The sequence below is a fragment of the Hibiscus syriacus genome, unplaced genomic scaffold, assembly GCF_006381635.1.
Source record: "Hibiscus syriacus cultivar Baekdansim isolate YM2019G1 unplaced genomic scaffold, ASM638163v2 tig00111832_pilon, whole genome shotgun sequence".
NCBI classification, from domain to species: domain Eukaryota; kingdom Viridiplantae; phylum Streptophyta; class Magnoliopsida; order Malvales; family Malvaceae; genus Hibiscus; species Hibiscus syriacus.
Window position 1 is genome coordinate 817,669 of NW_024063190.1, and position 144,179 is coordinate 961,847.

The window sequence follows — 144,179 nt, forward strand, 5'->3', positions numbered from 1 at the left end:
ATCCAATCGAATTCATTGCGATATGGATATTAGAGAAAGATCTAGACAAGACATAAGATGTGGGCATTGTAGAAACCCAGGACACACTAGAAAAACATGTCCACTTCTGTTGTCATCAAGTAACAATTGTTGAGGAAATGATGTATTTTATTATCAAATAATAATTCTTCTACTTTAATTTGCATTTACTTCAAGTTAATGTCATTTGATAATCACCGATGAAGATTAAAAAAACAAACACAATCATTAAATTTTAACAAACTAATAACAATAAGTATTAAATGGTAAATGATAACCAAATTACAATAACTGATATTAAATGGTAATAAAAAAAACGAACTGAAATACATTAAAAAAGTCCAACAAATTTAACAAAATAAAGTAAGTATTAAATGAGAAATAATAAAAAATTATAATTTAACAAAATAAAGTAAATACAAATATAATAAAAAACAAAACTATCGATGCCTGTGACGCGAATATGTTCCGCAGGGCGGTGGCTGTCGGTCTCGAGGAGGATTTCTTCGTATCACTGGTTCTGACTCCTCGTTGTCATCATCATCACCATCGTCATCGTCGTCGTCGTCGTCGTCTTGCGCAGGTACATGAGGAGCTGATGACGATGAAGCACCTCCATAGAATAAGGACCCTGGAGGTGTATGACTGACTATCCCACCGGCCTGCGAAAACTGGGAAAACTCATAAAACCCATACATCGCTGAGTGTGAAAACTGTACAGGAGGCGGTATCTGTGCTGCGGCCATGGGTGATGAGGTTGAACCCGCCAAATATCCAGCATATGAACCCCATGTCAGATCTACAAACATAGACCAATAATAGCCTCCAGGAGAGGTCATCTGTGACGGTGGCGGTGGCAGTGGCGGGGTCATAAAACCAGGTGAAGGCGGCGGCGGCGACATCTGGTAATGGAAAGGCGATGGCGGCATCATATATGGTTGCGGTGGCTGCTGGGAAGGTCCTGCTTGTGCAGTTGAGGATGAACCGGAAGCACCTGCTCTCCGTCCACGAGTCGGGGGACGATGGTGCTGTGTCGGTGAACGTCTCTGTCGATGTCGTGGAAATGTCTGCCCTCGTGCATCCTCGGGAAGTAGAAACGGTTTCCCGTTACTGTTGAACCACTCATAATAATCCTCAACATACATCAAGAAATCAGTAAAAATGGGCTCTCTACGTGGAAGGCACTGATGTCGATCCTCCCACAACACGACCCACCCATGATGCCTCACCAGCCAATCTGTATCTGTCTTGCCGCGTCTATATAAGCTATGCAACTCGTCCATATTGCGAGGTGCTTCCGGAATTGGTTGAAAACAACCAAACTGCCGGAGCACACGATCAGTGGAGTGTCACTATACGATCGCATAACAGATCAGAGGGACCATCGCCATCCAAACATCTAATGGACCCCTCAACTCATGTGGGATCACCGCCCTCACATCATCAGTAGAATATGACACCCATTCAAACTAAAACAAATAATATATAATTTTTATCAAAATAATAATCTAATTATATAACTATAATCTAAAATCAATTTTTAAACATTAAAATTCATACATGTGTGCCAGCCTTCTGATCGATTAGCACCCTAATCTTTTCTAAATCATCAGGTAGCTCCTAATGATTTTTCATATCAGTAGACCACCTATTCAAGGAAAAAAATTTGTTATACGCTGTATAAAATTATTAATATACAAAATCAGTTTTATAATTACCTCAGAAGTAGTGGAAATACGAATGGGTTCTTCACAACGGGACATAAAAAGGGAAATCGATACCATGCCCAAGACTGCAGCAGGAGGAGACATTCGATGATAGCATTACGCCTGTAGTCAGTGGCTCCACACATCTCCCTGTACAACAAAGCCAAAACTGCCGAGCCCCAACTGAATGATCCGACGAGACAAAAATCGCTATGATGTCGCAACCACATGCAGTGAACTAGGTTGCACGATTTGTCCGACATCAGCAACCCTCCTATCAGCTACAGTATGCATGCCCGTGCATACATCTTAACCTCATCCTCAGAGGCGTCTGCACTCAACTCCCGAAAATTGGCATATAACCAATTTAACGGTATCCTACCTCCGATAAAATTTTTCGGGACACGTCCTAGACTATCCCGGCACAAAGCAGTCCAAGAACTGGAAGCTATCCCCGATAACACATCTCCATCCACCGGAAGCCCCAGGTGCATAGAAACATCCTCAAGCGTGATCGTGCACTCTCCGCACGGAAGATAGAATGTGTGGGTCTCCGGCCTCCATCGCTCTACTAAGGCAGAAATCAGGTCTGGCTCTATCTTACAGTGACCCTGATATCTACCTATGTAACCGAATCCAGCCTGTACTAAATACAACAAGACACGGCTGGGTATCACTAACTTAAGATTCCTAAAAAAAGGATCTAATACACGGTCCTTCTCCTAAAAATAAATAATTACAAAAATTAATTCTTAATCTAATAATCATGCATTAAATGAATCAACTAATTATTAATAATAATTTAAATTAAATTAAAACGTTAAAATGTTACCGTATTAACAAAGTGTCGAGATATTTAATTATTAATATAATAATCATGCATTAAATAAATAACTAAATATTACTAATAATTTAAATTAAATTAAAACGTTAAAATGTTACCGTATCAGCAAAGTGTAGAGATATATGATTTCCATCCGAGCGAAGTAGACTGCATTCAATTATATATCTGCAAAAGAATTATATTAGTAAAATATTAAATAAAGTAAAAACATAATAGTAAAAATATTATAAAATATACCATAAAAAGAGAGTATTTGAGAGAAATTTAGAGAATTTGAGATAATTTGGTGTGATAAAAGTGATTGAGGATGGGGGTATTTATAGGGAGGATGGGGAGGGGAGGGGTCGGTAATTAGGGGTATAGCGCGCCCCCTGCACCGCGCTATACCCCACGTGTCAAATATACAGGTATAGCGCGCTGCAGGGGCCGCGCTATACCCACGTGGCGCCAGCTCACCGTATAGAGCGGTGCAGGGGCACGCTATACCCCACGTGGCGCCATATCATCGTATAGAGCGGTACAGGGGACGCGCTTTACTGCTAAGGGTGTTAGATCGGGAAATATAGTCTGACCGGTGTTAGATCGATAATATTACCGGTAACCGGTGATATATCAGAAAAATCGCCTCAATTTCTTCTCATTAGGTAAATATCATTTTTTCCCCTTCCACTGTTTTCTTTTATTCCAAGCCTACTTTTTTTTTCTTTATATTTTTTTTGTAAGATTGGAGTCTTTGAATGCTCTTTGAGAGATCAATTGTTTAACCCATGTTGATTCCTTATCTTGAAGTCAATGCTTCGACTGAATTTTGTGTCCGTATTCAATTTGGGAAAGTACTTGTTAAATTTTAGGGTTTTGGGTAGGATCGTAACTGTGGAAATTTGGTGGATTGAGGATCACTATGGAAAAAGGTTTTTATAGATGTCCCCACCAATGAACAACATTGCAAGACTGTCTTCAGTTTATGTCATTGTTTTGTTTATTAAAGTGCATGTTTGTGTGTGTGTTTTCTTGTGTTGAGGTGATTTAATGGTTGAAATTGTTGGATATGTTAGGTTTTCTAAATTCTTCCCATTTTGGTTTAATGGGATTTTGGTGTTAGGGGACAATGCAGGATAATTCATCAAAGAGCAAATGTACATCTGCATCTCACCAGTTGATGGTGGACAATGCCAAGGACCGGCTACATTATCTCCAAGAACAATTCACTGATCTTCAAGCTGATTGGAAGGAAGGTCTAGCCAGTGATGTCACGGTGCTAGAGGAACAAGTTTATCAGAATATTCACGAGTGGAAAGCTGAGCTCTGCACACCATCCCCGGCAAACTCTGTGTGAGATTAGAGTAGTCTTGGATCATTCTCTGATGATATATACCGATTGTTGCAAATAAACGAGGAGGAAGATGATGCTACTAGTGCATTAAAGATGCCACTAGTGCATTAAAGGGGCCACCAGTGCTGAAGCCTGAGATTGATTATCAAAGCCTAAATCATGTTAATTTACATGTAATTCCGGAGGTGAGAGTTTTATCTCCGAGCGTTCCTTAATTGTGTTACTCAGACCATTTTTACTTCTGTACCTGCAAAGTGCATCGTGTGTGTGTGTGTATATTTTGTAGGATTTTTCATTATGCTTCTATTTCATACTTGTTACAGCCAAAGTATGCAACTGTATAGAACTTATTTGACTCGTTATTTAGCTGTCCAAGCAGTAAACATATTAAAGACTACGTGGTGTTTTCTTGGTTTGAACCTCTGACTCTGCATCACCTTCCTTTCTTGGCTATTTTCGTTTTGTTTTGTGTGTTTCTGGTTGTTTACTGCTCTTCCTCTGTGAAGTTTTCCTGGAACTGGCTGATGAGGATAGACACATTTTCTTTTTCAGGAGTATTTTGTGAGTCATGGGCCACAAGAACTATCATTTCAGGGGTTTGATTATGTAAAGTCTCTACCTCAGCTAATGCTGACATAAATTATCAATTGGATTATCATCCTTTCGATTTACAAGAAATTAGCCATGGTCTTCTCATTGGGGCCAATGGCGCTGAAGATTATGTGGAGGATGCTAGCCCCAACATACTGCAAAATATGTGCCCTCCACCATCTGCTTTCATGGGGCCAAAGTGTGCTCTCAGGGATTGTACAAGCCCTGTTCAAGGATCTGACGGTATCAGGACTACTGAAGCAGTTTTCATGCTACCCTAGCTGTGAACGAAGACCCCCTTTCCACAACTCCAATTCTACGCCCTGGTGGAAAGTATTGCAGATAATGTGGTATGATGTGGTTTCTGGCTACATATCTGAAATGGGACATGGGTTGTCTGGTTTCTGTGTACCCCTTCACTTTTCTTAGGTAATTTTGTCATGCATTTTGACGTGGATGATAAAAAACACTTCTCTTTTTCCATTTTCTTGCTATCAATGTCCTATATAACAAACGCTATCCCTTGTATTGCAGAGCTATTTGATCTTTCTTTACTTGAGGGTGAAATAATCAGGGAGTGGCTCTTCTTTGATAAGCCTAGGAGGGCATTTGAGAGTGGAAACAGAAAGCAAAGGTCGTTACCAGATTTCTCCGGACGTGGTTGGAATGAATCAAGGAAGCAGGTTATGAAGGCATTTGAGGGCCAGAACAGGTCATACTACATGGACCCTCAATCCGCTGGGTAATACGAATGGCACTTTTTTGAATACGAGAATTATGTTGCAATGTCTGTGCTTTATATAGAGTGGAGCTGAAGCTTGCCAATCAAAAGAAGAGTTCGAAAGCAGAAGTTCCAAAGGATTCCCTTGCTGATCTGCAGAAGAAAATGGGAAGGCTCACCGCTTAAGTTCCTGGAGATTATATATCTCCTGATAGTAGTAAGGACAAGACGAAGGTCAACAAGGAAGCTGCCACCGCAAATGTTGATTCTACTCAAGATTAAGACTGACAAGCTTGAATTATTGTTCTAATATTCAGAACAGAAGAAAATTGACTAGTTTGTTGTGCATTTGGGATCCAATGTCAAGCTTGCTGTAGGTGGTCAATAGATAGAGATCAAATATTGCAAAGTCATTCTCTGAAATTACTTCTCCTTTAAACCCTTCTTCGGTTACTGCTCGATGGCTTCTATTCCGAAAGGGAGGCATCTGATGCATCACTCAAACTAGATATGTAATACACTGAGAGGGCAGTAGCATTGGTGCAGCCCCATTTGCTCGTCTTTCATAGATTCTCCTATTAAGCCACTCTTCACGACCACCACTTCAAATTTCCAACGCAAGCATTTCTTTTTAGGGCAAAAGCAGTGGAACAAGCCAATATGTAGGATACAAAGGATGAGGAAGAGAAAGTTACAAAAAGTAGAGCCAAGAATCTCTCTTTCTCCCTGTTTTGTTTGATTTTGAAGCAACAAGGCCTAATACTTGCATTCCTAGTAATGTATAATTCCAATTTATATAGCAACAACATGTGATGCTTGTATTCCAAGTAATTTATGAATATATTACTTCAGTGGGGGCAGCCATCTTCATTGCCTTGCCCCCCATCGGTAATCAAATATCTTTATCTACCAGACTCATTACAAAGAAGCATTGAATAAAATTTTATGAAATTGAAATGATCTTCAAAGTACACCCAAGACAAATAACAAGGAGAGAAGCAACATTTAAGCCCCTCCATAACAACAGTTAAAGTGGTTGAACACAAAAAACAACATAAGTGTATTCTACACTCCATATGAACCTATTCTTATCAGTCTGCTAAACTTCTGAGCACTCGAGGGAGTTTGGTCCCTCAAACCTTATTATTTTAGAATAGAACTAATGATGGTCCTGTCACTTGAGTTTTAGAAACACCTAACTGAATCTTACCTTGAACAAAACGAGATTCTATCGAACTTTCTGAAAAATAATGCAATTTACTATGGGACAGAGACAGCAGCCATTCAGAATAAAGCATCTATCTACGCCTTCAAGAAAGTTACAAGTTCTTCAGAGTGGTTCTGCAAGACGGCAACCATTTAGTTTGAATATATAAACGAAGTTAAATGTCACTCTAGTAACAAATTTCAATCAGAGTTACTTGTACCAACAGACAGGTGATATCTCGATTTGAAGGCTAAATGTAGGAGTAAAACAGAAAACAAAAAGAAGAGCGGCAAAGTGCATATGGAAAGAAGAGAAAATTAGAAACATGGACAAGTTCAACTGCACAGAATGAGAAGGATACCAAATGCTCAAACTAGTCGAAAGGAAATGGGTGAAAATGAAATAAAATTCCTTTCCAGGTTCAAGCACCAATAATGACCTCATTCAGCGAGCATAAAACCTCAACAAGCACTCTAACGACAGCAGATTTCAAAAAAAAAAATCTAGACCATAATGATAAAAATATACTCCATAGGCACATGACCAACAAAACCTACCACCTTTCTCCCTTGGCAAGAAGTGAACTAACATTTCAGCAACTCCATCAAACAAAAAAGCATTCTACGCCCACAATCAAAAACATCTAGACCTAAATGTTTTACAACATGTTTAGCTCACTTGTTTAGGGAGTAAAGTTTGTAGATCCTTAGATGTGCACTCTAGGTTCAATTCTGACGAATGATTAAGAAAAAGGAAAAGAAAATAATGGGAGACAACAAACTTTCCTTAGGAAAATTCCAACAATTTATTGTTTGTTTTCCCCAGTAAGTCAAAGATAAGCTATAAAACTATATACACAAGAACTCGCACACTTGCAATAGAATAGCCAGACTCGTAAGGAAAATCATCAAAACATGAAACTCAAATACCCAAAGATTTAGCAAAGCCTTGTTATCTTTTATCATCTTTTACACCCTTCTGATATTCATTTATTTTACCAATTACTTGAAAATCCTCCAATCGGCCCCAAAATGCAATCCAAAGGAATCCATTTTGACCAATCACAACTACATGGATACACAGCACTGGTTGCTTACTTCATTGTTGATTCAAACTAGAGAGGGGACCAGAGACCAAGTCGATGCTCACAAGTACAAGATAAAATCAGAACAAAGTACATATCATGCGTAAAAAGAAAAACCATAAATGTAAAACCAGTTATGATTTTCCAATGAAATTAAAGCTGATAAATTGTTTTTTCTTTCTTTCTAAAACTAATGTGAAAAATCAGTTTTCCAAATCATAACAAACAATGATATCAGGAGGAGAAATCAAGCATACCGTCCACTAGAACTAGGGCGGCTTCCACTGGATCTGGGACGAGGAATCAATCCCAAATCTGATTCGCCACCTATTTTAATTTTCTCGTAACCCCCTGATTCGGGTTGCATATCTTCACCATAGTGACCCAACGACCCAAAATGCTTCACCCCCTGTTCTCTCCCTAGAAAGACTTTGGGTTCGGGTTTCTCCTCTCTCCCCGCAAAACCCGGCCTAAGATGAGGCGGAACGAACCGACCTGACTTCGCCGATCCAGAAACGAACACACCTTCCTTCTCCTTCTTCTCTGGACCGGTAATTGAAATCCCAGAACCGGGTCGCAAAGAAATCTGATCAGACGACGGATGCTGATCGAGGACTAAAGACGATCGAGGTTCGGGATGTTTGGGCAGCGTTGGAGACACGACAGGAGGAGTGGAAACAGGCTTCGGGGAAGGGCGGGTCAGAACGAGCATGCGGCCATGGGTTTTGACATTGCTGGCGGATGAATAAGAAGCAAAAGACGATTGGCTTTGGGGATTCTTGTTGAAAGAAGAAGAGGAAGTCAGGTTCTTCTCGATGACATGGTTGAAATTGATAGAGGTATATTTGTTGGTTCTTGCCATCCACCACCACTATCTCCGCCAACTTATTTCGCCTCTTTCGTTTCGTTTATGATTTCGATAGAACCCGATTTACAAGGACACTTTTCGTTTGGGGGGAACAATTTACTTGAAGGTGGTGTTTTTATGATTAGAAATGCTTATATATAGAAAGGATGTTTTCTTTTCTTTTCTTTTCTTTTCTTTTTGTATGTCGGCTTTCGTGCTGCTAATCCGACGGCAATGGCGTTGCCGATGAAGTTCGGACCATGGGGGAAGCGTGAATGCGGGGCTTCCATATGCTGATGTGGATAGATCTCAGCCGCTGAAACTATGGCCCTTCTCTGTTCTCTTTTTAATTAATTCAACTTCACTCTTTATTTAAAGGCGATGACCAACATTGAAGAGTGTATTACATTCACTTTTATCCAGATAATTATATCAATTTTTATTTGTCTTCCAAGAATTTAAATACGATATAACTGTATGATTATATCAAATTACATTCAAATCTAAGTACATTCACATTTTAAACTTGTCTTAAGGGGTAAAAAAAGATAAGGTTTAATGTAATAATCAATTTATCTCAGTGGTTAAAAAAGTCGTCGTTGTTTTTAGAAGTCACGGTTCAAACACCAGCGACTGCTGCAGAGTGATTAACAATTCATTCTCAAATAATTAAGAATATTTAGAATACATAATACTTTATAATCATCTTAGTTTAATAAAAAAAATTAATTCTACCATAGCTTCTCTGATCTTTCCTCAACCTAATTTTCTTTAAATATTTTTGTATTGTCTTCCTTTTTTTCTCTTTAAATTTTGTTTAGCTGGTGATAGTTTCAATTTTAATGGTAGTTGTCGATCATCGGTGACTAATAATTCTCTTTTTTTTATATTATATCTTTTATTTTTTTTCTCTCAAGCCTTTTTAATTTTTAATAATAATTTATGTTTTTACACGTTTTTCTATGTTCTTGTGGTACACGTTTTTTCTGTTCATGTGGCACGATCTTTATGATTTTTGGTACATTTTTCGCATACTTTGTGGTCATTTTGGTACTCGTACGAAAACTATCACGACATTTATTTTCTGAATGGTTTGTCGATGGTCACGTATAGTCATATATCTTCTTTGGTAAAATGTTGTTTGTCGATGTAATAAGAATTGTATAACAAAGCAACCTGCCAAATTGATTGTTTGATTCGCTCACCACTCCTTCATCACTTTGTAAGGCGTCTCATTCAACAGAGATAAGGAGTTTTTATGAAAGTTATTGGGTTTTGATGTTTCTCAATTGAATATTTTATTTTTCTTCGTATCTTTTGGTTTGATACTTTATTTTTGTATGAGTATTTTGGTGACTATTTGTCTCCATTTTTCTCTCTATATTTTGATGTGTTGTAATTTGATTCCTTCCATTGTCAATAAAATCCAGTGATCATTGTTAAAAATAAATAAATAAACTTGTCTAACGGGTTAAATGTTTTACACTTCTTTAAGAATTTTTTTAGGATTACACGAATTAAACAATGTGGGTTGTTAAGGGATTGTTGTTATCACTTAAAATCTAGGGTTTGAGAATGACGTCTATAGGAATATATGAACATTCATCATAAAATGATTGAGAAATTTTCGAAACATATATTACTCTATACTCAACTTAGGGGATGTTTGTTTACTTCAGAATGATTAAGCGCTGAATGATTCAAAGGCTCTGTATTAATTAGCTCTGAATGTGACATGTTGTTTGATAATGGCACTGAATCATTTATAATGTACTTCTGTGTTGAATCATTCAACACTGTTTTGCTGAATCAATCAGCACTAAATCATTCAGAGCTGTGAAACAAACACGCTGAATGCTGAACGATTCATCATTTAACGCTGAATGGTTCCATTAAGAGGCAAACAAACCGCCCTTAGACTAATAAATGATTGATGTTGCAAAAGGTTGGATCATCATTATGTTAATGATTTAGTGTATTTTGACTAACATTTTAGATTTAGAAGACATTAATGACAAAATTAAAAGCTTTTGAAATTGAGTGAACAAAATAAAAATAGCCTCATAATTAACACCTATATTCTGAATATAAAGCTTTAGAAAAGTCCCTTTTATGTTTTTTGCCCATCTATTTGTTTAATTTGGTTGAAACAATTTATCACAATGATGATTATTTGTGTGTGTTATTCTCATATACATTTGGTAATGTTAAACATGACATGAAAGATATATATTGATACATAGATTAATTGTACTGACAAATATATGTATTTTTAAAAATATTAATTTTATTAATAATATTAAATATTAAATTTAGGTAGAATCTAATAAGTTTTATGAGCTTTCATACTAATTAGTATCTTTGAATTGTACATATGAGTCGTATATTGGTTGGAACTACGGATGACATGATGAATCGATACCATCTAATAATTTTTCCGTATAAAGAAATAAAGCATGTAATTGTAGGCTTTTATTCAGCTCCAAGACGATGATTCAAACTCTTTTGAGAAGCTCCATAACACATATGCTATAAACTGAACATTTGACTTGGAAGCCTTGAAATCCAGCACCCTTTGCCAATGCCTCGAACTCCTTTTCACTCCTCTCTTTCCCAAGGTTGCTAGCCAACATGAATGAATCAGATAAGCTAGCAAACTTGGTAACAAGGCTCGGGTCCGGATAATCCGAAAGAATGTTTTCAACAACGATCACTTTCCCGGTGTCCGGCAAAGCATCGTAGCACTTCTTCAAGATTTTCAATCAGCCTTCATCGTCAAAACTGTGGCATACAACCTACACCACCAGCACATACATACATGTCAAGAACATAACTCATATATGGTTTATCGAGTCGACTGAAATTTCACTCACCTTCATGAAAATCGCATCTCCCTTCGGAACACTCACAAACATGTCTCCTCCAACGTGTTCAACGCCTGCAACCAACAGACAACATGTTCGTTTATCTATTTGTTTTTAAAAATGTTTGGAGAAATTAATAATACCGTACCGGAGATCGGCGGAGCATTCTCGATGACATGAGGCAAATCGAAGTTGATGCCTTTTATGTTGGGGTACTTGGAGATGATCATGCTGAGCGAGACTCCGGTACCACCGCCGACATCGACCAGTGTTTTTAGTCCCTCAAAGCCATCATATCTCTCGAGAATCCATTTCATGTTAATGGAAGATAAATCGAACATTCCTTTGTTGAAAAGCATGTTGAGTTTGTGATCCTTGCTAAGGTACTCAAATACAGGCGAACCATTGGCCCTCTTAAATGGAGATCCACCTTCCAATACTGCATCTTTCAAGTGGAACCTGTAAGCATTACGGCGTACAATTATCTTAGTCCAACATATATTAACCCACAAATAATAGTAAGAGTAAAGCACACTATTTACCACATAATTTTATACAGTATATTGTTTATATCATTGAACTTTTATTTTCTTTAATTATAATATATGTATATATATATTTTTTGTAACAAGGAAACCACTAGAGAACTAGTGGATTAGCCAATATCAAAGTATGCATGATCCAGGTCGAGCAACCTCTCAACAACAGCTGGAGGTTCCTGAAAAATCCAAAGACCCAGCTGGCCATCTTTTCCAACGTGAGCAAGGGCATCAGCAAGTGTGTTGGCTGATTGATCGATGTGGTTGAAGTTAACTCTCCATTGTTGGTTCAGGCATCTTCTGTTTCTTCGAATGGTGGCGTCATCGTTAACCCTCTCGGCAGAGTTGAGACATCGCATCACCTATCTGTTATCAACCTCTACTACAACATTACGGTAGCCATTGTTCCATGCGATAATCACTACAACAAAATAGAGTTTTAACGGCGTTTTTTTAGTTCTATAGCAGCGTTTTTAAGCGCCGTTAAAAGCACTCGCGGCGTTTGCAAAAGCGCTGCAAGAAGCGTCGACTATACCAGTGCCGTTAATGTTAACGGCATTTGTAAAATAAAAACGCCGCAAAAAGTCAAGATCTATAGCGGCGTTTGTTTTAAAAACGCCGCAAAAGGTCAGATCTATTGCGGCATTTCTGGATACAAACGCCGCAAAAGGATGAAATCTATAGCGGCGTTTTTTGAACAAACGCCGCAAAAGGTCAGATCTATAGCGGCATTTTTGTAACAAACGCCACAAAAGGACAGATCTATAGAGGCGTTTTTGGATACAAACGCCGTAAAAGGTCATATCTATAGCGGCGTGTTTTGATACAAACGCCGCAAAATGTCAGATCTATAGCAGCATTTTTGGATACAAACGCCGCTAATTACCATTCTTTAGCTAAGATTAATTGATATTGATAAATAACAACCATAAATTTTAGTAACAAAATAAATTAAAATTTATAAACATTAAAATTAAATGTAATGTAGTTTGACATTGTTCTAGAGAACAATAACATCACTTGTAAAACCTTTAGATATTTCATAAACATTCTACATTTTCTTTACAGACTTGAGAGAAACAATTTTATTGAAGCTGCTATTTACAGACTTACACTCCTGCAATACGGGGCTGGAATAAGATCTATCCAGTTTGAAAGCGTTCCTTTGACAGAGTAAACCGGCCCACAGCTGGAACCTCCAGTGATGCTCGAGTATCTTTCGACAGTTTGGTTTTATAATCAATAGCCTCACCGTCCAAATGTGATGCTTTAAGCAAAATAGGAACCTAAAAGCCACATGATGATTACCAGAAACAAGTTATGTGGTCAAAACTCTTTTGCTTGAAAGATCATCCACAACAAGCGGAACATAAAATCCCTCACAGCCAGATAGCATATCACAAAATCTTTTCTGATTGGATGCCTCCAAATGATAGTCACATTCACGAGACAATTCTTCTTTAGCCACCTACAAGAATTCAAAAGCATAAACATGCAACTTGTTGAACTAAAATACAGGACTAAGCACCCATTTTGAGGAGGCATGGAAAAGTATGACAAGAACCAGTTTAAAGGTGTGGGAATAAAGATCAGACAATGCAAGGGAAAGATTCTCAACTATATCTGTAAATTTCCATCAAACTGACATTGGAAGCCCAATTATTTACTTAATATAGTCTCTTAGAAACTTAATAATGCAAGATGCATAAGTGCATACCTTCATTGCTTTGTCAAGATACAGTAATTTCAGTGCCACCCCAAGAATAGGCGTCAGTTGAGTCAGTCCACGAGGTTCGAAAATTAATGGGACTAAAATGAAATCAGAACCAGCATATATCTGTAAAAAAAAAAAGAATCACATGAACAATCAAAATAAACCACGCTCATTGATGGAAAACAGACTTTAAGAGTGCACACCAAGTGAGAAAGTGGCTCATTATAAGTCAATCGAAGGCGAGCACGATCCCCGTGAGATGAATGTAGCTTGTTGGCCAAATTTATAAAATCATTTTGGATGCAAGGATCTGGAGCTGAGCCAAGCAGTACAACCTGTTGCAGAAAAAAAAGTTCCATCATTTGCTTAAGAAGATGCTTTAAGTAGAAGAAATACACAACCAAGGAAATTCCCACAAGTTGTTTATACAATCATTCCAAACATATCAAACGTTGTGTTTATGCAAGAAGCTGTGGTGCATGTTAATCACGTTAACGTTGCTACAGAGGAAGTCCGGACTCTTATAAACCTCATAGTGTATGATTCTATATGAGCTCAAACAGGGGGAAGGGGAGGGGTAACATGTCTGTTGCGTTCTAAGGTACTCAAAATTTTAGGTACATACGGTTGTAGCTTTGTCTGCATATTCTAAGGTGATATCCTGCCAAGGGTTAAGCGCACTTAATGACTTGTAAGGCCTACAGATTCAAACAGAAAAATTGAGCTGCCATGCATGGTACGTTTAAATATTAAAGCCAGATCTATAGGATGAATCGTAAACTCACAGGGTGAATTCCACCTTGTTCTAGAAACTCGAGGGCGGCGTGGCAAAAGAAACCAAACCTCTGTGCATCGTTTCCACAACCATAAACACTCCCTTTCAAGAAGAATCTGCAAGCAACCGTACAAGAGAGGAATCTTAAGATTATAATTTGTTTAACACAATGAAACATTTTGATTCTACAAGGTGCACCGGGAGTACAAAAATTACCCACCCATTTAGTGGATCCAAAAAGTAAACCAAAAGGCCTTCGACTTCACCAAACCAAACTTTAATTTCAGTGCCACCCCAAGAATAGCTTCTTTGGTGATGTTAATCTGTCACCTACATCATAAAACATCCATTTGACCGATATGAATGATTTTCCTTTTTCCCATTCTCAACTGCTAAGATATGATGAATCACTGTAAGAAGCACATTATGAGATAAGGTTTGTGCAACAATCTTGCCCTGATATTAAAAGAAAATTGTACATCAGACACCTCATGCAATAGCTAACACCAAATATGAGCTCAGAAACGAGGTCTAGTACGCAAGAACTAAAATCAAAACAGTCTATATAGTTAAGGAAATTGAGGAAATATCTCTGGTGAAGACAATGACGCTGAAATATCGGGCTAAAGTGACAGCAACCTTACATGGTTAAGGTTCAAGCAGTCGAACTTCGGTAAAATGACATGCACTTTGTGGTTCAGATCTTGAACATCACGGGACAGACTAGTAACAACATCACCGAGGCCTCCAACCTGCAAAGTTAAAAAAATAGAAGCAACTAAGAAAAATATGCAGACTGAAAATATCTGGTGTTTTTCATACCCGTATAAAGAAAAATTATTACTCTACAGAAATTGATTATATGACTTATTTCAGATCAAGAGAGGGGTATGCCTATATGGCCTTCTTTCAACTTAAAGAATTTGATCAAAATCATTATAAGCAAAAGAAAAAACTTCTTATAGATAAAGTGTGAGTCGAAAAGGCACCTTTGCAATGGGTGCCATCTCAACAGCAATATGCACAACGTGCAGTGGTGGCTCTTTCACAGTTCCTCCAAAAACATGTAAATGATAATCCATACGGCCTTCGTTGTCGAAAATTCCACCGTCTTCCCTCTCGGAGAAAACAAAGTCCATCATATATGCATTCGTCGGAACCTTGACTGCAAAGACACATAAAAGTCAGTCGGTCTTTGCATTCAAAAGCTAAGGAAACCCTAAATTAAGCCACTGTACAAAATCCAAAGCAGAACCCAAAGCCACGAAATCAAAATCCAAAGCAGAACCCAAAGCCACGAAATTAAAATCAAAATCAAAATAAAAAGAACAACGACTGGTGAAGCAAAATGAAAAACGATGATTTGAAAGTTGGGGGAAATATGGATAAGGAAATCAAAATCAGAGATAGCATAAAAATGGCGGTGAAGCATATGGGTTTGGGTAAACGGCGGGATTGAAAAATGGATGTGGGGGAAAAACTAAAAAGGGTTAAAGGGCGCGGGACTTAAAAATTATAAAATTACGGCGTTTGTAAACTCAAACGCCACTAAAGTACGAGTCTATAGTGGCGTTCGTATAAAAATGTCGCTAACATACAAGTGTATAGCGGCGGTTGTATAAAAATGCAACTAAAGTACAAGTCTATAGCGGCGTTTGTATAAAAACGTCGCTAAAGTACTACTCTGTTACGATGTTTGTTAAAAAAACGCCACTATAGATGAACCTATTGTGGCGTTTGTATAAAAACGCCGCTAAAGTTACAATTTTGTGGCATTTTCTATGTAAACGCCGCTATATGTTTAAAATTAGTGGCATTTACTCCCAAAACGCCGCTAAAAATGCCGTTATAGAACAATTTTGATGTAGTGAGTGAGCCCATCCAACACCTCCCATAGTTCAGCTTGGAAGGTAGAACAACGGCCGATAATCCTATGGTGGTGTCATCTTTAATTTTGGGTTTGACTTCAATTATGTAATTGATCCATTAAATTTAAATAATTGATGACAAACAAATCTTTTTGTCACTTTGATAATGTGGACAAAACTATGTCGTTTTGGTCAGGTTATTGATGCCCAAAATGACATTGTTTAGGCATTGACATTTACGAGTATATCAACTAAACTTTAAAAAGTTTAGTTTTTTTTGCACAAAACCTTTTCGGGTGTCGTTGGCAGCCAACTACCGCCTATCATTGGTCTTTTTCATATCAAGATTAAGATAAAAAAAAAGTTCACATTTTACTCCTCATTCTTCTCATACGATTGGTTTTCTATGAAATTCACTTAAAATCAACGAAAATCCATTTAAAGATTTGTCATGCTAATACTTTGATTCTCCGATGGTATTCTAATGATACTAGTTTTGAGGTATGTTGTTTGTCTTCTTGAAATTATGCTTCTCGCCGTTTGAATTTTCAAAGAAACACTTCAAACCTTTCAAATCTAAGAAAACCTCCAAATCTATAAAAATGATGGATTTTTTTAATTTAATTTCGTCGATTTTGGGCGAGTTTCGTAAAAATCAATTATAAAAAAATAAAGATGAGTGAAATATGAATGTTTTAATACTAATATTGTTATAAAAGGTAGTAGCCGAAAAAGTTTAACGCCAAAAAAATGAATGTTTAAAAAATTTAGCGATAAAATCGATACATCTATAAAATTCAGTATCTAAAATGATATCTTCTTAGACATCAATAACATCACTAAACGATATCGTTGTTTATATCATCACACCATTTGAATTTTAATGACTTATTTTTATAATTGAAGTCAAAACTAAAATTTAATGTTATAATTAGGGAAATTAAAAAAAATCATTTGTATAAACGATACGCCTCGTAAAATTTAATGTCGAAGGATATCTAATGTAATCTAGGCTAATAGTAATAGGGTGGGAACAGGTTAAATAGATGAGAAAAATTAAAGAAATGGTTACCAGCATCCCATAAAGGCCACGTCTTGAGCAGCGAGAGATAAGGTGGAAACAGAGACACCATCCTCGTTCTTGATCAAGAATTTGCAGACGGGGCCGAGACCATAGAGCCTCTCGACTTCGCCGCCGGGAAGAGTGCGCAAGGAGCAGGTGAGGAAGGAGTAGCTCGATAGCAGACGAAACATGCGGTCCAGCATGAAAGGCGCATCAGGGTTGCTGCTGGGGAGCCGGGAAGCCACTTCTTTCGCGGACAGCAAAGCCCCCGGACCGGCTTTGGCCAGGATCTCCAGCAGGTCGAGTTCTATAGCCGATTTCAAGATCATGGGCAAGGCCGATGCAAAGGACAGTTGCAGGGCCTGAATTTGGGGCATGTAATATGAATGCGTATGCGTAAGCTAAACAAATTTAACAACAGTTAGTGTTATAAAAACAATTGTACTCGTAATAATATCATTTGAATTTAATTAATATCGTGTACTCACAAAATTAATTTTTAACCAACAGAGCTTGAATAATTCAAGTAGTAACCAATTTGATATCATTTAAATAAGGTCTCAAGTTCGAGTATTTGTATATTTAGAAAATCCCTACTGAGAAACTCGTCCCAAATTCAGGTTTACGACGCAAGTCAATTCGGATTAGTCAAGACGAAGTCTTGAAACTAAGAGCAATAAAAAAATATACAAAACACATAAATGTGACATCTATCGTTATTTTCCAAATTCATGGATTTGCTGGACGCATATTTAGGGGTAAATTTAAAATTCATGTAGATATTTGTAGATTTTAAATTCAGGTTTTTATACTTTACAAATACACACTCACGTTGGATTATAACTACCTTGATCACACCAAGCATTAGGGAATGACTTTTGATACAGCGCAGAAATAAAATACGGCAAGATTTTAACTTTTAATCCCCAACTAGTATCGCATTAGATTGACAGAACTCAAAAGAAATGAGAAAATGATGGTTGGAAAGTCGGTGAAAATTGAAGATTAGCCTTTTACCGTATGGAGATCACAGACTACCGGAAGTACGCTCAACTAGATGAGGTCTTGTGTAGGGATGTTAAAAAAAATCGATCTTACCAATCCGATCCGTTGATCTGTCAATCCAATTCGAAAATTGAGATGTCCGATTCATTTTTAAAATTTTCAGATAGTTTAAATCAAATATCTAAAAATAATCAGATCAAATACGGATCGATTAAAATTTAATTTTGGATTATCTGAAAATCAAAAAAATTGAGACTATAAATTATTTTACTCAGGCCCAATAATATCAAACAACAGTTTTTTTGGCCCAATAAAGCAAACTGGTTTATTATTTAGCCCAATAAGTAGATAAAAGTTTATTTTGGGATCTATAGTATTTGATACAGTGACCGAAACTCATCACTTTGAGATTACAAATTCTAATAAAAATATGTTTTTATTCAAAACTTTTGACTTCGATATGATAAAATTTAATAAAAGTTATATTTGATTAGAAATCATCACCTTAACGTGACGAGTTTCTTATCATAATATTTTACGGATTGAATTTTATGCTCAAAACAACCCTCCCCTCAATAATAAAGCACAGGAAAATAATCTGTGAATTAATAATGAAAGCTTCAACTCTTTTAACAGATATATAGTAATATTATTTACGATTATAATATATTGCCTTACTTGGTATTAATAATAACAGCGCAAAAATTTACCATTATTTGACTACAAAAACGTGTAAATACATAATAGTAAAAAGTAATAATACTAATATATAAAATCACAAAAATATTAATTTTAATTTTTATAAAATTATAATTATATTCGGATCTGGATATTCGAAAATTCAATTTTCTCAAATTAAATATTGATCACAATTTTAGGGATCCGAACTTTTAGATGTCCGAGATTTCGGATGGGATAATTTCGGATATCAAGAAATGCACACCCCTAATCTTGTGCGGAGGGGACCACGAGACAAGAGATCATGTGTTCTTCAGGTACTCAACCTCGAAAGAGATTTGGACAAAGATCTTGGTGGCTTGCAAACTGCAACGACAAGTTAGGGGTTGGGACATTACGTTTAAGTGGGCGATCAGCAGGCTTAAGGGCAAGTCCCTACTCACCGTTCTGTTGCAGATTGTGTAAACTTGATCATTTACCTTGGAAGCGGTGATCATGAGTCACGACACAGTTAATTAATAAACTAAGCTCAATTAATAACAAGTTGTGCATAGAGTAGAATCTGATTTAGATTATTGGCTTAGTATAGGGGTACTGGGTTGGAATTAGGGGTGTAAACGAGCCGAGTCGAGCTCGAGTATTGCTGAGCTCGACTCGACTCGAAAACTCTAAAATAGAACTCGACTCGACTCAAAAACTCGCGAGCTTAAAATTTTCAAGCTCGACTCGAACTCGAAATCCTGAACTGAAGTTTGTGAGCAGCTCGAAAAGGCTCGAAATGAAAAAAAAATCTTAAACTTAACTCGAATGAAGCCTCAAACTCGAACTCGAACATGAACCTTAAATACATGAAATTTTACTGTATTTTTTAAAAAAATCAATAAATAAATAATATTATTATTATTAATTTATTTTTTTAAATAAAATCTTAATATATTATATTTTCGAGCTGCTCACGAGCTTTTCGAGTCGAATATCGAGTAGCTCGTTTCAGCTCGTTAAGAACTCGAGTCGAGCTCGAGCTCGAGTCTATTCGATCCGAGTATTTATCGAGCCTTGATCGAGTCAATATTGAATAGCTCGCGATCTGTCTTGTCTCATTACAGCCTTAGTTGGAATAGGTTTTTGGGTTGAGTTGCATATTGAATACTTGTTTATATGTAGCAGTTCAGCTACTCTTGGATAGATAAAATTTGTTTTTATCAAAAATAATAACTATTTTATCAAAAATATAGGGATTAAAATAAAAGTAAACTTTTTTTACTTAATATATCATGTCATCAAATTAACGATAATTTTGTTTTAGTGACCAAATCTTAATAAAAAATACAAGTGACTAAAAATTAAATTTTTGAATTAAGTGAGAAAAATGTCAAATATTAAAAGAAATTGATCAATCTTATAATTTACTCAAAATAATATTTTGAATTTTAAAATTATAGTTAATTAATTAATTTAACTATTTTGATTTGATAACCCCACTATCGGGTCGGATCCATAAACCATAAACCCAAAATATAAAACCCTAAACCCTTTTTTTCCTTTCTTTAACCCCCCGAATCCCTCTTTTCCTCTCTGTTCAGCTGACCATTTTGCAGGTATTTCGGTCTGCGCCTTCATCCTTTGTTTCTCATTATTTTTTCAGAGAAAAAAGTTTTAGCTTATATTTTCTTCGCTTGTTTGCTTAGAAATTTTGGGCGGAAGTGTAGAAATCAGCTTTTTGTTGCTGAACTTACTGGTTTCGGCTTCCCTCTTTTGTATTTCTTCTATTAGCTCATATCTCTTGTTCAAGGCAGTGCTAGCCGTCGCTGTCGAATGTGGAAACATCTTGTTCTTTTGGAGCTAGATTGTAAAAGTAGTAGTCAGCTTTCAGGGTCTTACTCTATTCTTTTGCTTCTTCTTTTTTTAATTTTACTTTTGTGGTTTGATTTGAAATCGTAAGGAGTGGGTTTTGTTGTTTTTTCTATGTTGTTGAGGCGAACATATTTGCATTTTACTTAACTACAAATTTGCGTAGGCGTGTAGATGACCATGTTGGAATAGATATGTTAACATGCTTGACCGAATCCGATTGAAATGAATGGAAATCTTCTTTAAATATTATGTCTATATAGATTGTTTAGCAACAGATTGTACGAATTAACTTGTTTTGGCAGTGTTATGTTCTTTGTGGAGTCAATATATTGTATTTTCATGTTGAGGAAATGGTTTGGCTTCTTACCCCTCTTTCTGAAAGATATTGCTTCTTACACTCTCCAGTCTCCACTACACAGTTTTAGGTGTCAGCTTTATTTTTGGGTTGTCACTTGTAAAGATTTATGTGTTTGCATAGTTGTTCTTTCTAAGTTAATGGCTGTCCCTTTTTTACCATATGTATGAGGTAAGGGGAAGTAAGATAGTAGGTTGCCCCCAACATCAGGTTGAGAGCAGCTTCGGTAGGAGACCTCCGAATTATGAAATGCCCTCCGTGGGACTCGATCCCACGACCTCTAGGTTAAGAACCTTGTGCTCTACCAACTATTATCTATCCTACATTGGTTTAATGTTGACATGGGCATGCTCTCTTTGTTTATTACGTGTATCTTTTGTTTCTTAGCTGTTGTTAATTGGTTGATCCTTATCTGTCTTATTCATTGTTCCAAATTTATTTGATGCTTGGTATTTTTTTCCCCATTGGGTTCTTCTGCAATTTGACATCCATGGTTCAATGTTTCAGCATTGAGTAAAATGAATCTCAACAACCTCAAAGTTCCTAAGATGCCTGGAGGTGGAGCTCTTCCTGCCCTGCTTAAGATTGGAGTCATTGGTGGGCTTGGTCTCTATGGAGTTGCCAATAGTCTCTACAATGTTGACGGAGGGCATAGAGCCATTGTTTTCAATCGGATATTGGGCATCAAAGATAAGGTCATCATTCTACCAGTTGGCATGTTTATCGGAATGTGTCTCCTAACCAATATTTGTCGTTTGTGGATATTATAGTACTCTGCATATAAACAATGGATATGGCTTCTATATGGAGTTGATTAGCTGGTAGCACTGTGCTATTCTTTCTTGCATGACTAGAATTCTTCTCGGTGTCCTATTAACATTCTTGTTTAAGTTTTGCCTCTTTTGCCTTGGCTTCTGTCTAGCAGTATGTCATGCAGCTAACTCTTGTTTCTGCAGATTTATTCTGAGGGAACACACCTTATGATACCATGGTTTGAGAGGCCTATCATTTATGATGTCCGTGCAAGACCTCATCTAGTTGAGAGTACTTCTGGGAGTCGTGATCTGCAGATGGTAAAACTAAATTTGTGACCTATTTTATTTTCATGTTGTCTCAGTTCTCAAGCTGTAATGCCTGGATAGATAAAGGTAGTTTTTTTTTGGGGGGGGGGGGGAAGGCATGGATTTGAAAATTGGGTTTGGATTTCTTTTGCTATAAAAAATGTGAAAATGAAATGCATAGTGTTTAACTCCTTAAATGGGGTGGGGGGGGGACATGGATTTGACCTATTTTATTTAGTTTAGATTCAATATGATTATATATTTGTAACGGGTAAAGACATGAATTTATAAATCTTCAAATATCTAAAGAAATTTCAAATTCAGCACTAAATATTTCTCCTACAAATCCATGAATTTGAAAAATATTCATAAATGTTACATTATATGTGTTTTATCAAACAACTACTATAATTTTTATATCCGAGTCCACCTTTTTAAAATCTAAATTTCTAAATGCAACCGTAGCATAGTGTTTAACTCCTAAAATTATTAATGTACGTCTTCAATCAACCTAGTGAATATATTATTACCAATTTCTACATCGAGGCTTACTAGAAAAACAACATTAATTAAAAATATATATTAGTTGCTATATTTTGTATAAGTGCTTAAATGTTTTTTTTATCCTCCCTTTCCTCTTCCCACCCCCAAAGTGATGTTCCTTGCTTCATCCTGAATGATCAAGTATGTATGACTTTGTAGTGGAGTAACCTTGAGGATTTTGCATGCTTTTCCCATGTTGATGCTACAACATTTGTGCACTTCCGATGTTATATTAGGTGGAAATTGAAAATAGAAAAATGTTATAGCAAGTAATGCCTTAATTACAAGCTAAACTTGCTTCTGAACTATCCTCTGCAGGTCAAGATTGGGCTTCGAGTTCTCACTCGCCCTAGATCAAATCAGTTAACTGAAATTTATCGAACCGTTGGTCAGAACTACAATGAGAGGGTCCTGCCTTCAATCATTCATGAAACTTTGAAAGCTGTTGTTGCTCAATACAATGCTAGCCAGCTCATTACTCAGAGAGAGGTACATATCCTGTCATGCATTTTCCATGCTCTAATAATAGAATTGTTTGAATTAATCATGTGAAGTTGAACTATTCTGGTTTTAGAATGTTAGTAAGGAAATTCGGAAGATTTTGACCGAGAGGGCAGCTAACTTCAACATTCAACTTGATGATGTGTCCATTACAAGTCTGACTTTCGGGAAGGAATTCACTGCTGCAATTGAGGCTAAACAGGTGGCCGCACAAGATGCTGAGAGAGCCAAATTCATCGTGGAAAAAGCTGAACAGGACAAGAAAAGTGCTGTTATCCGAGCACAGGTGAGAATATACATATAAAGCGTAGAAGTGGATGTCAGTTTCTGCTTCTCTCTGAAATTCGTGAGAATTCGTTTTGCCTTGTATGTTCTGATTCTTTCTTTTGTAAAGTAATTGTTTTTTTCTGGTTTCCAGGGAGAAGCCAAGAGTGCCCAACTCATTGGTCAAGCAATTGCAAAGAATCCAGCATTCATCACATTGAGGAAAATCGAAGCTTCTAGAGAAATTGCACAGACCATCGCGAATTCATCCAACAAAGTCTTCCTGAACTCGAAGGATCTACTGCTGAACCTTCAGGAGATGGATCTTGAATCCCACGCCAATTAACTTGGTCTTCTTACCTTTATTTCATGCTTTGTTCAATAATTCAATTGTGGGAACATTATTATACAACAGTGTGGTGACAAACTCTAGGGTTTAATGTCATCTCATGGAAGTTGGAAGGATTTTTATTTTGTCTTGAGGATTAGGGTTTAAACCCCCATCAGTTGGATATATGTTTAGTTGAGGTAAAGAAGAGCTATTGGTTTTATTATCTTCATAAGCTGATATCATCTTTGTCAATACTCTTTGAACTACTGCTGCAATGGCTTGAATACAGGCACGCTTGGGTGGGCGAGGTGAACCCAGGCCGATGGGCCAAATATTGGGCTCATAATCGATATATGTTAAATTTTGTAGTAAAAGCATATTTTGTCAGAAAACTTCATTTTATCCATTCAAATTTAATTTGTTTGATTTAATTAAAAAAATACTTTATATTTTTTTCCTTTCTCCATTAAATTTTATTCATCTAATTAGGTTAAGCAATGTTTGGTTCATGGAAATGTAATATTACTTCTATAAATAATATTATCAAAAACAATACAAGAACACTTGACATTATTAAAACATATAAAATATTTGATTTAACTGAAAGTTTGGTAAATAAATTATTAAATCTAAAACATCATTTTTTAAACATATATAATCTTAAATTTATATATTCTAAATTAGAAATTAATTATATTGTTAACTTCTTAAAAAGTTATATTACTTGTAAATTCATAATTTAATTTGATTTCTTTTCTCCCTTCAGTTTTAAGGTTTCGTTTTGATTAATTTGGACATATCCGGATCAATTTGGACATAACGATGACTTAAATTCGAGATGTTACTCAAGTAATATTGATGACTTTTTTCTAATTTAACTCTTAACAATAAACACATGTACGTCGGTACGAGCATGCCTCTACTTTTACTAGGAGGAGCCGGTCAATAAATGAATCCGGTAGATGTTCAAAGTCGACCTAAAAGCGGTCATGTTTTTATAAAATCCTGCAAGTTTAAACTTCCTTTGATTTTAGGGTAAAGGATAGTAATGGTCACTGAACTTTTTTAAAGCTTGCATTTAGGTCCCCAACTTTTAAAACTTGTAATACAGTCCTCCAACATTTAATCTGTTTGCACTATGGTCTCCGAAGTAACGGGCCGTTACACTGCCGTTGGTACGTTTGTAATATGGTCACTGAACTTTTCAGGTGCTTGCATTTAGGTCCCCCAACTTTTAAAACTTACAACACAATCCTCAATTTTATTCTAAACCCTAAATTCTAAAATAATTCAATTATATTTTAAACTCCAAATTCTAAAAATACTTCAATTTAGGGTTTATAATAAAATTGAGGATTGTGTTGCAAGTTTTAAAAGTTGGGGGATCTAAATGTAAGCGCCTGAAAAGTTTAGTGACCATATTGCAAACGTACTAACGGCAGTGTAACGGCGTGGAACGGCCAGTTACGCCAGGGACCATATTGCAAACGGACTAAATGTTAGAGGATTGTATTGCAAGTTTTAAAAATTGAGGGATCTAAATACAAGCTTTATAAAAATTCAATGATCATTACTATACTTTACCCTTTTTTATGACAAACTGGATGATAGATGGAAAGAAAGAGGGACAACCGGTTAAAGAATACAGTAGAGAGATTGAGAGTTCCTCTTTCTCTAATCTTGTATTTATATACAAACATTTAATGTTGGTGTTATGATTAAGGTGAACAAGACTATTTATAGGTTGACATGATAAATAAATTTGACTATAGTCACGTCAATAACTGGTTAGAGGATATGGAGTTTTGGAAGCCTCGAAGAACTACGAAGGCTTCAAGTTCGAGAAGTAAGAGAATTATAATATATACGTGACTTTCGGTAGATATACGAAGAATGTACGACATATAAGGTAGCTTTCCCTTCACCAAACCATGCATATACATAGTTGTACCTTAACAAGATCAGCACTATTACAAGCAAAATTGAGAGAATCAAAGCATCAATGCTTTCCCCAGTACCAAACTGAGCTTGGAGCAAAGTCATATTCATGCATAGGTAAAATGTGCAAGGGAAAAAGAAAAAAATTGTCATTTCTCTGCCTTTTTTTATTCAATGCCAAAGAAACAATAGGGTCAGTCACACGTAAAGACATGCGAAACACAAGTGGACAACGGATTGTTGAAAAGTCAAGCTAGGTGGTGCATAAATACACCGAAAGTGGCTGGAAATGTAGGCACCGAAAGTGTTTAATTAATGCACCGATTTTTGTGTTAAAAATGTGCAATGGTAAAATCTTAATTTTAGTCATTGTAATTTAGGGTATTTACAAATTAGTCCTTATGCTTCAACTATAAATACCCTAGCTCATTTAGTTTCAAAACCATCCCAAATCATTCTAGCTTTCTCCTGATACTAGAGAATTTAGAGAGTTTTCTTGAGAGTTGTTTTCTCCTTGTTAGATCGAGAAAAATTGTAATTTTTATTTTCTCATAGTGAAATTCTTCTACCGTTGCCCGTGGTTTTTACCCTATATTATTTAGGGGTTTTCCACGTAAATTTTGTCTTCTATATCTTCATTTTTATTTTCTTAAATTATCAGTTGCGATTTTGCTCTAACCGATAGCCGTCTTCCGAAACACGGATAAGAGTTTTACTTTGTGGCTTATTTGTGATTCGAACAGGATACTGATACTTGATAATGCAGTATTGCAAGCCCCATGTTTTGACCTCTACTACTCAATCACATTTTCAATTTTAACTAGTAAATGTTTTATAGATACTGAAATTCCAACTTTAACCTACTGATACATACCCGTAACAGCGACTTCGACTGCAGTGAGTTCCGGGTGACTTCGAACTCTTTCGAAATAAGACAACTAAAGGCCTTGAATTCAAGAGCTTTTTCATTTCCCTTTCTTTCTTCATGGTTTTACTATGTTGCTTGAGGTTGAGAAAAGTATATACTCACACTCTCTCACATGAAAGTCTAGCTTTCATAATCATGTAATGCCTTTAGACTTTATTCTTTTCTCTCATGTTCTCAATAACAATGGGATCAGTCACAAGTAAAGACATGGGAAACACAAGTGGAAAATGGATAAGAGTTTTACTTTGTGGCTTATTTGTGATATACTTGATAATACAGTATTGCAGGCCCCATATTTTGACCTCTAGTGCTCACATTTTCATTTGTACTTGGTAAATAGTTTATAGATATTGAAATTCGAACTTTAACTTACTGATACACACTCGTAAGAGTGACCGTGACTAAATTGAACTCCATATAACTTCAAATTCTTCCGATGTAAGACAAGTAAAGGCCATGAATGCAAGAGCTTTTTCATTTTCTTTTCTTCTTCATGGTTTTACTAAGTCGCTTGAGGTTGAGAAAAGTAGGTCCTGGAATTATTGACCTACATATATACGCACTCTAATGAAAGTCTACTTTCATGATCATGTAATGCCTTTAGGCTTTATTCTTTTCTCTCCTGTACTCAATAAGAACTTTTTGCATCCAATAAGAGAAAAAGTATGAACCTTCATTGTCGAGCTGACTCGCAATTTCTACATAATTTCATAAAAAAGGATCATTGTCATTAATATTTCGTAGGTACAGAAGTAAAAGAAATATAGTACCAGCATGGAAGATAACAGAAGGCGTCTTAATCCTCAGCTAACTTCTAAATTAGGCTTAATTTTGAATGCTAATCTAATAAGTTAATGAATAAAATAATTTAAAAAGATGTGAAACGAATGTTATCTCATTGATATATATGTTTACTGCAATAAAACAAGATAATGAAGCAACCAGACACTTATTGTAGGCTAACTAAGGTAAGTTAAAGCTAAAACTTTTGATCTTTTATTTATGCCATTAATATTAACCTTTCCCCCTTAAAATAATCTTCGTCTTCCTCATCTCTGCTTTTTCTTTCTTTCTTCTTTTACAAGTTTGACAAAAAGGCAGCTAAAAGATAAGGAGTTGATTCTGTTGATGTCAAAGTATGGTAATTTATTTTTTAAAGTACAATAGCTAAATCTCAAACTTTACTGAGTACAATGACTGACAGCGTATTTTGACCAATACAGAAAAGGGTAAACTATATATTTAGTACCTAAACTGTTAGTTTTCATCTTTTTGGTACCTAAACTTTCAATTTTTTCAAAATCATACCTAACGTTTAATTTTTATTTTATTTTAGTAGCCCGCCGTTAAAAACTTAACGCGTTTAGTACCTAAACTATCAATTTTGGTCCATTTTAATATATAAACTTTCAATTTTTTTAAAACTTAACGTTAAATATTGAACGGAATACTAAAATGAAATAAAAACTAAAATTTTTAAAGGTGAGATGCTAAAATGAAATAAAATTGAACTTTAAGCATTATTTTAAGAAATTTAAAAGTTTAGGGACGAAAACTTATAATTTAGTCCATAAAAGTGTAACATGGAGATTGAGCCCAATTATCTCATTGGGTCGAAAACATGCCAAGCCCTTTCAAAGAATTCACATTAAAACAGTAAAACCAGAGCTTCGAGTTAACTCAGCAGAGAAAGAAGCCGAAATGAAATTCACGGACTCACCGGTTGTAGAGCTTCAAGTGCGCGATTCTCACCTCTCTATCCAACAAGACAATGTCTCCTTCCACGTGGGCACCTCCGTCTGGCCTTGTTCGCTAGTCCTCGCCAAATTTTCGAGCATTGGCACCGCCGTTGCCCACTACCACCGGCACAAATAACCCTTATTCCGAACTCCTCGATTTCCACAGCCTCCGCCTTCGTGCCATCGAGCTAGGAACCGGATGTGGAGCTTCCGGCATGCCCTTCATCCTACTGGGTCTCCATGACATCATCCTCACCGACATATCCCCAGTCATGCCTGCCCTCAAACGCAACAAACCCGTTCTGGGGAAGAACCTGAAGAATTCAGTTCTTTATTGGAACAAGGAGGATCAGATCAGGGCCGCTAATCCTCCGTTCGATTTGGTGATCGCGGCCGATGTAGTCTATATCGAGGAATCGGTGGGACATTTAGTGGGGGCTATGGAGGCTTTAGTTGCCGACGATGAGGCGGTTCTGTTAGGGTACCAGTTGAGATCACCGGAAGCCGATAAACTGTTCTGGGAAATGTGTGAAAATGTTTTCGTGATCGATAAGGTTCCGAATCAGGATTTGCACCCTGATTACGCTTATGAGACCGATGTTTATGTTTTCAGAAAGAAGAACAGCGACTAGCCTGGTAAGTTTTGGATTGAATATATATATATATACACACACTACTGAAATTTGGCAATCGGGTATAGAAATTTTCCATTTTTCTAGCGAATGCCAATATAAGAATAGATAATTGGAACCGTGATAATTGTTCCTTAGACTGTTTGCAGCAAAAAAATGTGGGCATTGGCCTCTGCAATCTTTAGTTGAACTTGTTATTTGATTATGCCAAGTCCTGCACAGGAATTTGTCTGTTGTCGAATGATGTTTTTAGTTTACCCCTTTTTAGTTCATGCTACATGATTCCTGTAGATGGCAGGTATGAACCTTTGTGCGTTAGTATTCGGACTTACCTGCAAATCCATTCCCTATGATTTTGAACTTGGTGAAAAACTGATGATGCAGTTTCACTATTTCTTTGGTTTCGGTCTTGTTATACCTCCGAAGATGCAACCTCACCTCCGGTAATACAACACTCGGTCGACCTATTAATATCACCTATGGAGGGATTCACCAGAGAGAAAGAGTCTTGGACGAGACTCTTGGTAAGACCTTTAATAAACTCGAGAGATTTATCGCTACTAAATCTTCTAATGGGTGGATGCAGTTATACACCTGTCGACCTATACATAACAATCAAACAAGCAATATATGAACCACAATAATAAACAAGAAAGGGTACTTAGACTATCCCCTTCTTCCACCCTAGAGCAATTCCTCTGGTACCTTGCTTCCATATCTTTACATATCCGGCCGATATCGATCGATCACCGGCTACTGCTCTTCGTCCAAACTAGAAAGAATAAACTGCCGACAGTTGATTTAAACTTCTTGTTCCATCAACAAGCCCGGAGAGCATCCTTTACCGCAGCTTTAAGCTTTGCTCCAGAATCTCTTATTATTTCACCAATTGTACCTCTTTCCGTTCATTTTTTGTAACCCACTCCTTCCCTTCATTGCTCTTCACATTACTCGCCGTTTAATACGAAATGTATTAAAATCTTGTATAAACTTAACCCAAAAGTAACTCGATCTACCAATAAACACATGATAGACCCATAGCAATATCATGCATGCATAAATATAAACATGCAAAAGCCAAAAACTTGATGTGGGAGAATCTGGTCTGGATAATTGAGGGAGCATAGCCTATAATAAGATTCAGGCATGGTGCCCAAATTAATAAAATCTCGTCAACAAACTGCAATTCATTCAGCTCAAATGTCTGCATGAATTTTGGGGAGAAAGAGGCTCTATCAGCACCGGGTGGGAATTAGGTAGGGTTACTAAACTATCCCATGTTTATTGAAGTTTTTTTTCCCCTTCAAAAATTGAAATTATGCTTAATTTAATGAAAAAAATTTAAACTATCTATCACGTGGATCATGAAAGTTTGTCTGGAATTAAATGAGCTACTTTTTAGCTACTTTTCCATTGATTAAGCTAATAAATGAGAACACACCTACAAAAACCCACAAGTTCAGGCACTGTCACTCTCAACAACAGACTTTTTTGCAACCCTAAACAATCGAAGACGGATAGATGCCTTGCTTAGGTCCATCATCATTCATAACAGACGTATACAGTCAAAAGGCATCCTATCATTTCCTTCTGAGAACCACAGCCATGAAGGAGACATTGAGAGAGACAAAAGGGCCCAATTCACTTATGAAGGGCGGCAACGTCGATCGACGGACCACTCCGGTATCTGCTACCTGATATTTTCAGTCAACCAGTAGAGCTATACTCCTCGATATTTGTCGAAATCATTGCTGCCAAAAACAAATATTGTACAATTGTCCAATGTCTCTCTCTATGGTGGGTCTAACACTAAACTACTTGGTATGATTTACTTTCCAAAGTGGGCACCCCTCTTGTCACTGCACCATTCCCTCTCCCCAATGAAACCCACCAGCATGAGGAAAGTTAAATTTTAGTGTGATCCACTACTAGATTCAACTAATTGAACTATACTATACTAGCTTGATCGGAGGCTTCCTCGTCGTAGCAGTAATATGGGGAGAGCTTTCCGTCCTTACTGGCTTTGAACTTGTTCTCCTTGCCAGCTTCCTGCAGCAATTTGACCACCTTCCGCATCGAAGGGCGGTTAATGGGGAAATCGTTAGTGCATAGGATACCGATATCGAGTACCCTGCAAATTTGTTCCTTGTAGGTAGAGTCTAGTCTGGGGTCAATTACTTGCTCCACACCATTTTGGTTGTAGGCAGAGCAGACCCATTTCACCATGTCTTTCTCCCCGAATTCTGGATCGGTCGGGGTTTTACCGGTAACCAGCTCGAAGATGACAACCCCGAAACTGTAGATGTCACTCTTCTCGTTCACTCTTAGGGTATATGCATATTCTGCAAACGAATGAAAAAAAATGAATAAACAAAGCATTAAGGAACAAATAACCAATCAAAAAAAGGATCAAGGAACAAACCTGGTGCGATGTAACCATACGAGCCTGCAATCACAGACATGGATTCTGCAGCTTTGCCTACTCTTTTAACAATCTTTGCAACTCCGAAATCTGCAACTCTGGCACTGAATTCTCCATCTAACAATATGTTGTTCGACTTCACGTCCCGGTGAACAATCGGGGGAACACAATCATGATGCAAATAGGATAATCCGTCGGCTGCATCTAAAGCAATCTTGTACCTAGTTGGCCAATCTAACAATCCCCCTTTGCTGCCATGCAACAAATCCCCCAAGCTCCCATTTGGCATGTACTCATAAACTAAAAGTTGTCCATCTCCGGCATTGCAACAACACCACAGCCTGACAATATTCTTGTGTCGGATTTTTCCCAGCGTTTCGACTTCAGTTTCAAACTCATCCCTCTCTGTATCAGCAGCACTCAAGGAATCCCCTTTCTTAACTCCTCCACTGATTTTCTTCACGGCCACTGCATCACCATTACTAAGCAGAACTTTGTAAACTTTGCCGGAAGCTCCCCTTCCTATCACATTCTCTTCCTTGAGGCAACCGGCAATATCGTATTCACTAAAACCGATCTTATGAAATGATCTCCACTTTGTTATGGTAGCACTTTTCTTGATCTTTTTGAAACTCCGGTACTTAATGAAGAACCAAACAACCCCTAGAACAAAAACCAGGCCAGCAAGTATAAAAATGGAAGTAAGAATCCACATAGAGTTCTCGTTCTTAGATCGACTTATCTTTGGACAAAGAGCATCCAAGTCACCACACAATCCTGGATTCCCGACGAAGCTGTTCCGGTAAATTTCCTTGGCATAAAGAGGAGGGAGCTCTCCAGAAAGCTGATTATTCGACAGATTAAGTACATTCAGCTTTAAATTCTGCAACTCGATTGGAACTTCCCCAGAAAATGAATTACTTGAAAGATCAAGATAATTAAGTACAGGCAAGCTACCAATATCATTAGGAATACTCCCAGATAGCCTATTGTTAGCCAAATTTAACTCATTCAAGTTCTTCAGCCCCTTGACTCCTTCGGGGATCGTTCCATCGATCTTATTTTCACTAAGATCGAGCTTAACCAAGTTGCTCAAGTTCACCAACGATCTAGGAACCTGACCCGTGAACCCGTTTCCACTAGCAGACATCTCTACTAGTGCCTCCAATGACCCGATTTCATCTGGCAATGATCCGGCGAATCCGTTGTTGGAAATTGACAGAATAGAGAGATTATGAGAACTTGAAATCGTCTTTGGAATTTTCCCACTAAAGGAATTTTCAGCAAGCTCGAGCAAAAATACTTTGGGTAGTCCCCAAAAGTGGTCTGGAATTTGACCCGAGAAACGATTGTGCTTGAACCGGACCCGGCGTAAACTCGTGCATCTGCCTAGACTTTCTGGAATTTTGCCCGAGAATGAATTGTAAATCAAAATGATGTCCTCTAGCTGCCGTTTTGCGCACAAGTTCTCTGGAATTTCTCCAGAAAACCGATTATAAGACAAATCCAAACTTTGTAATGGTGAGTTTGCACCAAGTTGACTCGGCAGTGATCCGCTGAGTTTGTTGTTGAACAATTTCAGCTCGTGCAACGTTTCCGACCTAGTTATGCTCTGCGGTAAAGCCCCTTCAAGCCTGTTGTAATAAAGATTCAATGACTCAAGCTGTAATCCGCATAAGCCAGCCGGAATTGCCCCAGTTAACTCATTCATGGACGCGTCGAACCTCTTCAACGTAGTTAAATTCCCCATGTTTAACGGCAACTCCCCGGTTAGAGAGTTGTTAAACAACTCAATTTGCTCAATGCTTTTCAACTCGGAAATTGAACTAGGAATCGACCCAGTGAGCCGATTCAAGGACAAATCAAGGTTTTGAAGGTGAACTAAACGACCGAAGCTCGAGGGAATTTGGCCGACAATATTACAACTCGCGAGAAAAAGCTGCTCGAGATTTGTTAAATTACCGAGTTCACTCGGAATATGAGTAGGAAAAAAGGGGTTATAAGCAAGGTCCAACTCTTTGAGAGTCGAAATGTTTCCAAGGGCAGCAGGAATGGCTCCGTCGAGGAGATTTCCCGCCAAATTCAGATACTCGAGGCGTTGAAATTGTGCGAAACTCGCGGGAATCTCACCGGAGAAGTTATTCCCGAAAAGGATCAGCTTTTGCAGTGTGGGAATCGTGGCGAGGGAGTGAGGTAAAGACCCAACAAGGAGGTTCTGTGAGAGATCGAGGGTCGTTAGATTTCGACACTCGGAAATACCAACGGGTAGTGATGAATTGATGGAGTTATTGACGAGCAATACGGAGTGAAGAGAAGGGAGACGACAGATAAAAAGCGGAAAGGGTCCGGCGAGTTCAGAGTCGGGAAGGGTAACTGATTCGACTCGTCCAGTGAGTGAGTTGCAGGAAATGCCGCGCCAGTTGCAAGGAGTGTCGTCTCGGTTGTTCCAGGAGGAAAGGGCGTCGGTTGGGTCGGAAAGGCTTAGCTTGGCTTGCAGCAAGTACAGACCTTCCTGGTTGAGGGCAAAAGCGTGCGGCAAAGCGTTGAAGAACATCAGCAAGATTACCAGAATCATTGTTTCGGCTTCTGGTTTGGTGGAGTGTGGAATTCAATTTACGGAGAGAGTGTATGTATGAGGCGGGCATGGCATGGAAGAAAGGATTTTTTTAAGGGAGGGAAAAGTTGTGCAGTAAAGTGGGTCCTTAGCTTTTGGGGAAGATGATGTCCTTACACCGGGAAAACGCCAATAATGAAGCTGCTGTTTAAAAAGTTGTTTGACGAAATGGTTCGTAAATTTTAAAATTCCCACACTCAAAAGCGGAAGTTTTATTCACATTGCTTTTTGGCCCATACATAGATGTCATTTATCGCTTAATCTAAAAAAGTTACTCAAATTATGTCATTTCTTTACTTTAAGTACTTCAATTATATTTTAGTCAAATTAAGTCCTTAAATTATTATATGTAACCAATTTAACTATTTAAACTATTTTTTGGTTAAAACAAGTTCCTATATTATGACATTTTTTTTGCTTTTAACCTCTAAATTACTTTTTAGTCAAAACAAGTATCTAATTTTATATGACGTGTCAACATCTTATTGGTTTAAAAATATTTTATTAAAATGAAAAAATGATAGGATTTAACATGATCAAATATAATATTTTAAGGGCTTCGTTTGACCAAATATTAATTAAGGTACTTAAAACAAAAAGAATGCATAGTTAATGGTTAAGATCCTCCCTCTCTGGGTACATTACATGTTCATGGAAAGCAGTGTATTATTTACACGGTTAATATGTAATATCTAGTAATTAAAATAGAAACAAAAAATAATTATTAATTATAATTTTAGGAAAATAGTTAAATGATCAAAATAGAAAGGTGAGAATATGTGCTGATCAAATAGCTAATTTAACCCCAAAAATCGGAAGAGTAATTGCAAGAGGTGACCGTTTGACGTGTGACGCCAAATGGGCCGCGTCTAATAAATGCAAAAATTATTGGACATTGAAAATAAACAAGTGTTCAAATTATATATTTTTTTAGAAAGGTATTTAAATTTTTTATTTGTTTAAGTGGTTAACGCTATAAATGTTGTCAATTTATGTGCATCGATTATAATGATCGTTAAATTTTTATCATTAAAGGATATGTGTTCTATTTTGGTAATTTTAAATTTTTTATTTAAATTTTAAAAGTATTATTATATTTAAAAAAATAAAAAAATCGAAATACTTTAAAAAAATCTAAAATTTTGAAAACCCTAATTTTAACTCCTAAACTACCATCTTCCGACGTTATAAATTGCAATGTCACATGATTGATCATGTTAGGGAGAAATTAGGGTTTTTAAATATAATAATATATTTTTTAAATAAAATTATCATATATGTTACTTCATGAATTTTTTTAATGGATGTTACGATTAGAGCATCTAAAGTAATAATATTTATAATGTTAAGTATTTGGATGAATAAAAAAAAATTTAAACACCTATATTTAGAAAAAGTGTATAATTTATACATTTATTTTCTAATTAAACCTTAAAAACATGATGATAAATATCAGTGCTAAAAAGTCTACTCTCTAGTCAATGTGAAAGGGATACCAATAGATAATCTATGATTGAGATATGAAATCATCCAATCCAAAGGGGACCGGCGGGGCACTGAGTCCAAAAAGCTTCAACACTTGTAATATGGGATCTGATTTCCACAGTGTTATTAAAATTGGACCGAACCGGACCGGCCGGTTGAACTGTGAACTGGTGACTTGTCCGGTCCGGTTAATTTCCAAAACTGGATGAGCACAGAACCGGTAAAACCGGTTGAAAATCGGAAAAATCGGTGTGAACAACCGGTTCTTTTTTTTCTTTAAAAAAAATTTAAACCAAACGACGTCATTTGTTAAACGAGCCGAGTCAAACTCGAGTACTGTTGAGCTCGACTCGAACTCGAAAACTTTAAAAGTAAGCTCAACTCGACTCAAAAACTCACGAGCTAAAAATTATCAAGTTCAACTCGAACTCGAAATATAATATTGAAACTTGAACTCGAAAAGATTCAAACTCAAAAAAAAATTAGAAGCTCGATTAAAGCCTGAAATTCGAGCTCAATTGAAGTTAAAGAATAATTCGCTCTGTACTCGCCAAAAGGCTCCATGATTTTGAATGTCAAATTACCTCTAGTATTTATAGAATTAAGTTGGGATGTTCTTCTATGTTTCTTAGCCATGTGAGATTGTTTTGTTCTCATATTTTTACTCTTTAAACTTTTGGGATGATCTTCTATGTTTCTTAGCCATGTGGTATTGTTTTAAAAAAAATTAAACCAAACGACATCGTTTATTATGATTTTTTTCAACCCTAATTTTTTTTATTATAGTTATATAATTATATTTATTATTTAATATGTTTTAGCTTAAATATTATATTGTAGTTGATTTTAATCATTTTGTTTCACTTAATTTTATGTTTTTTAACTTATATATGTTTTTTAATATTGTTTCCAATCTGCGAATTATTGGGAAGCAGTCTGTAAACCCCACTACAACTGGATTTTAGCTAAACTTTTGAGGCTGCGAGATCTTGCGAGTAATCTGTTTCCTCCTGGTACTAATTTGCGCCTTATTAAAGGCAAATGAGTATGGGACTGTATTAGAGTTAGAAGGGAGAAGGTGAGTTGGCATAAGCTTATCTGGTTCCTGTCTTATATTCCCAAATTCTTCTTAATCTCGTGGATGGCCATCCTCGATCGGCTGCCAACTAAAGACAGGCTTTTCCGTTTTGGTTTAGTTGTTGATGCTGCTTGTTTGGTATGTGGTTCAGACTCTGAATTAAGGGATCACTTATTTGCTGCTTGTCCTTTTGCTATGGATGTTTGGAACACTGTTCTAAGCCTTTGTGGTACTCGTTGTGCTGCTCTTACCTGGGATCAACGCCTTAGCTGGATGGTTGGAAACCTGAAGGGTAAAACTTTTCGGGTACGGATTCTAAAACTTGCTTGGACTGGTTTTTTGTATTATATTTGGGAAGAGCGTAATTATATGCATTTTAGAGGCATCTCAAGCTCAAGTGAGGTAATTGTAAAAAGAATTAAGGAGGCAGTGAAATCAAAATTATATGACCTTAGTTTACATAGAGTAGATGATGGTAATAGATTCTTGTACATAAACTGAGAACTGTTTTAGTTTGTGACATATCATTTTGTAGCAGCTAAGCTGTGGTTTTTTTTTTGATGGAATATAATTTACTCATCCAAAAAAAATTAAAATTAAAAAAATATTATTTTATATAAAATCCGGTTGAATCCGATTGAACCAGTACTTTTACCGGTTCAAGGTCTGGTCCAATTTTAAAAACATTAGATTTCCATCTTATCGGTTGTCTGGTGATGAGAAAGCTTCACCCAACTTTGATATCAACTTCAAATAATACCTTGCAAGCGAAAACAATTATAATGAAATTTTGGGTAAACTATACAAGTGACCATCTAACTATAGTTTCTTTTCATTTTGACCACTATTTTTAAATTCTTGTCAATCAAGCCACCCAACTATTTAAATGCATTCAACCAAGCAACTAGCCGTTAACAGTTAACAGAAGTGATGATGTGGAAGTTAGTAAAATTGGTAAAATTATACATTTAGTCATTAATATATATTTTTAAAGAAGTTACTAAATACTAGTTTAACCTTAAATTTTTATTATTTTATATATATTAAATTAAACTCACATATGAATTAAATTAACATCTAACCATTAAATATATATATTTTATTCTTATCCTAACTTCTTTAATTTTCTTTCCACCAGATGGTGACAAATGTCACTCTTATATTTAGTATATATAACATTTGTAGTATGTTTTAACCCAAAGGGGTTGCTTGGTTCGGTGATTAAATTGTTGCCTTCCCACTCCTTTGCTCCCCCATTTCAACTTCTTTAATTTTATTTCCACCATAGGATGACATGTGTCACTCTCTGATCGGTACAAATAAAATTATTAAATTAAAGTAAAGTAAATCCTCCAATCGAATGATGACACGTGGCACGATCTGATTCGAATATTAACTTTATTTAATTTGTTAACAATATGACAAAATTGTTAGAATATATAAGTATCAGTGACTAAATGTGTAATTTTATCAATTTTACTAGCTGTCACATCATCATTTCTGTTAACCGTTAACAGCTAGTAGCTTAATTGAATGCATTTAAATAGTTGGGTGGCATGATTGACAAGAATTAAAAAATGATGGTCAAAATGGAAACGGGTTATAGTTGGATGGTCACTGGTATAATTTACCCTAAAATTTTAGAATGATACTATTAGTGAAATAAATAATTAATATACAAAAATTCAGATTTCAAAATAGGTATTATCCGTAAAATAAATAATTAATAAAAAATTTGAATGACTAAGTGTCTACCATCACCGAACCGTGGCTCCGCCACTAGTATTGGTTGAATAAGTCAAATTTGTGGGGTTCCATTTTAGTGTGGAATTTTGTTCCATAATGCACATGAAATAACAGTTGATTCCTAACTATGGTAGTGGGAATCATTGTCACTGCTCCTTATAGTTGATGCTAGTGAAGTAGGAAATTTCCAAGCACGTGAATTTTGCTAAAGCAAGGGCCCTAACCAGTTAAGGACAATGCATTCATTCCCCTGGAACCTCAAAAGCTTGTTGGAAGCTTCTTTTTTTTTTACAGAACATGATACCCCAAGCGTGGGACAGCACAGCCCATCGCCACTCGTTTTCCCAATGCTTCTACTGCTTCGCTTTTTGACCGTAAACGAGCATTAACTTTTGTTTTTTCTTGAATAAACTACGGATTTAGTACCTAAACTATCAATTTATCTATTTTAATATTTAAACTTTCAGTTTTTTAAAATCATACTTAAAGTTTAGTTTTTGTTTTATTTTAGTACATGTCTTTAAAAACTTTAGTTTTTGTTTCATTTTGGTACTCCTTCAAAATTTAATATTAAATTTGAAAAGATTGAAAGTTTTGGTACTAAACGGAACAAAACTGATAGTTTAGGTACTAAACGCATTAAGTTTTTTAACGGCGAGATACTAAGATGAAATGAAAACTAAATGTTATATATGATTTTGAATTTTTTTTAAAAGTTCAGGTACTAAAACAGACCAAAATTAATAGTTTATATACCAAATGCATAGTTTACCCAATAAGAAAATTAAGTTTTAGAAACTTCACACTTACAAATTATAATTAGAAGCTAAACATTCCTCTAACATCATAGCAAAATAGATGATACAATATTACGAAAAAATAACTATAATAATAATAAGAGAAAATCGCCTCAGTGACCAAAAAAAAGTTATAATATACGATTTTAACCAACTTTTTTTGGATTTGCCAAAATGACCAACAAAATCGCAACGCGAAATAAAAATCGCAACGCGATCCCCAGAATCGCAAATCAGTTTCCAAAATCGCAACGCGATTCTTGAAAATCGCAATGCGATAGTACAAATTCGCATTGCGATTTTCCAAAATCGCAACGCGAATATGAAAATCGCAACGCGAACACATAAATCGCAACTCGTATCCGTAAATCGCAACGTGTATCCGTAAATCGCAACGCGTATGGGTAAATCGCAATGCGTATCCGTATATCGCAACGCGTATCCGTAAATCGCAACGATAATCCGTAAATCGCAACGAGAATCTGTAAATCACAACACTGAAATTTTGGGTATATAACACTGAAATCATAAACTAAATCCCTAAATCGCAACTCATTCCATCTCCATCTATCACTCTCTCCGGCGACATCCGTTCCTATATCCAACGACATCCTTCCCAATCCGGCAACAGGTTTTAGTTTCGCAGCTCGTCTGTTTAGTAAATTAATTTACAACCATGAAATCATCTAATGTTGATCATGTTTGGATAGATTTGTGTTTTGGAGGGTCATGGGATAATGTTCATGGTGTTTTACAATATATGCCTTTACCCATGAATCTTCAACTAAAATTGTCTTTACAAAAGTTAACTTATGAAACTCTAATGCTACGTGTTTCAAATAAATTGAATTTAGAGCCCCTAAGTGGATTTAGGCTATCTTATCAGAGAAATGGTAAAGTTTATTTGTTAACCGACAATGAAGATGTTGAACGATTCATTGCTTACATTAGGGTTTCACAAGATGATGTTACATTGTATGTTGTTGAACCTAGAAGTAGTATTGTTGGGTCAGTAGCGGGTAGTAATCAACTAAGTTTTTCTCAAAACCCACAACCTTTCTCTAATCCAAATCCCAATCAACTTTCAGCACCAAATTCCGGTTTTCGTATTGACCAGTTAGACGATGATGAGCCAACAGAAAAAATTGTGAGTACTAGTCAGTATTCGAATTTGGTCTTGGTCAATATCCAGACTTTGATATTGGTCAGTACACGGATTTTGATGATGTTTCAGAAGAAGAAACAGACCCTGCGTGTAATGATTTTGATATTGGTCAATACCCGAATTTTGATGATGAAACAGTCGTTGCCGAAGAAGATATTGTTGATGATAATGAGGAGGAAGTTACGACTGTGAATGAACATGTTGAACATCCATTCTGTAATTCATATAATCCTGAAGAAGAAAAGAAGAAGAAAAAGTCCCCGAAGAAAAGAAAATGCCACGGGCGTATAACTGGAATATGCCAGAATTACTTCAGATACCGGAAGAAGAGTTGGTAAAGAAAGCAGTTGATTGTTACACAAAAGTTATTCGTATCAAGAAAGATGATTGTTTGATACAAAGGAAGACTTGAAGATAGCTTTGTATACGAAATGTGTGGAAGATGGCTATCAACTAAAAGTTAACAAATCAAGCAAAGATCGTTTCGAAACAAGGTGTATGATTGACAAAACTGTACGTGGCGTATGATTGCAAAGAGAATAAAAGATTGCAAAATGTTTCAAGTTAGGACTTTTATTGATAAACATACATGTTCAAGAACCCAAGTTTTTCCTCACCATAGACAGGCAAACAAAAAGGTGTTGGGTGGTTTTCTGGCTGAGTTAATGTTTTTGAATGGCAGGGTATATCGGGGACATGAAATTATGACTGACATGAATGCTCGGTTCAAGATTAGTATATCATATTCTCAAGCTTGGAGAGCCAAATGTTATGCCTTGGAATTGTTGAGGGGGTCGCCAGAAGCATCGTTTGCCCAACTGCCGGCTTATTGTCACAATTTAAAGCTGAAAAATCCTGGGTCGGTAACTCATATCAAACAGATAGAGATGGACGCTTTGAGTTGCTGTTTATCGCCATTGGTGCTACGGTTAGTAAATCAATATAATTTGTTGACTCATTTTTGTTAGTTACATGCATTTCACATTTAAATGATTATATTTCTTGTGTATATTATTTTGTAGATTCGTTCGTTTATTACTTGCATGCGCCCAGTTATTATAGTTGACGGAGCACATTTGAAAGGTCGATACCTTGGAGTAAACTTATTAGCAGTAGCCATGGATGCTAACAATGGGATATTGCCAATAGCTTACGGGGTTGGCAAATCTGAAACCTCTGATTCATGGACATGGTTTATGGGGCATCTTAGGGATTGCATAGGTCCTATTAGCAATCTGACAATCATATCCAATAGGGCAAACTCAATTGACAACGCTGTTAGAAGGTGTTTCCCAGATGCTTTTCATGGACTTTGTGGTGTTCATTTGTATAGAAATCTAAAATCAAGGTCTGCTGGTATAAAAAAGCACAAATGGACATACTGGAAGGCTGTAAAAGCTTATCGGGAAGTGGATTTCAATAAGCATATAAATTGTTTAAGACGTGTTTTGCCTCAGTGTGCTCAAACACTAGAAGATGTCGGGTTTGAAAGATGGTCAAGAGTACATCAACTTGGAGCAAGATATGGTTTCATGACGTCTAATAGTGCAGAATCAATCAACGCTCGAAGTCGTCATTCCCGGAAATTACCCATTACTATGTTAATGGAGTTTTTTCGAGCCTCTATTCAACAGTGGTACTACAAGAAAAGAAACCATGCAGGTATTATTTCTTTGAATTCGTAACTTATCATATTTATATTTTACTAAGTATTGTTTATTTAAATTTACAGGAACATTGGAACATCGTGTTACACCATGGATTGAAAAAAAGATAACGAAACGTGTTGTGAAGTCAACGTCATGGAGAGTTGAACCATGTTCAAACACTTTGTTTCAAGTACTGGATAATAACTTAAATGGGCTAGTCGATCTAAATGCAAAGACGTGTAGTTGTATGAAATGGCAAACATCTGGTTATCTGTGTGGCCATGTTATAAAAGTTGCTCTTCATTTAAACCAAGATGATTCAAGCGCATACGCTATGGATTGCTACACTACAGAAGTTTATCGACAGACTTATGCCGAGATTGTCTACCCTATTCCACATCCTTCTGAGTGGGATATACCAGATGACTTACAAACAGTTTTGCCACCAGCCATGGACAGAAGGCTACCTGGCCGACCAAAAAGTCACGATCGTATACCTTCTAAGGGTGAAGAGAAGAAGAGATCGACATGTAGTCGGTGCAAGGAAAGTGGTCATTCAAGGTTGACATGTGGATCACCAGTGCCATCAAAATCATCTTTTCCTCTACCAAAATATGGATCCTCGTCAAAATCCAAAGCTCATATGGTGTCAAGCAAAGGCAATCATCTTTAAAATCCCAATCACAATTGGCTTCACCTTTTGGGACTGTTAACTTAGGTGATTTTTAAATGCAAACGTTGTATTATGTGGATTTTATGTGTGAACTTTTAACATTTTCAGTTGAATTAATGACTCAGGCCAACCATTTTGACTTAACCAACTCTTGTTATTCAGTTGTTATCACTATTAGGCATGCATTTGACTATCGCAACACGGAAATTACAATCGCAACGCGAAATGAAAATCCCAACATGAAAATCGCAATGCGGAAATGAAAATCGCAACGAGAGAATCGCAATGCGAAATGAAAATCGCAATGCGAAATGAAAATCGCAACGAGAGAATCGCAATGCGAAATGAAAATCGCAATGCGAAATGAAAATCGCAACGAGAGAATCGCAATGCGAAATGAAAATCGCAATGCGAAATGAAAATCGCAAAGAGAGAATCGCAATGCGAAATGAAAATCGCAATGCGAAATGAAAATCGCAACGAGAGAATCGCAATGCGAAATTATAAACGCATTACGATTCTCTCGTTGCGATTTTCATTTCCGCATTGCGATTATAATTTCGCATTGCGATTCTCTCGTTGCGATTTTCATTTCGCATTGCGATTTTCATTTCGCATTGCGATAGTCATTTTTGCCTTCAACATAATGCAGATTGAAATCAACAAAATCAACCATTACATTTCAATCAATTAAACAAGCACAAATAAGAATTATGTTCGCTTCAATTACACAAATCAACTTTTACAAATCATCTTTTACAAATCAATTAAACAATCAAAAAATAAGCAATAATTCTTATTTCCGATCATCTACTATTGAATCAACTTTTACAAATCAATTAAACAATCAAAAAACAATCAATTAAACTATTGAATCAACTTTTGCAGCCATACATCATTTTCACGCAGTTCACTTCTGAGATTAACCTGCAGAAACCAAACATTTGCTCAAACAACACTTTCTACACATCTAAAACCTACAAACAGCAAATTATTGAATTCTAGGTACTTAACCAAACATTTTCAAACCAAAAGTATATAAACTTACCAATTGTTTATGGACATTTTTATAACGCGGATGCAGGTAGGCAGCGTCTCGTATATATCGATTTAGCCATATAATGCCGAAACCACAAGCCTACTGCAGCTCTATCTCTATCGGTGGGAGGTAGATACTTGATGCTTCCCGTCGTCAAACGCTCCAACGCCAAGCATACGAGAGGACCACAATCTCCTCTGGCTCCGCTCGTTTGTTGTGGCGCGGTCTCGTCTCTAATAACTGTAATATTGAGCTTCTTTGGCTTCTTGTTTCCAGAACGAGTCCAATAATTGATCGCATCCAAGAATTTAGCCAAATGAGAGCTCCATCCCTTAATAACATCTCTTAAATCAGCCAATGATATGTAATTTATCATGCTGTCATACACTATTGTCTTAAGGGATGGGAGCTGAAGCTCGACGAGAATCCAATGTTTACGTTCCAAAACAGGGATTTTGGTTGAAATGTAATGGTTGATTTTGTTGATTTCAATCTGCATTATGTTGAAGGCAAAAATGACTATCGCAATGCGAAATGAAAATCGCAATGCGAAATGAAAATCGCAACGAGAGAATCGCAATGCGAAATTATAATCGCAATGCGGAAATGAAAATCGCAACGAGAGAATCGCAATGCGTTTATAATTTCGCATTGCGATTCTCTCGTTGCGATTTTCATTTCGCATTGCGATTTTCATTTCGCATTGCGATTTTCATTTCGCATTGCGATTCTCTCTTTGCGATTTTCATTTCGCATTGCGATTTTCATTTCGCATTGCGATTCTCTCGTTGCGATTTTCATTTCGCATTGCGATTTTCATTTCGCATTGCGATTCTCTCGTTGCGATTTTCATTTCGCATTGCGATTTTCATATCGCGTTGCGATTCTCTCGTTGCGATTTTCATTTCTCTCGTTGCAACAGTCATTCTCTCGTTGCGATTTTCATTTATCTCGTTGCGACTCTTCTGCAAATTGAAACTTGAATGGATTGCATTACTTCAACCAAAAGACAGAACAAAGACAAAGACAAATACTAACTTGAAAATCGCAACGAGAGAATAGCAACGCGAAATGAAAATCGCAACGACAGAATCGTAACGCGAAATGAAATCTAAGTGAAATGGTTAATCTATTATTGAAATGACCAGTAAACTTATCATCAGTTTCAATATGAAAAACCTACAATAATGCAAACATTTCAAAATAAAAATAATTAAAAAAACTAACCCTCGGAGGTTGATTTTCCATTTCTGAATATTGTGAGGGATTTCTGACCGTGAATGGTTGTGAGGGATTTCGCCGGAGATGGGGACGGAAATCTTCGGAGATGGGGACGGATTTCTTCGCCGTAGAGAGTGAGAGATGGAGATGGGACTGAGTTGTGATTTTAGGTTTTAGGTTATGAGTTGCGATTACGGGATTTTGTCTTAATATTCGTTTTTGTAATTTGAAAATAAAATACGCGTAGCGATTATAATGGCGCTTTAAATATCGCGTTGCGATTTACGGATACGCGTTGCGATTTTATGTATTATCGTTGCGATTTACGGATACGCGTTGCGATATACGGATACGCATTGCGATTTACCCATACGCGTTGCGATTTACGGATACACGTTGCGATTTACGGATACGAGTTGCGATTTATGTGTTCGCGTTGCGATTTTCATATTCGCGTTGCGATTTTGGAAAATCGCAATGCGAATTTGTACTATCGCATTGCGATTTTCAAGAATCGCGTTGCGATTTTGGAAACTGATTTGCGATTCTGGGGATCGCGTTGCGATTTTTATTTCGCGTTGCGATTTTGTTGGTCATTTTGGCAAATCCAAAAAAAGTTGGTTAAAATCGTATATTATAACCTTTTTTTGGTCACTGAGGCGATTTTCTCTAATAATTATAAGGACGTACACATGATTTTATGTTATATGAAGGAACTTCTAGAATTTTAGAAGTGAAGAATTTATAAAATTGGATAAATTACATGTTTAGTACTTAAATGATTACTGTTATTCCATTTTGGTACCTAAACTTTAATTATTTTTTTCCAAAATCATACCTACATTTAGTTTAGATTTCATTTTGATACCTTACCATTAACAGCTTAATAGAACTGTTGACGTGATGTTATAAGATAATGTCATATCATTATTAGAAAAAATAAAAATGCCACATCTGTAGCTATGTTATGTTTTTAACGACAGATATCAAAATAAAAAATTAAAGTAAACAATATGTATTTTTTGAAAAAAATAAAGTTAAAGTACCAAAACGGAACAAAAGTAATAATATAGGTATTAAGCATATAATTTTCCCTATAAAATTTCAGAGACGAAGACTATTATTAATGAAAATACAAAGAAAATATCTAAAATATATGATAATTTAAAATTTTCAGAACGACGATGTCCCCGTCTCCTCTACTTCGTTCCATCATGAACTAACAACCAAATTATATCCAAACTTAGGTCATAATAAATTTAAATAAGATCTATAATTCATTAAATTCGAATTATGTTAACACTTATTATATTATTTATTTGTTTTATTGCCAACATTATGGAAGGAGGCACGTTGTAATCAACAAAAAAGAATCTGATTGAAGGCACGTTTATCTAATTGATTGCTATTATGGAGAAAAAAAGGTGCACGCACGTTGAACCAGACATCGGAATTCAGCAATTTAGTTGCATTGGTTGACTATAATGTTACATCAATCAAATGCAAGAAAAAGAGTAGGCAAAGACAAAGGAAACTTGTTTGCAGCTGGCATATGTACCAACACAGGCAACAGCAAAATAAACATAGAGATGTAATGTACCAACACAGGCAACAGCAAAATAAACATAGAGATGTAATGTACTCGTCTCCAGCTTGGTTCAGTTTGAGATGTTGGAAACAAGGAGACGAGCAAGAGGGTTCGATTTGACCGGAGTTTTAAGTGTGTTCGGATCACTCAAAGTGAAAGAAAGAATATGAAGAATGCTCAACAATTAATCCTCGTATCATTGTAGATCATATACCACTAAATTTATTAATTTTAAGTAATAATTATGACCCTCTCTCACAGCTGCAGCTACAACTACAACAACCTGAGGGTCGTCCTTCTCCTTCAGTCTTTTGGCAGCCAACTTCGGCCTACCCACCTCAACAGCCTCAACCACAACCTCGATTCCCTTTCCTCGTTTGCTTTCCCGCTTCTTCAGGTTGCTGTTGCGGCAGCGCTAACTTGGCGCGACCTTTACAAACTCCTTTTCTAAGCTCATGCATTTCATAAACCCCGTACAATTGAAACGAAAAGCCAGCTAGTCGATCATTGTGTAGCTCCTACAACTGCAGCCATGGAAGATATTCATTTGAAAATTAAAAAGAACCCGCGTCGTAAAGGAACAAGAAATCGAATCAAGAAATGTGAATTTGGGTGGTTTGGTTTAATTAGAGGAGGAGGAGGAGGAACTGCAATTAAGTGTTGCGTCAGCAAAAATTAACGGGAGGTAACGCATGAATCTTACTGAAAACGGATTAAAAGTTCGATGATTATATTATAAATTTCAAAAGTTGGGTGATCTAAATGCAAATGTCTTAAAAGTTCGGGGACTATTTATATACTCTACCCTAATATTAAATGTACTTAATTTAAGTTTAAAATTATAAACTAGATTAAGCAACCTATAATGAATTAGTAAATAATAATATTTTTTATTGCTCTCTCGATTTCAATGCTTCATCCTAATTAATCAATATCAAATTGTTTATCAATTGAATAAAACTTGTTAGTTAAATAACAATAACTTTAATAAATATGTTAGTTTTTTAAAACCCAAACCAATTTATATTACACCACTTAAACCCAGCCCCATATATAACCAAAACCTATAATAAAAGCGTAACCCATAACCATAACCCAAATGCCATACAGTAAAAACCCAATCACCTTGGAACTAAATTCATCAGTGCTCATGCATCTCTTTCAGGGTAGAGTTTATATATACATACATATATAGGCAAAAGTGGTTGAATAATGCAATAGGAAAAAAATTCTTCATATAATGCAGTCGAACAATTATTTGCTTAAGTGTGGTGATTGTTACAGTAACCTCCATAGGTCTCCAGGAGCACACGACGACCTCTATGGTCGCATGGAGCATACGCGACCAACCTAGTGTGCATGGGCCATGCATGCGAGAGAAGAGCTGCAACAGCGAGGGAAGAGAGAAGAGTTGCTGCAACAGATGAGGCTTTGTCGCAAGGAGCACTTGAGGTCACTGTAGCAAACACCCCAGTTCAAGAAATAATTTAGTTAGAGCCCTATATGGGGATTTTTCCCAATGCCCTACATAGGTGAGGAAGCATATATATATAAACCAAAACCTAAATGTTGTTGATTATGTTGGGTTAATTGGTGGGGAAATTTAGCATTTAGGGTTATGTTTTGAGAGTTTAAGGTTGCTGCTTCAAGTTCAGTTTGTTATGGTAGATTTTGAGAATGGGTTATGAATTTGGGGTTGGACATGTAATTGAAGTATTTTGGAATTTGAGGTTTAGAATGTAATTGAAGCATTTTGGATTTTGGGTTTAGAATGTAATTGGTGAGTGTGTTGCAAGTTTAAAAAGTTGGGAACCTAAATGTAAGCACTGAATAGTTCAGTGACCATTTATATAATTTATCCCAACGTCAGTTACTTCAGGGACCATATTGCAAATGAACTAAATACTTGGTGACTGTATTGCAAGTTTTAAAAGTCGGGGAACCTAAATGCATGCATCTGAAAAGTTTAGTGATCAATTATATACTTTACTCATTTTTTAAATAGTCAAGAAAAAGAGAGGGAAAAATCTTGGACGGCTTCAAATGCTCTTTCTTTTGAAATTTTTAAAAATTATTTTTTTAGTACAAGAGATGGCCATGCACGCCATTATTCACTAGTCATCGTCCCAATTAAAATGATCTTTTAATAAATATTTTACAGGTAAGTAATCGAGTATATTTATTTATATATAATATCTATTTACTGAAAAATAATAATTTAAACTATGGAAATATGTGAAAAATATTTTTAAAAATTAATAAATCCAAAACACATCAACACAAATACATACCAATAGCAAGATTGAAATAGAAACAATTGAATCTGAAGCTTTCCCACCATTAATTATGCCGACAAATTAAACATTTCCTTCAACATTACTTAAAGGAAAACTAAAGTAGTCATCACTGGCCCTAGCCTGTACCAAACATGTCTTGTTCCTGCTAATTAATTAGGGAATGAGAACGTGCCGGATGTTACTGATGAAATGAATGGTAAAAAGAAGTTGAAGGAACTAAAGCAGCTCTAAAACTGTAAGTGCACAGTGATGTTTCTCATATTCATTCCTCATTATTACTACACTTTGATGAAAGCAAAAGGGAAAGGAGAATTAAAGCATGCATGCTATCCTTTTGACCGAGCAAAACTCAAACAAAGATTTTAGGTGTACCGATTGTTGGACATTCTAAAGGGAAGCACATGGTACAGGCCCTACTACTCATCAGTAATTTCTTCCCCCACATATCTCGCTTTCCTCAATTGGCGCATAATTCCCCGGCCATGACCGCGCCAACTCCTCTCTATAAAACAAACATGGCACCTTACAACAGCTTCCCACCATTAACTCACCATGGCTTCCTTTGCACAACCCATTGCTTTCTTCTTCTTTCTTGTGCTTTCTTCCCCTCTCCATATTCAAGCTAGGGAGAGCAAGTTCTTTACCAATTTCATCCACCTCCGTGCCAAAATTTCTCCTCTAGCCGCACCGACACCGTCTCCGGAAGTCGCGCCCGTACTAGCACCAACACCGGCTAACTTCGATAGCCAAGATCCTTATTATGGCCTTTACGGTCACGGTTCCAACATGTTCCCCACTGCAAAAGAGGGTGTCACCACGAGCAACACTCCTACCGCTGCTTCCAATTTCGAAAACGATCTCTTCACCGACGAAAGATACGAGAAAAACAACAACAACAACTATGAGTTCACCACGAGCAATTACAATTACAACAACAATGACAATGGCTACACCCTCAGCAACTACAAGTACAACACCAATGGCTACAACGGCAACTACAACGATAATGGCTACGAGACCGAGAGACAAGGAATGAGTGACACCAGATTCGTGGAAGGTGGTAAGCATTTTTACAATGTGGAGAAGGATAATCACTACCCTAATGGATATGAGTTTTCATCGAGCAAGGGAACTAGTGAAAATGAAGGTTACTACGGAAATACAGACAACTCCATGGAAGAGTTCGAGAACAAGGGAGGGGAGTATCAGGAGAGAGAAGAAGAGTATGCGCCCTAAAATATTGGTTTGGGAGAGTGATTCATGTGTTTAGGGACCAGGGAGACTAAAGTTTACGGGTAGCCTTTCCTGTGTTTTACTACTTCGCTTGTGTTTTGTTATCTATGTTTTACAAATCAAAATGGATCCAAGAATATACAGTTTCACATACTGGACTTGATTTCAATTAATTATTCAAGGAAGAGGGAACTATTACGACTTTCTATCATTATCTCTTCACTTTAAAGAAATCAGTTTAAAAGAAATTCCTCAAATAGACTGCGACTGTTCACCCTAACCATTATTATCTCTTCACTTTAAAGCTAATTACACTACAAATCCCTAAACTATGAATCATATTCTAAATTTATACTCAAACTATTGAACATTTCAATTTCATTCCCAAACTATGACTTTCATTTAATTGATCCTCATACTTTTAAACATTCTGGCCAAACTATTACCCTCATTCTCAATTTATCACACAACTTTTGAATGATCCAATAATATCCCTATAACCATTCAAAAGTTTGGGTATGAAATTGGAACATTCAAAAGTTTAGAGATCAATTTAGAATAAGAGTCATAATGTAGAGATAAAATTTAAATATTTAAAAATTTTAAAGATAAATTTAAAATAAAAGCCATATATATGTAGAGCAATTAACTATTTAAAATTCAAAATAAATTTGGGTGGGCCTTGTACTGGGCTTCATTTAATCAAACTCAGTCTATAATTAAACTTGACTAGAACTCGAAAACAAAAATTAAAATTTGACTTAAACTCAAAAAAATCTTGAACTTGATTACAGTTCACTCTCAAACTTGAATATTAAGTAGATGAGAATATTATATATAAAATTTAATTTTTAAAAAAATATTTTAATATATTATTTTTTAAATTGTTTGCGAGCTTTTCGAGTTGAATATCAAATAACGAGCTTTTCGCTCGTTAAAAACTTCAAATTCAAACTCAAGCGGAAGCCATATTAGTAGAGTATTGACCAAGGAGGAAATCATGTCTTATCAACTATCCATATAATATGTTCTGGTAACAATCAGGCTATTGCATAAACTACAAACACCTATGCCATGCAACCTGCCCTGCTTCTGTCAAATGAATAAGAATGATCTGCCAGATGCTGAGACTTGCATTGTTAAATGTCGGAAACGGAGAATCAAGGCCGGAATACCAAATATAAATCACATTTGTTGCGGAAAAAAGAAAAATAAAATAATTAGTTCCCTTAAAAATACAACTAATGCCTAAAACAAAAACCTAAAACGGTTGCAGCATACTTTCCCTAAATCACAAGGCAAGCGCAAAGCAGGGCATTTGGTGTGCCCTATTGTAGCATGAGAACTTCATAGTGTTCTACCTCTGGAGCACCACCTCTAACAAATGCACGAAAATACCAATACCTTCCTCTTAGTGAAAACATAACAGTATCCATTAAGGCCTTCGTTTATTGTCATTGTCTTCTTCATCATCAGAATCACCACTCTCCCGGAAACGTGGATTCTTCTCCTGTTGAGTCGGAATTGTGGTTTAAAATATGTACGGAAAGGAAAAGTGAAAACGTCGGGATTGGAGAATGAATTTAGCATCCTATAACCTTTTCCTAAATGCATTTTATCTAAATGAATCTATGTCCACCTTATGGTGTCTCCTGGACAATAATAACTCAAAATTTCTTGACAAAGAACTTTTCATAGTGCTGTGAAGCATTACCGGTCTAGAGTCTGAGTCATGGTCAGAGGCTCTCCTGGATTCATGATCCGAGTTCCTCTTTGGGGCCTCGCGTCCATGTCGGTCATCATCTCGGTGCCGCTTCCGATGGTAATCTGAATTATCAACAATCAATCAAGTCTATGAATGGTTCGTGCATGTGTCTACATAATAAGAAAAACTAGTGCATCAAAGGTACCTCTCCCATGACGATAAGAACCACCATGTCCATGGCCCCCTCCATGCTTACCATCTGTAATTATATAACATGTCAGTATGTTTCATCTTTTCTCCGAGCACATTAACATCCGAAACACATCAGATGCACATTAAAGGACAGAGATGCCCAAAAACACATAAGTTAGATGATATCTAGGAGATTTGCTTCGGTACAGAGGATTAAACCAAGCGGGGATCAAATGATTAGTAATGAAATTGATATAAACTGAGAAACAAAAGAAAAAAGTAGCATCTCGCTGCCAGTTTCCAAATATGTTCATCATTTACTATAGAAGAGGCTAATCATTTCTAAGAGAGTCAAACATTTTCCTTATCCACTCATTATCATCTTCCAGTTTGCATTTGAAGCCATTAGCTTATCTTTTTCTTGGGTCTTTAATACAGAACATGCAGACTAGAGTCTATAGATCTATATTTTAAAACAATGAGCAGAAAACAATAGGCAACTTTGTCGTTTTATGAGCCGAGAAAAGGTAAATTCTAACCAACAACGCAACTAATGTATATAGATCTATATTTAAAAGTCTGCAGGAACTCACAATGAGGAGGCATAACCGGCGGGAATGTGCCCAAGGACCCAGCACCATAATCTACAAGCTGCCTTTGTGCTTCCAATTCTCTTTGAACTAATTTTCCGTAGCCACCTCTGCGTGTAGCATGTTAAGGTAGAAGACAATATATAGACAGAAAAAACATTCTGAAGAGACCCCGACGAACACTTAAGCATCTTTCGGTTGTTTCGGAACAAGATAATAAACTATGAGCATCAAATTTAAAACAAACAGTTGAAAGGATATCAGGATCATAATCAGTTCGATATTCATCTCGCACCTGCATGCATATAAAACTTAAATGATTAATACAAGAAAAACAGAAGTTTAGCAATACTCTCTCCATCCTATTCTACATATCACAGGTCCATAGTATGCAAGCCTAGAACTAAACATCCAATTACACAAGTCAACACAATACAATTTTTCATAAAAACGTACACTAGGTCAAGCGTATGCAAAATTGCAGGCAAAACAAAAGGACCTTACTTGACCACCACTTCGGCCACGGCCCCATTGCCTTCCTTCAACAAATCCCCAATCGAAATCTACACGAATCGGACGGTCGTCAAGAATGGTCCCGCTGATGTATTTAACAGCATCCTCGGTATCTTCCCTAGAATAATACCTGATGAAAAACCCAGAAACAAAAACAAAAACTCGATGATTAATTAAGAGCCGAAAAGTGAAATTTACCAATTTTTTGGGGGAAAAGATAGTTACAAGACAAAGCAAAAGCCGCAAGGTGTCTTAGAGTTCTTGTCAAGCCCCATGATTATTTTCTTAATTTCACCGGCTCTAGAGAAAAGCTCATAAACTTGTTCTTCAGTAGTGTAAAAAGACATGTTTCCGATATAGACGGTTGTCGAATTGAGGAGGGCTTGCTCGAATTCCTCTTGAGTGCCATTAAATCTCCTGTCTCGGTACGCTGAAATCTTAGTTGGGTCCTGTAATTTTAACACCCCAAGAAAAAATGATCATTAAGTAATTTACATTGAAAAAAGCTGGGAAGCAAATAATATATATACCTTGAACAGAGAAGCCATTGCCTTTTTCAAAAGCTCCCAAAAATTCAAATTATTTGCATATAACGAATTATAAAGGTCGAGGCTTTTGCTTTTGCTTTTGCCTTTGCCCTTGCCCTTGCCCTTGATGAACACTGCAGTGAAGGGGATAATAAAGTATTTATTGGGCCGCAACATTTACGAAGAACAATGGGTTCTTTCTTTTGTTTTAGCCTTCGGCCCATTATCGTTTTCCAACTTATGCTTATTCCACTACTTAGCTAGCTTTCTCCACTTCGCCTTGTCCGGAAAGACTTTCAAATCCTTGGAACAGCAGAAGAAATAAAGGGTAAATCTTTTGATATTTTGGCATCTGAAATCTCTCCACTTCATCTCATCCCGCAAAGTTGCCCATTGCATCGTTTGGCGCCGCCGCAAGATCAGTTTTCCTATCAAGTGCAACTCGAACGCTGCGGCTCGGCTCGCCCCACAATTTAGAGCTGCACCCTGTCTTTCCGTGTCTCATCAAGGGTTCCTCTCTCCAACTGCATTTTCAGGTCTGCCTTTAATATCAGATTAGTGAAAAAAATCCTCTCTTGGTTTTGGGTGTTGAAGGTGTCAAATTGAAGCGAGTTTCTGCTTGGAATCGATGCTGCCGTATCACTCTGCCACTGCTTTGGCTTTGATGACTTCGATGCTCACTGTTTCTTGCAGCACCGCTGCTTGGTTCCCCGAAGGTATTGAGATTTCAATCGTTTACATTATTTGCTTTCTGGTTTGTTTATTATTGAACTTTGACGAGAATTGAATTTGCTATAACTTAGTGCTTTCCCTTTTTGTTTTGGCTCATTGATTTCTCTTCTTTGTTCTTGTTTCCCTTGGATTACTGAACGATTCTTACATGTCTTGTTGCTAGTTTTAGACACCCCTTTGTATACTTTGGGTGTATTTGAGGATTGAAATTTGAAGTAATCGAAGGACCGATTTGAAACTGGGTATAAAAAACATATATTTGTCTGTTTTGTTGTGTGCTTGTGTTCAATAGAGAAGTGGTTGTCATTTTGTCTGTAGATTATCTAACCGTGAAGGCATGAACTTGTCATTATTAGCTATCTAGGTTGTTACCTTGACATTGTTTTCGGTTAGATTTCCTTGAAGTTAGCATTACCTGTTTGTGTTGTCCTACGAAAAGTGAAAGAACTTGTTTGTAGTCATTGTCTTAGGGAATATGCTCAGTTTAGTTTTCATGTATCGAATCATGAATTTTATTTCATAACTACCGAGACAACATTCCTTTATCTTCTTGTCACTCTTTAAGGGTCCGTGTTCCTTATTTCATGTTGTAGGACAAGACAAGACTAGATGAAGATCAAAGCACAAGAGGAATTACTGGATTAATTTATGATTTTAAGCTTTTGAGCTAGGGTTAATGTACTTTTAATTTCTAAGAAGTGATTGAAGATAACATAAATCGAGGGTTAATATACTTTGTAGTCGCGCTCCATACTTTTAAGGCTTTCAGTTGAATGCGTCTCTATAAAGACAAATTGTGGTCTCCAACCTGCTGTATTGGTTTCAATACATCAGTTCTAAGATAGAGAAGCAAGGGCTACTGTGTTTTTATTCCATTTACTTTCAACGGCAACGTGATTGTAAACTCATGCATTAGCCCAGATTGCATCTTTTCCGTTGTGAAGTTTCAAATATGTTGCTTTAAGAACCCCCAGTGCACGTTGGTGTAAACATTTCATTTTGTTGAAATTAATATAAGAATAAATTCAACGCGATCAATAAGGAGCTTAATGCTAATAATTTTAATCTCGTGAATTTTTTAAACGAGTCAAATTTAATATTGTACTTTTTAAATCGAATCAAGTTCAACTCGATTCATTTACGGCCATACATAAATGCCATCGCTGAATGTGGGGGAGGGGGCAATTGCATGCCTATGCGGGAGAACACCATCCTCTACAATGAATGATAGAAAAACAAGCTCGTCGCCTCGAGCAATTGTTGTTTGGGCAACTACGATCGGGTGATTTTAAGTTTACGGGTAAAGATTTAGGATTTTAAATGTTACGGATTTAGGATGATAATAAAGATTTAGGTATTTACGATCGGATGATTTTTTTTTTTTTTTGAATTTTAGAGAACTTTTAGTTTTTTAATAATTTTAAATTTTTACTTAAATAAATTATTCTTAAAAATATAACCGCAACATATGTCATGTTTTAAATGATCGATAGATCGTTTTTAACGATCGTGATCGATCAAGTACTTCAATTGATAAGTCACAAATTTTAGACATGTATAATGATAAAAAAAATTAGGCGCGTGAAGTGAAAAAAATATAATTTAGAAACTTACTTTTTAGTTAAGTATTTCTTAATAGTCCAGATTGATTATAAGATAATATTAATTTAGAAATTTTTTAATCTATTGACAATGTTTATATATCATGTAGACATAATTGTTCAAACCCGATCCTTTAAGTAAAAAATAGTATTTGCTTTTATTAATGAAGGCACTACATGAATTTAATCAACAAGATATTTTTAGGCTTAATAACAAAAAAAATATTCTTAATATTTGATTAAATTGGCTGTCCAGCTCAGTTGGTAGAGCACAATGCTCTTAACCTTGTAGTCGTGGGATCGAGGCCCATGGTGGGCAATTCATAATTTGCCAGAAATTTTCTACGGAAGTTGCTCTCAACCTAGCGTTAGAGGCAACCTACTACCCTACCTCCCCCTTACCACATTACATATGGGAATAGGATCAACTATATTCTTAATATTTGATTAAATAATTACTTTGACCCTTATTATTTTTTAGTATTTTGACCGTCAACGATTTATTTTGAGATAAAAGACCCCTAAATGAATGAAATCATTAGTCAATGAACGGTATAAAATACATATATTTTACTCTAAAATGAAACTTTATGATCGAAATGTTTCAAAATAATTGAATAAATGCTAAATGATTTAAAATAAAAATTTAAAATAATTATAAACCAACGCAAGAACCTTTCCTTTATCAGTATATAATATTTTATTTACACCAAAACTTGCAATTATTGTGAGTTGTGACCCTGCCAAATTCTTTGCAACCAATAAATAATGTAGTCGCCATTTACCGCCAGCCCAATGATCCACCATCACAATATAATATAGAACACCAATAGGCGTAATAACCTTTTTGACCCTCCAAATTTATCAATTCAGTCACATTAACCCTTGAGGTTTTATTCTCTTTTGATTCTTAAATTTTTATTTTGCTCAAATAAATCCAAATGTGATATTAATAGAACAAAAATAACATAATGTTATCTTGACATAAATTATTTTATTTTTCATCAAAAAAATGTTAAAATTATAAACAAAGAATAATTAATTTTACTACTTTAATATGAACTATATAGTTAATTTTTCATTTTTAAATTGACACATGACATCAACTTAACCACGCTATTATAATTGAAAAGAATAAATGAAAACTATAAATAAAGGGTTAATTATATTCCAGACCACTTATTATTTGTGTAGTAACAAACGTATTATATTTATAATATGATTTAATTATTTAATTAAAATATCATTATAAACATATTATTTCATTGTTAAATTTGTAATAAAACTTCAACGTGATTTCGTATAACAATACTTTATTTCTTAAACTTCACATATTAGATTAAATTTGTTCTTACTCGAAATAATTCAATAAATTTAAATTTTTAGATTTAAAAATTACAATAATTTAATAATTTTTACGATACTATCAATTCAAAATTAAAATAATATTTTTTTAAATATAAAAGATTAAATTTAATTAATAAAAAAAATACGGCTGCTAACGTCACGCCATGTTTCACTGCCATTTACAATTTTGCCCTTTGCAGTACTCGGCCTAAGATGCAGCAGCTGAATTTACGTTACTGCTCGACCGTCTCCACCTAAATTGCCACAAAATTCAACTCTATCATATAGCCTGTTGTTTAGGTCTAGGCTATTGTTCTCTCCACCAAGATATTTACCTTTATGAATGGATTAAGATGTTATTAAAAATGTTTAAAATTTATGTATTTTAAATATTTAAAACTATTATATATTTCAAATATGTTATATGTTTTATTGATTATATTTCTTTATGAAATTTTGAAAGTTTATTTTCTCTTGATTAAAAATTCATCATCTGAAGATAAAATTTTGTATCAATTTTTATGAATAATACTTTTCAACATATTTAAGTAGGCCTATAAATGAACCGAATGATTGTATGTTCATGTTCGTTTGTTTAACTTTAATTAAACAAACGAACGAATATGAACAACTAAACGAACGAAATTTCTTGTTTATTTTCGTTGATTAAGAAATTTAGTTTGTTTGTGTTCGTTCATGTTTATTCTTTTAAATGATAAACGAGCACAAACGAAAACAAATGAACAAATGTAAACGAGAATAAAATTATTTAAGTTTATATTTGAGAAGAATTTTTTTTCTTTCAAATAATTTTAGGATTTATATTTTCTTTAATTGATTTGATTATTTTTTACTCGAGTTTAAAATTAATTGAATTTAAAAATAATAATATGTTTAAAGTTAAAATTTATTAAATCTTAATATTTCAACCGGATATGGTAACATAAATGAATGAACATAAGAAAACATAAATAAACGAACAGATTATAGAACATTCACAAACATAAATGAATGAACGAGCATTTTGTTCATGTTCATTCATTTAATTAAACAAACATGAAATATTATTCATATTTGTTCATTTAATAAATAAACGAATATAAATAAATTTATCGTCGACCGATTCGTTGAATATTCGATTCATTTATAAGCTTATATTTAAGTTTTACAACTGATCACTTATCGAGATTCTGCTACTACATCAGAACAAATGTAAGTAATTTATATTATCTAAGAAGACGTGATCGCAAAATTATCTCTTAATATTTGTATAAATGATTATTTTATCTTCAATTTTTTTTAAATTATTGAAGAACATAATACAATGAACTTTATGTTTATTTCATGTGCTACTCGTTTACAAGTATACCAGCTTTATAGCTAGTATTGAGCTAACAACTACTCTAACAATCTAAAAAACTTTGGCGCCTAAACTAACCGCATATTGTTAGCCATGCTAATATACATGCACGTCCACATCAAGCAGTTCTGCTAACATTCCCTCTACTCTTTTCTTTTCTTTTTCAATTAAGACAGTACTACAGTCCAAGCACTACACAAATACTGCGGCGAAATTCCGCAAATGCAGATTTGGAGAGAGGCTTGGTAAAGCCATCAGCTATTTGATGACTGGTTTTTATGTAGTTAACTTTCAACTGGCCTGCTGAACCTTCTCTCGAACGAAATGTATATCGAGGTCAATATGCTTCGACTGTGCATGGTACACAGGATTAGCACTCATGGCAGCTGCTCCTGTGTTGTCACACCAAACCACTGGCTCTCTCCATTACTAAAATCCCAAATCTGTAAGTAAAGATCTCGTCCAAGTAACTTCAACTGCTGCGTCAGCCAAACTCTTATATTCAGCCTCTATTGTGGATTGAGACACTGTTTTCTGTTTCTTCGAACTCCATACAATCGAACATTTACCAACGAACACACCATAGCCGGAGATTGATTGACGATCATCTACGTTTGCTCTCCAATCAGCATCTGCAAATGTTGATACAGTCAACTCAGCCTCACTTGCTTGAAACATTAAGCCATAATCTACCGTACCAACCAGATATCGAAGGATGCACGTGACTGCAAGCCAATGCGTTTCTCGTGGTACATGCATAAATTGCGTCACCTTTCCCACACTATACGCCAAGTCAGATCTAGTGTGGCATAGGTAGAGCAACGATCCTACTACGTTGCGGTATTCACTTGCATTTGGCAGTAACTCCCCAGCATCTTCAGATAACTTTGGCGTCAGAATCATCGGTGTATGATAAGCAGCTGCCCTTGTCATGTTTGTTTTCTCAAGCAATTCAAGTACAAACTTCTTCTGACTCAATAAGAGATATTAACGGGAGTGATGAACTTTAATTCCCAGGAAAAAGCAAAGTGAAACACATTACCAGTACCTCGTTTACAAACAAAAAGGGATGCATATGCTTAAGATGCTATAAACCCCATCTGTACAAGGCTATCATAGAGTTTAGTGTGCCAATTCCTGGGTGTCTGGCACAGTCCATAAATACCCTTTTGAAGCTTGCAGACCAGTGTAGACCCATATTCAGTAACTTGTTCAAACCCTGATGGTTACTACATGAACACGTCTTCAGTGAGATCATCATTGAGGAAGGCATTGTTCACATCAATGTGCCTCAACTCCTAGTTATTGGACACTGCCCGTGCCAAGATTACATTAAGAGAAGAAAATTTAACAATCGGGCTGAATGTATCAAGAACATCATGTCCTGGTATTTGCGAGTAGCCTTTCACAACCAGTCGCGCCTTATAACGGTGTATAAAACCATATGGGTTACGTTTTATCTTAAACAACCATTTGCATCCAATAGGTGCGTGACCTTCTGGCAAATTGACCAGTTCTCATGTGTTGTTCCTTTGAAGCGCTTCGAGTTCGGCTTGCACAACCTCCTTCCACTCGACCGACTGTAACGCCTCTTGTACTGAGGAGGGTATTTCATTGTCAAAATAAGTAGAATACAACTTAGGTTTGTAAATACCACGTTTGCTGCGTGTTACCATCGGATGATGATTTTCCATAACCGATAAAGTAGGTACACCAGCAGGCAACACTATTTCTTCTTGCTTTTAATTTGAACTAGTGACTATATCAGTATCATTTGTAGCAGGTACACTAGATTCTGTCTCCAAGTCAGCAGTAGGAACTGACCCTTCACCTGGTGAGGTCCCAGCGTTATTGCTATGTGATTCAATCATATTCTGGCACAATTGTTCTGCGGCTTCACCACTATCCTCAGTAACTGCTGCACCCAGAGGATTCGTAGGCAAAGTGTCACGACCCAACTTTCTTGCATCTGCTAGGATCGGGTTGTTTTGCAAGCAAACACCCTGTGAACCACGTGACGAGCAGGTTGCGTCATTTTCTGCAAACGGAAAAACGGATTCGTTAAATACCACATGTCTAGAAATGTAGACTCTACCATTGTTTGCCAAGAATTGGTAGCCCTTGTGTTGAGGGCTAATGCCAATAAATGTGCAAGATTGTGATCGAAAACATAATTTGTTATTCTGGAAGGGTCTTAGATGCGAGAAACACTGGCATCCAAAGGCCTTGAGGGAAGCATAGTCCGGTTTTCTTTGAACCAACTTCTCGAACGGAGTTACCCCTCCAAGCACAGCTGTTGGCAGAAGATTTATCAAGTGAACAACAGTTACAAAGGCATATGACCAGTACTGCATAGGCAACGAAGCTTGAGCTAGTAGTACAAGACCTAACTCAACAACATGGCGATGCTTGCGTTCGACCACCCCGTTCTACTCGGATGTGTGAGGACAGGTCAGTCGGTGCACTATCCAGATTTTGCAAGTAAAACATAAAATACTTGATATTCTCCGCCCCAATCTGACTGAAGCGCTTTAATCGAGCCACCAAATTGATTTACAACTAACTTGTGAAATCCATTGAATGCTTCAATAGCTTGAGCCTTATCTTTGAGTAGATAAAACCAAGTAAAAACGAGTAAATGCGTCTACAAAGGTTACATAATAACGATAACCATTCGAAGTAACATGGGGAGGTCCCCAAAGATCATAGAAAACTAGCTCAAATGGTGCATGATATTGAGTATTGGATGAGGAAAACGGTTGCTTATGACTTTTACCCATAAAGCAAGCCACACAAGTTTTATTAATATCAACATCAAGTCTTACATCAAGTTCTTTTGCAATTCTACTAAAAGAAAAATTAGAAGGATACCCCAACCGTCGATGCCACAGCTCAGATTAAGAGACAGACGCAAGGTGAGCCTCAACATTCATCTTTTCTGCACCAAACTCGCTGAGTGAAAAAATGTATAAGCCACATTTCTCTATACCTTAAAGTAAAATCGCCTTGGAATGTTCATCACGAACAATACATTTTTCAGCATGGAATTCAAGATAAACCTTGTTGTCCCTAGTAAGCTTAGATACCGAAAGTAAATTTTTGGTTGTGTAAGGTACATGTAATAACTCATTCAGGATCAAGGTTCTTGAAGAGGCAGAAGTAAGAGGAAGCTGAGCAATGCCAACGTTATGAATATCAATGGAGAGCTCATTGCCAATAGTGAGTTTACCTAGACCTTGAAATTCAGTAGAATTCGAAACATTTGCTGCATATGGGGTGATATGATGCGTGGCTCCAGAGTCGACCACCCAATGATAATTGGATCTTGAAGCAGTATTGGCTTGTACACTGCCTACTGCTTGAGAATGCCCTTGCAGCATTCACAGCCGAGACTCGAAGTATCAGCAGCTGAGTAATGAGCGTTGATAGACTGACCATTTACGAGCATTGTGAGTTTGAGAGTCAGACGATACACACATTAATTCCTCATCAAATCGGTGCCAGTAGTGATCGGCCATGTGACCAACTTTGCCACAGAGTTGGCATTGAACTTTGGCTCGCCCTCGACCACCAGTTCTGCTGACAGCAGATGAGCGTGTAGGTTTAGAGTCTTGTCGCCCATTGAAAGACGAGTCATAAACTTCCTCCCTTTCAGCTATATTGGCAGCCATAGGTATATGATCGAATAGCTCATCAAATCCGGCCAGCTGTGCTTCAGCATCTGACAAAACAATATATAAACTATCCAAAGACAATGTTTCCTTCATTGTGGTGATAACTGCCATAAATGGTTTATACTCCCTGTGCAGACCTTTCAAAATGCTTGCAACATGGTCAACGTGCGAAACAACACTGCCACACGATGCAAGTACGTCGCACACTTCCTTCACTCGAGTGAGATATACCTGCATACTGTCACTGCCTTTCTTGAGTGACTGTAGTTTGCAGTGCAAACTCATGGTAGCAGTCGTGGACCTGCTCGCAAAGAGTTGTTGGACAACAATCCACACTTCAGTTGCTGATTCAACACCCACAAATTGAGGAAGCAAGTGGGGACTAATGGTTGATAGAAACCAGGAGGCCAGCGCACTGTCCTGCGCTACATAATCCTCGAATGCATCGTTTGTGCGAGTTGCCCCAATATCATCGAGTATTGTCTCTGGTGGTGGCCTGAGTACTCCAGTCAACAGACGTTCAAGCCGGTGACTCCTTTCTGTAAGAAGAATTTGATGCTTCCACAGCAGGAAATTCATCTCATCAAGAACTACATTGATTCTCTTGTGAGAGAAGCCCGCGCTTGGGAACGACTCCATGAAGCTCCAAACCAAAATGCACAGGCACAAAACACGAATCAAGAAGCCCAAGATCGATCGGCGAAAGATACCATATTGAATAACAAAATACAATGAACTGTATGTTTATTTCATGTGCTCATCGTTTACAATATACCAGCTTTATAGCTAGTATTGAACTAACAATTGCTCTAACAATCTAACAAACTTTGGCGCCTAAACTAACCGCATATTGTTAGCCATGCTAATATACATACATGTCCACAGCAAGCAGCTCTGCTAACATAAATTAACCATTATTCAATAAAAATAGTAAGTTGATTAACGATTAAGAAATTTTATTGATTTGATATTTTTTACATGCGTCTAATTGATAATATTATATGTGTTACATCTTCAAACTAATTGCGTGATATGTATCACATCACCAATTAAATAAATGTAAAAATGATATGTTAGTAATATATGTCTACGCATGAGTTAACTAATACTTTTCATTCAATATGGATTACTTTGAGTAAAAATTAAAATATTAAAAGCTAAAATAATCTAAAAAAGGAAATAAAACATAAAATCATCATTTTCATGAAAGTTTAAGAAGATTAATTTTATCATTATGTTGTGTTAGAATATTAAATACTAAGTGAAATTCATTTAATTTTTCATTTGATTTAATTTAATTATTAAAACAATTAAATTATAAAATAAATTTTGTTAAATTAGGGGTGATTTTCCCAAAAAATCACCCTTACCTACTAATTTTCCCTGTCAAACATTGTTCAGACTATATTTCCCGATCTAACACCCTTTGCAGTAAGGCGTGCCCTGATCTAGCGCCACGTGGGGTAAGACGCTCCCCCTGAAGCGCGCATTGCTAAACGTGTAAAAAACTCGGGTGTTAATTTTTTAAATATTTTCAAAAATTGTGCCTAATATGTAATTAATTTCTTTTAGGGTGATATTTGTGTAAAAATGTCAACTTTATTTATTTATTTTTTGTATGTAAAAAAAACCTTATACTTTAAAATCTTTAAATATTCTTCTGTAAATTATTTTATAACTCCATAAATTTTTATTTTTGCATAAAGTTAATTAATACGTATAATCTAATATAGGAGATCTTTGAGGATAAGTATTTTAAAATATGAATAATTTTATAAACGTTTTATAACTATTATTTCTTTTTCAAAATGATGATGATAATAAAAAATTTATAATTAAAAAAATTATAAATTTTATATATTTTTGAAATTTTTTTGACTTTATATTCTTTTTATATTGAATTTTATTCAATTTTAATTCTTTTTTTTTGGCATTTTTATACTTTTAATTAGAATTGATAGATCAAATGAATTATTATTCTCTTTTTTTAAAAATCAATAAAAATGTAATAAAAAACAATTAAAAGTGAATAAAATTCAATAAAAAAGAATATAAAACTAAAAAATATCACCTCTTTATTTAAAATATTCTTTCTAATATTAATTTTAAAAAATATTAAATTCTAATTTTATTAAAAATAATAAACTTTATTAATTTTAAAAGTTTATTTTAATATTTTTTATATTTTTGAACAATTAATTTTAAAAGTCAATTTTTTTCAAAAATATATAAAATTTATAATTCTTTTAAATTATAAAATATTTATTATCACCATCATCACCATCATTTTGAAAAAGAAATAGTAGTTATAAAAATTTTATAAAATTATTCATATTTTAAAATACTTACATTCAAAGTTTTCCTATACTAGATTATACGTATTGTGTAATTTAATGCAAAAATCTTACAATTAATAGATAAAAAAATTATTATTCATTTTTTTTAAAAATCAATAAAAATGCAATAAAAATGAATTAAAAATGAGTAGAATTCAATACAAAAAGAATATAAATTATTATTTTCAAAAATATATAAAATTTATAATTTTTTAAATTATAAAATATTTATTATCATCATCATTTTGAAAAAGAAATATTTATTATAAAACTTTTATAAAATTATTCATATTTTAAAATACTTACCCTCAAAGTTTTCCTATATCAAATTATAAGTATTATGTAATTTCATGCAAAAATCAAAATTTATCGAGTTATAAAATAATTTGTAAAAAAAATATTTAAAGATTTAATTGTATAAATGTTTTTTTACAGAGAATAAATAAATAAATAAAGTTGACGCTTTAATGAAAATATCACTATAACAAAAATTAATTACATATTAGGTATTATTTTAAAAATATTTACTAAATTAACACCTAAGTGTTTTACACGTTTAGCAAGGCGCGCTTCAGGGGCGCACTTTACTGCAAAGGGTGTTAGATCAAAAAATATAGTTTGAACGGTTCCTGACATGAAAAATTAGTGGGTAAGAGTATTTTTTTTTTTTTGGAAAATTGCCTAAATTAGGAAATTTTAAAAATTATATCATATTTATTTTCAAAATATCGAATTAAAATATTTTTAAAATTCAAATTATAATTTAAGGACTGAATTAACACGTACATAGAGTTAGGGAGATGTGCAGTCAATTAGGTGTTTGACTGAGGCGCCGCCCAAGTTAGGAGACAATTTTATGCGTTGTACGAGTGTACGTGTCATGCGGACATTTCGAGACAAGCGGCGAGGTTGTTTGATTCACCGCTTTGCACTTCCCTTCACGCTTTTACCATCTCGAGTGGATTCCACTCTCCACTTAATTTCAATTATCTCCAATGTAATTAGTTTATACTAATAAATATTCTTCATGGGGTAGTGTAGAGCGTGTTGAGCACGATTATGTATGCGGAAGTGGGAAAGTACAATCCTCTTCGGTGCTTTTAAGTGATGGCCGATGATCAATTCAAGCAACTGACAGTGTCGTCCAAATATTCGGAATTCACTTTCTACACGGACAGTTAAGAGGGGAAGAGAGTAAAAGTAAAGCCATGGATAAAGCGACGCGTGTCCACAGCGCCTTCCCTTTAGGAGCTTCTGTCATCCGCTCCTGCTCCTATAATACGACTGATCCACACGCATTTGAATCCAAGAAAATTACTCCTACGGGAAAGAAAAAATTGTAATGGCTCCCAAGGACAAAAATACATGCAAAATCCCGAAGAAGGAAACGTTAATGGAAATGGTAACAGCAAAGAGGTGCATTTTAGGGGAGTAAGGAAGAGGCCGTGGGTAGATACGCAGCCGAGATCAGGGATCCCGGCAAGAAGAGCCGTGTTTGGCTGGGTACTTTCGATACGGCTGAGGAAGCCGGCAGAGCCTACGACGCGGCGGCGCGTGAGTTTCGTGGTTCGAAGGCTAAGACCAACTTTCCTTCACCGGATGAGATGAACAGCTACGTGAGTAACGACAAGTGCCAGAACCGGCAGAGTCCTAGCCAAAGCAGCACGGTCGAGGAATCGTCCAGCCCGACGGTGGAGCGTGGTGCCAACACTGTGACCGGAGCTGTTGCGAGATTTCCCTTCGCTTACCACCAGCAGCTTGCTCTGGCTGGTGGATTTGCAACGGGTATGCTCGGTGGCGGGATGACTCCGTCGCGGCCGGTTCTCTTTTTGGAAGCGTTGGGAGGAGCTGAAGGTGTTGCTAGGGTTTATCCTGTTCGCTTTGAGCCGGTTGGAGTTCAGCTGGGTTTGGGATTTGCAGGCGTTGCCCGAAGTGAGCCGGACTCATCGTCGGCCATTCCTTGTAAGGCAAGGATACCAGGCCCTGCCCTAGACCTCAATCTTCCTCCTCCGGTCGATGCTTGATATATATTCTTTTAATCTTTTTAACGTATCATCTTTAATCCTCGGCACCAGAGAGGCAAGAAGCTTTGAAAAAAGAAGCCAAAAGAAACCGATAGTAATCCGGCTTTGTTTTTAGCTACGGTTTATCCTTAATCTACTGTAAATAATTTACGACAGTAATTGATGTTTAACTGTTTGTTTTAAGCTACCGAGAGGAAAATATTATTTTTTCTTGGTTTCTGGTGTATCCTCTCATTCAAACTAACCATTATAAGATTTTGAAATCAACTCTTTAATATCCATTTTGCTGTACTTTATGCACTATAGGTGCGTTTGTTTGCGGTAAAATCAATTACGAATTTTTTTTTTTTTTGAAATCTCGTGTTTATTTCATGTAATTTGTTTTTTGAAAAAAAAAATTCCGTATTACAATCACGTAATTCGTTTTTTGGAAAATGTTTCCTATGTTTGTTTTACGTAATTCGTTTTTCGGAACATTATTCATTTTCTTAATAATAGAATTTTTTTGTATTTTCTGTAAAATGATTTACGAATTCATTTTTCGTAAGTCATTTTCTAAACTTTTAACTTCAAAATAAAAATACTCAAAATAATTTTATTTTATAAATTTAATATTAATAAAATATTTTAATATCATTTTTATCAAATTATTAATTATTAAAATATTTAAAATATATTTATTAATATTTATAATAATATAATATTATATTTTTAGTTTAATAATATAATCAATTATATTATAATAATATGAGATATTATATTTTTTTATTTTAATAATATATAATATTTTTTTTATATTTAATAATGAATAATATTATTTATATATTTAAAACATATACTAGTAAAGATATTTAAAATATACTAATTAATATTTTTAAAATATAATATAACACTATTACTTTAATAAATAATTAATATAATTTATAATATTTATAATATTTTATTTCACTAAAATATACCAATATTAATATTTTTATTAATAAAATTATAAAAAATATTTAATAATAAATAAATTATTTTAATATTTTAAAATAATAATATTAAATTTTATGAGAAATAATATTATTTATTATATTTGATCTTTGTAATAAATAATTTTTCAAAAATCATAAAACGTTTTCTAGATATTTTTTAGAAATATAATTTATTTTTCAGAAATATAATTTATTTTTTAGAAATGTAATTTATTTTTTATAATTCAAATTCTAGTAATTTATTTTTTAGTAATTCAAATTTTAGTAATTCAAATTTCAATAATTTATTTTATAAAAAATTAATTACAGGCAAAAGACCTTTAATCTTTATTCGTATCGTGTGTATATAAGCATATAAATCCAATCACGCAAAATAAGCAGCTAAGTAGCGAATAGTATGCCTTACCGACAGCAAAAGAATAATTGAAAACCGAGGAAGAGAAGAAGGCGGGCCATGCAGAGATGAATTCCGTGTCGACACGTGACAAATGGGTCGTGATTTATGGTAATAGCCAGCAGGCTGCAGGTACGTGTATTTCTTTTTGACCATAGGTATCTGGAATCTATCCACTCAACGGCGAGTAAGATTATAAAAATGGAAATATTTTAATCAAATATTTAAAGTTATTGTATTTTTTTGGGGGTAAAAGTTATGATTTTATTAACGAGAAAATTATACAATAGAAAGATTAACATGACTCGTTAAAAATCTTTCTAATTTTAAAAAAAAAATGAGTACACATATTAATCTATTACATCGAAAACACATGAAAAACAAGGGAGAAAAATAAGCTAAAACTTAACTAGACACCATGGTTAACACGAACGCTCTAATTTTACATTCTTAACTTATTAAGATGTCATTCGTGACTTGGTACCTTTATAATATGATCGAAGAGTATGTATTTAAGGCTCCCATACCATCAAATTCGAGAATAACTTATTTGAAACCTGCATCCCAAGCGAGGTTTAGACCGACATAGGCACCCCGAAGCTCCGCATCTAACACCGAGCAGACACTGATAAATTTTGAGAACCCAAAAATCCAATTTCCTAAATTGTCTCGTGTAACTCCCCCACACCGAGCATAATTATCCGACCTCCTACAAGCAGCATCTGTGTTGATTTTGATCCACGGAGCCTGAGGAACCGTTCAACTATCCGGACCATATATAACATTATTTTTCGCAGGAGACACCCTGGCTTGAGTTTGAAGAGTGAATTGAATAGGGCCATTACTCTATTCAATTATTGTTCAATCCCCATCCAAAGGAGTTTTAAAAACTTTTGCATTCCGAGCTCGCCATATATTCCAAATAACTATTGAGAAGAGTAATGGCCAATTATTCGGATTCTTAGTAAACTTTTTAAACCGTCTTAAAGTTACATGGCTATCCACGACACCGTATCCATGGACAAAAATTCATATGTTTTGTTAGGAACAACCAACTCGCTCCATATTTGAAAAGCTGTTGGGCACCACCTTAAAACATTGTCAATATCTTCACAAGCAGCCCCACATATTTAGCATCTCGGATCATTCGTAAAAATGGCGACGAACACGCTCATCATCCGTCGTAATATTACATTTACAAATAAGCCACATAAACAATTTGATCCGGGGTAGGCCTCGAAATTTATGGATGATATTCCAAATTTTATTCGAAGTTCCATTCGCTTCCCTACTTCGAACAATATAAGCCTACTTAACGGAAAAAGAGCGATCATTGTTGCGACCCCATCCCACAATGTCATGGTCCACGCTATAATACGGTCCTTTCAACACTGTAATGCGTAACAGTATATCTTGCGGCAATAAATGGGCAAAATTGGCAAACGCCAATCACCCTCTGGAGTACTCATTGCCGCAACAGTAGTATTACCCAACGAATTAACCAGAGCAAGATGCACATAATTAATAAGGGAGCCTATTTCTCGTATCCAATTATCACGCCAAAAAATCAATTTCCTTACCCGAACCAATGAACTACACAATGTTATCTCGAACATCATTCCAAATAATACTAAGACCCTTCCGAGGACGGGAGCAATTCGTACTTCTGAGAGTTAATTAAACACCATCCTCACATTTATATTTCGCCCCGATGAAGCGCACCCAAAGTTGTTCCCGACAAACAAGCAAATTAAAAGCAATTTTCATTATAAATGAATCATTGACGGTTTTGAAGTGCCAAAATCCAAGACCACCCCCAAGAAATCGGTTGACACACCTCCTCCCATTTAACCAAATGAATCCCTCTTGATTCAGACGTAATTCCTAAGATGAAACACCAAATTTTAATCTCTCAAGCTCTAAATAAACATTTTTAGGGAGAACGGTCGTCTGCATCGTATATACAAGGGTAGTGGAAAGAACAACTTTTGTCAAAGTAACACGCCCTGCTAAAGATAGGCATCTCGCATTCCAGCCACTTAGCTTCCTTTGAACCATTTGTAGCAGATAATTGTAGGAAGCGGACGTAACCCTACTATGTAGAAAGGGCACTTCGAGATATTTACCCAAGTCATCCACTTCAGTGAACCCCGAAACCTAGGGATGGCAATGGGTCGGGTCGGGTCGGGTTTTTGGGCCACCCGACCCGACCCGAGAAGAAAGGGTTCTCCACCCGTGACCCGACCCGATCCGACAAAATTAATATTTCACCTGACCCGACCCGAATATATGACTTAGAAACCCGACCCGACCCGACCCGAAATAATAATAAAAAATTTAATTCAATGAAAACAGTGACTTAATTGAAAAAAATTATATATGGAGGGATATTATTGTAATTATCCCTAAATATATAAGATAAAATTATATATATTTTTCGGGTCGGGTCGGATTTTTTTTACCATAAACCCGACCCGACCCGAACAGTACATTTAAAAAAAAAAAACCGACCCGACCCCGACCCCGAACCCGAAATTTTTTTAAAAAAATCCGACCCGATCGGGTATGGTCGAGTCGAAACCCGTCGAATTCGGGTTGAATTGCCATCCCTACCGAAACCATTACTTATAGAATACCGCAGTGAATCAGGAACATTTTTAGAATAGTAAATGGTGGTTTTAACACAACTAACCTTGTGACCAAAGACCACGCAAAAATCCTCAAGAACTGCTCGAATAATCATCATTTGTTCTAATGAAACTTCCGTAAAGAGAGTCATGTCATCCACAAAGAACATATGAGATATTGTAGGCCCAGAAGATAAAGTTTTAAAAATTTAATATAAAAATAAAAATAATTCGTGTTATTCGCCACCAAATAAATCGTAATTTGTATTAATCAATTTCGTGTTAAAAACACGGGAACAGTGGAAAAGCTTGGCTGTCTTTAAGCTGTTGGACAAACAGTGCAGCGGCGGCAGTTGCGGGTAACCTATAAAAGCGGTCCCACACGGAAGCACGTCTGTCCCCTGTGGGTCCTGGTCTTCGTCGGCGAAATCTGTGGAGTTGATTTCGCACTCTTTTTCCCCGACGATACCTAATTACACGCGTTTTTATTTTTTAATTTTTTATAATATCAAATTAGATTATGAAGAATAAATTTTTGCAACTTTTATAGAGTAAAAATTAATAAGAAAAATAATCTTATTTTATAATAATTTGGTGGGATAGTTACTTTTGGATTGATAATGATATCGTGGCGCATGGGGATGCAAAAGTGAAGGAGCGGTTGAATACGGCGTATTGAAGCCGCAGAAAAAAAATGTAACGTGTCCAAGTTTGAAAAGCCAGAGAGCCATAAAGCATGCCCGCCGCTGTTTGTGTTTTAGGGTCATTGTATGGGTAGTTGTTCAGTGGGGTCGGGGCTTTATTTTTGGTGTTGCATGTGTTTCGAGCCAAGTGTCAGGGGCACGTCAAATGCAAACCGTCAATAATAAGGAAAGTAGAAGACAAAATAGGGGCGATTTAACTGACATATTTTCGTCGAAATTCTCACTTTCTAATTCCTTTGAATCAATATTTTTCGAAGTAATATATTTTCAATTGAGGTGATATCTTCAGAGACGCTTTTTATCTAGATTTATGCTGATTGGGATGCGATATGAGTAAGATGTATCTTCGGGGATACGTTTTATACGTGTTTTGCCGAGTTGAATCTCATGTTGATATTATTTTTAATAATAAATATTTTATTTTTATTTTTATTATAAATTATTAATATATTATGTAAAGTGTCTCGGTTATAATTTAAGAATTATCGAATGTATTTTTAAATGTTTGTTAAAGGTAGAGTGAATTTAGGTTTTAGTGTTATATGTTTCACTGACTTTGACATTTACCCATTTCACGCGACATTAATTGGAAAGAACAATAGATGAAAATCAGCTTTAATCTTATTGTAGTTATAGGAAAAATGTATGAAATTATAATATTACACGTATGATTATATATCTATTATTTTTTATTTTGATTATTGATCTATTAATTTTATCACTTAATTATTTAAATGTTATCAATTTAGTCATCTGTTATCAATATTTAACGAAATTATTGATGCAATAAGTTAATAAAATTAGTATAATTACACATTTAATCTTCAATACTTACATATTTTATCAATTTAGTATTACTTTTAATTTAATTTAATAAATTTAATCCTCCAATCAGAACATGAAATGTGTCATCATATACATAATTTTTTTTATAACTTTTAATTTGTTTAATTTAATATTTTTCTCTACTTAGAAGGTGAAATTATTATAATATTTTAAAATTAATAATTAATTTTTTATAATAAATTATATTAATTATTATATTAAATAAATATCATAAAATATTTTTTAAATAAAAATTAAAAAAATTATTTAGGTGTACCTACATTTAGAAATTATAGAAAAAATAATTACATTTAAATATTAGAAACAAAAACATTCATTTAAATAGAATATTAATTACATAAGGGTTAACGGTTACGTGATGATAACAGAGCTGAACATTTTTTTTCCTATTATGCCCGATGTTTCTACAATATCCACATCGTTTTTGTTCTGTTGACTTCTCCCGAATATTCATATCACAATTTATTCTAGTAGATTTTGAACGACTTGAGTCCCTCAATAGCAATGGATCTGATATAATTGAAAGTCAAGTTTGAATCTCATCTGGGTCTCTTTCATTTCCTATGGGCGGAAACTCAAATTCATATACATTGAATACTTGTGAAAGTTTGTATACGAGATCAACATAATTTTTGTAGTCCAAATGCGAATGTAAGCAAGTTGCAATGACATGAAAGCATAGATATTTGAGTGCTTGAAAGAAACCACAATCGCACCACCTCTCTTGCATATTAACTCTGAAAGAGTTAGCTTCAATCCCTTACAGCGGACGTGACATTTCGGTAACACGAAACAATTCACAGGTGCGAGAAAAATTTGTAACCAACATCCCATTTGATGCATCCATTTTTTAATGTAAATCAACTACTAGTCTTAAGTGGTAAATATGACTGTTTTGCAACAAAGTAAGAGCTTGTCCACTGAGCTTTGCAAAGAGTTGACCTAAACGAAAATAAGTCGTTTTGACCAACGTCGTTACTGGTAAATGACGCGCCACCTTTAAGGTTGAATTTATTGTGCCTTACCACGTGTCATCTGACTCAGCAGAACCCTGAGGATGCGCCTTACACGCGTGACATCTCAGTCAGCATAAACCCAGGTAAAACGCTTCTTCGAAGATGCACTTTTGTGTCATCTCAATCGAAAAAGTGATACTTTAAGAAATATTGATCAAAGTGGGTTAGAGAATGAATATTACGGCGAAAAAATGTCACTCAAATCGTCCAGGGGTGTTTTGATTTGGGCGGCTGAGTGCTAAACGCTATCAAAATCATCACCGTCCTGCTCTGGACTCGATTAGCGTCTTGTGGGGACTCGTGGCCATGACAGTGAGGTGTCGTGGCTATTGTGGCGCACGGAGCTTTTTGAAAAGCTACTTCCTAGATATGACATCCATGTTTAATAAGTAAACTACACCTTTCATGAATTTTTAGTAAATATGTCCGACATATACAATGCAAAGTTGTTATCGCCAAAAAAAAATTAAATAATTACGAATTAAATTAGTGAATAAAAGAATGATTATCATCTTTAAAAATTTTAAGTTTGAACATTAAGATATTTGAATATTTATTGTCAAACAATTAATGGGCATGGTTTTATTGCTGCCGGCCAAGCTTCGCCTTTGCATATGATTAGCGATGCAGTGATTATTGAGGCCTCCGCCATTACTGCTGGAATTCAGTTGGGTACTGAATTCACCGGCGGATGTACAAGATAATATCAGCCTTAAAATTTAAATTTTGTTAGATTAATTATTTATAGAGTAAATTACGTATTTAATATATAAATTATCAGTTTTGATCGTTTTAGTACCTAATGTTTTTTAAATCATATATAATGTTTAATTTTTGTTTCATTTTAATACATCGCCTTAAAAACTTAATGACGATGTATTTTTGTGGATAAATTACATTATTCATCACTCAACTATCTTCTCACTAATGTTTTGGTACTAAAATTTAAAAAAATTCAATTTAACTACTCAACTTTCAAATTACTCATATTTTAATCGTTATAATTTATTTTATTAATTATTCTTGTGACATGATTTTTTATTATTTTATCATTATTTAATTAAAAAATATAAAATAAAAATAAAAAATGAAAGTTAGAGTGATTAAATTATGAGTGATTTGATAGTTAAATAATTAAATTTAAAAAAACTTTAATGACCAAAATAGGAATGCGAAGATAGTTGAATGATGAATGATACAATTTACTGATAGAAAAGGTGCCACGTGCAAATCACCCGTTAATTTTTTAAATGTGAGGTACTAAAAACGAAACAAAAAATAAACGTTATGTATGATTTTGATTTTTTTTTTGAAAGATTAGGTACTAAAATGGACCAAAATTGATAGTTTAGATATTAAACTCGTAATTTACCTTCTTTATATGATCGATTGTATCCACCATTTAATCGCGGGTAAACTATGCGTTTAGTACCTAAACTATTAGTTTTGGTCCATTTTAGTAACAAAAATTTTAGTTTTTTCAAAACCATACCTAACGTTTAGCTTTTGTTTCATTTTAGTACTCCGCCATTAAAAAAATTACGTGTTTACTACCTACACTATCAGTTTTAGTCCATTTTAGTACCTAAAATTTCATTTTTTTCAAAATCATACATAATGTTTAGTTTTTCTTTCGTATTAGTATTACACTGTTAAAAACTCAATACATTTAGTACATAAACTATCGGTTTTGGTCCGTTTTTAGTAGTAAACCTCAAAAACTTTCAAAACTTAACATTAAGTTTTTAATGAGGTAAAATGAAACAAAAACTAATTATTAGGAATTATTTTGAAAAAAATTGAAAGTTTAGGTGCTAAAGCATACCAAAACTGATAATTTAGGTACTAAACACGTAGTTTACCCTTAATTTTATTTATGTCCACCCACCATATAAAAGATTTGTATTGTTAATATACGTGTGTCCAGCGGCAGATGTAACTGGTTCCCAAGGTGGCACGTGCCTACCTAAGCCCGCATAAAATCTAAATTTGTCTCAATTAATTGCATTTTATTAATTGTGTTTGTTCTGAAATTTTATTTGTATATACTATGTAAAATTTTCGTATTATCAATATATGCACCAGTGCATATGTCCATCTTCAGTTTTATTTCTTGATCTATCATGGAATGGCTTGGTCATGCCTCGTTATCGTCAAGAGTGATAATGTCAACCTCGTTCACCGGTTGCTAAGCCGACGCCTTGATCTTTCGGTGGCCCAGTTTCATTTGGTTGAAGCACAAGGGCTCTTGAATGCAAATCCAAAGTAAAACCCAATAAGCAAAAATCAAAGGCGATCCAATGCATAACCCTTGCCCGGCTTCATGTCATGTATTACTAATACATTCAATGTTCTTTCAAAAGAAAAAATAAACATTATCTTATTTAAAAAATTAATAAATATTTTCATATATATATATATATATAAAAGATGATTATAAAATAATATTATTTTTAAAAAGATTTAATCATCTAATAATGAATGTCTAAACTTCCGACAATACTAATAATCTTTTTAAGTCGGTTTAAATTCTAAACTAGTTAAAAAAACTAAATTCACGAAAAGTATATATGACTGGAAACTTCTATATTTTTTTTTGATAAACTAAATTTTAAGTATGGTTTTAAAAATATTAAAAATTTAGATATCATAATAAATTAAAATTGATAATTTAAATATTAAATGTGTAATTTATTTTATATATATATATATATATATATATATATATATATATATATATATATATATTTGGAGAGAAAAATATGAGACGTCTTCTACCTATCAAACCGATTAAAATTTCTAAAAAGAAAAAGAAATGTAATGTGAGGAGAATTCATTGGTTCACGTCACGAACAGATAGAAAACTCAAACTAGCAGGATGGTTGTAGAACTCTCGAGAGCCGATCTTCAAATGGACTCATTCCACACGACTCACTGCCTTGTGTGCTCCGTGTCAGTCGATACATAAAAGCCATTTTTCTCAGTATAGCTCATCGTCTTGAGTTGTAAACATGGCTGATGGATCGCAGTATCCATCGGTTTTCGAAAAAATACATGGCCAATCCCACTTCATTTCCAGGTTCTCTGCTAATATGCATGCCCGAAATTGTAATATGATCGGTGGTGCTTACGCAAATGGAAGAATTCACGCTGCTTTACGGCCATCACATCAAGCCATGGGGTCGGCACCGCCGGTGTGCTCTGTTTCTCCCGTACTTGTGCAAGCTCCATCGGAGAAAGGTTTTTCGGGTTTCGTGATCGATTTCCTGATGGGAGGAGTGTCCGCTGCTGTTTCCAAGACAGCGGCCGCTCCGATCGAACGTGTAAAGGTTCTGGTCCAGAACCAGGACGAAATGATCAAAGCTGGACGCCTCTCGAAACCATACAAGGGAGTCACCGATTGCTTTACCAGAACGATTAAAGATGAAGACGTCCTTTCTCTTTGGAGAGGCAACACTGCTAATGTCATCAGATACTTCCCAACGCAGGTTCGTCTGTTCTAACTGCTTTCACTATATTCTCTTTCTCCTGTTTATAGCTTGATTATTTTGCATTTTTTTCACCCCAGGCTCTGAACTTTGCGTTCAAGGATTACTTCAAGAGGATGTTCAACTTCAACAAGGACAGAGATGGGTACTGGAAATGGTTTGCGGGGAACTTGGCATCCGGTGCTGCTGCTGGTGCTCGTCGCTTCTGTTTGTTTACTCGCTGGATTACGCTCGTACACGCTTGGCCAACGATAATAAGATTGCTCAAAAGGGTGGTTAGAGACAGTTCGATGGTTTGATCGATGTCTACAAGAAAACCATCAAATCCGATGGCATTGCTGGTCTTTACCGTGGATTCAATATCTCTTGTGTTGGAATCATTTTGTACCGTGGACTCTACTTTGGAATGTATGATTCTCTCAAACCTGTTGTTTTAGTTGGTAAATTGCAGGTAAACATCGCCCCCGAGTTTCGTCGATGAATGTTGAGTTAAACAGAGAGCCTGATGATTCTCTCTGTTTATTTGGGATCTTTTTGTAGGATAATTTCTTGGCAAGTTTCTTGCTGGGTTGGGGTATCACAATCGGTGATGGACTAGCATCTCCGATCGATACCGTCCGAAGAAGAATGATGATGACCTCTGGAGAAGCAGTCAAGTACAAGAGCTCATTGGACGCATTTTCTCAGATCATCAAGAATGAAGGTGCGAAATCGTTGTTCAAGGGTGCCGGTGCCAACATTCTGCGAGCGGTTACAGGTGCCGGTGTGCTTGCATGCTATGACAAACTGCAAGTGATTTTCTTTGGTAAGAAATATGGATCGGGTGGCGGCGGCTAATGTTAGATCACATCATAGAGGAGGATAATGGTTACCGATATATATGAAAATGGTGGTTGAATTATGAGCATTACATGTCTTTTAGCTCCAAGACTACATGCTTGTTTATTGTAACTATAAAAATAATGTTATGCTTTTCAAATGTCTTCAGGAAAACAGATACTTGGGTTGTTTCGGCAATGGACTTATTTATAAAGAAAAGGAAATAAAATTGACGCCATGGATGTAATCTAAAATAATTTGCATTTTCTTTTTTCCCTTTTTGAAGAGGCAATTAGTACTTGGTATGAAATCTCAAGTGTACTGAAATTTATACAATGAATACACAAGAATGTTGCCTACGGACCTGTTACAGTGTCTAAATTTGCTTATGTTGTATCTCAAGTCATCTTATGAAAATGGAACCAGGCAAAAAGTGGGCACTGGAATCTCTTCTTCACCTGAAACAATATGTAGAAAACCGATTTGGATTGAACATATCAATCGACAGAAAAAAGTAGAACAAGATAGCAAACTAGGAAAACTTTACGAAAACGATATCTCGGAAAGGACTGAAAGTTTGATGTTCAAAGTTTTGCAAGATTCTATGTAGGCTTGAAAGAAAACAAATCAAGTAGAACACACACTTCAATCTTACAGGTCAAGGTTGGCATCGAGTCATTACCTCAATGATAAAGTGGTTGATTTCTTAAGCTGTTGGTAATGAACGGCGGCAAGTTGGGCATTCCATCTTTATATCCATCCACCGTTGCAAACAGCCGCAATGAAAGAAATGATCGCATGGTGTTACCTGTTAGAGAAATGTGGTTTAAATCGACAGTTCAGAAAATGATCCTTTAAAGATGAGAAAAACACAACAGTATACCATGCAGTCTCTTGAACGTTGTGTAAGATCAATGGAAGCCATACAAATGACACAGTCTGTGGTATGATTTGTTTCTGTATCAAATCTTCTATAGTAGCTATATTTCTCAGGTAGTATCTGCAATCCAAAAATTCAAAGTAAAATCTTAATAACACTTGTGGAAAAATGAAAATAAAAGGGTTATACGTGAAGAGTATAATAAAACTGCATCAGACCTGACGAGGAATAAACCACCGAGATCCAAGATAGTGCTGGAGAAGAAGAATGGAAGCTTGAAGTCCAATGAATACACCCAAACAGATACACCAGATCTTGTCGGGCTCAATTCGCATGAAGTTGTGAGGGCATCCAAATATATATAATGGGATCGCTAGCCGAGTAATAGTCATGCCTAAGATGTAATGAGGATGCAAAGGTTTTCTCGAATCACGAATGACATTGGCGATTATTTGAGGTATCCAAAAGGAGTACAAAAGGAGAATTATAGGCCGCAAAAAATTATGAAACTCGTACATGAACAAAATGCCTCCTAAAAGGATCCCATCTGCAAATATTTGCACTAGTTAGATCAGATTAATCCATCAACTTGACATAAATTTCGTAATCTAAGAAAGTATCTGATTCCAAAAGCAGATCATAGGATATAGTATCATTGAAAAAGTAAAGACATTGAGCACTTGCACTCCCTTGATCATTTCTCACACTATTTCTACAAGTATCCCTTGTAAATGATATAATTTCCCTTTTGTATGCGGCACCAAAAATCCACTTTAGATTTCTAGCATCCATTTCCTATGTCAACCAATGAATGTGGACGGTGGCCGGGTAACTTTATGCAAGAGAGAAGAGAATAATTTTTCTATACTCCATGCATCCTTCCGGCAAATCATATATATGTACAATAAATTTCTATCCACAAATGGAAAATCTTTTTCAGCACTTACAGAAACGGCTATATAGAACTGATAGCTCACGTCTCATTGTCTCCCAACCCTCACCATTATTCATAGGTCTGCTTGCTTTCCATATTACGAGAAGGTACCTCATCTCAAAAATGGAGAAGACTACAAACTTGAAGAATGCCGCAGTTGCAAAAGCATTAAATAAGGATTCTGTATAAAGAAATGCAACATTAACTTAGTAAGATATAAACCTTTGAAAGGAGCAGGGTTTCAATCAGAAAAACAAAGAAAAAGAAGGGAGCATGATAATAGAAGAGATTCACTGCTCTAGGTTAAGCCATCAGCCTAGAATCAGGTGCAGATCAGATTCAATGTGCAGTTTCAAATGAAACCATTCATATTTGATACTGGACAAGTAAAAAGACTTGGCCACAAGTAAAAAGAATAATCTTTGAAATTGCTAGCAATCATTTTAAACTGAGAACTATGAAGCTCACAGTCTCCATCGAGGCCAATGCAAAGATAATTCATCAAGTTCTGGTCTTGGATTCCCATTCTGGTTGCAAATAGAGTACACCACTAGAGGGAATGGATATAATTGAAAAGAAAAACTTGAGAGAGAACTAAGGTTCTTTATATATATATACTATTGCAAAGATATGGCAGATGACTGACTAATAGTATCATTTCTTAGGGACAGTTAATTAATACTCACCAACCAGTATTCCGGAAGTAAGATGTAAGAGGCAAAGATAAGCATCCATGATGGCTTGCTGACCAATCGTTAAAATTGAAACTTTTGCAGCTCCCTGATAAGTAAGAGTCAGAAATGCCTTCATTAATCATAATGAAGTAAGCTACAGATTAATGCAATACCAGAATATAGCATCCATACTTTTTTTGTTGTCCTTTATATACTTTAAATTCTTACCGATTGGGTGTTGCTATGTTCCATTTGTCTAATTAACAGAAGGACTTGAAGGAAAGAGACCTGATAATAAACAATTAAGGAATACAGGCAAAACAGGCCAGTGATATAGCATTGACAAAGACAAGGGACAATATATAAAGGATACAAAGGTGACCATTAAGGTGTAGTTAACTGCTTTATTGTAATAGACTTCAATGTTGACAGAAGTCGCATTTAATAATAAAGGTGAGAAACAATCTCCATCATCATCCACTGTAGGACTCTCCATCAATCCTTCAATGTGATAACGATCGTGATCTCCATCTACAAAAAGTAAAAAAAAACTTTAGAATTTTATTACTTATAATGTCAATGTAGAGAGTACTATCCGTTTCCAATAGATATTTCTGATCAATGCAACTATCTGGTAAGTCAATAATTCTTCTTCAATTGATTAAATAGATTTTGGTAAAAAAAAATTCCCATATGCTGGTCAAGAAATAGACCAGAGAAGAATGTAATAGTATAGGAAGAGGATGAGGCATGATGAATGATATAAGGAGTTGACTCAAATACCATTTTGGCTGGATGAGATGCGCGAAATTTGGGCATCAATTTCTATATTGCAATGTTTCTCCATCTTATAAATTGGTGCTGCCATAAAAGAAAACAACATTCACTGTTTTGCAAGCTTAACTTGAGCTTAACCCAAGCAAAATAATTATAGCTTACAAATTTTTCTTCTCCATATTTTGTCACGTGGAGAATCTTGGAATACTTGAGATGAGAAAACTCCAAGCTGTTCAAGGAGTAAGGACATTGCAAATTAGTAATCATAATCACCATAAATAAACATTCATCAAAACATATAACTGTGTCTGAAAAACACAGCACTGATTCAAACGTTAACTAAAAAGCAACATATGGACATAGACATCCAGAGCCAGCTGCAAAATACATAGCTACAAAGACATACTCAAAATCTAATACATTGGCATCGGCCAGACATTCAGATAATACCATTACTTTAAAGAAAGACTTCCGCGGACAAAAGCAAGAAACTAGCAGAGCATTATACGTGGCAATTCTGGTTCAGAATCCATTTTCAAAATCCATATGGCGTATAATCAACATTAAATGCTAGTGCCAACAAACTCAGCCTAGTTGCAAGATTCTTGCGTTGTGTTCATGAGATCTTGGGTTCTATCTATCCATAGCATACCCACCCCTTCCCCCAATTATCAAAAATAAATGTTGGTGAACCACAAATGGGTATGATATGAAGCATTACCAAATGGTACGGGTTAGATAAAATATAATCTTCTTCCTGACTGAGCTCTCCCTCCTTTCCACTGCCATAGTGTGCCAGTAGAATATGTCAGAGTTGAAATGCAATGAGCATTCACAAAATGTCATAAAGGAAGTGAGAAAGTTAACAACTTGGTTGCAATTGCCTTTTTCCCCTTGGGGATTGGGGGGGGGGGGGGTAATTGGTTTGATTTGAATTCTGACCCCTCCCCCACTTCCCAGTTCCCACTTCTCCCAAAAGTTTCCCGAGTCAAATAGAATCACTAAAAAGTAGGTAATGATGGTTTCAAAAACTTTTATCTGCACCCTATGGTTGCAGCTGCCAGCTGGTCAACTAAAATGCATTTCTTAGTCAAGCAATATCCAATCAAGCTGGAAGAGCTTTTAATGAGCAACAAACGTAGTCAAGATTTACCTGTTAGCTACCATTCGAAGCTGTCTAAAAGGCCATATATATACACCCTCTACCCTTATTTGAGCACCACCAACATTGTGTTTGTTATCAAACACATCATGGAAAATAATTGCACCCTGTTATGACCACCACAAATCAGAAACAAAGTCAGACAATAATTAAAAATTGGTATGATACAGCCTACAGTAGTTAGAAGATCAAACTAAAGAGCTTACTACAAAGAATGGAATATATATGTATTTTGTAGGCAAAAAATCTAAAGAGTATGTAAGAAAATCAAACTCAATAAGATAGCCAGTCTATCATGAGTGTCATGGAATTCCTTATCAGCAACAAACAAAACTTGTCTTCATTCTTCAGGCCAACTATGAAAAAACATGTGTATATTTTGCATCTAAAACACAGTTCAATTGTTCTAACAGGTTCACTAAACAAGAAAAATAAGAGTGAATTTTCTTAATATGATCAAGAGCACCCTTACCTGAACATAATGTACACCAGTTATTTTGGTTGGTGTGCTAACTAATTCAATGACTGAATCACCAGCTGATTTCCTGAAATCGGGAAATTTGGAAGAGCTATTCATAGATTCCATAAATTTCCAATTTCCTGCAATTTCCAACACATTCGTACAAAAAATGTCAACACAAATAAATTTGCTTAATGAATTCAACGATTGAATTTGATCCATTCAATTACAGTGATAAACCAAAAATATCAGAAAATCTACTTTTTAGAAGCTAGACAATTTATTAGTTTCCCTCCTAAATAAGTTATCTTCTTTTCTTTTTTAATATCAGGACCTGTTCTAGGTTAAAACAACTTCTGATTCACATGCCATCCAAATAAAATTGTCTTTAAATCCAGAACAAATTGACACGAAGTATCTATTTTGGTCAACAAATTTGCATTTCTTTTTTACTTTGAGTGTTCATGGAGTGTGGGTTTTGAACCTTTGGCAAAAGATATCTTTACAAATATTTTCCAGTAAATTCATTGTCCAATCACGAACAACCGAAGTGATGAAAAAATACAAAGCCCAGGGAAATAAAAAGAAGATGCTGAGAAAACAACATAAGCAATCAACCACAAAACCGCATGCGACATCAGCTATATGCAACACAATCCAGAAAAATACTAACGTGCATCAACTCCAATATGCATAAGATAGAATTTGGGAAAATTTACTAACCTCGATAAGTTCCTGTTATGTTCCACGCATGAAATGGACCGAATTCGCTTTCATCTTTTCTAACAAATAACCACTGCAGGATACATCAAGAGTTTTAAATAACTTATAGCACCCAAAATGAAGAGCGGAAGGGATGAAAAACACATGGAAAATGCAAACAACATCAGAAGACCCAATCTACCATTTTCTTAATAGTTTGTATCAGACAATCAACAGACGAAATCATTGTCAAACAAATACGTGATATAGCTAAAGTAAACAAATCTTTGGGGAAAAGGGGGCTTTAGATCAAGGCGATTATGATTTTCAAGAACATAAAAAGATCGTACAACCCTAATACCAAGTGAACGGCTTCTCATCTACCTAATTGTCAGCAAAATGAAAGATTAACAATTTCATGGTAGTTGAGGAAACTTCAAGCCATTGCTATTTAGCTCTCAATCTACCATTTTCTTAAAAGTTTGCATCAGACAATCAACAGACGAAATCATTGTCAAACAAATACGTGATATAGCTAAAGTAAACAAACATTTGGAAAAAAGGGGGCTTTAGATCAAGGCGATTATGATTTTCAAGAACATAAAAAGATCGTACAACCCAAATACCAAGTGAACGGCTTCTCATCTAACTAATTTGATTTATTTTACCCTTAATTTGTCGGCAAAATGAAAGATTAACAATTTCATGGTAGTTGAGGAAACTTCAAGCCATTGCTATTTAGCTCTCAATCTACCATTTTCTTAATAGTTTGCATCAGACAATCAACAGACGAATTGTCAAACAAATACGTGATATAGCTAAAGTAAACAAATCTTTGAAAAAAAGGGGGGCTTTAGATCAAGGCGATTACGACTTTCAATAACATAAAAAGATCGTACAACCCAAATACCAAGTGAATGGCTTCTCTTCTACCTAATTTGATTTATTTTACCCTTAATTTGTCAGCAAAATGAAAGATTAACAATTTCATGGTAGTTGAGGAAACTTCAAGCCATTGCCATTTAGCTCTCCATTATGAAAGCCTACTTCCACATATATTCTCCGAGCAACATTGCTAAATTTCATCATCAAACTTACTTGACATTGCCCAATGCCCACTTCCATTTTGCAGCATTTCATTATACATCACCAAAACAATAACTCGACAAAGCCTATGAAACTACAATGAATAAAGCACTAACTCGGGAAAGAATAAAATTTAAAAAAAAACCAGAAGCACAATAACCAATTATAACTACGAATTTGACATCCAGAAGCAAAACCCAAATTTTCTTCTTAGCTTAAGGGGGGGAAAGAATCAAATTTAACAATGATTAACGTCAATAAAGTTTGGAATTAAAAAAACACCAACCTCATCGCCCCATGAACGAGCCCTCTCCCTTATTGGTCTCAATCCCGCCACCGGTTTCAACATACTAAAACAAAACCATAATCCAAAAACAACCCTGAACACAAACCCTAATCTCCCCCTCTTCGGAATCCACAAAAAATCCAAAAAATCCCTGGTGGTCATATAAAAAACCCAACATCCCATTTCAATAAAAAGAAACAAAGCATCCAACTTCAATGTCCCAGAAAGAAAGCAAATATGTTCAGAAACTGATTTAGATGATAGATTATCCACTGCACATCAAGGAGGCGCCAATAAAAGAGATTGCTTAAAGTAGAGTTATCTGAACCAACAAACAACCAAAGATCAAACAGTAGAAAACGAGAGCTCAACAAACTAATCTTCTCTCCCTTCCCCTTCCCCTTCCCCTTCCGGTGTATATATAAAATCTATTTCTTTCGAAATTGGTTTAATTTAATCACACAACATAAATAAACCCCCAGAAAAAAGAACTTTCACCATAAACAAATTTGGACCCGGAGACACAAACAAGACACTTATACGAGAATATCAGAAAATACGTGAAGATTGCATGAGAGAAATTTTTAATCTAAAAATGGTTTGGCAAAGCGGAGGGTTGTTGCTGTTGACATGTTTGCTTGAGTTTTGGTATTTAGAAGTCGAGAGAAAGTAAGTCTCCGCCCTCTATGTTTTAGTTGGTTCCGTCACGCGCGCTGTGGCGTGTTGGAGATACGTACCAATAAAAGAGTGTCAACTACGTGTATTAATTAAGATTATTTTAATCTTTATTAGTTAGAGGCTGCGACAAGAGAACGACTACCAGATTGTACTCGTACGAAAATTAAAATATTAGGTAAAATAATATCTAATATTTGCATTTTATAATTTATAATTTAAATCAATACTTAAATTTAAAAGTTTTAATTTGATAAAATGAAGCATAATTTAAAGGTGTTAACTTATCCGAGTGAAAAGTTATCAAAATCAAGAATTAATTTGAAAAGACTTGTTAAATATAATTTTTTTGTATCGTTTTATCCCTAAATTATTTTCTAGAATTTAATCTTAATGATATTTTATAATCATTTGAAAAATTATTAATTATCTTATAATATTGGAAACTTTATTAATCAAGAAAATTATTTTAACATAAGTGGCCTCTTATATATTTAACCATTTTTCTTTAGTTTAATATAAGAATAAGTGTATAAACCTAAGCTTAGTGAGGGCGGGCACGTGACCACCATGATATCTAAAATTTTCTCGATAATTACTTATTCTACTAATGGTATTTACCTTGAAATTTTTTGTGTTTGTCCTGAGATTTGAGTTTTCTTTGATTAGTTACTTATTTTACAGACGATACCTACCTTGAAATTATATTTGTATCTATCTCATTTAAAATTTTTATATTGTTACAATATGTCTTTTTATCTTGAAAAATATTTTTGGATCTGTCGTTGAGTGAAAATGAAGATAAATTGGTTAGATAGGTATGTTGGGAGCTGGTTGTCTAGAAACTGAATATGGGTGAAGTTTGGTTATGTGGCTTGAAAAATGAGAGAGAATGTAATGGCGATGGAGTTTGGATTACAACGAAGGTTTATAATTATACGCATGATATTTTTTTATAATCATTAATATAAAAAAGTTAATCATTTAAGTTCACGTGATACAATGATCATATAAGAAAAATATTTAAATCATAATAAAATAAATTTGAACAAAAAGTAGCTATAAATAGATTTAATCATATTGATAAATAAATCACAAGATAAAATCAAATTATTAAAATAACGTTGATAAACCCCTAATCAAAATTATTGAATAATTGTTATAATTTATTATGGGCCGCAGTGAATGGTTGAGAAAGAATTTATATTCATCTTCTTTGTATTATTGTATAATATTCTTTTTAGCTAAGTGTTATATTTTTAATCAATAATAAATAATATTTAACGAGTCTGAACAACGTTACGGATCAAAACTCCTCCAAAAAATTTTGGTATAATGATATGTTAGGCATTGTTTTGAAAATCGGAATGGATCGGCCGGTTTAATCGGGAATCGTTGTCTAGTTCGGTCCATTATATCTCGATTGAATCGGTGTTAGTGAACCACTTTGAACCGATTGAATTGGATCGGACCGGACTGTGAACCGGTTCAACCTAATTTTTTTTTATTTTTTTATTTAAGTTTTTAAATAATTATGACGTCGTTCGGTTCTTACGATCGGTCTGACCGGTTCGACCGATTGAACTAGTGAACCGGTAGCATAGTCGATTCTCTGACCGATCCGATTCTAAAAATTATGATGTTAAGTGTTTTTATTTAAATATTAGTTAAATAAGACATTTGTCACTCACAATTTTTAGATTTAAATATTCAATAGATTCTTATTCTTTTGATACAAAACAATTCTACCCTCAATATTTCCATGACATTCATTTTGTAACATAATCAAAATTTAATATTTATTTTTTATTGTTTAAAAATTAAAATAATATTTTAGTATAATTTAATGATATTTTTGAATTCTATCTTTAATAAAAAATGTAAATTTATTGTTTTCTTTTATATTTTAATATATATAATATTTGTTAACCAATCAAATTACTCACCTGGCTAGGGCTAGCTAGGAACTAAAGTTTGAATGACCGTTAAATCACCTGCATGTTGGCAACGTGTAAGAGCTCAAATAGCCAAGCAATAACGACGCCCAATGAAACGCCTCTGCTATTCCATTAACAACCTCCTCCATTCATCATAAAACTCCCCCCAAAACACTCACCATTTTCATGCTTTTACAACGGCAACTTCCTCCCTCAATCTCATTCTCTCTCTCTCTCTCTGTGTGTATATATATCCCTTATCAAACCCCAAACTTCAATCTGCTTCAACTCTCTCATAGTCATATATATATATATATATAGATTTTCTTCTCTTAAGGTGTTTTTTTTGCGGTAGCAATGGCGGTTGAAAGGTATCTTATGGTGGTGATGATACTGTGTTTTCTTCAACTCAAGGTTACAAGTTCTACGTTGGTGGTAGAGATGGTTGGGTTGTTACTCCTTCTGAGAGTTACAATCATTGGTCTGAGAGGATGAGATTTCAAGTCAATGACACTCTCTGTAAGCATATATCCATTTATCTCTCATTTTTTTCATATGATTTTGCTAAGAATTGATGATTTGATGCAGTTTTCTTTATGGTTGTTTTCTTGTTGATCTTGTTGCAGTCTTCAAGTACAAGAAAGGCTCAGACTCGGTGTTGTTGGTAACAAAAGAAAATTACTTCTCCTGCAACACCAAGAACCCGATTCAGTCCTTAGCAGAAGGAGATTCGATCTTCAAGTTTGACCGGTCGGGTCATTTCTTTTTTATCACCGGCAACGCTGATAATTGCAACAAAGGGCAAAAGCTCACTGTCGTGGTCATGGCAGTACGGCACAAGCCGCCCCAGCAACAGCCTCCTTCTGCTTCTCCTTCTCCCTCGTCCGCGGAGGGTCCGGCTGATTCGGTTGAAGGGGTACCAGCTCCGTCGTCGGAGCGGAAATCGGATTCAGTCGGAGTAGTATGTCCCACTTGGTTGGTGGTGGGTTTTAGCGTTTTGGTCAGCATGGTTTGAGGGCTTATAGAGGGGAATCTATTGTTGTTATTGTTTTGTTCATTATTGTTTTCATGATATCTTTTATCATCAATAAAATATATAGAGGGGTACAACTCTCTGTAAATGACTTGTGAATCACCCAACAAAAAAAAACCTGAAAGGATGGATCGAGCAACCCATCATTAGGGGGAAAAAGCATGCGGTGAGCGTGGATCAAACATGCGATCTTCAAATCTTCAGTCTGACGCTCTCCCAACTGAGCTATCCCCGCCGGTGAAAGTTTTTTGCAACAAAATAAATACATACAAATACAGTGTACTGGTTGATCAAACACTACAGCCAAGGTGCAGACCTGAGAATGCTATAATATATGGATGTTCTATTTATTCCATCAAATTCGAGCTAGATTATGGTGCATATCAATTGAAATAACGATACCTACATCTCTATATTAATATTCATTTTCTGATCCATGTAAATCAAAATCCAAGCAATAAGGCTGTGAGAGACGAGCAATAATGAATTTTGCTGTCAAGTCAATTGTAGTTTGCAAGGTTAATTAACAGAGTTTTTTATCGCCATGCCTAGCTCTTCTTCGAGCAAACTCTTGGATCTTACGGACATGCTCTTTTAGCATTTGATCCATGTTGTTTGACAAAGCAAGTAATGGACCCGATACGTACATTGTGCTTCCCCTGAGGCCGGGACATCAACATGCTGCACCAGTCATTGGTTAGCATTCATAAGAAACAGTGCGTACTGAAAGCCCAAAGAATCATTGGTTTCGCTTCAAACGGCTATCTTCAACAGCCGCAGACTTAGAACTCATGCAACCCACGTTTTGAATTATTTACACAATTACAATCACCTACAAACCTCCATCAACTTTCATTCATCATTTAAACCAATACTGCCAAGGAATTCAAAAATCCTTTGTATCCAATATCCGTCAAACAGCTGAAAAGATATCCAAGCTTTATCCTAAACACTTTTAAACAATTCAAGTCACCCCACATGATCAACATCTTGGGGTTGAAACGGCTCAAAAGCTTTCAGGGTGAGCTCCACATGATCAGTTTTTGATTCGGACATCCGACTCTTTTGTTAGTTTGCTTCTGTTCGTGGTCGGGTTCTTGGAGTTCACGGTAGCCTACTAGCCTTTGTGGAGGACAAAGAGTTTGTGCTGAAAGCCTGAAACTTAACAGTTTGTTTTGGCCACCACCATTCTATCTTCAACCTGCCGGAGCTTAACAGTCTTCCCCTTCGACTCTCATGTAAATTGGCTTTAGAAGAGCCGGAAGGAATCGATGATGATGATGACCAAACGAAAGAAAGAAAAAAGAAAAAAAAAAAAGCCTGCGGTGAGCATGGATCAAACACGCGATCTTCAAATCTTCAGCTCTCCCAACTAACCTATCCTCCCGGATGCCCTTCTTAGATCAACAAAACATTTAAATACTATCTAATCACACACTAGACAGTACAGCCAAGGTGCCAACTTGAGCAAGCTACAGTATATGAATGTTCTATTTATGGTAGCTACGACCTAATTAATTCTCTCTCTCTGGGCATCAAATGTTTACCTGTTTTTGTTGTAACCTCTATACATGACCTAAACGTTTATCTCAAAAACCATTTTCATAACCAAATCTATACCAACGTTAAAACCTTCGGATTTCAAAACATACATTGCCAGAAAATAAAACGTATAAACTCATAATCCCTTAAAATTGTAAACAAAACCAACAGAAAATAAGTAACAAAAAAAGTCTAAAAAAAGTCCATACGATAACTAAAGAAAACAGCTACTAACGATCCTCCAAATACCGATCGTAGTCCTGAGAAATTTGAAAATACATAAACTAAAAAATGAACTATGGAGCCCAATGTGTCCTCTAAAGTAAAATAATTATAGCATTATTAAGATGCATGCAACAAAAAAATCAGATGTAACATTCAGAATACAACATCAATACGGTACAACATTATCCTCCTAAGAGGTACCCATGCAGAATCAGGACGAGGAACAAAGTACCATGCAATGTCAGGAAGGGGAATGAAGTCTCATGTAGAATCAGGACAGGGAATGGAATCCCATGCAGAATCAGAAATGCATCAATGAGTAGATCATGAATGATGCCATGTTATACAGAAATAAACAATTTCACAGATAAATGGAATCAATTTGCAAACAAGCATTTAGAAAGTACAATATAACATAATAGCACAATACATCAAAAATATTGAACATGTCTAGAGAACACATTTATAGAAAATAATCGATATCAGTTAAGCTTTACGCTTCCCATGGTCAGTAGTACTAGGTCATGCGGATCGAGAACCTACAACAATACTCTTCCATAACTATGGATGCCAACCACTAAACAAAATATACTATGAAGTCACTAATTTAATACTTATGCGTATCTCTATATGAATGATCAGAATCAAACTAAGTATGTCTGGATTGATCAAGGTCTACTAAAGAGCGATCCGAAAACGTAAGAGTTCCTTCAGAAAATTAGACCCAAAAGTGAGTTCAAAACCTCACAATTTACTTAAAAATTTTAAGAATTTAAATGAAAAATGATGTAAAACATAGTTTTTGGGTTAGAATTTGGTAAAATAGATTTCAAAATCGGACTCACGTCTAAAAACATAAAAATATAAGTTTTTTTTTAAAAAAACTCAACAAACCAAAGTCAATGTCAATGATCAATGTCAACGGGTCAGGTAGTAGGTCAATTGTTTCGATCGGTTCGGTCCAGGGCAAATGGTTTAGTCGATTTTAAATTGCCAGAACACCACGAAGGCGCGTAGGGGAACATGAGTCGTCCGACGGAGGTTTTCGCACCATAAATTCCAGAAAATTATTTTAAAGTGCAGGGAAATACTTACCAGTTTCAGTTTGTGAAAAAGAAGATTGAAAATTGGGTTTTTAACGAAAACCAAAATTTCCTCTCCTACGATAAGGCTAACACCGGCGACAATAGACACACCGGATGAACGACAATGATGAGAAAAACAATAGGGTGCCAAGAGGTGTAATACACAACCAACCGGACGACAATAAAAAATGAAAGAAAACAAAGACAACACCAAATATTTATTTGAAACGAGGAGAAAACGGGTAAAACTCGATCTGGGGTTTCGGAAACAGGGAAACGAGAGGGAAAAGAGAGGGAAATTGGGTTTTAAACCCCACTCTGGGAAAAATACGCCCTAAGTCACTGAATTTCTAGAAGTTAATGCTTAAGCATAATTATTTAAAAAACTTTAAATTTAATCCCTAAAAACTAGGGTGTGACATTTGCCCCACATCTTCACGGCTAAATTACATAACTGACACCGTTTGCTTTTAATTTTACCTTTCTGACACCGTTTGACCAATATTTCCAGAAGTAGCACCCTTTCTGCTGAGTTGGCAAAAGCGCGTCCCCGGGGACGCGCTTTACCCATGTTTTTCGCTGAGTTGGATGCCACGTGTGGCGCCTTTGCCAACTCAGCAGACACGTATTTTGTTTTATAATAAATAGTTTATTTTTATTATTATTATAAATTAATAATATATTATGTAAAATGTTTCGATTATAATGTAAGAATTATCAAGTTTCGATTATTTTTGATTTTGATTATCGATCTATTAATTTTATCAGTTAATTATTTAAATGTTATCAATCTAGTCATCTCATATCAATATTTAACGAAAATATTGATGCATAAGTTAATAAATTAGTATAATTACATATTTAATCTTCAAGACTTACATATTTTATAAAATTAGTCTTATTGAAAATTTAATTTAATAAATTTAATCATCCAATCAGAACATGAAATGTGTCATCGTATACATAAATTTTTTAATAACTTTTAATTTGTTTAATTTAATATTTTTCTCTACTTAGAAGGTGGAATTATTATTATATTTTAAAAAAAATTATAACTAATAATATTAATTATTATATTAAATAAATATATTAAATATATTTATGTATTTAAAAGTTAAAAAAATTATTTAGGTGTATATACATTGACAAATTATATAAATGCAATAACATTAAATTATTAGAAACAAAAACATTCATTTAAATACAATATTAATTACATAAGAGTTAACGGTTATATGATGATAACAGAGCTGGACATTTTTTTCTATTGTGCCCGATGTTTCTACAATGCCCACATCGTTTTTGTTCTGTTGACTTCTCCCGAATATCCATATCACAATGTATTCTAGTAGATTTTGGACGACTTGAGTCCCTCAATAGCAATGGATCTGGTACAATTGTAAGCCAAGTTTGAATCTCATTTGGGTCTCTTTCGTTTTCTATGGGCGGAAACTCAAATTCATATACCTTGAATACTTGTGAAAGTTGGTATACGGGATCAACATAATTTTTGTAGTCCAAATGCGAATGTGAGCAAGCAGCAATGACATGAGAGCATGGATATTTGAGTGCTTGAAATAAACCACAATCGCACCACCTCTCTTGCAGATTAACTCTGAAAGAGTTAGCTTCAATCCCTTGCAGCGGACGTGGCATTTCGGTTACACGAAACAATTCACGGGTGCGAGAAAAATTTGTAACTAACATCCCATTTGATGTAGCCACTTTTTTCTGTAAATCAACTACTAGTCTTGGGTGGTAAATATGTCTGTTTGCATCCAAGTAAGAGCTTGTCCACGAGCTTTGCAAAGAGTTGACCCAAACGAAAATAAGTCGTTTTAACCAACGCCGTGATTGGTAAATGACGCGCCCCTTTAAGGTTGAATTTATTGCTTCAGCCAAGTTTGTTGTCATATGACCATAGCGATACCCCCGTCATATGCATTTGTCCACATTCTTTGCTGATGTCCATAATGTACTCGCACCCCTTCTTATTTTTGCCAAACAGCTCTTGTAGCATCGACTCAAACCTTTGAGGTAAGAGTTCGTAACCTAAGCCATTAGGAATATGTAATAGTTAATATGAAGTATAAATAAGTAATAAGAAATTGATAGAAAAATTGGGAAAAAGTAACATACCCATCCGCACGACTAACTGACGTTCATCGTTCTTCTTGTATTTTCCGTAATAGTTTGCAGCAATATGACGGACACAATAACGATGTTGAACATGTGGAGGTCTATACATTGTACCCAAAGAGTCCATTGCTGCTTTTATCCCGGCTCCTCGGTCTGAAATAATGCATATTCGTTCCCTGGTGACAACATGTAAACGTAAATTTTTAAGGAAAAAAGCCCAAGACTCAGTGTCTTCTCCTTGAACGAGGGAAAACGCAACAGGAAGAATATTGCAGTTTCCATCTTGGACCACAGCCAATAATAAAACTTGCTTGTATTTCCCATACAAGAAAGTACCATCAATTTGGACAATTGGTTTACAGTACTTGACTGCATTAATACACTGAGGGTAAGTCCAAAAGACTCGGTAAAATTGCCAACCACGCTTTTTTATATGAGACAGTGTACCTATATTGTGACTGTATAGCAGAAATCAACATTGCAACAGCTATATGAGAGCTTTGCTTCACAATGGGCATGATTGCTTGACAAATAATGTTGGAGTCCAAGTTGGGATGATCCTGGTTTATACCTGTTGCACAACATGTATGAGGACCATTGTATCTGGTTAGTTCCCATAAGTTGTTCTTCCTCTTCCTCTTTGATACACGGACCATCCATTGACATCCGTTGTGACGTTGGACGCAGTAGCAGACATATTTCTCCGTGTTAGATCGATCAACTCGGGACTGAACTGAGTTACGAATATTGTAACTCTTTATTGCCATCATTGCTTCCTCCTTCGATGCGAACTCCATTCCAATATGTAAATTACCGTCATTGACTGATGATTGAAGTCCATAGTTGCCAACATCAGGAAGATCTGGAAATTCAAGCTCATACATTGCATCATAATCAGCCTCATACATATGTGCAGGAAGTTCGGCTGGTGTTGTATTTATCGGAACGTCATCCTCGTCATCATCAGAATGTACGTTAAACTGTGGTGAGTCAGGTTCAACGAATAATCTCGTTTCAGCACCATCTGCACCTGGCTCCCGAAGAGGTTCTTCTGGTAGAGATGAGGGTTCCTCCGATAATCCAATGTTGAGGTAAAATAAGTTCCCGCTTGCGTGTCCTCCCCTTGAACTTGAGGCCATTGTATCATGTGGGATGTGAATAGACTGTCGTCTCGTTGGCATTTCCATATGTAAGTCGAAAACATTGGCAGATGAATGTCTGCCCCTTGAAGTAGAAGAGATTGCCATATGGATTATTGGTGAAGCCACGTGGGTTGAGATCATAAGCAATTGCAGATGAATACCTTCCTATTGAACTTGATGGCATGGTATATGGCGTTGGATCCGCCATTAATGATGTGAAATCATTACAGATCAGTTGTGTCGGGCTATCAACTTGATCAGTTTGATATGCAATGTCAAAGTGAGAGGAATATGAGAGACCACGAGTTGCACGAACCTCAATAAAAGTGGCATACATTTCAATAAGAGATTGTGAACTCCCCATATGAGCATCAACCATCATAAAAACATCATCATCGTTTGAAAGCTGAAATGATGTATACGTGAGCGGAAAAAAGTTCAGTAGGAAATCTGTACTGAAGTGAAGATAGTCTTCTCTGGCCTGCTACACGAATCTTTAACGAAATTTTTGTGATTAACTCCTCAATTGTGATGTTTCTCTTCAAGGTTAAGGGGATATAATGATCTGACTCAAAAACAACCCCCTCTTCAGCTTCCTTAATTTCTCCATCATACAAAACAACAGCAGAAAGACGACTCATTTTCAGAGAATTTGAGAATTTAGAGTTTGGGAATTTGAGAATTTGAAAGATTGTGAACTGAAGTTTGTTTTGAAAGTTTATAATACGTTGCATATAATAGTGTCTATAATCGGAGTACTATTCACATGAAGGCGCGTTCCCGGGGGCGCGCCTTCCATTATTTCGTCAGAGAATATGTTATCATTACCCTATTATGTCACTCATGTCCCTCGGGGACACTAGATATATCATTACCTATTATTTCTCAGGGGACATGAAGGCGCGTTCCCGGGGGCGCGCCTTCCATTATTTCGTCAGAGAATATGTTATCATTGCCCTATTATGTCACTCATGTCCCTCGGGGACACTAGATATATCAATACCTATTATTTCACTATTCACATGAAGGCGCGTTCCCGGGGGCGCGCCTTCCATTATTTCATCAGAGAATATGTTATCATTGCCCTATTATGTCACTCATGTCCCTAGGGGACACTAGATATATCAGTACCTATTATTTCACTATTCACATGAAGGCGCGTTCCCGGGGACGCGCCTTCCATTATTTCATCAGAGAATATGTTATCATTGCCCTATTATGTCACTCATGTCCCTCGGGGGACACTAGATATATCAGTAAATCAGGTAAATTATAACCAAAATTTAACTTCTTTTGAAAGTTCAGCAAGTTAAGAATAACTTAAATTAAAACGTTATGTGAAGTTTGAATAAATTAGATAAAATGTTATGGATAAATTGAATAAATGTGAAGTGATAAGTTGATTGTGACATTGAAATTGTATGGAATGAGCATTGAAATGTGACATTGAATAAATTGCCAATTCACCCCCCTCTTGGCTGATTCCGTCGATCGATGAACTCAACATAAGTTGATTTTAATGTATACGTTTTAATATATATGTTAATGATAAAATCATATGTATGGATAAATTTAATTTCAATTTAAGTATTGTGAACTATAATTGGAATATAATTTTAATTTCGAATACAATTGGAATATTAAGTTGAAATTTAATGTTAAATTTGAATACTATAATTTATATTTTAAATTTAAATTTGAATAATATTATTTATTTTATTTTAAATTTCGAATAATATAATTTGTATTTTAAAAACATTTATCAAACATTTAATGTTAAATGTGAATAAAAATAATATTAAAAATATGTATGTAACAACCATGAAACATTTAAATAACATAACCAAATTACATAAAATTCTGAAATATAATTATTTAAATAACATTAAATATAACTGGATCACCGATGTCGTCTTCTCGAATGAGTTCCACATGGCGGTGGTTGCCTATTTCGTGGAGGATTTCTTCGTGGAACTTGTTCTTCAGTCTCCTCATCTTCACTATCATCATCAGCAACATTTTCTTCATTTGGTGTAGATGACGCTGAAGGGGCTGAAGGGCCTGTATAAAATAACCACCCTGGAGGAGTGCTAGTAACAATCCCACCGCTCCCCGGGAACTGTGGAAACATTGGCATCGATGTATGTGATCCAGATGGAGATTGAGGTGTCTGCGGAGAAGCACCACCAGCCAAATAAGATGCATATGAACCATATGCTGGATCATTAAACATAGTCGTATATGCACCTCATATGGTATAAAACCCTGCGGGCTAGGCATGTAACCTGGCGGGCTAGGCATGTAACCTGGTGGGCTAGGAATGTAACCCTGCGGGCTCGGAATGTAACCCTGCGGAGATGGCATATAAACTGGTGGGCTTGGCATATGAAGTGGAGGGCTGGGCATGTACCCCTGCGGCATCGACGAATAAGGATGTTGTGGTGGGACTGATGCAGAACCGGTAGCGCCTTCTCTCCGTCCACGCGTCGGGGGACGATGATATTGAGACGGTTGACGTCTTTCTCGGCGCCTAGGAATGTTAACCCCTCGTGCTTCCGCCGAAAGTAGAAACGGCTTCCCATTTTCATTAAACCAGTCCATATAGTTATCCGTAACCATATGACCAGTTTCAGCGTAATATTGTCGAGGGGCCAACAGTGTATATCGGTTCTCCCAAAGCGCAATCCAATCTCTGTGTCTCACCACCCAGTTAACATCTTTCTTTCCCCGTCTATCTATGTTATGCACGTCGTCTAAATTCCTAGGAGCTCCAGGAATATATTGCGTACAACCATACTGGCGGAGCACACGATCAACTGGACGCCACTCAATAATAGCATAACATATAAGAGGTATAACCGATATCCATACCTCTAATGACCCACTAAGGTGGGGTGGGATGCAAGCTTTCACTTCATCGCTCGCATAAGGTATCCACTGAAACTAAAATATAAATATACAATTCAAATAAATAAAATATTCTAATTATATCTAACATTTTAAATTAAAATATTAATAATTAAACAAATTTAAAAACATACCTCAGACCCAGCTTTCGTATCAATAAGTAAACGAATTTCCTCTAACCCAGTAGGTATACTTTTATGGTCTTTTCTTTTCATCGACCACCTATGAAATATAATATAAACTAAATATCACCCTATTTAATTGAAAATATTTAAATCAAAATTTAGTTCGAAAATTACCTCAACAATAAGGGGAATATGTATGGTTCATTCACGATCGGGCATAAGAAAGGCATACGGAACCACGCCCATGATTGTAGAAGCAGAAGACATCCACCGATAGCAGTTTTCTTATAATTCGTCGCCCGACACATTTCTCTAAAGAGAAATGCCAAAACTGCAGCACCCCAACTATATCTTCCAGCTTCATCAAAATCGATCAGATGCCGCAACCACATACAATGCACCTGGTTGCGAGATTTGTCGGGCATCAATATTCCTCCAATTATTCGTAGAATATATGCCCGAGCACATGCCTTTGCTTGATCCTCTGAAGCATTTTCATTTAAAACCTCAAAATTAGCTTTCAACCAAGATAAAGCTATTCTACCTCCATTAAACTCTGGCGGAGCAGCTCCAAGATAATCAATGCACATTGATTGCCAATCACCATCCGCCATACCACACATCATATTTCCGTCGACGGGAAGCCCCAGATGCATAGAGACATCCTCCAATGTAATTGTTGCCTCTCCACATGGAAGGTGAAAAGTGTGTGTCTCGGGCCTCCACCTCTCAATCAGTGCAGAAATTAGGACAGGTTCGAGTTTGCAACCGCCTATAATTGTTGCAATATACCCGAACCCGGCAGAAGCCAAATATGGCAAAATACGTTTCGGTGTCGGTATACGTGGATTTTTAATAAAAGTTTCTAAAATACGATCAGCATCCTAAATAATATATTATAAAAAATAAAAATTAATATAAATTCATAATAACTTTAAAATAAAAATAAATTTAAATATTAACATTAATTATAAAAAATATTACCATATCGCTAAAATGTCTGGAGATATGATCAATATCCAATCGCAACAGCATTTCGTTTTCCATTATAACTGTAGACAAAACAATATAATTAGCAAAAAAATTAATAATTCTAAATAAATAATAATTATATAAATATTATTTTAATAAAAAAATAATATTTACATAAATATTAATATAAAAAATAATAACTATTTAAAAAAATACTAACATAAAAATAAATTTCTTACCACTAATAACAAATTTAAAACTCAAATAGTTGGATAATTTGAGTTATATAAGAGAGGAGAAGATGATTTTGGTGTGAAGAATGAGGGAGGGTTGAGGGGTTTATATAGGGGAGGAGGAGGGGTAGGAGGAAAACGGATGGGGGCATTTATGACATTTAATGGAAGGCGCGTCCCCGGGGATGCGCTTTCCACACGTGTCTGCTGATATGGCAAAGGCACGTCCCCGGGGACGCGCCTTTCACACGTGGCATCCAACTCAGCGAAAACACGGGTAAAGCGCGTCCCCGGGGACGCGCCTTTGCCAACTCAACAGAAAGGATGCTACTTCTGGAAATATTAATCAAACGGTGTCAGAAAGGTAAAATTAAAAACAAACGGTGTCAATTATGTAATTTAGCCCAGCTTCACCACCAAGACACGAGCAATAATGATTTTTGCTGTCAAATCAATTTTAGTTTGCAAGGTTTTTTAATAGAGTTTTTTTCTTGCTATGACTCGCTCTTCTTGGAGCGAACTCTTGAATGAGACGGTCATGCTCTTTTAGCATTTGGTCCACGTTGTTAGCCAGAGCAAGTAATGAACCCGATATGTAGACTTTACTTCCCCTGGGGCTGGGACCTCCACCATGCTGCACCAGTCAATGGTTAGCATTCATAAGAAACAAAAATCATTTGTTTCACGCTAACTTCGATCAGAATGAAGAATGTGGTTGATGATAGATCTTAGTTATGCATGTCTTTATCAATTTGTAGCCATGAGCTCTGATTAAAAGTTAAAAACAACGTAAAGAAACTAACTGTAACCGGACTCGATTCCTCACTGCAGGCTCTTCCAGTTCCACCTACTGGCAATTTGATCAATCAGTTGTTGATTGGGGCATCCGAGGGTAATACAAGTTAAATGCTGTAAAAGGCATAACTGAAAATTGTTGGTGGGGTTGGATAGTCCATTAATGGAGGACCAAAGCATAGGCTAAGTGTCTGTCTACACTGTATAAGACGAGGAAAGTGCTTGGCAACCCCAGCAATCTATTGCTTCTTTTTAATTATATTAATTTCAACTTTGTGATTTATATTAATATCATTTTTCGATCGATAAATATAATTATTGAAATAAAATTTAAATACCAAGAATACATAAATGTAGTATTTTCCATAGTTGTAAATGTTGAAGTCTCTTACAGGGTACATAGATTTGCTTAAAGAATTTCAAAACTGTGACAGCATTCAATAAGCGCGTATGGACACGGTCCAATAAAATAGTGCCATGTGCGAAAGTTAAATCCTTTGATACTAACTGCGCTTGGTATTTCCCGTTAACTAGGTCGCTCAAATCTGAGAGTAAACTCTACGAGAAAACAATCCCAAAGCTCCAACATAACTTAAAACCAAAATAGAACAGTCATAGGAAAAAGATAAAAAAGCGAAGCAAAGATCCAAAGGATATAAGAGAGAATCAAAGGAGCAAGACATGAAACAGGAGCAGGAACAAGAATCGCCGCCGTCCACTTCCGCCACCTCAGCGCCACCACCACCTCTTTTTCCTCCTCCTCCGTCGGCGTCATACACATTGTTTCTAACGATTATGAGCAAAAGGAGAACATGAGTATATCTGTTTGTGCTGGTTTATGCCATCCTTTTATCTTCTCCGTGGAATTCCCTGAAATCGATAATGTCATGGTACAAATACGTCCAAGCTCAGCCGTCATCTCCTTCCTCGTGTTGGCCTGCCGTATATGCTTCCTTCCTTGTCGGTGCGGTTTTCGGGTTGCTTTCCATGGTTGCGGCGCTGGCTGTGGCGGTTCCAGCCACTTTGGTCACGTGGATAACTATTGTGGTTTTGCTCGCTTTCTTTGGGAAACCGAAGAGGACTTTAGTGGTTGAAGGAAGGAAAATCACGAGAGAGATGGCTGGCTCCGTGTTCAAGACTTTGTTGAAGGAAGGGAACCTCGTAGCTGCTGCTTGTGCCGTTTTGGGCTGCTTTGCACTCGTCGGGAAGAACTCCGGTGAGTGATTTGAGGCCTTATTTTTTAGCCGGAGATCAGGTTTCCGCATTGTGGATATTTGAAGAAGAAAATGTAGATTTTCGTCGACTTTTACTCTCTTTTCTCCAGACATTGGTTTTTGTTAATTTGACTTAGATTAGACATTGGTTTTTATCACAGGGCTATGTAACAGTTACTCCTGTTTTTGTTGGTTCTCTCTATAAATAGAAAAATTATTAGATAGATTCGATTCACTATATCATTTATGAGTCTAATTAATAAATATTTTTTATCTTAGTTGTTAAGATGAATTTTTACTTATTTTTTAAGTATAAGCTAAGATTATTATAGTTATTTGTAGGTTATTTTAAAATTGATATAGATATATTTTATTGGGATCATAAATTTGGATACCTAGTTTTTTAGATTGGATTAAAATCACATCGAATCAGATCCGATATCCAAATTTAAACACCCTAAACGAGAGTGTTGTGATTCATGATTTTATACTAATAAATTAACTTATAAAATTTTAAAATTGAAAATAAAAGCCTCATCAAAAACTGCATTAATTGTTTGCTCCCTTTGACCATCATCTATCATCTTGCGAACACCTCCACAGGTGCATTACAAACATGAACAAAATGGTATAACAGACGCCAATTCATCCCATATGATTTTAGGTTGAGTGTAATAAGTGCTAACAGACATCGAACCTTGAGCTAACTCATGAGTTTCTTCTTGAGATGAGAGGTACGCGGTCCGTTCGACTGTTGAAATCTATCTTCAATATCTTTCCATATTGCAGCAGTAGTAGAATGATAGACAAGACTTACTATAATCTCTTTGGAAAAGGAATTCAAGATTCAAGAATTCACAAGGTTGTTAGCTCTTGTCCAGGCGTTATACAACTCTTACTCTGTTGAAGACGGATCTGGAGCTGCACTCGAACCATTAACGAAGACAAGCTTGTTTTTGGCAGACAACGCCACTACCATGGAGCGTTTTCTAACTATTGTAATTATCATTAGTCAAAGGCCGAGTGACCAGAACCACTCTTGGATTGTCAGATTGATGAAGATAATAAGGGTTTCCACCATTACCAAACTGATCACTAATATCACCCATGACGATAGCCAAGAAAGCAAAGAAGAAAAAGAAAGGAGAATTTCTTTCAGAAATGCGAAAGCAAAAAGAATAAAAACATAAAATATAAAATAAATATTTAAATTATACGAAAATTTATATTTTTCAAGAAAAATGGTTACCTCAACAGTCCTCTAAATTCATCTTGGTTGCGCTCAAGTTAGCCGTAGGGGGCTAGTCATGAGAATCGCTGCACAATAGATGAACAAGATAATCATATGAACCAACAATATATATCGCTTGCCTTTCGGGTAACATGGTCATATTTTGCCTAGGTTTGCATCGGATGCTCGGCATCTTCCTAGGATTCAAGTGGCCGGCTGTGGACCATCTACCCTATATTATTGAAAGTGGTCTCACCCAGACCATCTTCACATTCACATTGCATTTGAAAGGAGTACGTTTATCAAAACGTAGCTTCTCCCGCAACTGAAGTATAATAATAATTTCTTGACAACTAAAATAGACATTAGGAATGGGCTTAGTATGTATGTGTCTTAAAAATGAAAATAACATTTTGGGTTAATAAGGAGAAACCCAATACTATTCTTAGCCCAATTGATAAATATTTTATATCGACTCTCGAGAGTCAGCCTGGTTTGGTTGCTGACATGACATGGTGCTGTTTGTTTACCCACTTCACAGTTCAAACCCGGAGGCAAAAACACAAATAGTTCTTTAATTTTCAGTTAACATCTACACGAAGTTGACTTATGTGTTGAGAATCCAACAAACTAAGCAGGCAGTCAACCGTACTCTGTCCTAAATCGCTACATTATTAAATTAATTAATGTGAGTGGTTTACGACTGATTCAACCCTCCTTTGCCTCATTAATAATATTATGTACCCATCGTTTCTCATTTTAAGCAAAGTAAGCACCTTCTTACATACGGGCGTTTTTACACAAAAATCAACCAAATATGAATGCTATACATGATGGATAACAATCGTTTGGTTCTTTGGAGAAATATAATTCTTTTGCAATATGGTAACATTTAAAAGCCATATGGTGAATCAAGTTCGGCATACCAAATCATACTTACAATATATGTAGTTGTTGCATATATACCAAAACAGAACAATTTTGACAAGAGGCTACAATTTACAAACACCAAAAGGTTGCATAAACGCTTAGGTATAAACAAGCAACAAATAAATCAACCATTTGTAAGAAGTTCAGAAACAACATAGTATCTCAAAATAGAGGCTTATGAATAAGAATAGCAACAAAGAAATCAACCGTTTGTAAGTGTTTAATGGTGCCACGATCATGCATGTTTAATTTAATATTTTTATATTAGATTCAACATAAATTTTTTAAACTCATAATTAAAAAAAAATAAGTATTTAAGTATATTAACATATAAAAAATATCTAATATTAATTAATAAATCTTAATAATAAATATTAACCTAATGTAATTTAATAATAGTGTATATGTGAATTCATTAGATATAGAGATAAAAAAAGTTAAGGAATACACATTTTAGTTTTTATCCCACATTGTCAAGAAACATAATCTAAACACTACAATATGCCTATATAAACTAACACCATTAAGCTCTTCAACTCATGAAATTAATATGTATTAAATTATACAGTTAGTCCATATAGTTTTACTTTAAAAAAATTTAAAATAGATTTTTAAAAATACTTTTAGGGAAGGTAAAAAAAACTAGAAGGTGTGACCCTTGAAATACGTCTTCTCACATGGTGACATGTCAATATTTCGCCTAGAAAACGTGATTTATGAGACGTGCCTTTAGTCTATCTAAGCAAATACGTCTCACGAAACGTGTCTTATTATAAAAGGTGTTAGATCGATAAAAATTAAGAAAAAAGTGTTTGATATGTAATATTATAATATTTAGGTGATTTTTGGGTAAAAATGCCTTACATATGCCTACAATTAGACATGGTCAACCAGTTGATGAGTGTCGATGTCATTGTAAGGTCATCCCATCGTTGTCCAATGATAGAAATCAAGATCCCTCATGGTTTCTTGTAAAAATAGAGGTTAATATAATGATTTAATATTAAAAAAATGTAATGATTTACATAATGTATTTTTTTAAAGTTTATGCGAATTAAAACATCATTCGGGTGGGTTAAAGCTAATACGGATAAGATAGTTTGAGATAACAATGAAGTTGTTTCTTGGAATGTCGTAAATTGAGACGTTAATGATTCTTGAAAATTTAACTTCTTAAATAGTTTTGATAAAACCAAGAGATGAATAAAAAAACTCATATTATTAAAAGGAAAAACAATAAAACTTGTTTAAACCAATGTTAGGGTTTAGGGTCATCCTGTTTCGAGTGGAAAATGAGTGTTAAGGTGTAACTTCTCAAAAGCACGATGATGATGATGGAATGCATCGTCTGTTGGTTTTGACTGAGAATTTTGAATACTTTGAAACAATACCATTGTAGTCAAGATGTGGGTTGCAAGGTCGAAATCTGTCTTTATTACCCACGGTATAATTAATATGTTTTTTTAACTAAATTTAAAAAGTACACAAAAATGAAAAAAAATAAGAGTATATCTATATATTTTTTTATAAAATAAATATTTTTAGTTTAAAATATATTAACAGTATATAAATTTATATTATTATCGAAACGAATGAACACGTCACGAGTTTAATAAATTAAGGATTAAAATGTAATTTTATAAAATTTCTAACCCATCACCTAACTCTTTCTTTCTTCTAAAGCAATACTTTTAAATCTTCCCAGCAGCATTATTAATTTATTATGGTATAGTTAGGGATGGGCATAGGACGGGTTTCGACCAACCTGACCCGACTCAACAATTGTATATTTTTCATCCGACCTGATCAGACCCGAAAAATATATACCCTCCACCCGACCCTACTTTCTGAGATAAAATCCAAATCCGATCCGACCCGATTCAAAATAAAAAGTTATTTTTATTCAATAAAATAGTGATTTAATTGAAAAAAATATATAGATGAGTATTATTGTAATTATTTTTAAATATGTAAGGTAAAATTATATTTTTTAGGTTGGGTCAGGTCGAATATTTTTCACCGTAAATAAGAATCTGACCCGACCCGAATCCAATTTTTTTTAAAAAAAACTACCCGATCAGATCAGGTCGAAACCCGTCGGATTCAGGTCCATGCACATCCCTAGGTATAGTTATAAATAAATAACGAGTGTCTATGTCACTGCCAAAAGCTAAACATTATTACTCAACTTAGTACCATTACTATTATTATAGATTTCAATATCTATAAATAATCGATCTATTTTCATATAATTAGATCGAATATTTATAAATATCAAATTTAGTTTTCAAAACGATACGTTTTGGCTAGGGTTTATCGGTAATTTACTGTAGGCCGTAATACCACGTGAGTAAAGATTTCCGACACCAAGCATTTGGTTGTAACGACCCAACAACTGATCACTCTACCTTGCTAATTATCAATTAATCGCAAAGCTTAATGGTTTATATTTATATTTAAAACATTAATAATATATAAATTATCAATAAAATAAAGAAATGACGTCATCCATTAAAACAAAAATAATTATTATATATTGTCTTAAAACAAATAATACTAACCATACATTAATGTGGTCCCTCACGCTGGCTAGTGACCTAATTTCCTTACCAAAAGATATGCAATTAATTTAATCAAAACTATCTGAAAAGGTCTTCCAATTGCCTACGAAATAGTTCAAAGCAGGGGGCGATTACATGACCGAGAGAATTAATTTGTCAAATAAAGCAACAATCAAAGGAGAAATTCTCGCTGAGAGGAAGAAGTGTGCACGTATAGATGCGCAATGAGTGTAGCCCCCGTTGTCGGGCTCTTCACATGGGAAAACTTCTGTCGGTCATCATTCACAATTTCCATCACCTAATCACACGTCTCATATCAGATCCGACCATGTATCACACAACAAATGGAATCCTACACATGTTTTAACCTATTTTAAAACAAAAGAACAGAGAAAAAGCTCCAGGCTTTAACAGTTGCAAACGCCAAGAGAATCCGAGTTCCCCTTGCAAATGAGGGTTGGAATTATTTTTCTTTATTATTATAATTTTCGTACCGTTTCTTTTGTTTCCACTAAATATTTTTTTTACTGGGGGAGGTAATCGCATGGGCCATCTAATCCATGGGTGGTGTTGAATAAAAGAGACTTGTTTGTTTCAGTAGTAGCTATGGTAAAATCCAAGGAAACTTTGGGGAAAATCAGGTGCAGTGCTTATATCTGAGATTGCTGATGCCAACATTCCACCATTCCCAATCTTACATTTGTCTTTGAAACTCTCTTAACCTTTGCCCTTCCTTTTCAGTTCTTTCATGTGGTCTCGTTTTCTGGTATTAAAACCCCCAAAATCCTGAACAGAAACCATTGAACCTGCAAATCTATCTGCCCCTGTTTTTATGCCTTGAAAGGAGTCATCTTTGTACATATTTTCTGTGTGTGACCTTATGAAGAAGGATCTGCGTTCACATTGGAGTTTAAGGTACTGTAAGTCTGTAATCTCCACTTTGGGTATCCTTAAATTTTGGAACTTTGTGTTAAAATAGAGCCAAAAGGGTACCCGAATAATTTATCTTTTTTTTCTTGGATTTTTGCATGTTGATTGATTTTCAGATTGCTTACTATATATAGGAAGACGATGGCTGGCAATGGGATGTTATACCCAATTATTGGATTTGCTTCGTGTATGGCTTTTATTTATATGTCTTTTGGTGATTTGAAGCTTAGTAGTTTCCCAAGGGAACGGGGATTAAATTTTGTGGAAAGGAATGGGACTCAGTTCTTTTTAGATGGGAAACCACTGTACGTTAATGGCTGGAATTCTTACTGGTTAATGTCCCATTCTGTGGAGGAAAATACTAGACCTAAGGTCAGTGCAATGCTTCAAGCTGGTGCAAGGATGGGCCTCACTGTTTGTAGAACCTGGGCCTTTAATGACGGTGGCTATAATGCTCTCCAGATTTCCCCAGGACAATTTGATGAGCGAGTTTTCAAGGTATTTGTTAGAGATTAGGGTTTTTCTTTTTCTTTTGTAAATTTTGATATCTACATTACAAATTACCATCTATATATAATCTCAATCCTATATGATTTGGGTGTTCATTGCAAGCGCGATTTCGGTTTCAAGTTTACAAGAGATTTACAATGTGCATATTGAAGATGTAGATTATTGCAGAGTTGCTAATCTAAACTAGGATTGTCTTGAACAGAAATATGATAGGGCTCACTAAAACTGTAATCTAGAAAGTTGGAAATGAAGGAGAATAGCAGGATAAGCTATTCGGATTTCAATTTGCTTCTATTTCTAGGCTGGTTGATTAGAAATCTGTCAAAAATCGTTGAATAATCAACTGAGTTGTGTTCTCGAATGTCGGTTAGTATGATTGTAGATTACATTTTCTCAGTTATTGTTATTTATGTTGACGAATATCGGTCTTTCCAGGCCTTGGACTATGTCATTGCAGAAGCAAGGCAACATGGAGTCAGGCTGCTTCTGAGCTTAGTAAATAACTTGCAACCATATGGTGGAAAGACGCAGTATGTCAACTGGGCGTGGCAAGAAGGCATTGGTTTGAGTTCTTCTAATGATTCCTTCTTTTATGATCCATCAATCCGCAAATACTTCAAGAATTACGTCCTGGTATCTCGTTGTCTATCTAAGTTTTCACTAATCTTATTTTCTCATATTTGAATAATGAGAATTTTCTTCCCCTGCATCACGAAGCATGTGTATCACTGCATATCTTCTGTGAATTGCTCCTGCAGTGCTGACATTACATTGTTGAAATAGATAAATCTTAATGTTCAAAGACGAACCCGATGCTGCAAATGTCGCATCAACTTGTTTATTAATTTAGTGCTTACTGTATATAGCCCCTTAAACAACAAGTACAAGGCGTTTCGCCTGTTGATGGCAAACACAAAAGTCACTTGCAACAATTTGATTGTGAAAGAGAACTGAAAGTGAAAGGAATGTGTTGTTACTCTGTATGAAGTGTTATGCTTTCCTTTTTCTTTTTCTTCTTTGGACAGAAGGGAAGTGCATAGGATAGTTCCATTTATCTTTCTTTTCTTAAAAAAAAACAAGGGGTTATGTTGCCTGATTTCTTCATTTTGTAAATGCAAAAATATTATTCATCATTTATGCATTGCTACGAGCTTGAGCGTATTAGGCAGAATGGCACAAGTATGATTCTTTCCGGGTGCTGGCCAATAAGTTGGAAAACAGTATCTTTCCGGGTTCTTCTTTCGACCGATGTAGACCTCATTACAAACTTTTAAGAAACATGACAATGTAGTTTCTTCTTACAATGCTCTTTTTCTATTGAAGGATGATAATTTCAAAAATGCTTTTCTAAGGTGAAATGAAGTCTCATAGTGATGTATTTCTTTCTCCCAGACTGTCCTCACCAGGAAGAACACCATCACTGGAATTGAATATCGGAATGATCCCGCCATCTTTGCTTGGGAGTTGATCAATGAACCCCGTTGCATGACCGATCCTTCTGGGGATACTCTTCAAGTAAGTTATGAGATCAGACCGTACACATGTTCTTTTAAGCACCAATTCTGCATAATCTTAGACCAATTATACTTAGATGAATGCGACTGTGTTGTGCAACATGTTCATATTTCAGAAAACGGGTTTTATATGTTGTATGTGTTCATCTCAAAGAGCGAGGTTTTTACTTTCTTCCAAGATTCATCGTTTTGTATCTTAAGGTGAGTTCAATTTTACGGCCATCCATTGCAGGATTGGTTAGAAGAGATGTCCGCTTTCATAAAATCAATCGACAAAAACCATCTATTGACCATCGGCTTAGAAGGATTTTATGGTCCAAAAAGCCCCAAGAAGAAAACTGTGAATCCGGAAGAGTGGGCCTCACTCCTTGGGTCTGATTTTATGCACAACTCGAACATTACGCATGTTGATTTTGCCTCTGTTCATATATACGCAGACCAATGGTAAGCAATATTGACCACTCTTCATGAAATTCTATCAGTATGTATGTAAAATATCTTTTGCATGATACAGAATGAAGCCTAATCATTTTCAAGTAGGCACTGCTGTGTCTTCAATAAGCATTTTCTCTAATCTTTTTCCATACCCTCTTTGATAGGTTTCATCATCTTGGGTTCGAAGAAAAACGGAACTACGTTTCCAAGTGGATGCGGTCGCACATTGAAGATTGCGACAAGGAACTGAAGAAGCCAGTTATGTTCACCGAGTACGGCTTGTCGGACCAGAATAAAGACTACCAGCCATCCCAAAGAGAGTTGTTTTATAGAACCATTCTGGACATCATTTATAAATCTGCAAAGAAGAAATGGTCTGGGGCAGGTGCCTTAGTCTGGCAATACTTTGTTGAAGGGATGGTGGAATACAGCGATGATTTCGGGATCGTACCGTGGGAGTCCCCTCCTATTTACAAACTGACCGTAGAACACTCGTGCAGATTGGCTAGAATCCATGGACTTGTTGAAGAAAACAAAAACCTCAAACAACTGTGTTCCAAGAGAAAGTGAAGACAGTACAATCAGAAAATTTGATTCTTTCTGACAAAGTAGTTTGTGCGAGGTATAAAAAGTTTATTGTATCCTTTCTTTTTTCCTCATATCCATACAAATTACTATATGGTTAAGTAGATATGCAGATATATATGGTACACGATTGCAAGTTTGCTGCCAAATTTTCCTAGCAGCTGTGAACTATCTTCAATGATTCTGATTCTGGGTTCATGTTAGAAATATGAATGAATCCAATTTAATTGTGGGTTTCAAGTAGAAATATGAATGAATCCAGTATTATTTTATTGCTAAAAACTCTCTTAGTTGTACCCAACTGCAAAGTTTACAAATCAAGGAGGGATCACATATGAAGATTAGCATTTTCGAGCTGCTTCACCATTGATGAACGCCTCTGAGACTAAACATAAGTAAAATTAGGATGTATTTATCAACCACGCTTTGCCAATCTCGGAGAACACCTTGTTCTTGTCTCTGTTTCACTCGGCTGCAACTCGTCTTTACCATTCTTCAATCCCTTTACAATCCTCCTCCTCTTCTTCTTCTTCTTCATCACTTCGGACTCAACATTAACCACCTCCACAATCTTCATCACATCATTGCCGATGCCATCATTGAAACTCCTCTCTTTACTCGTTTTACCGCTGTCATTATCATCGGCCACTCTCTCAAAATCATATCCCAATTTCCTCACAGCACCTTTCCTCGACGTAGATGTCATCTTCGTTTCTCTCTTCACCACCATCTCATCGCCATCGTCATTAAGGTCGAAGAATCTCTTCCTCTTGACGGCGAGTGGAGCAGGAGGGGGGAACACCGAAGCATCCCTATTGATTTTATTAAGAATCAGATCATCATCCTTGTCGTCAAGGAGCTTCTCGCGCTGGGCTTTCAGTCTCTTAACGTTGCCTTCGATCCGCCCTTGGAGACGGAGACGCTTGAAACTGAGACCGCCCATGGACCAATGCGCTTCATTGGCCCAGGACAGCAGCGGATCAAGAACCGGAACCGGAGGATCCACGCGTTCGGAGTTGAACTGGGTCTACGTATAGATACGCGGCCGATGGAGACTGCTGCCGTAGAACTTGCCTGGACCGAGAGGAACAACCATGGTTTGGAGATCAGAAACTTGAAATCTTTTGTGGAATAGCTTTCGACTCGCGAAATGATTGAAATAAAATTTAGAAATGGAATGAATTGTGAGATCGGTTTGGTGGGGTTTTATTAACAGATCGTCTGTCGGGTGAAATTAGCGGGAAACGTCTGGTTTGGCGCCCAAAGTTAGCACCACCTTCATATGCGAAGTTTTCGGTAGGTAAGTGGTAGGGGTGAGTAAAATTTAATTGGGTAAACTATGCGAAGGGTTTTTTTTTAAATGATCGGTTTTGGTTATTAATTTAAAAATTAAGGATACGTCATCTCTAACGTTATTGATCCGTTTAATTTATCAATCATCCTTTAACCCTTTAATGAAAGTATTACGTGGTAATTAAAAAATAATAAATAAATCCACGTAAGTCATCAACTGTAAATGACATGAAACATAAATTTATTAAATATTAAAAATTTTCTAAAACCCTCGTGTCTTTTTCTTCTTCTTTACGACCTCAGCTAGAAAAAAAAAATCAAATGACTCAATACCCAGAGCTGCAAAAGTTTCTTGATTCATTTTATATAGCTAAACTCTTAAAGACAATCTCGAATAGCAGAGCAAGCGTCACCGTGGTCTTCGTCTCGTGAAACAGTGGTGATAAGTCCAATGGGGAGTGATTTGTTGGTTTTTAAACATAACGTATGCTTGCAACTTGTTCTAAAGGGTGGAGACTCTCCTATTGGGTTTCGTGTCAGTGTGGTGAATTGCACGGAATTGGAAATGGAAGGTTGGGAAGTGACGTTGCGTTGGTAGATGACGGCGCTAACAACGATGAAATGAAGCTTGTGGCCGTGGGGATGGTAGATAAGCCATAGGTTAAGTGCTTTGACTCCTAATAAAAGGAGGAAAATGAAAAGGCGTGAGCCACAAGAACGGCCTCCGCCTCACCCGTAGCTTTGTTTTAGTGGCTTTGTTTACTTTCTTTTGACATTTCGTCTTTCGGGTTTTCTTAGTCTTTCGTGGAAATCAAAGACATTTGTAGTGCAAAACGAATGGAAAGTAAAAAAAAAAAAAAAGTATTTTAGGTGGTGAATGGTGATTGATCAGTCGAATGACAAATTCGAAAAGAAAGAAAGAAATAATATATTATCTTTTACGTGTAAGAAATGGAACAAAACAATGGAGGATTGGGTCCTTGGATGACTCCTTGATAGTTATTAAAGTTATCGATTTCTCAATCTCCCTAATTAGTTCATTTAATCTTAAATTTAATTTAATCATTTTTAATTTTTGTCAAATACGATTATTTAATTGATCAAATATTCTTTAATTTTTAGGTAAATGTTAATTTTATGATACGAGCAGGAGCTTAGACCCCATGTAAATGAGTCCATCATGATCGTCTATGTCTAGGCACACCAGTTTAAAATAAGAAAATAAGATATTTAATATGACCAATTTTGTAATTTTCATATCATTTCATCTCGAACTATATTTCGTTAAATTATTTTTCCTAATGACGTATAGATTATGCATTATCAGTACTTGTTTTAGTCAATTTGAATTTAAAATAATTAAATTTTATAAACTATAAAATATTTGTATTGAGATAACGATAATCTTATATTGATTACCTCAATTAACATGCGCTATAAACAATTTTATATTTTTCTTATTAGACACGTGCTACTTATTTTTCAAAAGCTAATGAATCTGAACTTTTACCACAAATTTTTTGTACTAATTGTTTAAATTTTAAAATAATTATCAACTTTTACTATAAATATATATATATATATATATATATATATATATATATATATCCCTAAACCAACTCTTAATGGAAGTGTTATTTCGTTACAAAAGTTTTATTTTCAAGTTCGGGGTTAAGCTTGCATATTTTAAATATTCTTTTTTATAGGTTAAAATAATTAAATATATTATAATTCGTAATTTTCTTAACCTCTTATAATGTATAAACACCATGTAACGGAGTTATTTGGACATAACATCTATAGAAAAAAGAGAATAATATTTCTTTATATCATTGAAATTATTCGATAGATGTTATAATTTTAATTTTAAATTTTTTATTCAGGATTGTCCAGCATTTTTCACCCTTTGGGCAAAGGATCAGGTAAGTTTTGGGCTTACATTAAAAGCCATCCAGCGTTCAGTAATGCACGCAAAGATGATGATTCAGGTTAAAAATTTCTTGCTAGTTTATAATTGTTTATTGTTATCGTTTCATTTAAATGCACGACGGCGGGGATAGCTCAGTTGGGAGAGCGTCAGACTGAAGATCTGAAGGTCGCGTGTTCGATCCACGCTCACCGCAATATTAATTTAGCTTTTTTAAATTTGGGCTCTCTTTTCATGGGTTTCCCCTTCTGTTCTCCCTCCTCCTGGGCTATCTTCTATTGGGCTTTCTCAATTATATTCGCTTTGTGAAAAGCCCTGCTCTTCCTGTAATTATATACTCCTATATACTAAGGTTGCGCCCTATTAAATGGTATAAAATTAACTGTTAGTGATTAAAATAAAAAAAAAAGAAATTATCTTAAGTACAATTGAAGAAATAATTAAGTGATTGAAATTAAAATTAGGAATAGATGGATGACCAAATAGGATAATTTATACAATTTAATTAAGAATTACGTATGTTTTTCTGCCACTAGCTTTTTATTAAGTTTTCCCTCTTTATAGAAAATATCTTTTGCTTTTTACGATTGAGTTGAAAATATCAATTTTTTTTAAGTATAGACGATATTAAGTGATTTAATTGATCACATCATCAAACTAATAAAAATATTTTTATGATAAAAAATTATTAAATTATAAATCAATTTGTTAGAGTGTATGGATTTTACTAAAATTATTATTATATCTAGGGGTGTTCATTCGGTTAATTCGGTGGCCGAACCGACCGAACTACCATTTTCGAATTAACCGAACTTTTTTTTTTCTTTAACCGTTAACCGAACCGAATTTTTTTTCGAAAATATTAATCGAACCGAATAAATTTCGGTTAATTCGGTTAATTTTCGAATTAACCGAATTTTTTTAAAATTTTCTAATTTATATAAAAATTAAATATTTTATAATTCAAAAAAACAGTTTATAATTAATTTAAATAATATATATAAAATAAAAATTTTATATAAATTTTTAATTAATTAATATTGATTTAGGTTTAAAAGTTATTGAATCTTAAATTATTAATTGGGTTTTAAATGGTTTGGGCTGAGTCCATATGTTATATATAATATATTAAATATTTTTTAATTCAAAAAATAGTTTACAATTAATTTAAAAAATATATAATTATAAAATATAAATTTTATATAAATTTTTTAATTAATTAATATTGATTTAGGTTTAAAAGTTATTGGATCTTAAATTATTAATTGGATTTAAATGGTTTGGGCTGAGCCCATATGTTATATATAATATATTTAAAATTTAAAATTTATTTCGGTTAATTCGGTTAATTCGGTTAATTAACCGATTTCGAACCGAATTAACCGTTAACCGAATATCCAAAAAAACCTTAACCGTTCCCCGATCGAACTAATTCGGTGGCCGACCGAATTAACCGAATTAATTCGGTTCGGTTGGTTAATTCGGTTAAAACCGAATTTTGAACACCCCTAATTATATCATATGTTATAATCATTTTTATTAATAAAATGATAAAATTTAATAGTTGATGACCAAAATCAAAATAAAAATAAAACGTAATATTGAATATGATTTTAAAAAGCAATTGAGTAACTAAAACATAAAACGTGAATAGATGGGTGGCCAAATTGTTAGTTTACCCAGATTGTAAATAGAATCATGTACGGTTTTGTCACTCTAGCTTACTTTTTTTTTTAATTAGGTTTTCCCCTCTCTATAGAAATTGTTTGTTTGCTTTTTCCGAGTGAGTGGGAAAGATCAGTCTTTTCCTTTTCCTTTTTTTTTTTGTACGAATCTTCGTGCCGACGACGCTTCGATCTCCAATCGACTTAAACCGAACCAGGTTCTTTCTCTTTTAACATTTCTTTAATTAACCCAAACAATTATATATGATTTTTTTACCGTGAGCTTTACCGTATGACTAAGTGTGTTGGAGTGGATGTAATTTGGTTTTCGTTGCTTTTTGATCAATGATCTTTTGACTTTGATTGACGGCTTTTGATCGGAATTCCCCGTGTGCGTGTGTCTCTCTTACTAAATGAGCTACGAATGAAATTCTTTATATGGATTTTTTAAAGTCTGTTTGGTTGCTAGGAAAATTCTCTCCACGGGGAAAAAAGTGGACGTCTTTACTCTCTGTTCAAAGAGAGAAGCTGAAATAAATTGGTAGCAAAAGAAGTTTTTGCTAACTTCCTTTCGCTTTCTTGTCATATTTATCTGCAGCCAAGAAGAGCCATGGGTCAAGTTTTGTTTGTTTCGATTTGCCAAATTGATTTCATTTATATTATTTGTTTCTTTCGTGTATACTAAAGAAAAAGCTTCCATGTAATATTTTTGCATGCAAATGTTGTTTCGTCTTTTGGTATTTTTAATGATTTGATCGGAGTTTTCTTGTTCTTTTCAAACTGAAAGAGTTAAAATCTGCTAGTGAAGGTTGGTTACAGCATTTTGCACGATAAACTTCTTGAGAATTTTTTTCTATGCATGAAGCTTGAGGCAAAGCTATCATTCTGTTTTTTTTTTCAATCTCTAAAGAATGCTTAAAACATATGTTGAGGATAAGTTCTTGTCACTGTCAATTTTCCAGTTTTATACAATTGTATTAGACTATTTGGAGCCTCGTGATATGGAACTCTTTTAAGTTTTCACTTAAATATTTTGCTTGAACTATATGTTAAGGAACCAATCTTCTTGTATAGATTATTCTTTCTGATGCAATGGATATTGAACAAGTTGAAGATTTGACAACGGTTTTGATGATTCTGAGAAAGCTGGAATGAACAGCAAGGGAAAGACTATGATATGCTGTGACAAGAAGTGGGAAGACGATGTGAAGGTATGTTTTTACATTTTCAAATAGAAACTTCGATTTTCCTTGGCACAACTTTAACTTTATTTCACCAGCTGGCCTGTAATTGCATTTACTATTTTTTTTTCCGGATTCTTCTGCTAGTGATCAGGGAAATTCTGTCAGTATAGGAGGGTCTGAGGATAGTAACAATCCTTTCAAGAGTTCTACTGCACCATCAATCAATTCGAATAATATCAATAGTTCTAACTCTGATTTTTTCTATGCTGATGATGAGGACTGAGGACTATGCTGATGATGTCTCTGATTATGGTGGCAATGATGATTTCTTATATGAAGATGACTATTCAATTATGCAATCCAATTTTGATAATGCGGATCTTCCTCCTGGGGTAGAGGTTTCAATTCCATGGTTGAAGGACTCTGTTCTGCTTCCTTCCCTGGGCAAGCAAGCCACGACATCAAATTTGGCTGATGGCGAACTAAAGCCAGCTTCTACCTATACTTCAACAGTCCCCAGAGAGTCAAGGTCTGATTGCAAAGAAGGAAATGAAGAAAATGGGGATATGCAAAGTTTCTCAGTTTCAAACATTTCGATGTTGTGGATGATTTCTCAGACCATCATTACAGAGATATAAACTCATCAAGAGGGGTGAGTATGCATCTTGTTTCTCTGTCATGCTAAATTTTTCATTGTTAATATAATATGATTTTTGCACTTTCTATTGTTAGCAACCAAAGGAGTGGGTGAAGCAAATACAAGAGGAGTGGAAGATTCTGGAAAAGGACTTACCAGGTGAGTTCTGATATATGGATACATTTTATGAAATCATGTGTCATTATCATAGTAATTGGATAAGTAATTAATTTTTGCTCATTATATTACTTTTATCAAGTGCTAAGAACTGCCATAACTGAAATTATATGAACATTCCTCAACTGAATAACATCTTTAAAATTATGCATATCAAACTGTGTAGGACAGCTGCATTGATTTCTGAAATTTGTAACTTCTTATCATGAAAATTGCTACTTTTGCTTCGTAACACCTGGAGTTATTTTGTTTGAATGGCTCATGCTCCCTCTCCCCGTTCTTCTACAGAAACTATATACGTGAGAGTTTACGAAGGAAGGATGGATCTCTTAAGGGCTATCATTTTAGGACCTGCTGGTACTCCATACCACGATGGCCTTTTTGTTTTTGAGTGTTTCTTCCCTTCAAAATATCCCCATGAACCACCGGTATGTTTAGTGTGTATCTGTGCACTTCCCAAAAAATATTTGTTCATGTTAAGAGTATTGTTTAAACTTATTTACGGTGCTTAAGTGATGTGTGGTAATTTATTGTCAGATGGTTTATTACTACTCTGGTGGTCTCCGGTTAAATCCAAATTTATACAAATGTGGTAAAGTATGTCTGAGCCTTTTGGGCACCTGGCCTGGAGACGAGAATGAGATGTGGGTTCCAGGGCATTCAACCATGCTACAAGTATTGGTTTCAATACAAGCTCTTATTTTGAATGCTAGACCTTTCTTTAACGAACCTGGGTATGAAAGTTCGTATCTTGGGGATGAAGGTGAGAAGAAGTCCAGGAAGTACAATGAGGAAGTATTTATTCTATCATTAAAGACGATGATTTACACGCTAAGAAAACCACCAAAGGTATCTTTCAATATCTAGTTTATCCATTAATTTTCTCCTATCTCAGTATCTATTTTAATCTTTATTGCCCATCTGCCTTTGTTCATTCATGTTTGTTAAATATAATAGTTTTACTGTCCTTTTTATGCTGTTGCACTGCAAGGTTTTTTTTTCTATGCACAATGTTCTGTTAATTTTACACTCTCTTGACATTTTTCGTCCTGATCGAATCAGTCATGTTTTCTCTGCAGCATTTTGAGGATTTTGTTACTGGTCATTTTCGCAACTGTGCACATGACATCCTCGTGGCATGTCAAGCATATGGAGAGGGTGCTACAATAGGCTCGGTTGTGGTTAAAGACGGTGTTCTAGACCCTAACAAAATTCTACAGGGTAGTTCTGAAGAATTTAAAGGAACAATACCGAAGATGATCAATGTGGTGGCAAGAGAGTTTGTTAAAAACGGATCAACAAATTGCAAGCAGTTTCAGGCTAGCTGAAGCTGATAGATCTAAATAAAATGTAGGATGGGATGTGTTAAGCCATTATAGAAGCTAATATAGAGCTGTTTAGTATATACCTTCTGGTGAAACGCAATTTTGTCGAACTTGGTTATGACTACTTTTGGTATATAATCTTGAAATTCTCTTAAGATATAGACGGAAAATACAAACTCGGTGATTGACCATTGAAACAATACATCAAGATGACGCCTTACATGTGGAGCTTTGGGGTATAAGGGATGGCCTCACCGTTGCGTGGATAGAGGAAATCGTTGCATTGAGGTGGAAACCGATAATAGTAAAGCTGCCCGCATTCTCAACTCCCCGCACCAACCCAACGATGTTACCATTGTTCAAGGAATCCGCCAGCTTCTAAAGCTTCAGTGGTCTGTGAAATTATCTCATATCAGTCGTGCTGTTAACGCTGTCGCTGATTCGATCACGAAGATGGGTCGGTCGAGTGATTTGGGGCACGCAGTGCTGAGGCACCCCCCGCCTGGTACACAACGTCTCCTTGCCAAAGATATGGAGACAAGCATCTCCTGCTAGTTTGCTGCCTCGCAGCCCTCCTTTTGTAATAAAAAATATTTTTTATTGAAAATTTTTTATCTTAAAATTTTATAAATTTATCTTCCCTTGGTACATTTGGAGCTTTTAAATAAAAGGAAAAAGACGCTTTACAACTCACCTGTAATTTTTTCCATAAAAAATAACGTAAAATTTGTATTTTTATTGGTCTCACAAATATTCCCTAACAGACTGAATAAATGGATAAAAGGAAGGTAACGTGAGAATGAAGAAATGCTGTATTTCAGACAAAAGAATAAGAAATATTGTGCCATCTCTCAACAAAGTACAATGCTATACTGGCTATCAACAACGCTACACAATATCAGTTCTTGGGAAAAGTTAAAAAACGTAGAATCGATGTTCCCCCGCAAAATTCGAGGGAATACACAAAACGAAGAAGCTTAATTACAATAAGATTAAACAAATCTGATGGACCTGGCCATTTTTGAACATTATATATCAGTATGATGGCAATCACAGTCGAACTAACGGCATGGCAGCAGGCATCATCTCCTCTCTCATTCAAGAATCTACCACAAATCAACTCTGGTTTTAAATGGTCTCGCTATGAATACCTACCTGCAGAATATAATGCCAAGAAACCATTAGCAATTAGCAATCCATGACACTTCTTAAGTGTTCACTGTTCGATTAAAATGTTCCAAGATCAACAAGAAGCATTTAAAAATCCAAATGAATGGCCTTACGTGCTGCAGGTTCGTGTCTTCTATAAAAACATGGCATGGAAACAGCTTCGGCAAGCACCCAAGCTACATGGGAATACTCCCAAAGCTCCCCTACTTCTAAGCCACGACAATTCAATCAGGCAATGGACTAAGAAACTAGGAAGACAGACAAAGACATTCTACATCAAGGCTCGAAAGGACTCCAGCTAAAATTTGTCTGATTCTAGCTTTTTCTACAGCTTGGTATTCAAATCAGAAACTAAGGTACTTCTATATTCTAACATAAATTGTTAAAAAAAAAAACAACAGATTTCAACTGGAAATTCATTAGTTTGAAATGGTCTTAAAACACAGCAAGGAGAGCTTCACCAAGTACCAATGTATAATTGCAGCAATAGCTGCATTGTAACTGTGATAATGGAAAATAGAAACTTCATATGGCAATCAGAAAATAGACAGGTCAGGTTATAAAATGCGATATTATGTATGTTTCCAGCGATACTGAACTGAGAATGACCAGAGAGTCATTACATGCCAAGCTTGTTGCTTGTTTTGGACTCCGAACTTCATCAAAAATGTATAAGGATGGACGGACCAACAACCAAATCAAAGCCTTCAAGGACAAAATACATCTCAAAATGGAATGCAAAGCACAATTGCATCAATCAAATGATTTACTAGACCCAAAAGGTAAAGTAGCAAGAGCTACAAAACTTTGGCATTCATGGCAATAATTCATAAACCACCATCCTCCAATTTCTATCACCCAATAATATATAAACATTATCTGCAGCCTGCTGCATGACAAGTCAAATTCAAAACAAAATTCAACAGAGCTTAGGAGCAGCATGAACCAACCTAACCACAACTTATCCCAACAGATGAAGCTAAGAAGCTGCCTATGAATACCTGAAACCAAAAGGAGAAAGGAAAAATAAAAGGATGGCACATGCGATAGCAAAAGCATAAAAACTTCATGGTCCACAACGGGATCAACTTACCTAAAAGAAACAGAATAAATCCCATAGCATCTAATATCGTTATGATGCAGGAAATTAGCACCAAAGCAGAAAGAAACAATTGAATGGAATTCAGAGTTTTAAAGACAGTTGTGTACAAGAAAGTGACAAATTATGGACAGAAAAAGAAATTACTGTCTCACTTGGGAAATAAATAAAAAAATCAGAAAGAAAAAACAAAACCTAAGCATAAGCATAACCAAACAGCATTATGCTAAAGTATAACTCTACCCACAAACCAAATAACCTCATAGCATTTAAACTACTAAATAAATGAATAGTCAGGTATCGGAGTAATTTTAATCTATGTCCAGCCAATAGAAACCATAAAAGAGACAATAGCCGGTAAATTACCTCAAAATACTAGTCGCTGGATTTTTTCCCAGTAACAATCTGGAAAATCCTCAGGCCCCTGCTAAATGCTTCATTAAATAAGATCCTCGTCTGCATTGACTGAAACCCAGGCATCCAAGACAAAAATGCAAGTGGGATCATAACAAGAACTCCAAACATTATATCATATAGCCGAGCTACAGAAACCACAGAATCCCAAAGCCGTGTGGACTCCAGAAATGGTCGAAGTACTTGAGCAATTGACAAAAGTCCCCAGCCAGTGGGAATAAAAGCCAATAAACTGGTGAAAATGTCAACAAATCTGAAGGCCGTAAACTCAAGCAGTGCAATAATAACAAGTATTCCAAGAATGACGACCAGGAACTGAACCATCCGAAAATATATATGTTCCTTAGCAGCGTATTTGTCCCGAGCATATGAGATTACCAGATAAACTCCAAATGCCATGAAAATGTAGATCCAAGACAGCAAGTAAACAGCAATACTGGTACTATGAGCAGCAATACCCAATTGGAATACAATCCCATACTGGAAAAAGAAAAATCGAAGGTCTAATATTATCTCCAGTAACTTTCCCCAGAGGCCAGTTGTCCTTAGATGATCCTGCTCCTCATACCACCACTTCTCCCAGCTTTGTTCAGCCTTTGAAAACACACCACCACGGTACCAAATCCAGCCCATAAATTCATCAAAGTCATAAACAGTCTTTAACCAATCAAAACCAGAAGGATTGAATATAAAGGGGGCCATAAGCCAGGACAGAACCAGAAACCAACTTGAGATAGTTAAGGCTATGTAAACAAATGTGGCCTTAGCTACAGGGCTGTGAGATGCATAAACTATGAGTATGAGACCAAGCTCAACAGCCTTTATAAAATGGCTACGTGCATAGAGTCTATAATTTTCTGCAAAACTCTTGTGCTGAACAACAAAACCACGGCCAGTAGCACGATACTTTGCACCACCATGAAGGACAGTCCGGCCAAAGTAGTGAGTACGGGTTCCCATGGAGAAGGTGTAGAAAACAGATGAAAGCTGAAGCTGCATTGTCAAGAAATCCCAGACAGCTTGAAGGAATCCATGCTCAAGGGAATTCTCCACTATCATTGGTAGAGCAGTGAAAAGACCAAGTTGGATGATGAACTGTTGATTTAAGATGGCACCAAGTGCTCTATTGTTGTCACTGCTGCTAGCCAAAGCAGAATTCTCAACACCACTAAGAGCTAGATAAAGTCTTCCCCACAGAAAAGCATATACAGTGAGAATGACCATCATTGTATTGAAGAAGAATCCCACGGTAGTATAAAAGAATGACAGCATCCTAAAGAAGTCCAGTCTATGACCCAGTCGATAAACATCTCTGCTGAGAACTTGCTCACCATTCCCACTGGCAACCTTGGCTTCAAACATAGATATTTGATTCAGCCCAACATCCCTTCCTTTGCCAACCTGGATGTATTCGTGATGTGTGACATTGCCTCCTCGCAAAGTGCAATTAAAGCCAGCGAAAATGTCCTCACTGATATTAATTACTCTGGAAGCTTTACTGATCCCCCCCGAGTCAAAAACCAAAACCTGTCAAAGACATCTGGATGGCCATAATGCATTCGGATTTTCAAAGGATTTGCCAAGACACGTTGTCCCAAAGTGACAAAACTTGTTTCTTGAGCTGACATAAACCAAGCAAGTGATGAAACAGAACCAGTAAAAATGTGCTCCCGGACTCCTAAGATAGTTGGCTTTCGTATACCATAGTTGTACTTGTATTCCTCCAAGAGATTGCGCATTTTCAGTGCCTCCTCAAAATAGTTGTCTTGGTTCATGTCAATAGTTTGAACAGCATCACCACGGGTGAAGATAAGGGCATGGTTTTGGTTTTCTGGCTTGCCCTCTCCAAGCTTCAGTGGTCCAGGCAATTTGACCCGATAGATCTCCACCTCCTTCTCTAATTGCTGATCATACTTGACAAGAACAGAGAAATACTCTTTCTCATCCCTCCCGGTTGAAACTTCATCAACATAAGCAACTCGGAGAGCTTCATGCTGTTTCATCAGATACAGGATTTCCTCAGCATGCGGATCCTTTTTGGCCTTCTGAGCCCCATAAATCTGGCAAGCAACCACATATGTGTATTTCATTAAACACGTGCCTTGCTCATGGCCCTTGAATAGCAGACCCAGAGAACTACTTGCTCTGCTTAAACTCCTAGAAGGAGAACCCCTAGAGTTGAAACTATCCAAGCCACCATCTCTCCGCATAGAACCAAGTTCTCGTGCCCCTTCTCTAATATCCATTTCTGATGCAGAATCAAGGAAAGCCAGCATCTTCAGAGCTCTATAATAGTACATCATTCCTCTGACAGTGCGTGAAAGTGTCTGACCTCTATAAGATGCCCAATACCTCAGATCTCTCATCTTGGTTGTCCATATCTCATCATCCTTTACCATTCCTTCCCGTCGCATTCTTTCCATGAAATTTTTCCACTCATCGTCATATATGGTCTGCAAATAATAAAGGATCGAAATCCCATCTTCATTCTCAGTTCGGAGCTGTTCTCTGTTATATAGCACCTCTTCATTGTAGTAAGGAGTGAGGACACTAAAAGCCATCATCTTCTCTACTTGGGGAGCATGAGGCATGTTCATAAAGAGCGAATTGCTAAAGAAAGCAATTCTTCGCCTAGCCTCAAGATTAACTGGAATATTCTGCATAGAATCCCTGGAGGTAAGAATTGTGTGCAATCGCCTAACTTGCCGATAGAACTTATCATCACTGGAGTCAGGTAACTTAATAGCATTTTCAAACAGCAACCCAGCCATGGCAGCAGGGTCACGAGGAGCCAATCCATCCTCCCTCAGCTGTTCAATGTTCCTTTTGTCTTTGAAAAAATCACGGACAGCAATCTCGTAAAGCGCCTGCAAAGTATTAACCACCTGAGTCACATCCTTCTTGGGTTTAGTCAAAATATCAACAAGTTTTATCAACTTCATATGAAGCTGGGGTAGAGCAGTCATTCTAAAGGTCTTGGTGAACTTTTCGATCTCAACAGAATGATCAATTTCTTGGAACAAATAAGTGAGGATCGAATGCTCTTCAGACTGGACACTGAGAATTGCAAGCATCATGTGCTTGATACTGTCATACGCTTCGATAACTGCACAACGTCTATACTCATTCTTGCATATTTTATACCAAAGCCACTTATCAGGAGCATCAACCAACTCTTTTGCCTGGCTGAGAGCGAGCAACAGCTCGTTACATAGCAAAAAACATGGCCAGCGAACAACCCGAACATTCCAAGAATTCGGAGGCAGCTCTAGCAGCTCAACTTCATGATCAGAGATGATATCTTCTTCCCTGAAAATGGTAATTATCTCATTCCATATCAGAGCAAACTTGTGAGCCTCAACCTGGTTTGATTCAAGCTTCTTGAATGGACGCCCAAGCCCATATCTCAGCTTCAACCGGTGGATAGCATCATTAAATTTGCTCCTGAATGTTCCTCTCGCATTCAATAACTGCTCTTCAGGCATCAGATTGAACTGAATTGCACTCGCAAAGAACTGAAACCTCAGCTTCAACTGTTGAATGTTCCTAATCTCACCTAAGTGCTGGAGTAACCCCACTCCTGCTCCCACAAACGAGGAATAGATTGAATACCAAATCTGAATATCCATCAAGTAAATAAAGACCACAGGCAACCACAATAAACCAACAGCGAATCTGTTACTTCCACCAAAAAACTCGTGCCACTCATACTCCACGCTAATATTCGGCATTAGTTTGGAAGGCCTGACCATTGGTTTGATCTGTAAGAAATAACTAAAGGCAAATTTTGTAGCTAACACCAGTACCCAGAACAGGGTATACTTAACATTATCAAGTAGCCCTTCCCTCAATCCCCGACCAACGAAACTCTTACTCTGGAACCACCAAAACAACAGATCAAAGATCTTCCAATTCCTCTGCTCAATGAAGTTCCTAATCCAAGGAATCACAAATAAAGTCAATGCCAATAACTCAGGTAACACATAAACAAAGGCTATTTGCAAAAAGAGGCGCACCCTCCTATCAGCCTCAGCAGTCCACCTTCTACCATGGTTATTCTGCCAGATCCTTGCATAACAAACCGCGAAAATCACGATCCATGCAGCAGAAACCACCACTTTTAACACCATCCTAATGCCAAGACCCAATGTTTCTCTCGACACACGGCTATACTGCATCCCTGCATCTAATAAAGCCTGCAAAAACCTCATCGCACTCCATGTAATAAACAGTGTCAAAATCTTAACCCGACAATTTCTAATTGACAATGCTTGCCACGGATAATCCCTCTCTTCCCAAGCCACAATAATCGCCGCCTGAAGAAACAAAAACAGCATCACCCAAAGCCTATCAAAACTTCTGTAAAGATTCCAAAACGATCTTTGCTCAACAAACCCAGTTTTCCCAATATGCTTACTCTTATTGGAAGTAACAAAAAAATTACTGCCCACATCAATCGGCCACTTGAGTTTCTGAAAACATCTCTTACTCCAAAAATACTCATTCAAATCATCATAATTCCTCCAAGCAGTATGCGGTGCTGTTCCGTTCTTGCTGCTCTCAACTTCAGCCCTTACAGTCTCGTATATGGGCTTCACCACGCAGTTCAAAAACGCGTTTTCTCCGGATAACGACGGCATAACGGGCTGACCAGTGTTCTCATCGATGTATTCTTCTAGAATCTTGTTCAACTCCATGGCCATGTGGTGGAAGATGTAGCAGATGCATTCGGGCATGAACCGAAGATTCGCTGATTCGCCCCATATCAACAAATAAAGACCCACATAAAGTAACTCACGCCGGTGATCAGAGCTAGATCGGCTGCTATCAGAGATCCATATGTTGGATTTCTTGCCTAAGTAAGAGCACCAACTAGTGTAGTTTTTGAGAAGCTTACGGCGGAATCTACGGAGGACGCTAGCGTCGAGGGTGTCGATGTTTTCCGGCGGAGGAGTCAACCGCATCTGAGCGTTGGCCAAGTGGAGCACAAGGTGTTCCCTCTGGTTCCTAACGTTGTCGTGTTGGAAACCAAAGGAGAGAGCAAGCCAGTCCAGGAGGTCCATGGAAGGTTGCCATTGAGCGTAAGGAGGCTTCCGTAGATCTCCCACGGCGCGTAGAGCGGCGGCAGCGGCGCGTACTTCGGGGAAACGGAGGGATGGGTGGTCGGCGAGCAAGTTGTGGACTGGGATTATGTTGTAGGGCTCGTCTTCCGGCGGCACCCTTCCTGGCGGACCCGACTGAGTGCCGGGGCGGTAACGGAGAGACATCGCATTAAATCGAAAAGAAAAACTGGAATTAGGGAGTTTGAACTTTGAAGGAAGTTGTAGCCGCTTTGGATTTTTATTTTTATTTTTATTTTTATTTCCTTTTTCTTGGGGGGGGGGCGGAATAGGGGATTGGGAGGGTTTCTTACGCGTTTAACCCTTTTTTATAATTATTTACTTTTGGTGGTGAATATTTTTGCAGCATTAACCGATAGGGCTTTTCTTGTCCTTTTCCCTTCTCTCTTCCGGATATTTCCTTTTTGGAGGTCATGGGAATTTTGATTTTCAAAGAAAACACATTTGCATATATATTTTATTTATGCTATGAGTGACAATAGGTTTGTTTTTTAGGGTCGTTTTAACTCCTCCTTTACACGCATGGATTGCCCGTCAATTATCGCTTTCACAACCTTCCTTTAACCACAAGTCTTATAAACTAACTCCATATTTATTTGATGATACGACAAGCGCATTTTTTGAATTTGGAGAGAGGGAGATGCGCTTTCATTATGATGTAGGCACGTGTACATCCGGCAATGGGACCCCGCCACCTTCATGTTCTATTTTTCTTTCCTCCCGACTGTGTTTCGACTAATTTCATCAACTTACATCCTACGTAATTTTAATCCGTGAATTTTACAAATACGTATTGGTATTTGTAAGGTATGGCTCATAAATATATCGATAAAGAGGACAAGGGATGGAGCGGAGTGAGCGAAGCGAACATCAACTGTTCTTACAAAGAAAGTCTCGTAGAGGGGGTTACGATTACGTGGGTTGGGGGTGCGGGGGCTGCGTCCCCGCGATACGGTACAAGGTTAATTTTATAATTATGTACCAGGGTTTTATATTATAAATAGAGATGTAACCTAAACCTATGAGAATTGAATAAAATTTTCTAGCGCCGCCTAGGCACCGAGGACGTAAATACATTGTCGAACCTCGTTAAAATTCTTGTGTTCTTTCGTTTACTTTGCCCGATTTATCAACAGTAATAAATTTAAGATTTGAAACGATGCATACTTCAAATATTTTACAATAAATAATTTTAATGCCCGATCCCTCAACTTTTAAGTCCCTCTTTTTTAAGAAAATAAACCAACAATAGGTGACCGTAATAATTAAATTAGTCTCAACTCACAGCCACTTGGACGTTCGTGAAGTTAGGACAATGTGTACATTAATCGATGATCTATTTGCATTGATAATAATAATCAATCACGAGACTGGACATTTTCAAGAATAAGCAACGAGAAACGACTCCCCAAAATTGACCACTTCCTCTAGAATATTCCAAGGAGTTTCCACGTCTAATTTTACGCGCTAATTTCATTTATAAGTTCAAAGTAATGCTATATTTTTACATGTAAAAGGGACTAAATCACGAATCTTGAACATTGAGTTTGATTTGATCCGATTAATATTCAGTTTGGGTTTAACCAATTCAAATTCAAATTCGATTCAAAATTTTAATTGATCGAGTAAGGTTCAACTCAATTTAATAAGTTCGTGAGCAATTTATTGATTTTTTTATGGTATAAATTATTTTGTTTTAAGATTTATTATGTATTATTAAACTTTTTTCAATTATGTTTGTAAAATATTTATGGATTGTTAGTTTGTTACTTTGATGTTTAAACTGTGAAATTGATTCACATAATATTTTGTTATTTTTTAATTTGTTAATTTATATTAAGTTTTATATATTATTGTTAGTATAAATTATTTTGTTTTAAGATTTATTATGTATTATTAAACTTTTTTCAATTATGTTTGTAAAATATTTATGGATTGTTAGTTTGTTACTTTGATGTTTAAACTGTGAAATTGATTCACATAATATTTTGTTATTTTTTAATTTGTTAATTTATATTAAGTTTTATATATTATTGTTATTATATTAAAATAAGCTAAAAAATATTGTGAGTTTAACGAGCAATAATTTTTAAAAAAAAGTATGATTCAAACAAAAAATTATCGAACTTATCAAATATTGAGTCAAGTAGAGCACAAATTAAATAGTTTACAAATTAAATTGAACATTGTTCAACTCGTGATTGACTTGTTCAATAAACGTCTATAATTAAAATATGTATGATTATAGAACATGTGCTTATCAAAATTATAGGATTTTAACTCTAAAATGAATAAAACTATATTATCGGTACATACCATTGTAATTTCACGATATTATACAATCAATTATTTTTTATAATTCATATGTATATTATTTTTACTTACAATTGTAATTGTACTTATAACTAAAAAACAAATATATTGATAAATTCATATATGTTTATTTTGTATGTTAACATTTACGTACCTCTTAACATTTTTCTGAAACAAAATATTTATGTTAACAATAAATATATTTGTAAAATAATACTTAATTAAAAGTTTTTACTGGGGAATTATTGTTTTAGAAAACCCTTTTCATAATGGTCAAAAAGATTAAAAAGAAAGAAAAAGCAAAGCACCTTGCCCGGGATTCCTGGTAAATCAATAGAAACCATTTTTAAAGTGATCCGACAATAAATTATTAAAAGAATATTCCATTCAAAAGATAATAGATAGATCAAGAAACAACATATTCTATATATGTGTATATTTAATAAAAAAATGAAAAAAAGGAATAAATACTTTTATTTTATATAATATGCTTTAAGTTTTTTTCAGCCCATAACTTTAGATGGTTTATGATTATATAAATTTTGATTATATCTAGAGTTAAATTAAATCTTTAAGTTAAGAGTGAAATTCTCATAATAATATTTTTACAATTGTGGTTAAAAACTTAAAGGGAAAAAGAAGGGAAGTAGTGTAACACCCAAATCCGAATAAAACAAAACTTGAAGGGTTTGGACATCACACGAGATCATCGGAGTGGTTAATCTAATTTTTTAATTAAAACATTTCATTTTCCAAATAAAGTTCATCACATTAGACAAAATAAGATAATGGCAGTTAAGTTTACAAACCGGGAGCTCTCAAAAATAGTTATCAAATGCATTAATCCAATTGTAACCCCCACAGACCGATGCGGGTAGCCCGATCCGATTCGGGGTGTCACATTAGGGCCACCGGAGCGACCCACTGTAAAAATAGCGGAAAATTTAAAACTTTTTATCAGAACATGTAAACTTATAAAATCAGTTTTCACTATTTAAAAATAAAACATATTTCCAAACACGTATATAAATCAAAATACAATTACATGCCCCCTAATCACATGTACCATACTCTGCAACAACGCCGGACGAACTCCCTTACTGAAGTCGATAGATGCACTGGTACAATTCTTTTAACCTGAAAATGTGAGTAATAGAGTGAGCTTTGGAAAGCTCAGTAATACAGAACTACCAGATGATGCTGATGAACGTGCAGATACAGATAAATATATATTTCCTTATTGTTTCCGAACATATACAGATTTTTATGCTGAGCAAAGATCCTACTGATATTTCAGGTGGTAACGAACAATGAGCTTTCAGTTCAGAGAAATATTTCGGATGACTGAGTTCAGGAGATCATAATAGGTTTTCTAGTGTGTTCCCAAAAACCATGTAACTTTTCAGATCTTTTTAAAACATATATATATATATATATATACCCCCATCCCATCACAACATAATGTGTAGGTTCCCCAGAACCATACACCCAACCCAACACAACATATAAGGCCCTGAGCACAAAGCCGAGGTACCTGCGGAAATTCTTCCTTCAACAATACCCCCCAATTAAAATATTTTTCCGTCATTAAACGAAGATATCAGAAATCAAAACAGAATTCAGAACAGATATCAGAACAGAATCCAGATCAAAAATCAGAACAGAATTCAGGTCATTTATCAGAACATAATTCAAGTCGGAAATCAGATAAAATATTTATATGATTAGGGAACACACCAGAGTTTACAGATATTATTCAGAGATGCTAAATAATCTTAGCAGGCAGAGAAATACGGATTTTCAGTATACCGATAAAATACCGGACGTTAGAAATACTATTGGAAAAGTTCAATAACTGACAGAATCATCAGTTATTCAGAATGTGAATTATCAGGATCATATCTTATTTGAATAGTTTTCAGAAGTTGTATGTAATCAGAAGGTTATTCAGAATCCTTTACATACATGTCAATTGATCGGATAATCGAACAATCTTGAGAACGAAGATTCAGAATCTTAATAATCTATGTCGACTGGTCAATTCATTTTCCTTTCAGGGTATTTACTCGTTAATACCACAAATTCTTGTCCATAGATCATCTTCAGAATCATCGCTGAATAGATCTTCCAATGGTCTTTATTTCGTTTCCAAGCTTCCACGATATCATGACATACTGACATGCTTGATTTGTAGTTCATGTTCCATAAGGACATTACATCTTATAAACTCATCAGAATTTCCAGACTTATCCAATCCACTTACTTAATCCTCAGTCATTGAGGTTACCTAGTTTATTTAACAGTCATATCCATTCCAGTCAATGGTCAACGAGTCAACGGTCAACGGGTCAAGTCAACGGGTTGGGTCGGGTCAACGGGTCGGGTCGGGTTGTGACCGGTCAAACCGGTCAACTATGCACCAAAACCGGTCAAACCGGCCATTTTTTTTCTTCCCCGCACGTAGTGGCGGCGCGTGGGGGCGCATGAACAGTGCTAAAATCCTGGAAAAATTTCTAAAAATTATTTTGAGTGATTTCGAGATACTTACAAAGCTCGGTTCATAATTTTGAACGGCGGAAAGCTCGATTTTAACAAATCAGAAACTTTGACCGCTTCACCTCCTCATGCGCCGCTGTCGACGGAGACCAAGGATGACATCGGCGAACTCGGAACGATGCAACGAACACGATGGTGCGGGAGGTGTCGTAAACGGATGACCCGATCGTCGTGAATCGATGAAAAATCAACTAAAACCGAGTTGTTACCGACAATACTTCCGACTGAAATTAACGACGAACGGAGATGATTCACGACGAAAGGTTTGAGGGGTTTTGTTCCTTGGTTGACAACGAACACGACGGTCATTTCGGCTCGTCGATCGGAGGTCGAACGGCGAGTAGATCGGAGTTGGAAGGAGGGTTGTTGGAGAAGGGAAATCTGGAAAATTTCTGCTGCCTGCGCACGGGAATCAGATTTATAATTCAACATATTAAAAAATGGTTAAATCATGGGTTTAGCCATTGAACTTCCTGCACTTCTTAAAATGGTCTGCCAACTTTGAAATCTTACAATTTAATCCCCTGTTTCTTTCAAAATACCAAATAAATTTGCCACTTTATAATTTCTTAATTTTAGCCCTTAAATTGGGGTGTTACAATTCTCCCCTCCTTAAAAGAATTGCGTCCTCGAAATTCATTCATGTCACATAATTGTAAAAATGAAACTTCCATCAGTTCTCTCACATCTTTAAGTAGCTTTTACAAAAGTACGTATCCTCTACTAATCCTTAACCAGCTGAGCATACATTCTTTTCATAAATTTTCCTTATTTCGATAAAAGAATCCGAACAAAAATTTTCTCGAGTAATCAATCTCTTCAGAATTCTCCCTCAGTCCAAGTAAATAATCAAAACAACTTTATCATTGTGAAATCAATTCAGCATTGGTTACGTGAATAGGCTCATGCATATCCAATTTCATTTCTGGAGTCGAGTCAGAATTTCTCGGGTAATTAACTCTCACATGGCTCGTGAGGTACTTTACGTCGTTTAGACAGATGTTACTGGTATTCCTTTTTGTACAAGTATAGCCTTAACGAATAGAAACTTCGTTTTACTCGATACAGATAAGGACTCAACCCTGGAGTTCCGACTCAGAGAGGTACGATTGCAGTCTAAGGGCATGTACTGATCATACATATTTTGACATTCGACCGGCCGGTTTAACTTGAAAATTTTGACTCAACCATAGCTCTGATACCACTAAATGTAACCTCCACAGACCGATGCGGGTAGCCCGATCCGATTCGGGGTATCACATTAGGGCCACCGGAGCGACCCACTATAAAAATAGCAGAAAATTTAAAACTTTTTATCAGAACATGTAAACTTATAAAATCAGTTTTCACTATTTAAAAATAAAACAGATTTCCAAACACGTATATAAATCAAAATACAATTACATGACTCCTAATCACATGTACCATACTCTACAACAACGCCGGATGAACTCCCTTACTGAAGTCGATAGATGCACTGGTACAATTCTTTTAACCTGAAAAGGTGAGTAATAGAGTGAGCTTTGGAAAGCTTAGTAATACAGAACTACCAGATGATGCTGATGAACGTGCAGATACAGATAAATATATATTTCCTTATTGTTTCCGAACATATACAGATTTTTATGCTGAGCAAAGATCCTACTGATATTTCAGGTGGTAACGAACAATGAGCTTTCAGTTCAGAGAAATATTTCGGATGACTGAGTTCAGGAGATCAGAATAGGTTTTCTAGTGTGTTCCCAAAAACCATGTAACTTTTCAGATCTTTTTAAAACATATATATATATACCCCCCATCCCATCCCATCCCATCACAACATAATGTGTAGGTTCCCCAGAACCATACACCCAACCCAACACAACATATAAGGCCCTGAGCACAAAGCCGAGGTACCTGCGGAAATTCTTCCTTCAACAATACCCCCCAATTAAAATATTTTTCCGTCATTAAACGAAGATATCAGAAATCAAAACAGAATTCAGAACAGATATCAGAACAGAATCCAGATCAAAAATCAGAACAGAATTCAGGTCATTTATCAGAACATAATTCAAGTCGGAAATCAGATAAAATATTTATATGATTAGGGAACACACCAGAGTTTACAGATATTATTCAGAGATGCTAAATAATCTTAGCAGGCAGAGAAACACGGATTTTCAGTATACCGATAAAATATCGGACGTTAGAAATACTATTGGAAAAGTTCAATAACTGACAGAATCATCAGTTATTCAGAATGTGAATTATCAGGATCATATCTTATTTGGATAGTTTTCAGAAGTTGTATGTAATTAGAAGGTTATTCAGAATCCTTTACATTCATGTCAATTAATCGGATAATCGAACAATCTTGAGAACGAAGATTCAGAATCTTAATAATCTATGTCGACTGGTCAATTCATTTTCCTTTCAGGGTATTTACTCGTTAATACCACAAATTCTTGTCCATAGATCATCTTCAGAATCATCGCTGAATAGATCTTCCAATGGTCTTTATTTCGTTTCCAAGCTTCTACGATATCATGACATACTGACATGCTTGATTTGTAGTTCATGTTCCATAAGGACATTACATCTTATAAACTCATCAGAATTTCCAGACTTATCCAATCCACTTACTTAATCCTCAGTCATTGAGGTTACCTAGTTTATTTAACAGTCATATCCATTCCAGTTACTTTGGGATTTTTTTTCAGAGTAATTCAAACGTTCCTAAATTTCAGACACATTTTGCACTTCCGTTCCATTCAATTTGGTCTTCGTGGTTGATTTGTCGAACAAACGTCCAATTCCTAGTACTGAATACGATCTAGATCTGAGCTGAACTGAATACTTCCAAAATTTGTCATCGAGCCAAACTTGAGAAGACGAACACATGTTCCAGTAATATATATGTCATTCAGGTATTGACATAGCTTTAGGGTTGATCTACTCACTTAAATTATTTTTCATTACCTTTAAAGGTAGTCCAATACCTATGCTTACTTGGATTCCTTAATTAATCCAAGACATTTACTTAATTTAGGCCATAAGGGTATTTTGGTAATTTTGATGTTCAGTTTTATTCCATTCATTTCAGAGCTCGAGGATATCCAATCATTCCTGAGCTTGGTGACATTCTTGAGTCATTTCCATTACAGGGGTATTTTGGTCATTTTACAGATCCACGGTATTTCAATCTTTTTCCTCCATTCGGTCTTATTATTTAATTCCAATTTATATCTTTTTCCTCCATCCAATCTTATTATTTAATTCAATCTTATCATTTACTTTAGTCATTTCGAACAATTCTGACAGCAGAATACCCCCTATAAATTATTCTTCAAGTATTTGCTCATTATTCGGATATTTTCGAGTCAAGTGTCTTCTCAGATTTTACAAACGGAATATCATGAATTTTCTGTACAAATTCATGATCTTAACAATTAAATCCGTACTTAATTGAGTTAAGTACGAATCCCCTAAGTATTTTCTCATTCAGAGTCAACTCAGACTATTCTACCTCTTAAGGGCATTTCCGTAATTTCTTAACCAGATAATTTCGATATTAGCTCTTAACGAAAATAATTATAATTTAGAGATCCTATGATTAATTGATTTCTTGAACACTCTCTGATCTTGAAATGATTCCCTTAACAGACTTCTAGTATCATTCACAAACCCTCATAAGACTAAAAACATGTTATCCGCATTTCCTAATCAAAACTAGCATTTCTTATGCACATCAATAGTTTTTACCAGATCAATATGTCTTTTTAGAGTTATTAACCAACTTCTATGGACAATTCTTGTCATCTTACAACATAAGGGTATTTTCGTAATTTTACCCTATCAGATTATTCTCACAATTTCTCATCCAAGTACTTTTTAACATTTAACCTTTGATGAAATAAATTATAAGTTGCAGATACAGGGCTGATTTCTTTATCACTAATCACAAACTTGTAATTTAATCTAACAATTCCTCAATCTCTTATATTAGTCATTCGATCCGTAATCAGTTACAGAATTTCTACCACATCATATCGAGTGTATAAATTATTCAACTCCACCAAAGTGTCCAACATTATCTTGTTCATGCATTTATCAATATAAACATGTTCCATAAAGCATAAAGAGGTAGTAAAGTATTACCTCGATTTCCGTGCAATATCGATTGACCATAAAAATTCCATTCGAATGCCTTTGATCTTCAATTTAACTTCCAATAATTCCTCAGATACATATCAACATAAATTATATCAGAAACGAAGCTTAATTGCGATAAACGGATCGAATCGGGTGATAAATCAGTGAAAGATGGCTTACCGGGTTCGAATTTGGTGAAACGGACTTCGGATTCGGATTCAGGATGTCGAAAGCATAAAATATGACTTTTTGGAAATTTGGAATTTTTGGTCAAAATCAAAGTCAACGGGTTTGACTGCGAATTTTGAGGCCTTCGGGTCCGAATTTCGAGAAACGGACTGCGGAATCGTATTTGGAACGTCGAAAAATGTCAGGATAGGTATACTCGGTAAAAAAAAAAGGTTGTTTAATGCTCGGTCAAAGCCAACCAAAGTTTTGGTCAACAGTGGTCAACTCCAGTCAACGGTCAACGAGTCAACGGTCAACGGGTCAAGTCAACGGGTCGGGTCAACGGGTCTGGTAAACGGGTCGGGTCGGGTTGTGACCGGTCAAATCGGTCATTTTTTTCTTCCCCACACGCAGTGGGGGCGCGTGAACAGTGCTAAAATCCTGGAAAAATTTCCAAAAATTATTTTGAGCGATTTCGAGATACTTACAAAGCTCGGTTCATAATTTTGAACGGCGTAGAGCTCGATTTCAACAAATCGGAAACTTTGACCGCTTCACCTCCTCACGCGCCGCCGTCGACGGAGACCAAGGATGACACCGGCGAACTCGAAACGATGCAACGAACACGATGGTGCGGGAGGTGTCGTAAACGGATGACCCGATCGTCGTGAATCGATGAAAAACCAACTAAAACCGAGTTATTACCGACGATACTTCTGACTGAAATTAACGACGAACGGAGATGTTTCACGACAAAAGGTTTGAGGGGTTTTGTTCCTCGGTTGACAACGAACACGACGGTGGTTTCGGCTCGTCGATCGGAAGTCAGACGGCGAGTAGATCAGAGTTGGAAGGAGAGTTGTTGGAGAAGGGAAATCTGGAAAATTTCTGCTGCCTGCGCATGGGAATCAGATTTATAAATCAACATATTAAAAAAATGGTTAAATCATGGGTTTAGCCACTGAACTTCCTGCACTTCTTAAAACGGTCTGCCAACTTTGAAATCTTACAATTTAATCCCCTGTTTCTTTCAAAATACCAAATAAATCTGCCACTTTATAATTTCTTAATTTTAGCCCCTAAATTGGGGTATTACACCAATAGTTATGACTCAAATACAAAAAAAGGGTTCTATGATAATGCATGCCCACTACAATAATCAAGATATACTCTGCTGCTGCTGATATATGGAATCTGAAGTATGGCAATACAATCCCGAGTCCGACACCTACTAACCTACGAACAGAAACAATTTCGAACGCTGAGCTACGAGCACAGTAATCCAATAGTTATGACTCAAATACAAAAAAATGGTTCTATGATAATGCATGTCTTATAATGTATACATGCCAACAAAATAGTGAAAACTTCAGATCTGATAGAATAGTATGTGTGTGTTGTTTTGCTAATAGAATGATATTATTTATGTCTTAATAGATGTCCGGACATGGTAGTTCTAGAAATGAAGCGGGAGATGATAGACCCGCTAAAAGTAGCAATTCACCTGCCCTGGCCAGGCAGAGTGAAGAACATACATACTCTGGAGTGTCTGTGAATGATCAAGATGTATTCTTTATAACGTTAGACGTTGTATTGACGCGTTTCCAACCTCCTACTACTTCAACTCCGAAAATGAATGTTGCGAAAGAGTTTAAGGGTTTAGGATCTCCCGAGTTTATAGGGGAAGCTAAGGAAGGTCCTGTTATTGCGGACCTTTGGCTTAATGACGTGAAAGTCATGCTTGAGGGACTTCATTGTTCCGATGCTGAGAAGTTAGATGGAGTAATTTCCTTGTTAAGAGGGCAAGCAAGAATTTGGTGGATCAATGTTACATTGAGGATGTCTAGTAATCAAGTAACTTGGTCATTGTTTTTAGAAGAATTCAAGCATAAGTACATCGAAAATCAATTTGTTCCACAGATGAAACAAGAGTTCATGAACTTGAAGCAATGGAATCACACTGTATATGAGTACGAGTGTGAATTCAATAAGTTGAGCCGCTTTGCTACCGAGCTTGTTCCTACAGAGAAAGATGCTTGTGAGTGGTTCGTAAAAGGATTACGTCATCGGTTGAAGGAAATGCTGATTGTATTAAATCTATCCTCGTTTTAAGAGGTAGTCAATCATGCTAAAGCTTTGGAAAGAGCTCAGAATGAGAGATTTGAAAATTCAAGAGCTCATACAATCAAAAGAACGGGTGCTTCTTCAATTTTTGCACCATAAAAAAAGAGAAAAGATGCTGGTTCTCGACCTCAAGCTAGATCATAGTCAGTGGCATCCTCCGCAAAATGATCAAATCCGATGAGAGGTAGACAAACTCAGTTAGTGGGATATGGAGCTGGGAGATCTAATCAGAGTCAAGTCAGACAATGCCCACATTGTGGAAAGAATCATTCAGGGATATATAGGATGATTTTCAGAGCTTGCTTTAGATGTGGGGAGACCGAACATTTTGTTCGGGATTGTCCCAGGGGAGCCGGTGAATTTGCACTACCGGAGAGTTCTATTTCTGTAGGCCAAAGGGGTAAAGGTAGAGGAAGAAATCAGTCAGAGTCCTCTGTTCAACAAGTGATACGTTACACTTCTCGAGTGTACAATCTCAAGACCAATGAGGATCGGGATGATCCGGAGATTATAACAGGTACCTTTCTGTTGTTTGATAAACATGTTATGGTATTGATTGATACGGGGTCTACATATTCATACATTACTATTAAGTTAGTGAGAGAATTGAATATTCAGTTAGAAACTACTAGCAATGAGGTGATAGTGACAAATTCATTAGGGCACAGTGTTCGGGTAAATATGGTGAGTCGAGGGTGTCCCATACGAATCCAGGGAATTGAATTCCCTGCTAATCTGATGGAATTACCCTTCGAAGAATTTGAAGTGATATTGGGAATGGATTGGTTATATCATTATTATGTTAATGTCGATTGTAGACTAAAAAGAGTAATGTTAAGAAGTTCAGAAGGAATAGAAGTCATTGTATTTAGTGAAAAATGGAATCCGTTGGCGAATGTGATATCAGTAATGATTGCAAAGAAGTTACTGCTACAAGGATGTCAATGATTCATTGCTAATGTACTGGATGTAAGAGCCAAAGACAAAAAGATTGAAGAAATTCCTATAGTGAGAGAGTTCTTCGATGTTTTTCCTGCAGAGTTGTTAGGTTTACCTCAGGACAGAGAGGTAGAATTCCAGATTGAGATAATGCCGGGAACAACACCCATTGCAATGGCACCATACAGAATGGCTCCAAAAGAGTTGCAAGAATTAAATATTCAATTACATGAGCTATTTGTTAAGAAGAAAGATGATTCAATGCGTCTATGCATCGACTACAGACAGCTCAATAAAGTGACCATCAAGAACAAGTATTCTCTCCCCCGAATTGATGATTTATTTTATCAATTAAAGGGAGCTTCAGTTTTCTCGAAGATTGATTTACGTTCGGGTTACCATCAATTGAAGATTCAAGAGAAAGACATTCCAAAGACGGCGTTTAGAATGAGGTATGGTCACTATGAATTTATCGTGATGCCATTTGGAGTTACGAATGCACCAGCTGCTTTCATGGATTTAATGAACATAATATTCCAATCATATTTGGATCAGTTCGTGGTGGTGTTCATTGATGATATTTTAGTGTATTCAAAGTCAGAAGAAGAGCATAATTCACACTTAAAGATCGTTTTGCATATTTTACGAGACAAAAGGCTTTATGCTAAATTCTCTAAATGTGAATTTTAGTTGAATGAAGTGACATTATTTGGACATGTAATTTATGTATAAGGAAATCAAGTGGATCCTCAAAAGATTAAAGCTATTATGGAGTGGGAAGTTCCAAAGAATGTGTCAGAAGTTCGAAGTTTTCTAGGGTTAGTTGGTTATTATCGAAGGTTCGTTAAAAACTTTTCGATAATAACTTTACCTCTAACTAAGTTATTGAGAAAATAAGTAAAATTTGCTTGGACTTAGGAATTCCAAGAGAGTTTAGAAAAATTAAATAAGATTTTGACATAATCTCCAGTGTTAGTTCAACCTGAGTCTGGCAAGAACTTTGTAGTGTACAGTAATGCGTCTCATAATGGTTTAGGATGCGTGTTAATGCAAGAGGGAAAAGTAGTGGCCTATGCTTTGAGGCAACTAAAACCACACGAAAAGAATTATCCTACACACGATCTGGAGATGGCGGCCGTAGTGTTTGCTCTTAAGATTTGGCGTCACTATTTGTATGGTGAAAAGTGCTACTTGTATACGAATCATAAGAGTTTAAAGTACTTGATGACTCAGAAAGAGTTGAATTTAAGACAGAGAAGATGGGTGAAATTTCTCAAGGATTATGATGTTGTGATTGATTTCTATCCCGAAAAAGCAAATGTGGTAGCGGATGCCTTAAGTAGAAAGACGTTTGTAGCCTTACGAGCTTTGGATGCCAAACTATCATTTGGCGGAGATGATGCAATTTGTGCGGAATTGACTATCAAGCCATCATGGCTGGATCGAATTAAGGAATTGCAAAGAAAATATGAAATGTGTTTGAAGAAATTGCAACAATTTAAGAATGAAGAGCTAAATGATTATGAAATCAAGTTGGATGGTAACTTGTATTATCAAGGGAGATTGGTGATTCCAAATAATGATGAGTTAAAGAATGATTTATTAACGGAAGCTCATTGTAGTCCTTTAACGATGCACCCAGGAGGAAACAAAATGTATACGGACCTCAATAGTCGATATTGGTGGCCTGGAATGAAGAAAGACATTACGATATTTGTATCAAAGTGTTTGACTTGTCAACAAGTCAAAGCTGAGTATCAGGTTCCGTCGGGATTGTTACAATCAGTATCAATTCCTCAGTGGAAATGGGAGAATGTAACAATGAATTTTATGACTGGGTTACCTTTAACTCCGAACAAAAGGGATTCAATCTCGGTGATTGTAGATAGATTGACTAAATCAACTCATCTTATCCCGGTGCGAACTGATTTCTCCATGGATAAGTATGTCGAGCTATATGTTAGAGAAATTATACACCTGCATGGTATACCTATTTATATAATTTCTGATCGGATCCTAGATTCATATCACGATTTTGGAAATCATTACATGGAGCATTAAGAACTCGGTTGAACTTTAGTACAATATTTCATCCTCAGACTGATGAACAATCCGAGCGAACTATCCAAATTATGGAGGATATGCTTAGAGCTTGTGTAATTGAATTCAAAGGATCGTGGGAAAGGTATTTGCCACTTGCTGAATTTTCATATAACAATAGTTATCAGTCAAGCATCAAAATGACTCCCTATGAAGCTTTATACGGGAGAAGATGTCGTACACCCTTGAATTGGTTTGAGCTTAATGATAGAGAAGTTATTGGTCCCGAGTTGATTCAGGAAATGGAAGAAAAGGTTCAAGTGATTCAGAGTAACATCAAAATAGCAGTTGATAGACAGAAATCGTATGCAAATTTAAAGAGAAAGGAAATAGAATATCAAGTTGGAGATAAAGTGTTTCTTAAAGTTTCTCCTTGGAAGAAGGTTCTGAGGTTTAGACGTAAAGGAAAATTGAGTCCTCGGTTCATTGGACCCTACGAGATTATTAAGAGAGTATAACCAATAGCATATCAGTTAGCTTTACCATATGAAATGGAGAAAATTCACAATGTCTTTCATGTTTCAATGCTTCGGAAGTATCGATATGATCCTTCCCACATTGTGACTCCAGAAGATATATATATTCAACCAGATCTGACTTATGAAGAGGAACCGATTAAAATCTTAGCTCATGAGGTTAAACACTAAGGAACAAGATGATTCCATTGGTTAAAGTGTTGTAGAGGAATCACAAAGTAGAGGAAGCAACATGGGAGCGTGAAGAGGACGTGAGGATTAAGTACCCCACCTCTTTGCGTAATAAAAATTCGAGGACGAATTTTCTTAAGGGGGAAGGTTTGTAACATCCTCAATACCGGGTTAGTGACTAAATTGTAAAGTCTTATAATTTGGTGATTAAATATAATGATTGAATAGTATAAAGATTTATTTGTAAATTATTGTATATAATTGAATTGAAAGGAAGAAGGAATGGAAGGGTAAAGAGGTCATTTACAAGGAAATAAGAAATGAAGGGTTATATATTAATCCACGTGGATTGAAGAAGAGATAACACAAAGGCTTCCAGAGGTTCTTTTCTTCTTCTTTCTTCATTGTACGAGTAAAGCAAAACAAATGTGAGTTTTTTGATTATTGAGTTTCTTGTTAAATTTAAGATTGGGTTTTGATTATTAGATGATAACTAAGCTTAAGGAAAGCTTAAGTTATCTTAAAATCAAAGGATGATAAATTAGAAGGGATTAAAGATTAGAGGTTCTTGAATGAAATATTGGAATATAGTTCATATCTAGAATTGGAAGTTAAATTTGACTTGTCATCAATCTAGTTAAGACATATTAAGTGTTAGAAGTGGAATTAAATCATGTTGCAAAGTTGGTATAATTCTTGAATTTCAGGAGGATGATAGGATTTTGAAGTTTAAGATAAAATAAATGAGTATATATTGGTTTAAGTATGTGTATTGGAGTTAAGAATATAAAAAGGAATGAAAGTTGAAGGATTTAAGCTAAAATGGATAAGTTTTCGGGTTCAAGAAGTGAATTCTGGGTAGAGTGCATCGATACACATCCATTGTGTACCGATGCATCAAAGATAAAATTCCAGAAATTGTTGAAGGTGTATCGATGCACATGAAGTGTATCGATGCACTCCTTTAAAATAAAAACATCGAATGTCATCAGTGTATCGATGCACAAGTAGTGCATCGATGCACCGCTTAATATTCAAACATCGAATGTGATTTGTGTACCGATGCACAGGTAGTGCATAGATGCACCCGTCAAGGGATGCATCGATACACTGTAGAGTGCATCTATGCATACCTTCATTAAAAGATGAAAATAACTTCCTTTTTAGCCTAAGGTGTAATAGTTTAGAATATATCAATTAGTATTCTGATATGTATCAAGGTATTACTATGTAGATATAGAACATAATCTTGTTCCAGAACAATCAAATGACTAGAATCAAATCAAAACAAGGCTAAGGTGAGTGTATTTTATAGTTAAAGTGTATAGAGACAAGACTTATGATAAGTCTATCTCTGATAGTTGAATTCATGATTTTATACTCATGTAAATGCATACATATATTATTGTTATAGTGATATCATGCATAATTTATTATGCTTTAATATGATATTATGTGAACGAACGTCATTACAAGAGAAACAATCCAGGTATGTGGAATAATGGAAATGATTATATGTGTTTATATGAAAAGTGATGAAAGAGATATGAAATGAGAATTGTATTCATGTTTAAGCTCATGTTATATGATATGAGAGCTATGGGTATAGTTGGCATGCCAAAAGTCGAGGGTTTATAGTGGTCCTTCGGGACGTATCCAGTGGTCCTTCGGGAAGTATCCAGTGGTCCTTCGGGACGTATCCAGTGGTCCTTAGGGACGTAATGGTCATTCAGGACAAATATTCACTGCCCCTAGTGGGAATTTATCGAGCTGTGGTGATAGCGTTAGTGCACAACCTCAATGTACTCACGTACCTTTGTTCTCAATAATGTACATGGGCAATTGAAAGATAAATTAAAGTGAAAGTGATACAAGAGGTAAGTTTCATTTGTGCATGACATGATTGTATATGTTATAGTGAAATATATACATGCATATTGAAATGTCATGATCAAATGGTAAGAATTCATATTCATGAATTTATTGTTATATGTTCATTTATTTCCTTACTAAGTCTATGACTTAGCATGTAAGTGATTTACACGTAGGTACCAAGAAACAAGAAGAGCAGTACTAGAAGTGACAAGATCAACATCACTACTAAAACATCAGATCATAAGTAATTGACAAAGTAGGTATTTTGGGTTATGCATAGAGTGCTGGCATGTAATAAGTTGTTAATTACGAATTGAAGATATTAATTTTTTATCCATATTATTATTATTAATATTATTATTATTATTATTATTATTATTACTATTATTATTATTATTATTATTATTATTATATTATTATTATTTATTATTAAATATATATTAAACATATATATAAAATAATTACAGACCAATTACAACTGGACCGGCCCAGTTACAAACAAACCAGAACCGGTCCAAATCAAACCAGAAACCCTAAACATTTAGGTTTCCAGTTAGGGTTTCCTAACCCTAATCTAAACCAGCCGCCTCATCACAACCGTTGGATCTGGCACGATCCAACGGTCCAGATTGCCCCAGATGGAAACCTTAGGGTCTGATACCCTAGGGACACGCGGCCGCCGTTGCTATCTCGCCGCCTCCGCCGCTGCCACGTCCCAACCGAACGCTCCAGAAGCTCCAACGCCAGCCGTCCACGCCACGGCTACGGGGTGAGTCACCACTGGTAGTCCGGTGACTCACCGAGACCCCCTCTTCGGACCGGTCCGACGGCTACAACGGTGGTGGCTATAAAAGCCACCACCCCAACCTGAAAAAAAAGGGACAGAGACAGAGAACGGGACAGAGAGACAGAAAAAAAAAGAGAGAGACAGAAAAAAAAACAGAGAAGATACAAACTATTACCAACGATCTCAGCAGCAAAGAACCAGAAGAAAAAAAAAAAGAAAAAGGAAGAAGAGACTTACCGAGGAAGCCTCGACCACCGGATCTCGTCAGAACCTTCGAAACATCGAAGGTATTTTTGTAGATTCGCTCCGATTAGGAGCTTTTTAAGGGAAAAGAACACCGGGACCGTCCTTAGGACGGTCCGATCTATCTATTAGTATAAAATAATTTTTCCGGCCACCGGATGCGGTGGCCGGCGGTGACATTCACGGCGGCACACGGTGGCCGACCGGTGACCGGCTTCCCTCCGATGAGGGAAGCTAGAGAGAAGGCAGAGAGTTTTAAAACTCTCTCAGTTTAGAGAGAGAGAGTGAAATGAAAAATGAAGGCTGGCCCTTCGGGCCAGCCGGTTTGGACCATATATAGTCCTTCCCGAACGACGTCGTTTCGGGAAGGACTATGCGCGTAATTATAAAATAGTTAAACCTCGTCCGCAGTCCTCCGAACTTGTAAACTTTACATTTTAGTCACTAAATTGAATTTATAATATTTTTAATTCAGTCTTCGAATTTTAATTTCTTTTATTTTAGTCCTTCATATTAAAATAATATATTTAGGGTAAATTATAGATTTAATCCATTAATTTTAATAAATAATATTTTAATCCCTAGTTTATATTTTAATTTATTTGATTCTAATATCCGAATTTTAGATAATTTTATTTTAGTCACCAAATAAATAAAATAAAGAAATAACATATTTAATCCCTATAATTTTGATTAATTATGAATTAGATTTTTAATTTTATTTTTATTGTAATTTAGTCAGTTATTTTATATGTTTTCATTTATTTTATTGTTTTTAAATATATTATTTTAGTAGTATTTATTTTATTATATTGTTAAATATTTTTATATTCATAAATATATAATAAATAGTATTTTTAAATATTTATTTTTAATATCGAAGAAAAGGACAGTCTTAATACAACTGGATGTCCTATTCTGATATTTTAAAATTAAAAAGTAAACAATATTATTTAAATTAATATTTATCAATATCAAAGAAAAGAGCTGTCTTAAGGCACCTAGAAGTTCTTTTCGGATATTTTTAAATAAATAAATATTTTTTTTATATAATTTTGAAATAATAGAATTATAAATTAAATATATTTTTGAATTTTTAAAATTTTAATAATAGAGACAATTT

At 35.6% G+C, this 144,179-nt stretch overlaps 9 protein-coding genes, 1 long non-coding RNA gene, 3 other non-coding genes and 8 pseudogenes across 15 annotated transcripts; 12 read left to right on the forward strand and 9 right to left on the reverse strand.

The window, feature by feature from the left end:
* Positions 1-3,384: 3,384 nt before the first annotated feature.
* On the forward strand, positions 3,385-5,636 carry LOC120171330 (annotated as a pseudogene).
* A 508-nt stretch (positions 5,637-6,144) lies between these two features.
* Positions 6,145-8,466, reverse strand: LOC120171265. Its single transcript, XM_039178997.1, has 2 exons — positions 7,762-8,466; positions 6,145-6,554 (listed from the first exon to the last, which is right to left on the reverse strand). Exons 1-2 carry the CDS (start codon positions 8,364-8,366, stop codon positions 6,533-6,535), a joined length of 627 nt encoding a protein of 208 aa, XP_039034928.1. The 5' UTR covers positions 8,367-8,466; the 3' UTR covers positions 6,145-6,532.
* A 2,380-nt stretch (positions 8,467-10,846) lies between these two features.
* LOC120171299 lies at positions 10,847-17,551 on the reverse strand (annotated as a pseudogene).
* Positions 17,552-20,342: 2,791 nt separating this feature from the next.
* LOC120171309 (prohibitin-1, mitochondrial-like) lies at positions 20,343-23,989 on the forward strand. Its single transcript, XM_039179026.1, has 6 exons — positions 20,343-20,455; positions 21,574-21,761; positions 22,023-22,139; positions 22,989-23,159; positions 23,245-23,457; positions 23,590-23,989. Exons 2-6 carry the CDS (start codon positions 21,585-21,587, stop codon positions 23,779-23,781), a joined length of 870 nt encoding a protein of 289 aa, XP_039034957.1. The 5' UTR covers positions 20,343-20,455; positions 21,574-21,584; the 3' UTR covers positions 23,782-23,989.
* A 4,344-nt stretch (positions 23,990-28,333) lies between these two features.
* On the forward strand, positions 28,334-29,214 carry LOC120171311 (annotated as a pseudogene).
* Positions 29,215-30,387: 1,173 nt separating this feature from the next.
* Positions 30,388-34,065, reverse strand: LOC120171308 (receptor-like protein kinase 5). The gene is made up of 2 exons (XM_039179025.1): positions 31,426-34,065; positions 30,388-31,345 (listed from the first exon to the last, which is right to left on the reverse strand). Exons 1-2 carry the CDS (start codon positions 33,998-34,000, stop codon positions 30,951-30,953), a joined length of 2,970 nt encoding a protein of 989 aa, XP_039034956.1. The 5' UTR covers positions 34,001-34,065; the 3' UTR covers positions 30,388-30,950.
* A 2,600-nt stretch (positions 34,066-36,665) lies between these two features.
* Positions 36,666-37,103, forward strand: LOC120171300. The gene has a single exon (XM_039179019.1). The coding sequence runs from the start codon at positions 36,666-36,668 to the stop codon at positions 37,101-37,103; it is 438 nt and encodes a 145-aa protein (XP_039034950.1).
* A 10,932-nt stretch (positions 37,104-48,035) lies between these two features.
* On the forward strand, positions 48,036-55,234 carry LOC120171312. Its single transcript, XR_005520865.1, has 5 exons — positions 48,036-48,048; positions 51,719-51,726; positions 53,851-54,073; positions 54,132-54,253; positions 54,863-55,234. It is a non-coding gene; the product is annotated as an uncharacterized LOC120171312 (long non-coding RNA).
* On the reverse strand, positions 50,993-53,660 carry LOC120171310 (nuclear cap-binding protein subunit 2-like). The gene is made up of 8 exons (XM_039179027.1): positions 53,541-53,660; positions 53,236-53,459; positions 53,002-53,140; positions 52,759-52,792; positions 52,501-52,611; positions 51,921-51,974; positions 51,725-51,837; positions 50,993-51,520 (listed from the first exon to the last, which is right to left on the reverse strand). The coding sequence occupies exons 1-8, from the start codon at positions 53,556-53,558 to the stop codon at positions 51,446-51,448; spliced, it is 768 nt and encodes a 255-aa protein (XP_039034958.1). The 5' UTR covers positions 53,559-53,660; the 3' UTR covers positions 50,993-51,445.
* A 10,680-nt stretch (positions 55,235-65,914) lies between the features above and the next one.
* Positions 65,915-66,770, forward strand: LOC120171260 (annotated as a pseudogene).
* A 9,413-nt stretch (positions 66,771-76,183) lies between these two features.
* LOC120171317 lies at positions 76,184-77,514 on the forward strand (annotated as a pseudogene).
* Positions 77,515-77,729: 215 nt separating this feature from the next.
* LOC120171321 (transmembrane E3 ubiquitin-protein ligase FLY2-like) lies at positions 77,730-84,917 on the reverse strand. 2 transcript variants are annotated; one of them, XM_039179033.1, is made up of 15 exons: positions 84,441-84,917; positions 83,090-83,162; positions 82,379-82,506; positions 81,898-82,013; positions 81,466-81,526; positions 80,907-80,973; positions 80,751-80,828; positions 80,341-80,498; positions 80,196-80,255; positions 79,980-80,073; positions 79,307-79,474; positions 78,578-78,906; positions 78,363-78,479; positions 78,162-78,287; positions 77,730-77,951 (listed from the first exon to the last, which is right to left on the reverse strand). In XM_039179033.1, exons 1-14 carry the CDS (start codon positions 84,621-84,623, stop codon positions 78,186-78,188), a joined length of 1,734 nt encoding a protein of 577 aa, XP_039034964.1. In that variant the 5' UTR covers positions 84,624-84,917; the 3' UTR covers positions 77,730-77,951; positions 78,162-78,185. The 2 variants fall into 2 exon arrangements, with proteins under 2 accessions (XP_039034964.1, XP_039034963.1); XM_039179032.1 differs by having other exon boundaries at positions 77,731-77,937; positions 84,441-84,916.
* Positions 84,918-87,409: 2,492 nt separating this feature from the next.
* LOC120171336 lies at positions 87,410-88,067 on the forward strand (annotated as a pseudogene).
* A 180-nt stretch (positions 88,068-88,247) lies between these two features.
* Positions 88,248-88,320, reverse strand: TRNAF-GAA. Its single transcript has one exon. It is a non-coding gene; the product is annotated as a tRNA-Phe (tRNA).
* Positions 88,321-99,809: 11,489 nt separating this feature from the next.
* Positions 99,810-100,602, forward strand: LOC120171313 (annotated as a pseudogene).
* A 4,950-nt stretch (positions 100,603-105,552) lies between these two features.
* LOC120171275 (mannan endo-1,4-beta-mannosidase 2-like) lies at positions 105,553-109,387 on the forward strand. Of its 2 annotated transcripts, none has more exons than XM_039179003.1 (6): positions 105,553-106,101; positions 106,233-106,614; positions 107,062-107,259; positions 108,019-108,141; positions 108,373-108,584; positions 108,740-109,387. In XM_039179003.1, exons 1-6 carry the CDS (start codon positions 106,067-106,069, stop codon positions 109,143-109,145), a joined length of 1,356 nt encoding a protein of 451 aa, XP_039034934.1. In that variant the 5' UTR covers positions 105,553-106,066; the 3' UTR covers positions 109,146-109,387. The 2 variants fall into 2 exon arrangements, with proteins under 2 accessions (XP_039034934.1, XP_039034935.1); XM_039179004.1 differs by having other exon boundaries at positions 105,555-106,101; positions 106,251-106,614.
* A 76-nt stretch (positions 109,388-109,463) lies between these two features.
* LOC120171276 lies at positions 109,464-110,359 on the reverse strand. The gene is made up of 2 exons (XM_039179005.1): positions 109,685-110,359; positions 109,464-109,645 (listed from the first exon to the last, which is right to left on the reverse strand). The coding sequence occupies exons 1-2, from the start codon at positions 110,101-110,103 to the stop codon at positions 109,576-109,578; spliced, it is 489 nt and encodes a 162-aa protein (XP_039034936.1). The 5' UTR covers positions 110,104-110,359; the 3' UTR covers positions 109,464-109,575.
* Positions 110,360-112,503: 2,144 nt separating this feature from the next.
* TRNAF-GAA lies at positions 112,504-112,576 on the forward strand. The gene has a single exon. It is a non-coding gene; the product is annotated as a tRNA-Phe (tRNA).
* A 2,619-nt stretch (positions 112,577-115,195) lies between these two features.
* LOC120171301 (putative ubiquitin-conjugating enzyme E2 38) lies at positions 115,196-117,819 on the forward strand. Its single transcript, XM_039179020.1, has 7 exons — positions 115,196-115,255; positions 115,399-115,676; positions 115,784-115,880; positions 115,961-116,024; positions 116,331-116,470; positions 116,580-116,891; positions 117,122-117,819. Exons 1-7 carry the CDS (start codon positions 115,196-115,198, stop codon positions 117,368-117,370), a joined length of 1,200 nt encoding a protein of 399 aa, XP_039034951.1. The 3' UTR covers positions 117,371-117,819.
* Positions 117,820-118,219: 400 nt separating this feature from the next.
* LOC120171270 lies at positions 118,220-125,392 on the reverse strand (annotated as a pseudogene).
* On the reverse strand, positions 122,284-122,364 carry LOC120171352. The gene has a single exon (XR_005520871.1). It is a non-coding gene; the product is annotated as a small nucleolar RNA J33 (small nucleolar RNA).
* Positions 125,393-144,179: the final 18,787 nt, after the last annotated feature.

Coding starts and splice junctions, on each gene's coding strand:
- LOC120171308 (XM_039179025.1), bottom strand. CDS start 34,000: ATGATTCTGGTAATCTTGCTGATGTTCTTCAACGCTTTGCCGCACGCT. Junction 31,346..31,425: donor GTATGGTTACATCGCACCAG/GTTTGTTCCTTG, acceptor ATTCGTTTGCAG/AATATGCATATACCCTAAGA.
- LOC120171265 (XM_039178997.1), bottom strand. CDS start 8,366: ATGGCAAGAACCAACAAATATACCTCTATCAATTTCAACCATGTCATC. Junction 6,555..7,761: donor CGCCCTAGTTCTAGTGGACG/GTATGCTTGATT, acceptor GCCGTCTTGCAG/AACCACTCTGAAGAACTTGT.
- LOC120171301 (XM_039179020.1), top strand. CDS start 115,196: ATGAACAGCAAGGGAAAGACTATGATATGCTGTGACAAGAAGTGGGAA. Junction 115,256..115,398: donor AGTGGGAAGACGATGTGAAG/GTATGTTTTTAC, acceptor CTGTCAGTATAG/GAGGGTCTGAGGATAGTAAC. Junction 116,025..116,330: donor TCTGGAAAAGGACTTACCAG/GTGAGTTCTGAT, acceptor GTTCTTCTACAG/AAACTATATACGTGAGAGTT.
- LOC120171321 (XM_039179033.1), bottom strand. CDS start 84,623: ATGGGATGTTGGGTTTTTTATATGACCACCAGGGATTTTTTGGATTTT. Junction 80,974..81,465: donor TATCTAACCCGTACCATTTG/GTAATGCTTCAT, acceptor CTCCTTGAACAG/CTTGGAGTTTTCTCATCTCA. Junction 80,256..80,340: donor ACACCTTAATGGTCACCTTT/GTATCCTTTATA, acceptor GTTTATTATCAG/GTCTCTTTCCTTCAAGTCCT.
- LOC120171275 (XM_039179003.1), top strand. CDS start 106,067: ATGAAGAAGGATCTGCGTTCACATTGGAGTTTAAG. Junction 106,615..107,061: donor TTGATGAGCGAGTTTTCAAG/GTATTTGTTAGA, acceptor CGGTCTTTCCAG/GCCTTGGACTATGTCATTGC. Junction 107,260..108,018: donor ACTTCAAGAATTACGTCCTG/GTATCTCGTTGT, acceptor TCTTTCTCCCAG/ACTGTCCTCACCAGGAAGAA.
- LOC120171300 (XM_039179019.1), top strand. CDS start 36,666: ATGGCCATCCTCGATCGGCTGCCAACTAAAGACAGGCTTTTCCGTTTT.
- LOC120171309 (XM_039179026.1), top strand. CDS start 21,585: ATGAATCTCAACAACCTCAAAGTTCCTAAGATGCCTGGAGGTGGAGCT. Junction 23,160..23,244: donor AGCTCATTACTCAGAGAGAG/GTACATATCCTG, acceptor TTCTGGTTTTAG/AATGTTAGTAAGGAAATTCG. Junction 23,458..23,589: donor GTGCTGTTATCCGAGCACAG/GTGAGAATATAC, acceptor TCTGGTTTCCAG/GGAGAAGCCAAGAGTGCCCA.
- LOC120171276 (XM_039179005.1), bottom strand. CDS start 110,103: ATGGGCGGTCTCAGTTTCAAGCGTCTCCGTCTCCAAGGGCGGATCGAA. Junction 109,646..109,684: donor GAAGTGATGAAGAAGAAGAA/GAAGAGGAGGAG, acceptor GAAGAATGGTAA/AGACGAGTTGCAGCCGAGTG.
- LOC120171310 (XM_039179027.1), bottom strand. Junction 53,141..53,235: donor TGCGGCTTTTGCTTTGTCTT/GTAACTATCTTT, acceptor GTTTTTCATCAG/GTATTATTCTAGGGAAGATA. Junction 51,521..51,724: donor ATGACTCAGACTCTAGACCG/GTAATGCTTCAC, acceptor CCGACTCAACAG/GAGAAGAATCCACGTTTCCG.